Here is a 122346-nt window from a genome sequence, read left to right on the forward strand (position 1 = left end):
GACCTGTGTTGTGTGCGGCCTCTCCTACCCTCCGTGAGTTTGAAACGGCTGCCTGTCAGCACCTTTATGGCCAGTCACGACTGAGTAGGGTCTGTTTTTCACTCTCTCTGCCATTTCTTCCTCACACGCCCACGTGGGATCTGCCATCTTGGGGGCTTCTCTGAGAAGAGCTACCTCCAAACCTAGCAGTCTACACTGTTTTCAGAACCAATTTCTAATCTTCTAACAGCACAGATAATACAGATCTAGGATTATTGAAAATTTCACTGAAGATGGTTATCTCTGGCATCTCACCTGACCTAGTCAAAGATCAGATGTGCTTTCTTTAAGTCTTTTAAAAAAAAAAAATGTTTATTTATTTTGAGAGAGAGCACGCACGCGTTGGGGAGAAGCAGAGAGAGAGGGAGAGGGAATCCCAAGCAGACTTGTGCAGAGCTTTACACGCGGCTCGATCTTAGGACCATGAGATCATGACCTGAGCCTAAATCAAGAGTCAGACTCTTAACCGACTGAGCCACCCAGGCGCTCCGAAAGATCAGGGGTTCTTGTTGCTGCAGAAACTTTGTATTCATGAGTAAATCCTCAGGTCTGTATAAAATTTATGCATTATCTTACTTTCTCTGGAGCCAGGTATCTTGATTTTATTGTGGAGGAAAGAGACTTGGGGTAACTAAATAGTCTGTCCAAGATCAGTCCAAACTAAATAGTATGTCCAAGATAGTTTGTCCAAACTAAATAGTTTGGGTAGTGAAAACAGATCTTTTGTGTCTCACACCTACTTTGACTTTAGATAAAGTCCTACCCTGAGGCCGGCAGGGAGAGGTCTGAAACAGCAATAGACCAGCCATAAAAATCTACATGGCGCATAAGCCCTAAAGTGAAGGCGTATTTCCTGGAACTTGGAAGGACACAAATAGTGAGGCTGCTCCGTGTGTCTGGTGACTGGGTTGCTAGGATTTCTCGAGCTAGACTGCACTCTCCTGGTGTGTGATTGGTTCTGTTTGAGTTTTCAGATCGTGAGGGAGCTTAACATGGAAAGAGCCATTGACACCTGAGTTCAAGTGTGAACTGTGTCCTTGGTGTGCTGTGTGACCCCTCTGGGCCCATAGCCTTGTCTGGAAATGAAGCTGTCTTCCCGGGTCGTGCGATGGAACGGCTGTGGGAGTGCCAGGTCACCCTGAGGTGGGCACCAGTATGGCCTTCAGGGCGGAAGCCCCTCCTTGAGAGTCAAAGATAGGAGTTGGCGTTTTGAATAGGATTCGATAGAAAAGATCCCGCTGCCGGGTGTCATTTGGGCAGAGACCTGAAGGGGGCGAGGAGGCAAACGTTGAGCCACCTGTGGGAGGAGCGTACCAGGAAGAGGAAGCTGCGAGCGCACAGGCCACGAGGCCAGAGCGTGTTTTGTGTGTTGAGAGAATGTGGTGAAAAGGCCGGTTGGAGCAGGGTGAGCCAGGGGGCCGGAGGAAGGGAGGCCGGAGGCGGCTGAGGCTCCCGGTCAGGTATAGGCTACGAGGACAGTGACTGAGAGTGAGTGAGAGGGGGATGTTTTCACCAGGCCGGAGCTAGAGTGGAGCCAAGGATTGAACCCGGGTCAGCCCAGTTCTACAGCCTGCACTGCCTCTAGGACAGCCAACCGACAACTTGGCCCCACTCCCAAAGAGGGGGAAAAAACCCAAAGCCGCCTCTCTGTTAATATGTAATAAGTCCAGACATTCACGGAGCTCCTGCTTGCTTTGCAAGCACTTCTTCATCTGTTAACCTTGCTGGATCCTAACAAGTGGCAGAGTCAGGATCCTGCCGCGCGTCGTGAATGCCAGGCCGGTGCCAGCCAGGCCTTCCCCCCCACTGCAGTGCCTGCCTCTGGTGCCCTGGCCCAGCACCGCCTCTGAGACCGTTCCCCCACCGCCAGTCCTGACGTTCGGCTGTGGTGGCTCAGGAGTTTAGACCCACCTGAGCCGCCTCCCTGCCCCCGGGGCTGACTTGTTTTGGATTCAACTCCAGAGTCCCTTGTAGCTCATGTCAGAGTCTCCGGTCTCCGTCATTAAAGTGGTGCCAGGTCAAGGTGTGCTGTGCCTGACACAGCCTGTCGGCACTCTTCTTCCTGTGCCAGGAGACGGGCCATGTCAGGAGCTCAAGGTCACACAGACCCAGTGTGAGCGCCTGGCGCGGGGCCACTTCCCAGTAGCTTGGTCCAGGCCCAGCAGCCGTGCTGGACGGCCAGCGGCCCTCGGGAGGGGGCAGGCACAGCTGAACTCCGCCTGGTACCGCGCGAGGAATGCAGGGCATTCGGCAGCTGCAGCCAGCTTGCAGGAGTTTTATTCCAGCTTGCCCAGAATGGAAGAAGCAGGGTTATAATCCTCCCACACATAAGGGGAGCACAGGTTTTGGTAGGCAACGGAGAGCGCTGGGTGGTGCCAGTTACCAAAGTTGTGCGCCGGTGAGAGAAGGCAGCATGGCAAAGTGTGTGGGCTTGGGTTCGGTCAGATCTGGGTTTGAATCCCGACTCCCCAAACTGTAATCGTGGGCCAAGTTACTTAGCGCCTCACTATCTCACGCACCTACCTCAGGATTGTTTGTTGGTTAAGTTACACAAAGCTCTTAGCGCCTGGCCATTGTGTGATTAGGCAGTGAAGGCCATTATTAGCTGGCTGCGACCTTGGAAGTCACGTGTGGATCAACATGGCTAGTTCATGGTGGAGCTGGGACCCCCGGCCTCCAGACTCACCCAGGGGCTTCCTCCGTTCCTTGTTCTCCGCGCCCCGAAAGCAGGTGTGTGTAGAGACGCTGAAGAGACCAGTTCACAGAAAGGCTGAGACACTTGTCTAGAGTAGCCCAGCCACAGAGGAGCTGGGCCTCGTGTAGTGGCAGCAGCAGGCATGGGGGGAAGTGGAAGAATTCAGGAGCGATCTGGGGAGGTTACAGAGGACAGGACTCGGTAGATGGGTGGATGTGGAGGGGAGACAGATGCCCAGTCCTCCGGCTTTTGCAGCTGGGACGATCGTGGACTCAGATGGGGGGTGGGAGGAGCAGGTTAGGAGCAGGAGGCATGGGTGGAGACCTGGGTTTGGACACGAGTTCGAGGGTCCTGTGGGGGCATCCAGGTGGAGATGACCAGGGTGTAAGGATCTGGGCAGTGAAGAGCTGGGGCTGGAACCCCGTTCTTCAGGCCCCGACGCTAGAGCTCGTTTCTCTGTACATAGAGCAGCCTCTGGAGGCCCTGGCTTCCTTTCTACGGTGTCTCTGGCTTCCTCATACACTGGGCCGCGAGCCCAAGATGGGGCTTCGCTTCCCAATACGGCCTTGACCTTGGGTGGCTACCGGTCGCCTCCTCGTCTGCAAAATGAGGCAGTGAGACCAGCTATTGTCCCGAGGGCTGCAGCATCCTGGGTAACATACTAGGATTCGGATGGGCCAGGAGTCCCAAGAACACATGAGGAAAGACAGGGCTTAGCAGTGGCCTTTGCATAATGAGAATTCGTTGAATGAACGGCGAGTGCCTGAGGGAGTGAGGGGATTGAATGAAATAACGCAAGTATGAATAAGTGATGGAGTGTGCCTTAAATCCTTTCTAGAACGCAGAGGCATAGAATGAATAAAGGATGAATGTCTGTACTATCCAGCAGTCTTTGGCCAATGGAAGTTGTGGCTGCGCCTGCACTGGCTCCTGACAGTGGCCTTTCATCCCCACCCCCAGCCTGCCCTGCAGCCTGGGGATGGGCTGGAGGGAGCTGTTGCTCTGGTCGGGAGCCAGCCTTCACTGTGGGGGAAGGGCATCAGGGAAAGGCTGGGGCGGGGGAGGGGGGTGGCAACCTGAAGGTCCATAGCCTGACCAGCAATTTCCTGATGTTTTCCGGAGGGAAGGGGCTATGGGAAGCTGCAAATGATCCTGGTTCCTGTGGCTCCACATTCCTGTCGAGCCTGTAGCTGAAATTCCCAGCTTTTCCTTACTTCTGGCCCCACCCATCCCTCATGCAGCAGCTTGATCAAGATCAAGGTACTTCCCTTCTGCGCTCACCCCCACCCCTTATGTCCCCCGGGGGCCAGTGGACTCCTCTCTAGTCTTGGTTAGGATGGGGCAGGGAGCCTCGGTTCCAGTCCTGACACCGCCCCCCTGGTAAGCAGGGACATTTCCGGTGCGTTGCTCAACTTCTCCGAGCCTCTGCTTCTGTCCTCAGAAGTGGGGAGTAATTCTGTCCTCAGAGTAATTCTCCCCCACCTGCCTCCCCGGGCCCTCCCGGCCTTAGCATATAAAGCTGGAGGGTTTCTAGTGTCACATCTGTCCCCAGCTGCATTGTACTGTGTCGCCTGGAGGTGAGGCGTACCCTCTCTAACCTCTGTTTAGAGGAAGAAGCAACTTTCAGAGCTTCCACAGAAAAGTGTCACTTTCTGTTTCAGACAGGAAGAGCTGCCTTGCTTGCAGTTCTGTGTAGATAGGTAAGTGGGAGACAAACAGTCCTTTTCCAAGCTCTGACAGTCCCCTTCCCTGTCAACTGGTCCTTGGGGGAGAGGTGGCCTTCCTGTGTCAGAAAGTCTCCGAAACCATTTTCTACTCTGCTTGCGTTGCTTTTCACCCGCAGAGCTGGCCAGGTGGGTAACGAGGTGCAGCTAGGAGGGCTGCAGCCTTCCCAATCTCCACCATAACCCCTCGGTTGCTGCCGAAGAGCCCAAGCATTAGCAGGGCCACTTCGCTGACCGACTCCGCTCTAAGTCAGGCCTTCCAGTCTCCCTGCTGCTCCTTCCTGTCAAATTTCTGCCCCAGAGTCCCTCCTGGGGAGCAGCAGGAGCCCAGCTGTTAGGGTCTTGAATGCTAGATCAGCATCCGAGCAGGAACCCTGCTAGAAGAATCATGTTTATTGCAGTCGGAGGCGAGATGGAAAGTCGCAAAAACGCCTGGGCTGGAGGCCTTGGGGGCTCCCTGTCCAGGGTTGGCCTCTGGCATTGTGGACAGGGCCTCTGGAGGCTTGGAGCTGGGGATCTGGGAAGGGTTCTTGCTCACCAAGCTCATGGGTAGGTAACAAGGAGTGAATTGAGGCGCAAACTTAGTTGTGCCGTGGTGAACTGGACACATTGCCTGCCCCAGTACACCAGTGACACATCTTCGTGGTGAAAGTTCTTTGTGGAGTTAGAGCCAGGCAGTGTGGCTTCAAACAGGCTCTAAACTCTCAAAACCTTATCCTTTTTATCAGTAAATGGGGATCATGTGATAGTCCCAAGCCTACAGAGTTGTCTTGGGGAATCAAAGAGGTAATGCACTTTAACAACAAAAACAACACACACACACACACACACACACACACACGCAATGTCTGCCATATGTGATGTGTGCTGAGTAAAGGTGAGCTGTCAGTATTACTGAGGATCTCACATTTTACTGGGAAGAGACATATATGCACAAATAAATGCCACACAGTGTGAACAACCATCCAAATACCGCCTTCTCCATGCAGCCGTCGGGGATATACCCTCAGTCCCCAGGCAGGAGATGAGAGGCTCCTTCTGGAAGCCCTGTTGCCCTTTGCTTGTTTCTTATTTCTTATTCCTCCATCGTATCCCTTGTCTTTCTGTGAATGTTTATTGCAATTGTTTACATACCTGTCTTCCACACTGGTCTGTCAGCGCCTCCAGGGGAGGCGTGTGGAAATTCCTTACTGAAATCAGCAAGCGTGTCCCCTCTAGGTTCCATCTAATTGTAAGGGTGAGATTCTGTGAGAGGGCCTGGAGTTGTGGCTTCAGGGAGGAGGTGATGTCAGAGCTGGCTGGGCCTTGAAGCCTGTGCAGGTTTAGAACAGCAGCCACAGGCGTTTCAGGGGCAGCCAGAAGGGGTGAGGGGCACGGTAGCAGCCTGTAGCACAGAGAGTGAGGGTCAGGGGGATGGGGTACAGTCCCAGCGTCCCCTCTAAGTGCCTCCACCACTCTGGGCAAGCACGTCCCCTCCCTGGGCTCTAGTTTCCCGTCAGTATTAGGAGGGGGCTTTGCTAGGTGGATATTTAGTCCTGATGGTCCTTGCCAGCTTGGATGTTTCATGACCCGCCTCGCCTCCTACTTTGATGGCAAAGTAGGACCCGCCTCGCCTCCTACTTTGATGGCAAAGTAGGAGTATTTTCTGGCTCAGAGAGCACCCTCCCAATGACAGGCAGCACGTGGTCTTCTCTGTTCTGGAGAGTTTAGTTGGAAGGTTGTTTGGTTTCAGGGTAAAGATACAAGCCCTCATGCCTAGTCCCAGAGGGCTTTCCCTGAATGTGTATATGTGGGGAGCAGCATGGCCTTTGAAGAAAGGCTTGGGATAGCTGGGATTCCAGGCCCCCCCCCCCCAGCTCACCCTGGCCCCAGCTCTGAGGTCCCACAATGCTCCTATTGTCCACACCTCTGCCAGGCTCCCCCAGGGAGCAGCTCCGAGCCAAGGGCCCGGGCAGGGCCCTGATTCCTGGGGGCACAGCCTGGGCAGAAAAGCACAGCCGTCAGACCTCCATGGAACTTGGAGAACCGTAGAATCCGGCACGCAGAGAAGCTTAGAAGGAGGAAAGCATACGATGAGAAAACCACGGGTACTGAGGCTCCAGGCGGTGCAGACGGGAGGGATGGCCCAGCTCCAACATCCCGCTCCCTTGGCTTATTTCAATTTTTTCATATAGAGTTGTACTTGCTTCCCCGGATCTACCCAGATTTCTCATCTTTCCAGCGATCCGCCTTGTTCCCCTGGTGCCTTGTGGACGAATTTCCTCCCTTGGGGCCAATTGTGTTTTATTTTTTAAAAAATTGTAAGTTTCTTTCAGTGTTTTTTAAATTTATTTTTGAGAGAGCACGCGCGGGAGAGGGGCAGAGAGAGAGAGAGAGAGGGAGACACAGAATCTGAAGCAGGCTCCAGGCTCTAAGCTGTCTAAGCACAGAGGCCGTCTGAGGGCTGGAACTCGTGAACCATGAGATCAGAACCTGAGCCAACCAACTGAGCCACGCGGGTGCCCCGAGGCCAGTTTTGTTTTCGAACGAGAGCCCGATTTTCTTGTAGCAATGCCGATTACGTTGTAAACAAGGTTGTGTTGGTAGGAGAAAGTTAAAGTGATTGTTTTTCCATGACTGGTTAATACTATGAGCAGAAGAAGAGTTTAGCACTTAAATGCTATGTGATTCCACTCATATGAGGGTCAGAAAGTAAAATGTGACTGCCTGGGGCTGGGAGGAGCAGGAGAGGAAGTTGGCAGTGAGTGCCAATGGGTACAGAGTTTTGGGGATGGATGAAAACGTTCCAAACTAAATAGCGGTGAGGGTTGCACAACTCTGTGAATATATTAAAAACCACTGTACCGGGGCGCCTGGGTGGCGCAGTCGGTTAAGCGTCCGACTTCAGCCAGGTCACGATCTCGCGGTCCGGGAGTTCGAGCCCCGCGTCAGGCTCTGGGCTGATGGCTCAGAGCCTGGAGGCTGTTTCCGATTCTGTGTCTCCCTCTCTCTCTGCCCCTCCCCCGTTCATGCTCTGTCTCTCTCTGTCCCAAAAATAAATAAAAAACGTTGAAAAAAAATTAAAAAAAAAAAAAAACCACTGTACCCTTTAACAGAGTGGACTTCACAATATGTGAATTCTCTCTCAAAGCTGTTATTTTAAAAAACTATACCTGCTGTTACAAATTCAAACCATAATGACTTCCAAAAAGTGAGTGAGTCTTGCCACGTCCCCAGGCTTACTCCCCAAATTAACCACCCACAGCATTTGGGCAGGCATCCTTTCTTCCTGACATTTAAAAATTCCCTATGAAAAAAGACATTCCATATGTATGCTCATGTAAATGTTTATTTTCAACATTTATTTATTTTTGGGACAGAGAGAGACAGAACATGAACGGGGGAGGGGCAGAGAGAGAGGGAGACACAGAATCGGAAACAGCCTCCAGGCTCTGAGCCATCAGCCCAGAGCCCGACGCGGGGCTCGAACTCCCGGACCGCGAGATCGTGACCTGGCTGAAGTCGGACGCTTAACCGACTGCGCCACCCAGACGTCCCGCTCATGTAAATGTTTAGATGCAGAAATGTATGGGCTAGGTCTATCAGATACATATACATTTTGTTTTGCAAAAATGGGATCCTATTATATACCTCGAGCAGTTTGCTTTGTTCACTTCATTTGAAGATGTATTTCCATGACATTCTTGTCAACAGTTGTGTGGTTTTCTGTTGTTTAAGCTGTGCTGAAACATAATTACCCAGTCCCTTCCTAATGAGCGTTTAGGTTGTTGCCAGTGCTTTGCTGTCAGCAAAGAACGTATTTGTATGTGTATCCCAGGGCCCCGGGGATAGTATTTTGGAGGACAGAATCCTCTCCACGTGTTATAGGTGTTGACATTGAACCTTAGATGACATCTTTGTCCAGGGTCTTCTGGCAAGGCTGCAGGGGAGAGAGGTGGTGGGTGAAACGGGGCCAGCAGGCATCCCCTCCCACACCCAGGAACGCACATACATACACACACCTTGGACCACTGGCTTTTAGATACAATCCACCAGCCTCCAAACCGACGCAGAATCAGGTGAACTCAATAGGCAGAGGTGCCCGGGGGCAATGATGAAATTCTTTCTCCCCATAGCTTCTCCACGTCCCCTCCAGGGCAATCCTTCCCCCCCCCCCAACCTGTTTGGGTTTTTTTTTAATGTTTATTTTGGAGAGAGAGAGGGAGACAGGATCAGAAGCAGGCTCTGAGCTGTCAGCACGGAGCCCCATGCGGGGCTCCAACTCACAAACTATGAGATTATGACCAGAGCCTGATGCTTAACCTACTGAGCCACCCAGGCGCCCCTCCCCCTTCCCTTTTTCTTAATCTCTGCACCCAACATGGGGCTCAACTCTTGACCTGGAGATCAAGAGTCTAAACCAGCCGGGTGCCTCCAAGCCCTCTCCCTTTTTTATCTTTCCAAAAGGTACCTTGTGATCTGTGTGGGAAAGCAAATCTAAACGAGGTCCTGGTCGTTCACTCTTTCATTCCCACCGGTATTCATTCTATCTTAGCTTCTTTTAATGTTTGTTTATTTTTGAGAGAGAGAGAGAGAGAGAGAGAAAGAGAGAGAGGGAGCAGGGGAGAGGGAGACACAGAATCCAAAACAGGCTCCAGGCTCAGCTGTCAGCACAGAGTCCGATGCGGGACTCAAATCCATGACCTGAGCCCAATTTGGACACTCAACCGACTGAGCCATCCAGGCGCCCCTATGTTAGCTTCTTCTACCTAACCTGGTTCTGTTTTTGGCATCCTGTCTTTGCCTCTGCCTCCTCTGCGGCCCTTCTGCAAAACGTGTTGGCAGGAGGAATGGCCAGTGGGAAGGGCGTGGCCATTCCCAAAGTGGTCTGGGAGCTCCTCTGGACCCCGGGCTTCCCTTCCCCTGCCCTTTATCATGCTAGACAAAGATTATCCAGGAGTCTGTCTCACGCACCAGACTAGCCAGCCCCTGCCCTGCTCCTGGGACCCCTGCAGCTGTTGCTCTGGAATAAACTAAAAAAGTTTCCAACTCTACCTGCAATGACCTCTCTCACTGGCTTGTATGCACCTTGCTCTCTGGTGGGATGGGTGTCATTCAGTTGGCATCCCCAGCTCAAAGATGCCTTCCCTGGCTGCCCCATCTGTCTCCATGGCTCTATCACGGTGTCTGGCCGTATTTTTTTTTTTCCCAGCACCACTCCCCATCTGAAATTATCTTTGTTGATTTGTTTTCTTGTCCCCTGCCTGCCTTCCCTGCTAGAAAGTTAGCTCCATCAAGGCAGGAATCCTGTCTTGTTACTCCTATCTCCCCTTGAGCGCTCAAGCTGGGAAGCAGGTGCTCAGTAAATATTTGTTGAAACCGTGGGTGGGTTTTTGTTTTTTTTTTTTTTAATGGGGTTTTAGAAGTAGAACGCTTTCAGTTTGTTTGTTTTTTTTTTTTTTAGTTTTTAAAAAATGTTTATTATTTTGAGAGAGAGACAGAGCGTGAGCAGGGGAGGAGCAGAGAGAGAGACACACACAAAATCTGAAGCAGGCTCCAGGCTCTGAGCTGGAGCACAGAGTCTGTTGCGAGGCTCGAACCCACGGACTGCGAGGTCATGACCTGAGCCGACGTCAGATGCTTAACTGACTGAACCACCCAGGTGTTCCTTGAGTCCATGTTTGCATACAAATGCATGTATAAGGTCTGAAAGGGTCCGTTCCAAACTGACAACTGGGGCCGGGATTGAGGGAGACAAATAGGAACGTTAGCTTTTATTTTTAAATAAAAAAGTTTTTTGTAATGTTTGTATTTTTTGAGAGAGCGTGAGCAGGGGAGGGTCAGAGAGAAGGGGACACAGAATCCAGAGCAGTCTCCAGGCTCTGAGCTGTCAGCACGGAGCCCGACGCGGGGCTTGAACCCACAAACTGTGAGATCGTGACCTGAGCTGAAGTCAGAGGCTCAGCCCACCGAGCCACCCAGGCGCCCCGCCCCTCTTTCTTCGTTTTTTTTAAGCAAGCTCTACCCCCAACAGGGGGCTTGAACTCACAACCCTGAAGATCAAGTGTCGTATACTCCACTGACTGAGCCAGCCAGGCACCCCATGCACAGCAGGTTTTTATCCATTATCTCACCTGATTACCCACCACCCTGGGATTCAGGGAAGGCAAAGTTTATTATCCCTATGTTACAGGGTAGGAAACTGGGGCTCGTGGGGGTGAGTCGTCTGGGCTGCGTCATACAGCTGTGGTCATGCAGGTCCTTATTCCTATCGTGGTGAGCTGACTCAGATAACGAGCTTATAAATGGGTTACCCACAGATGGACTAATGGGGGACCGGAGGGCTGTGCCGTGTAAGTTATTATTATGGCAACCGGATCAAGGTCTGATCTGGGGCTGTCTTCAGGGACTTGAAGGGAGCCCCTTAGGCTGGTGAATACAGGGATATAAGCCCTCTTGGGGGGGCGCCTAGGTGGCTCAGTCGGCTAAGCGTCCGACTTCAGCTCAGGTCACGATCTCACAGTTCGTGGGTTCGAGCCCCGCGTCGGGCTCTGGGCTGACAGCTCAGAGCCTGGAGCCTGTTTCGGATTCTGTGTCTCCCTCTCTCTCTGACCCTCCCCCGTTCATGCTCTATCTCTCTCTGTCTCAAAAATAAATAAACGTTAAAAAAAAAAAAGCACCCTCTTGGGTATTAAAGACAGAGTCCTGGCGGCCTTTGAGGGCCAGGGTGGGTCCTGAGGCCAAGTCTCTGATTTAGGGAAGGAACCTTCCTTTCCTGGAGTTGCTTTCCCACAGGGGAAAGGGCAGGATGTACGGAGCTCAGGGCTGGTGAGGGGCCAAGAGGTCTGGCTAGGCAGGCTGGCCCATGGCAGCCACTTCCTACGTGGCCTGAGAGTCCCCATTCTGGGCCAAGAATGTGCCTTCCGGCTTTGAACAGATCTAAGATGTGAGGCTGGCCCCGGTTGGGGTCATGATGGCATTCTGGGCTGGGGCTCCGGTGGGAATCCCCAAGTGGGCTTCTCTCCTCCACGATTTACCAAAAGGCCCAGGTAAGAAACTGGATACAAACTGTTTCTAATCCATTTTACCTCATGTTTACCGCGTACCAGATAACAATAATTAGAATTTATGAGTGATGACCGAAAGGTCTGGCACATTATGTCTTAATCCTCTCAGCCACTTTGTAAAGCAAGAATTATCTTTTTTTTTTTTCCACTGGAGAATAATTAACACGCGGTGTTACGTTAGTTTCAGGCGCACGATATAATGATTCGACAATTATGTACATTACTCAGGAATTATCCTAATTTAAAAAAAAAATTTTTTTAACATTTATTTGTGAGACAGAGAGAGACAGAGCATGAATGGGGGAGGGGCAGAGAGAGAGGGAGACACAGAATCGGAAGCAGGCTCCAGGCTCTGAGCCATCAGCCCAGAGCCCGACGCGGGGCTTGAACCCACGAACTGCGAGATCGTGACCTGAGCCGCAGTCGGCCGCCTAACCGACTGAGCCACCCAGGAGCCCCTAAAAAAATTTTTAATGTTTTTTTATTTGAGGGAGAGGGAGAATCCCAAGCAGGCTCCATGCTATCAGCGAATGGCCTGACTCAGGGCTCAAACTCACCAACTGTGAGCTCAGGACCTGAGGCGAAATCAAGAGTCGCTGCTTAATGGACTGAGCCACCCAGGTGCCCCTGTCCCTGTTTTTAAGATGTGGAAACTGAAGTTCAGGGAGGCCCATCACTGGGCCGAGTGAGTAGGGGAAAGCCAGGATTCCAAGCCGGGGTGGATAGGACCCCCAAAGGCCCCTTCTTTCCAACCTCCAAGGGCTGAGGGGTGGCAGAGGTGACTAAGACCCTGCCCCTTCCCTTGAGAGGTGGAGCGACAGACCCATCCCAGCTAACTATTACATTGGTCAGGATGACGTCACCACCATGGCAGCTGAGTGGGAGGCTGATTCATCTGAGGTCTGGATGGGCCTCTAGGGAGGAGTCCCTGACCCGGTCTTGGAGAGGGGAGCAGAATATGGCTTGGGGCTGAGGCCCAGAGCCCCGCTTGACAAGGGCCTGCTTCCCACAGGCCCGGCCCACGGGGGCCCCACCCGCCACCACTGTAATCCGGCGGCGAGGAGGAGATCCCCGAGCCTACACAGGGGGAGAGAACCCTGGAGGACCCGTAGCTAGGCTCAAAACATCGCTGAGTGGACACCTAGGCTGATGGGGGGGTGGGGGGGGTGGGAGGAGGGGTGGGGGGGCATGGAGGCTCCCAGGCAGGCAATGGGGGGAGGGGACGGTGGCAGACAGGGCTGTGGAGGTCAGGGGTGTTTGGGAGTGGTGAGACAGGGTCGGGGAAGCTGGTGGCCATCTGGGGGGCGCTTTGCGGCCAGCAGGGGAACGACCCGACGGACCTGACGTGGGGGTAATGCCGGCGCAAAGTTTCGGGCCAGGAGAGCTGAGCGGGTTGAGGGAAATCAGTGTAGGGGATCTGCACGCAGGTCCTTAGGCCAAAGCGTGGGAAGAGGGCAGAAAGGAGAATTCCAGGGGGGCATCGTGGTGGAGGTAGTGGGATGGAAGAAGTCATTGTGGGCCGGGCGAGTCTCCAGGAGGTGACGGGGCTGTCCCGGAGTTGTCTTGAGGGCTTCCCGAGGGGAAGCGGTGGCCGGGACCGCGAAGCCGAGGGGGGCTGTGGGCAGTCGGGCCCTCGGGCGGGCGGGGGCGCGTCTGGGGGCGGAGCCGCCGCTGGGTGGGGCGCCAGGCCCCCCGCTCCCGGCGGCCGCGGGCGGGGACCGAGGCCAGCGGGACGCCCGCGCCCGCGCCCGGCCCACAGCGAGGGGGGCGGGCGGCGGTGAGTAGGCGGCGGCCGGCCGGGCCGGGCCACGCGGGCGGCGGCTGCTCGGGCAGGTCCGGGCAGGGCCGGGCAGGGAGCAGCGAGCCGAGCCGGGACCCCGCGCCGGAGCCGGAGCCGGAGCGCGGTCACCCAGGCCGCGGCCCCGCCTCCTCCCCGCCCTGCGCCCGCCGCCCGCCGGTCGGCGCCCGCAGCTCGGAGCGGCGCCGGAGCCGGAGCTGGAGCCGCCGCCGGAAACCGGCCCGAGCGGGGCCCGGGGGTGAAGCCTGATCCCGGCGGCGCCCGGAGCTCATGGCGGGGCCGCGGGGCGCGCTGCTGGCCTGGTGCCGCCGCCAGTGCGAGGGCTACCGCGGCGTGGACATCCGCGACCTGAGCAGCTCCTTCCGGGACGGCCTGGCCTTCTGCGCCATCCTGCACCGGCACCGGCCCGACCTGCTGTGAGTGCCGGGGTGGGGGGAGGCGGGCGGGCCGGGGAGTAGGGCGGCGCGGGCCCGAGCTGGGGACCCCCGCCCCCCTCAGTGACGCGGAGCCCAGGCGGTGGCAGGCGCCGCCCCCCGGAGACCGAGACGCCGACCCTGCCGACGGCCCCGAAAGACTTTGGAGGCACTGAGCCCCCGCCACCCAGGGGGGGGGCCCCCCTTCCCCACGAGGCCCCGCCCCGCCCCCTGGGACACCGAACCTGTCCCCCCTACTGGTCCGTGGCCTAGGGGCACCGACCCCGCCCATAGGGCACTGATTTCCGCCAAAGGGACGCTGAGCCCCCGTAGGCCTTGACTCTCTGAAGGGGAACCGAGCTCTCCCTGGGGACCCTGGGCCTTTCCCCGCACCACAGTGCTCTCAAACAGGCGCACTGAGCACCTCCCTCCCGGAGAGGGAGGCATTGAGGCCAGTCCCCTCTGTGAGGGGTTCCCCTTGCTCACTTCTGTGGTTCCCCCAGGCCGTCTTGTCTCCAGCCCGGCACAGAGGAGACCCCCGTTAAGAGTGGTTGGACGGGTGGATATACACCCCCTACCTCCCACCGCAGTTAGGACACACATCTGCCTCCCAAGTGTGTGCCCCACAGCCCTGCTGTCCTCAGTGGGGCTGGGTGGCTGAGTGAAGGCTCATAAGGTCTGTCTGACAGCCACCACGGGGCTGCTCCAGGGTGGGAAATGGCCCCTTCTTCCCCCCAGCTGCCCAGTGGGGTTCTCATGGAAAAATTTATTCCGACCCCCCCCCCCCAGCAGTTGGCAACTTGGGGCTTTGACCTCAGCTGGTCCTGCCTTGGGCCCTGGAACCTCTTCCATTCATTCATTCACTCATTCCTAAGACACCAAGTGAAAATTAAGCTGGGGCCCGCCACTTCTTGGGCTTCCTGTCTCATCTGCAACTTGAGACCAAGAGGTCCTTGCCTCTCTCGTGGACGGCGCCCCCGACGGGGCTCCCCGAGCCAGGCGGGCTCTGCGGTCTTTCCGTGTCTGTTCCACTGCAGACCTGTGCTCCCCCTGGGAGCGTCTGGGGAGGGGGGGGCTCTGATGAGGGAGAGAAGGGAGGAGAGGATTGCCACAAGGTTTCCATGGTGCAGATGCGCTTGGTTCACTCTGTACCGGGGGGTACAACGTCTGCGTGCCGTGGGGCCCTGTGTTGGACCCTGGAGCAGAGGGTTTGGGGGGACGTGGACGCGGAAGCGAAGCAGTTGAGGTGGAGACGCACACGGGCTTCTGCCTGCCGTGGGACAGGTGACAGCTGCAGTAACACAGACACAGGGTGGGTGAGCTCAGGAGTGGGGCTTGGAAGGAGGGAGGAGAGGGGCACCCACATTGGGCCCGTGTGTTGGAAAAGAGGGCTCACGGGATCTTCTGTTTGGGCTGGGGGCGGGCCGCGAGGCGGGAGGCAGGGGACAGGGCCAGTGTGTGAAGGGACCTGAGAGTCAAGCTAAGCTTGTTGGGCCTGAGCTTACCAGTATCAAAGGGCAGGCTGCTGGGTTTTGTTCAGCTCCCACGTGTTCTAAGTGTGTGACCTTGGGTAAATCACTAGACCCGCCTCCGGGCATCAGTTCCCTCGTCTGTAAAGTGGGGTTGATAATAGGACCGACGTCACAGGATTGGTGTGAGGCAACAAACGCGTGCAATTAACAGTAGTTATTGTAAGTTGCGTGATTAGAGAGTTGAGTATGATGAGTGTGTGTTATTCCTTCCTTTACTCAACAGTGTTACAGAGTCACCACTCTGTGCTGGGCCCTGCCTGGTGGCGGAGACGGCAGGAGCCAGGTGATGGCAGGTGCCAGCCAGAGGGGGCCACCTGAGCAGAGACCGGGGGAGGGAGCGCTGCTGGGGCCTGTAACGCGTGGCAGGGGGGACCCGAGATACAGCTGGCCCGGAGCGCCAGGCTTGCTGACTCAGGAGGGGGGATGGAGCCACGGGGAGCTTTGTGGGTTTTATTTTATTTTATTTATTTATTTATTTATTTATTTTTTTAACGTTTATTTATTTTTGAGACAGAGAGACAGAGCATGAACGGGGGAGGGGCAGAGAGAGAGGAAGACACAGAATCAGAAGCAGGCTCCAGGCTCTGAGCCATCAGCCCAGAGCCCGATGCGGGGCTCGAACTCACGGACCGCGAGACTGTGACCTGAGCTGAAGTCGGATGCTTAACCGACTGAGCCACCCAGGCGCCCCAGCTTTGTGGGTTTTAAGCAGGGGAGGGCAGCTCCCCTTCTGAGAAGAGATCCGGAATCCTGTCTAAACATTCATTTGTAGAGCAGGCCAGTGCCCGGGCCACCAGCCCATTGCACAGCAGAGAAACTGAGGCCCAGCTGCCACATGAGGCGTAAGGAGGATCTCCGTGAGAGTAGGGACAGGGTAAGGGCCGAGGGCAAGAATCATCTGAAAGGTTCAAGCTCTTGGAGCTGTGGGCCCTGCCTCCGCTAGGGGGTGGGGTTTGCCCTCCTGAAGGGGCTGGTTCATTGTTCCCCACCCCTGCCCCCCTCCCTCGAGGACAGAGACCATGTGGGTTTCATTTTTCGGTCCTTCGTCTCCCCCAGAGCCAAATAGAACTTCCCAGGGTTTTTGAAAACTCTTAGAGAATATCTGTTACTAAAGTCCAGATGTTGATGGGGGACAGAGATGGGGGTGGGGGAAGAAGCTGGAGGAAAAACCAGTATCTCAGGGGCCCTTATAGTTTTCACACTGTTTCCGGAATTTATTCATTCAGTGAACATTTATCGAGCACTTACGAAGTACCGGGAATGGCACAGGGCATTGAGGGCACAGGGTGAACAAAATGTGACCCCAGCCTTCTAGGAACACTGCCAGGGAGGCTGAAATAAACTGCCAAGACTAGTTGCCTTTGTCTCATTGGGTCTCTGAACAAGCCTTTGCTGGGGCTGGGCTGGCGACTGCTCACCTATTCACAGAGCAGGAGGCTGAGGTTTAGGGATGTGAAATAGCTTGCTTATGGCCAGACTCTTAGGCAGTGGCAAAGCAAGAGGACTTAGGGACCCGGCTCTGGGGTCGGGGGAGAGGGAAGCGACCCGGCCAGGTGTGGCAAAAGGGCTGAGGCTCATACGTAGTCAGCTCCCCTGTCCTAGTCCACCCAGCCTTGGGGCACCTCCCTCTGGGGTTCTCAGGCTCCCTTTCCTGCCTCTGCCCACGGTTCATTGTCTGGGGCAGGAGGAGAAAGGCATGCTTGCCCGCTCCCTTGTATCACCGAGGCCTGCCTTTCACCCCGCCCAGACTCAACCCTAACCCTCCCCACCAACCTGGGAGGTGGTCTTAGAGCTCCCCCAACATACAGATGGGAAAAGGGAGGCCGAGACGACTGGTGACCTGCCCAAGGCCACACGGCCAGGCCCGGAAGAGCAGAGCCTGGGACTCTGACCTTGGAGGTGGTGCTGCCTGCTCTGGCCTCTGGGCCCACCGTCTGGGAGAGTCAAGGCGGCACTTTTCATCCATAGGAGGGCAAGGCTTTTGGCGGGGGCACCCGGGAGGCTGACGCGCAGGAAGGCCGTGCGAGTTGGTGTGGCCTCTCTGGGTTTGTGATATGCAGAGGAAAAGTCCAGAAATGTGGCTGCTTCTCGAGGCCGAGTGGCTTCCCCTCTCTGGGTCTCAGGGTCCTCATCCGTAAAATGGGATAAATACCTGCCAAATAGAGTTGCTACAAAAATAAATTCCAGACAGGAACTCGGCACAGGTCAGCTATCTGTGGCTGTTCCTGTTGTTACAAACATTAGTCCTGGTCTTAGTGTTGTCTTTTTTTTTTTTTTTTTAAAAGCTTATTTGTTCTGGGGCGCCTGGGTGGCGCAGTCGGTTAAGCGTCCGACTTCAGCCAGGTCACGATCTCGCGGTCCGGGAGTTCGAGCCCCGTGTCGGGCTCTGGGCTGATGGCTCGGAACCTGGAGGCTGTTTCCGATTCTGTGTCTCCCTCTCTCTCTGCCCCTCCCCCGTTCATGCTCTGTCTCTCTCTGTCCCAAAAATAAATAAACGTTGAAAAGCTTATTTGTTTTGAGAAAGGGAGAGGGAAGGGGAGAGAGAGAGAGAGAGAGAGAGAGAGAGAGAGAGAGAGAGAGAGAATCTCAAGCAGGCACAGCCCTGTCAGTCCACAGCCCAACTCGGGGCTCGATCTCACAAGCCATGAGATCATGACCTGAGTGGAGATCAAGAGTCAGATGCTTAACAGACTGAGCCACCCAGGCGCCCTTTAGTTTTTTCTCTTTGCCACTGACTCAGGACTCAGCTTTCTGGTACAGTGAGAGGAGGGATATTAAACTTGAAAGCTTGGACTTGAGCCCCGCCCCTTCAGAGTGATTTCCAGCCTCTGCTTGGATGCCGGAGGGGGCCATGAGCTCATCCTCTGCCCCCTCCTGGCAGACCTGGCTTTGTGAGCATGAGCTCGTTGCCTTGGTTTCCTCCTGGACTGTCCACAGACCCCGCTCCCCCAACCCTGCTGAGGCCCACACTGGGTGGGATGAGGTCGGGGCCACCGTTCCTTCCAGACTCCATACCCCTGCCCCAGTCACCTCCTCAACGCTCCTCCTCCCTTTACCTTTTACAGAGATTTTGATGCGCTTTCCAAGGACAATGTCTTCGAGAACAACCGTTTGGTGAGTCCCCAAGTGGGTGGAAGCTCTGTGGGCTTGTAGAGGCTGTGGGCGTGTGGAGCGGGGTGGGAGTGGGCAGGGGTGTTGCAGGGCAGGAGCTGAGGCAAGGGGGATCCTGGACCAGCTCCCTGAGAAGCTGCTTTGCACTGGGGCCCTGCCTGCTCCTCTCCCCACCCCCTTCTTCCTTCTGGCCCCCCTGTGTCTGGATTACCAGCCGGCCCTCCTCCAGGCCATCATGTGGGGCCAGAGGGGAGCCTATAGTCTCGGACCCTTCATCCCACTGAGGAGGGGAGCTGGGTCTAGGCTGAGGGGCGCCCACTAACCCTGCCTCCTCCTCCTCTTCCTGTTGTGGCTGCTTTCCATACCCACTCGTGCACCTGCCCCCGCTCCCCCCACTGCCTCTACCACTCCGCCTTCCCCCACCCCCGCCCCCACTCCTACCCTTGCACCCTCCCCTCTACCCCCCACTCCACACCTGCCCTCACCCCAGGCCTTTGAAGTGGCCGAGAAGGAGCTGGGGATCCCTGCTCTCCTGGACCCCAATGACATGGTCTCCATGAGTGTCCCTGACTGCCTCAGCATCATGACCTACGTGTCCCAGTATTACAACCACTTCTCCAGCCCGGGCCCAGGTGAGAGGGGACCAGCCCTACAGGGAGGCTGGTCCTGGGGGTGGGGCCGGGGATGTGCAGGACTGTTTTTCTGAGCGTTCAAAGGGGCAGCCGGGGAGGCAGCACATCATTTATTCGCCAGATGATTCACTGAGGCACTGACATATGGACCGAGTACAACAGCACCGCGCTGGGCCCCGGGGGTGCAGCCGTTCACGATCACTGCCCTCGTGCAGCTCACAAGTCTCCTGGGCAGAAAACACCCAAACCAATCGCCGAACAAAATGAAGGTAGAGAGACAAAGCAGGGCGAGTTCGTTCGCTGCCTGTGAGCTCACCTCTCTGGCACTCGCCCTCACTTCCTGTTTGCTGATACTTCCCTGGGGTTTTTCCTCCCAAGCCAGCGAGACCTTCAAGGTCTGAACGAACGCCGAGAGGCTGGGGAACTGGGGGTGGGGCTGGGGAACTTGGGGGAGCTACAGGGTACTTCTCTGCCCTGAGGTTACTGGCTGCTGAGCCCCCTGCCCCGGGGCATCCTCCTGCAGAAACCTCCCTTGAGGACAGCTGGGCCTCTCCTTCTGCTGAGAAGACATGGGCCCAGGGGCCCAGAGGGGAAGCGAGGAGCTCAAAGTCACATAACAGGAGAGCTGAAAGGCTGGGCAGGAATCCAGCTGGTCTGACACCTGTGCTGGGTCCCCGGGGGCCTTGCCTCCGCTCTCCATGTGGACCGTCCCAGACAACCTCTTTAAAAAAAAAAAGTGTTCTATAAAGACAGATTTTTTTTTTTTCTTGCTAAGAGTAAAACATACTTCCTATAGAAAAGGGAGAACATAGAGAAGAGCATAAAGATGAAAATAATCTGTTACCCACCCAGCCATAGAGATCGATAGTGCAATTGAACACATACCGTTATGTGTGTTTTGGTAGAAATCAAAATGAAAGTATTTCCTGAGCACTGAGTCCTTGGTGAGAGGCAGTAGGGTGGTAATTAAGAGCACAGACTTAGAACTTTAGCTTTGCCCTTGACTCTCTGGATGACAGTGGGCCACCATGGCCCTCTGCCTGCCTCAGTTTCTCCTTTGCGATGGGGATAAGGGTAGCACCCGTCTCTTAGGATTGATGTGAGGAGCGAGGACCTGCGAACCTGTCTGGTCCTTATTTAGGGCTCCAGGTTGATACTATGACTTCTTTATTTCGTTGGTTAGAGTTTTAGCCTGTGTACCTAGAATTACAATTCAGTCTTTACCTTCTGGAAGGTCCCTTGTTTCCAAACCCTCATCTCTTTCAACTGAGCTCTTTTCTGGGCGGCCACCCTTCCGAGGACCTGTGAGGCAGGAGGGGTGGGGAAGGGCCCTCCACCATACTGTTGCTCGTGCCCGCTGTATTCTTGGGTCCTCACCGGGCGACCCTGGTGGGCCCAGCTCCCCTCGCGGCGTCTGGGTGGGATCACCCCCGTTCTTATCGCTAAAGGCACAGTTGGTGCTTTTCAAACAACTTGGCCCCTAAATGCAAACCATTTTTCTCCCACCTGATGTTCAACCCACGGAAACAACAGCAATGTGTCCCCACCCTGGGGGCAAAGCTGGCTGTCAGGCTTCCCCAGATGGTCCTGTACTGTACTTTCTGGGCAAGTAGAAGGATTTCAAGGGCGATTTTGACTAGACGTGACTTTCGCTGGACTGGGTAGCTTTGGAACCTGGCCCTGGCTAAGACACCACAGCACCGTGCCGAATGTCCCCCCTGCACCAGGCTCCGTGGTGCCAGTGACCCTGGGCACGGCAGCTGACCCCTGCCCTCCAGCAACCGCGGCATGGTCTGGAACCAGAGTGTGAGTGAAAGAAGCCCGGTGGCTGTGCAGAATGGGCAGTCACAGGGTGGCACGGGTGAGGGTCATCCTTCTTTTTTTTTTTTTCCCAACATTTTTTTAAATTTATTTTTTTTGGGACAGAGAGAGACAGAGCGTGAACGGGGGGAGGGGCAGAGAGAGAGGGAGACGCAGAATCGGAAACAGGCTTCAGGCTCCGAGCCATCAGCCCAGAACCCGACGCGGGGCTCGAACTCACGGACCGCGAGATGGTGACCTGGCTGAAGTCGGACGCTCAACCGACTGCGCCACCCAGGCGCCCCGAGGGTCATCCTTCTTAGTGGGGCCCCTGAGAGTCTTTCCCGTAGCTCAGTTTGAGCCGCTCGCTGCCCCAGCCATAGTCATAGTGAATTGTTTTGTGTTTTGAGTCCGTCACATCCCTTCTCTGCTAAGCCTTTCTTCGTGGTGATCCCCCAGCCCCAAACGTCATCTTCTGTTCCACTTTCCCCACCCACAACGTTCTTTCCTACCCACCTTCCCATCTTCACATTTTGCCTCCTCTAAGCAGCCTGCCATGATTTACCCCCCTCCCCCCCCCCCCCCGGTGCTCTTGTGGCTCCCTGCCCTGTGGTGAACACATCAGACTCTGTTCATAATATTTTGATCACTCCTCCCTCTTCCCCTGCAGACCATCTCTGTCCGGTGCACGGCTACGTAGCCCCAACACCTGGCCCTTGATCATTCATTTAACAAATATTTACCGAGCCCCCTAGGGGGTGTGCCAGGCGCTGGGGAGAGAGCCGAGAACAGGAGGGAGGGAGAGAGAGAGAGCACAGGTTAACAGTAGGTAGTATAACTGCAAAGAAGTCTGATGAAGGAGACAAATCATGGAACTGGGGTAAAAACCAGTGGGAGGATGAAGAGGCTACTGGACGAGTGGTCACGGAGGGTCTCCCTGAGGAGCTGACATCTGAGCTGAGCGTTGGACAGAGAGAAGAGGGAGGGCATTTGAAGATCTGGGGAGGAATGTCCCAGGCAAGGGGCAGCCCAGGGGCCTGTGTGCTTCAGCGGGGAGTGGGCAGGACAGAGGGGATGAGGACAGAGGGGGATGATGGAGGGTGCTCCTCGATCAGGCTGCCCCGCTTCCAGAATCTCTGACGGTGACTCATCACACACGTTCCCATCACAGTCCAAGTTCACGCATGTATGTGTCACTGAACCAAGTTTCAGGAAACGATTCTTCCCCTTAGTGACATGTGATACACGCAGGGGCGCCTGGCTGGCTCATTAGGTACAGCACGTGCCTCTGGGTCTCAGAGTTGTCAGTTCAAGCCCCATGATGGACGGGGCGGCTCAGTCAGTTGAGCGTCCAGCTCTTGATTTCAGCTCAGGTCATGAGCTCAGAGTTTGTGAGTTTGAGCCCCGTGTCGGGCTGTGTTGATGGTGTGGAGGCCGCTTGGGATTCCCTCTCTCTGTCTCTCTCCAAATAAATAAATGAACCTAAAATAATTCTTAAAAAAAAAAAAAAATAAAGTTTGTCAAGTGGTATTAAAAAAAATTTTTTTTTCTACGTTTATTTATTTTTGGGACAGAGAGAGAGGCAGAGCATGAACGGGGGAGGGGCAGAGAGAGAGGGAGACACAGAATCGGAAACAGGCTCCAGGCTCCGAGCCATCAGCCCAGAGCCCGACGCGGGGCTCGAACTCCCGGACCGCGAGATCGTGACCTGGCCGAAGTCGGACGCTTAACCGACTGCGCCACCCAGGCGCCCCAGTCAAGTGATATTTTAGACTACAGTAAGGAACTTGGGTTTTATTCTTAAAATTATCAAACCGTAAAATTGACTTGTTGGGGTATATGGTTTTCTGAATTTTAGATTTTTATTTTATTTTATTTTTACATGTTTATTTATTTATTTTGAGAGAGAGAGAGAGAGCGAGCTTGCGCACAGCGTGAGCAGGGAGAGGGGCAGAGAGAGAGAGAGGGAAAGAGAGAGAGAATCTCAAGTAAGGTCTGTGCTGTCAGCACAGAGCCCGACATGGGGCTCGATCTCCCAAACCTGAGATCGTGACCTGCGCTGAAATCAAGTGTCAGACGCTTGACCCACTGAGCCACCCAGGTGCCCCAGGTTTTTATTTGAATCATGGGGTACAGAGTAGGCGCTCGGTGGATATTTGCTGAAATCGTAAAGGAGTGGAGTCTCAGAGGGGGCTGGTGGGGTACGGTGGGTCTTTTTTTTTTTTTTGCTTGAGGGAGTGCAAGCAGGGTTCTGGGCCACACCAGCCCATTTTCCTGAATCTTCAGACCAGCGCCACGTGTCTCCTCTCTTTTCCTTCCCTCCAACCCCCTTCCCCCGGTGGGAAGGAAGCCACTGGTCCTGCCGCATACTGGGCGCTGCTAATTCTGTGATCCTACTGCTGCCTTAGCGTTTACGCTGCCCCTGAGCGGTAGGAGTCACTGTCCCACTTAGTGGAGGCTCAGGGAGGTTAACTAGCTTGCCCTTGCCCTTGGCTCGGAAGAGGAGGTGTCCGCTGGCCAGTGTGAAGTCGGGGCCTGCTCTGGTCCAGCTGTGTTGGGTGGTCTGCCCAAAGGCGATAGCTGTGGAGCTCAAGTTGTAGGCCAGGTGGGGGCCTCCTAGGACTTCAGGGTCTCTACCTGCCTCAGGGTCTCCCTCCTGTCTCTTGGCAGCTAGTGTCTCATCACCTAGAAAGGCCCAGGCACCCTCCTCCCCGCCATCCGGAGCACCTACTCCAGCACAACCAGGAGACAGGGCTCAGGTAGGCAGATGCCTGGGGTGGGCGGGCTGGGGCCACTGCGGGGTTCATTCTTGGTGCTTGTCCCGTTGGCTTTGGCCGTAGAGCCTCATTGGCCAGGGTGGGTGAGGGGGCATGGGTCAGATTCCAGTCCTGTTCTGTGGGCAGGGAGCTCCTTCTCTTTCTCCAGGGCTTGGGGTAGAATCAGGAGGTGCCAGGCCTGGGAAGGGGGCATGGGACAGTCTGCAACACTGACTCTGCCCTCGTGGCGCTGGCAGGATTTACACGTTATCATAGAGCAGATACTCCCCAGGTTCCTGTTGAGACAGGGTTTTAGCTTCCCAGCATGATTGCATCGTATCCGCTCCACACCTCTGGGACGTCGGTATTATGTGTCGAGAAAACTGAGGCCCCGAGAGGTTTCGTCACCTGTCCAAGGCCGGTCCCCTGCTCCCAGATGTTTAGAGGAGCCACACTTCAAATGTGGATGGCTCTTCCCGGTGTGCAAAGGGCTTTTCCCCCTTCCCAGCTTCCCCTTGCTGGAGGGGCTCCTGAGGGACGGGGAGCTGGTGCAGTGTGGGTGCCCGGTGAGCTGGGGCTGAGACAGTCAGGGGCTCTAGGATTCCGTCTGCAGGAGGGAACCCAAGGCACAGAGGGTGTGAGAAGCAACCTCAAGGTCACAGTGCTTGGACGTGGGGAAACCGGGATTTAAATCTGCAGCCCCAGGAGGGGAGGCAGAGAAGGCAGACGAGGTGGGCTCACGAGGACAGTCACCCGTCAGGGGCCAACCTGCAGGGATGAGAGAGGGGAAGGGGTAATACAGCCAGGAGCCGGCTTTCTGGCCGGGAGGGCCCCAGAAACCGGAAGTCAGGATTTTTGTTTCCATTCTGACCCGGTGACCTTGAGCCAGTCTCTCCCCCTGTCGGGGCTTCAGTTTCCTCATCTGCAAAGTGGTGACTGTCTCCCTCTGCTCCTCCGGGGCTCTGATGAAGTCCATTACTACTGCAAAGCTGATGCGGACGTGGGGGGGCAGTGGCTTTTGGAGGGGAGGGGGACTATTCTTTAAAAAAATTTTTTTTTAGAGAGAGAGAGAAAGAGACAGAGTGCGAGCAGGGGAGGTGCAGAGAGAGAGAGAGAGAGAGAGAGAGAGAGAGAGAGAGAGAAAGGGAGACACAGAATCCGAAGCAGGCTCCAGGCTCTGAGCTGTCAGCCCAGAGCCCGACGCGGGGTTTGAACCCACGCACCTTGAGATCATGACCTGGGCCGAAGGCGGACGCTCAACCGACTGAGCCCTCCCCGGCGCCCCGGAAGGGGGCTTTTCTTAAACGGGCTGGCTGGTGACCACACCTCTACCCCCCCCCCCCATCTGCCCACCCTGTCCCTGCAGGGTGAGGAGCTCTCCTCCGGCAGTCTGTCAGAGCAGGGTGCCCACCGGACCCCCAGCAGCACGTGCGCGGCCTGCCAACAGCACGTGCATCTGGTGCAGCGTTACTTGGCCGAGGGCAAACTCTACCACAGGCACTGCTTCCGGTGAGTGGCGGGGGGAGCCTGGGGGGGCAGCGGGCTTCACTCCCCCCCCCAACACCCCATTTCCAGGGAGGGAGATTTCATGGATTCAGCACCTCAGGGGGCCAGGCACATTGTGGGGCTCTTCGTGCCGGAACATCTTCCTTATCCCCATTTTACCGATGAGCACACTAAGGCTTAGGGAGGGGAAAAGGCTTGCGCCCTCACGGAGTTAGGGAAGGAGCTGAGCTCAGGGGTTCTGCCTCCGGCGCCAAAGGTCTCTGAGGCTAACGACCTACTGACAATTCAGGAGCTGCCTTAAACGCCCTTGAGAAAAACAAAAAGGGTTTTTAAAAAATCCCGACTTGTTTTCAATGTGTGGCTCCCAGGGGAAGTCAAGTTTAAAGAAGATGGAATAAGAGACAAGGAAAAGACAGATAACTTAGAAAACGTAGAAGAACAGTTTATTTATTTTTAATTTTTTTAATGCTTATTTATTTTTTGAGAGAAAGAAAGAGAGAGAGAGAGACAGAGAGACAGGGGAGGGGCAGAGAGAGAGGAGAGAGAGGAGAGAGAGAGAGACGCAGAATCCGAAGCAGGCTCCAGGCTCTGAGCTGTCAGCACAGAGCCCAGTGCGGGGCTCGAACCCATGAACCACGAGATCATGACCTGAGCCAAAGTCGGATACTTAACTGACTGAGCCACCAGTCGCCCCGGGAAAACATTTTATATGCTGCGAAAAAGCAATTAGAAAATAGTCGAGAAGCCAGTGACTGAGTTACACAACATGCATTCGACTCTGGGTTAGTTTGTGTCTATGTGAGTCTCTGTGTGTGTGTGTGTGCGCGCGCGTGTGTGTGTGTGTGCGCGTGTGTGTGGTCGCATGATGGCCCGGCCTGGAACCCCAGGGGCCTGATGGCAGAACTGAGGTGTCACGAGGGAAAAGTCTCAAGCAGGCCCATCGTTACACCAGCACAATCACCTTTGGCCACGAGCGCGGTGTTTTAAAGACTTTTCACAGTGTCTGCCAGTGGAAAACACGTTCGACACTGTGAGAGTTTTGACACGTGCGTGAAAACCTATGTAATCAGGTGCACAGCTGGCATTAGAGTTCCCTAAAACGATATAGTCTCGCTTGTGCGATACACTCTGATGTGTCGTATTTCATTCTATTTCATAAAACAACACCGGCAACAAAACCCACGTTGCCTGGAAGTCCAGTGTATTGAGACCGGATCCAGGCTGGCAGGTGGGAGGAGGGGAGGGAGGGAACGGCCTTGGCTACCGGGGGAGGAGTAGCCGGGGTCCCGGCCCGGGTGCCCGGCTAAGTCGACGCGCCCACCCCACCTTCTCCCCGGCAGGTGTCGGCGGTGCTCCAGCACGCTGCTCCCTGGAGCTTACCGAAGTGGGCCTGAGGAAGGCACCTTCGTGTGTGCGGAGCACTGTGCCAGGCTGGGCCCGGGTGGGCGGTCGGGGACCAAGGCCGGGCCGCCTCTGCAGCCGAAGCAGCGGCAACTTGCAGAAGAAGCCGAGGATGTGGACGGAGGCGGCCCCGGCCCTGGTGCACCTGTCGGGGCTGAGGTGGATGTGCCCAAGGCCGGCCCCGAGGCCCGGCCCCAGATCCCCACCAAGCCCCGGGTTCCAAGCAAACCGCAGGAGCTGGGCAGCTCTCCGGCCGGCCGCCCCACGCCTGCCCCGAGGAAGGCGTCTGAGAACACGGCCCCGACGCCCCCCACGCCCCGGCCCCGGTCCAGTCTGCAGCATGAGACCCCGGGGGAGCCGGGTGGTGGCAGCGGCTTAGTAAATGGTGAGCGAGGGTTCGGTGGGGCCCGGGCGCTTGCAGGGGTGTGTCCGGGGTTTGACTGTGCGTGTGCACTGGGAGCACTCGTGGAGGCCTGAGCTGGGCCCTGGGGCCGGACGTCCTGCTGAGGCCGATCTGTGCCTTCGAGGCACCGCCAGTGTCAAGGGGGAGATGGGCACAGACGGAGGGGTTTCTGGAGAATGTGGGAGCCTGTCACGACGGGGTGGGGGGCTGTTGTGGGTTGCATGGAGGCCCCTTGGGGGTCAGGGGGAGCTTTGAGGAGAAGGTGATGCTGGGCCTGAGTTGAGGCAGTGTTTCCTGTCCGCACTGGGGACGTGTCCGCGGGCCACTCGCGTTCCCCCTTCTCAGCTGAAATGCAGATGGGGTTTCCGGGTACCCTGGCCTGGCCCCTATGACCGTTCTTTACCCGTCACCTTTGGGGCTTATCTAATGTCCCTGAGTGCCAGGCCTTGGAGGTGCAAGGTTGCAGGTGAGGTCACCACGGCTACCTGGAGTCCCGGATCTGCCAGCTAGAAAGGGAGGGCGCCCCAGGTTCCCCAGTGCCCGACTCTGCCGCCTTGCCCACAGCCGCCCGTGGAGGCCTGTCTCACTCTCCTTTCCCATCTAGGAAGGCTGCACGAACCCCCCGTCCCCAAGCCGAGAGGGACCCCCAAGCTGTCTGAGAGGTACGCTGGCTCTGAGAGGCTTTCCTGCATCGGAGGCCCTGGTGGTGGGAATGGGGGTGTTCCTGGGGCCTGGGGGGGGCGAGGCCTCCCGTGGGCACATGACTCACCAGCACACCCTCCCGAGGACGCGCAAGGCTCACTCTGGGTGGGGTAGGAGCGCTGTGCCCGCCTCTCCTTCCCTGAGGCTCCCCCCGGGGTCCCCACTTTGGGGCAGTAGTCTGGTGGAGACAGTGCCCCCGGGGCCCCTTTACGTCTCTAAGCCTCTGCTGCCCTGTGAACGTGGGAGAGCGAGGCCTCACTCAGAGAGCTGTTGTGAGAATTGGCAGCTGAGTACAGAAAGACCCAGAAAAGCTCAACTCTGTCCCCGGCTCAGGCCCTCCACCCTGGGACCCTGCGTCCTGCGTGCGGGCATCTATTTCCAACTGTTCTTTGGAGCTGTGCTTCCCCTGTGTGGTCTGTGAGGGAGAGGGTGGGCCCCAGCTGAAATGGGAGTGCACTCAGTGAGCGCTTGCTGTATACAAGGCACTCTGCCCATTGGATCCTTATAATAACCTTGTGAAGTGAAGACTATTGTGCCCCTTTCATAGGTGGGCGACTGTGGAGAGAGGCTGGGTGACTTTCTCAGCCTCATACAGAGAGCCGCTGTGGGTCCTTTCCTGGGCTGGGCTCATGGAGGCTGTGTGATGTGAAGGTTCACGCTCTCTGGGCCTTAAGGGGCCCAGCCGACGTGTGACTGTAACAGTGCATTTCGGCCTTGGACCCAGACTGGCCCCCCCTGGGCTGGGAGAGAAGGGTGCGGTTTCTCATCTACCTCCTTGGAAGGAACTGTCAAGAGAGAGGAAGCTGCTGTCCCCCCGCCCCCTAATGGTTTCTGCCTCTTCCCCACCTCCGTCCAGGACACCAGCCCCCAGGAAGGATCCCCCATGGATCACACTGGTGCAGGCAGAGCCAAAGAAGAAGCCAGCCCCCCTCCCCCCGAGCAGCAGCCCCGGACCTCCAAGCCGGGACAGCAGGCGGGTGGAGAACGGAGGCGTGGCGGAGGTGGCCCAGCAGAGCCAGGTGACAGCTGGCCTGGAGCCCAAGCCCTACAACCCCTTCGAGGAGGAGGAGGAGGAAGAGGAGCAGGAGGCATCCCCAAATGCACCCGGCCTGACCACAGGCCCCGCCCTGGCCCACTCGGAGTCCACACCCAAGTCCCTGCACCCCTGGTATGGCATCACCCCCACCAGCAGCCCCAAGACAAAGAAGCGCCCTGCCCCCCGAGCGCCCAGCGCCTCCCCACTCGGTGAGTGCCACCATCTCTGGGAGCCCCCCGGAGCAAACTCGGGGCTCGGCTGCCTGGGTCAGCCCAGGGCTGGGGAAGGGTGTGTGGTGCGGTGGGATCCCCGCCGGGCCAGGGGCCACGTGTGTCCTCTCATTTAATTCGAGAGCAAACCGGTGAGGTGGGTGGTCACACTCCCATTTTGCAGGTGAGGGAGCTGGGGCACAGAGAGGGTAAGTGATTTACTCAAGGCCTCATAGCACGTAAGCAGTAGAGACAGGATGTGTCAGGCAGGAGGCTCCAGACTCTATACTCCTAACCCTTCGTAGTGCGCCCGCAGGTGAGGTGTTGCGAGGGTTATATGTGCGCCCCAGCCAGGGGTTCAGCGCAGCCCGGCTCGCGGAGAGCGTGCGGCAGGGGTTGGCTTGAGTCCGCCTGTCTAGTCACCACCCTCCAGTTGCCGGGCACCTGGGACTCTGACCTGGCTGTGTGTGACACACGCGTAATGACCTTGAGCGGCTCCTTCCCTGTGTCCGTCTTCAGTCTCCCCGTCTGGAAGATGGAGGTGGCGGGCCGGCCCCAGGGCGCTGTGCCCCCTCCTCCCATTGCGCCCTCTTGCGTCCAGGCACGTCGTAGTTTTTGTCGCTCGCTGTCTTGCGGTTTTCTCAGGCCTTGGGCCTGGTCGCCTCCCACCGCGGCTGGGGGGTGGCCCTCAGGACCTCAGCGGGAGCCCCTTAGACGGTGGGACTGAGAGCACGTGCTCAGTTCCCTGCTCTGGCCCCTGCTGGAGCCCTGGGACCCTGGAATTAAGGGTGGCTGGCAGCTTCCGGATGCTTCGGGCGGGATGAGTGCTGAGTCCCACATAGCTGTGTCAACCCCAGCCCTTCCCGGGCAAGTGCCTTCTCTCTGGGTCTGTGGCCTCATCTGGAAAACACAGAGGGTGGTACTTCGAAGCACGGTGTCCATCATCCACGTGAGGACTAGCGCGACACGGGGCGGTGCCTGGCCAGGGCCGGCCGCTGCGAGGGCTGCTGGCTCCTTCCCTCTCCTGCTGGTCGGGGCAGAGGAGAGGCCAGCCTTGATTCCGTCTGCCCTCCCCTCCTCTGGCAGATCTGCCCCTTCCATTGGGCTTTGCCCTGGGTCAGATCGGACGTGGGGGCGGGGAAGTAGAGGCAGCCGCCATGTGCACGAGGAAGTGGGGAACAATGAGGAAACCCGGGACGACAGGTGTGCCATGAGGTGGCACAGCGCATCCCAGGGTGTGGGGGATGAATGCGGATGATTTGGCCCCTCCTGACCTGGGTCCTAGCACGTAGCTGTTCTCTGGGCCCCGGCCTCGACTGGACGCGGGAGGACTTGGGTTTCCAGGGCCACCCCCAGCCCTGTGGAGAGTGGGGGGCGTGAGGTGAGGCTGTACCTCCTCGTGTGGCGCTCACGCGTTCATTTGTTTGCCCAGCTCTCCACACCTCCCGCCTCTCACACTCGGAGCCTCCCTCGGCTACCCCGTCGCCAGCCCTCAGCGTGGAGAGCCTGTCGTCCGAGGGCCCCGGCCAGACCCCGCCTGGGGAACTTCTGGAGCCACCGGTCGTGCCCAAGAGCTCCTCAGAGCCTGCAGTCCATGCCCCTGACACCCCCGCGACCTCTGCCAGCCTCTTCGCCAACTCCTCCCTCTCCTCCTCTGGGGAACTGGTGCAGCCCAGCACAGACCGGACACCCCAAGCCAGCCCTGGCCTCGCTCCCGACACTAGGGGCGGCCCGGGGCCCCAGCCAGCCAAGCCCTGCGGTGGCGCTGCCCCCACGCCTCTCTTACTGGTTGGAGACAAGAGCCCCGTGCCTTCTCCTGGAACCTCATCCCCGCAGCTCCAGGTAAAGGTGAGTTCTCCCCGCCTGCTAAGAGCTACTGTCCTGTCCGATGGATCTGTCTGGTGGTCTGACTTATTTACTGACCCGGATGTGTCCCTCGGCCCATTCACGACTGTATTTGCGGAGGCACGGATTCATCCACCCGTCCACCCGTGCGTCCGTTCCCCTGTCCCCATGCCTGGCCCTTCACGTAGTGATGCGTCCGGGCCCCTGTTTACTTGCCTGTCCCACGTACTTGTCCCATCGGGACCCCTTCACCCAGCCACCGTCTGTCTTCACATCCTTCTGTCCACCTTTCCATTCTCTGAGGCCCTGCTTCTGCCAGAGGCCCCCTCCCAGGCTCACCCCAGGCTCTGTCTCCTCTTGGGGGTAGAGTGGGCAGGGGGCTCGTTTTCCAGGTGACCTTCGTGCCTGTTTGTGTAACTGTTTCTCAGTCCCGTGCCAAGGACTGGGGGTCGTTAGGGATCAGGACATTTCCTCTAGGCGGCTAGTTCCTGAGGGCACCTCTCTTGTAGCCACAGTCCTTTTGGGCCACCAGCTTCTGATGGTCCACATCTGCACACTCTCTGTAGCCCGCTGGGGCCCAAGGCTCTGCAGCCCCCGGGGGCAGGGTGGCAGGACAGCTCATGGGGGTGGGGGGTGGTGGCCGTCGTCATGGTCTGACGGACCTGACAGAGGATAAATCGGGGGAGAGGGCTGAGCTTTCGGTCCAGACAATTTAACCTGCCCCGGCCTGGGCAACGGTGTCCTAGCCAGCTCTGCCACCCGCCTGCTGTGTGACCTTGAGAAGGCCCTGCCCCTTCTGTGGGCCTCGGACTGCTCTGGGGAGGCCCAGGGTTCCTTAGGAGGGGCAGGTAGGGGAAGAGGTCAACTTTGGACACCTCCCCCTTCAGGCAGCTCCTCTGAAACGTCTTCTTCCCATCCTGGGGTGTGTGTAAGGTTGGCTTGACAGTTGGTGCTGAAAGGCTGAGAACCCTGAGGAGCTTGGGGGCCTCGGGCAGTTTGGTCCTGCTGGGCCCCTGCGGGCGCTGCCCTGTGGGAACCCAACCCTGTCTCCTTGCCATGCCTGGACTCAGGCCCTGGTACTTTCCCCGCTCGAATTGGCAGGCGAGGCCCTGTCCCAGTGCTGGGGCGGCCTGGCTGTGCTGGCCTCGGAGGGGGCAGGGGTCTCCGCAGAGGGTCAGACAGATGCAGGGCTGTGGATACGTGGAGGGGGGTGCAGCAGAGACAGGGTAGGGGTCTTTCCTGGACAGGGAGGAAGCCACTCTTTTCCTCCATCTATTGGCCAGATGGAAGGTGGGATCTCTGCTTTCACACTTCCTGGCCGGGCGGGGCCGGGCAAGGAGCTTCGTTTACCTCTCTGAGCCCGAGAGCCTGCGAGAAAAGGGTGGTCGTGAGGCCTGAGTGAGCTGTCTGGCCCTACGTTCCATGTCCTGACCACTGCCCCGGTGCTCGACAGCTGCCCTGGCCCTCGCTTGGGCCCTTGGGAAGTGCATGACCTTGAGCCAATCAATTAACCTCTCTGAACTTGAGCGTCCTCCGCTATAAAATCGGCCTTCCAATACCCGTTTCGCAGAGAGGTTGTGAGAACAAGAGTGTGGAAAGGCATCCAGGGCAGCAACTACGTGTGGCAGGTGCTTGGAAGTGGAGATGTTTGTTGAATGCCTCCGTGCATCCGAGACTGAATGCTGGGAATCTCTCTCTGCCCGGGCTGCCTCCTCCCAGGCTCCAGGCCGTGGTCCCATAGCCCGTAGTCCCGTAGTGATCAGGCTACAGCAGGGGGCGGCAGAGGGGGGCAGGGCTTGTCTTACTGCCTCTTCCCCAGACTTATCCTCTGCCATTCTCCCTGCCTTTAGTCTTCCTGCAAGGAGAATCCCTTTAACCGGAAGGCATCACCCACAGCATCCCCAACCACAAAGAAGGCCACCAAGGGATCCAAGCCAGCCAGGCCACCTGCCCCAGGACACGGCTTCCCACTCATCAAGCGCAAGGTACCAGCCACTCGGCTGCCTGAGCCCTGGGGACCCCTCCCTTGGCCGCCTCAGGCATCCCCTGGGGCTCTCCCAGAGGATGGGCTGTCTGGGCCGCTGCCCTCGGATGCCGGAGGAGGTTTAGCCTGCAGCCAGGGGGATTTTGAGCAGACCAGCTGTTCTCAACCGGGCGCAATGAGTGGTGCATTTAACTTGTTACTAATAATAGTTCAAGGATCAAAGCACTCACATGATATACTTCTAGTTAAACAGATTAGAGCGTTCTCGAGTTTATCTGTCCACTAGGGTCACTCTCTCACATTGTGGTATCATTTCTGGAAGGGCAGAGAAGCGGGGGGAGGGTTGCCACGAGAGGCAGGAAGTTGTGCCTCCCTCTGGGTGTGCCTGTTGGCCCTGGCTGGGGCCAGGGGCATCAAGGGGCTGTGGCTGTCCCCACCGCCACCCTTCCCTGCACTGGGGTCCTGTACCCGGCCACGCTGGGGGGTGGGACACAGCCTGGGGCCCGGGTCTGTGGTGGCCAATGCTGGCCAGAAATGGCCAAAGCTCCTGGAAGCGGGCAGGTGGGAGGAATGGGCTGTCCTTCAGGTCACCGGGGCATTGTCGGGCAGGTCCAGGCTGACCAGTACATCCCCGAGGAGGACATCCACGGAGAGATGGACACTATTGAGCGCCAGCTGGATGCCCTGGAACACCGTGGGGTCCTGCTGGAGGAGAAGCTTCGTGGCGGAGTAAATGGTGCGGGGGCTGCTGGGAGGGCCTGGCGGGTGGGACTTAGGGGTGACGGGAGCCTCTCTCCCTGGGGGCAAGCCCCGATGGCTTCTTTGGGGGCTGGAAGCGCCGCCAGCCCTGGCCTCAGTGGGCATCTGGCTTCCAGAGGGCCGTGAGGACGACATGCTGGTCGACTGGTTCAAGCTCATCCATGAGAAGCATCTGCTGGTGCGGCGGGAGTCTGAGCTCATCTATGTGTGAGTCCCCCCCGCCCCCCCCAACTTGGCCCCCTGCTCCGGTCCCCAGAATCCGCAGAGTTTACAACGGAGAATCTTCCCTATGTTTCCTCGTCGCTGACAGCACAGGGCAGGGCAGCCATGCAAGGGGCAGGGTTAACAATGTTCCTGCCTTCTAGTTTCAAGCAGCAGAACCTGGAGCAGCGCCAGGCGGATGTGGAGTTCGAGCTGCGGTGCCTTCTCAACAAGCCCGGTGGGTATAGGCACACGTGCTCCTCTGGTACCCGCCCGGGGGCCTGGCGACATTTAGGAGTGGGCTGGGTGCTGACCCTCCAGACTGGGGATAGGCAGACACCGGGAGCAGGGCCAGAGGAGGAGAGCGCCGGGGGGTGTCGTCTGGGTCACCTAACAGGTGGTACACGGGCTCGAGCGATGGCAGGAGAGGGAACAGCATGGCCGGTGTGGGGTTGTGGACTCATGTGGCATCAGGGGTGACAAGGCTCTCAGGCAGCACCAGGCCTGGGAGCAGACTGGCCTGTTTGGGCCGCTCCCTCTCCTGGAACTTGTGGGTAGAGCGGCACCCACTGGGGAGGGCCTTCAGGCTCCAGGGCCCGGGGCTGCCCCAGGTGAGTGGGTGACAGCAGATGCCTGGCCATCAGGCTAGAGCATGGCAAGATTGCACCAGTGGTGGGAGGGAAGGTGGGTCCCCTGCACAGTGTGGCTCAGCGGGATCCTGGGAGTGGCTCTGGGAGAGGCAGGAAGGGCCTAGAATGGTGGAAGGGCAGCGGGAGGGATCGGGTGTGTGTGGAGTCACATGGTCCTGTGTTCTGCCACTAACAGGCTGGGAGCAGTCCCACTTGGGCTCAGGTCATGATCTCACGGCTTGTGGGTTCGAGCCCCGTATCGGGCTCTGTGCTGATAGCTCAGAGCTTGGAGCCTGCTTCGGATTCCATCTCCAACTCTCTGCCCCTCCTCCTGCTTGTGCGTGCGCGCGCTCTCTCTCTCTCTCTCTCTCTCTCTCAAATATAAACATTAAAAAAAATTAAAAAAAAAAAATGCTGGAAGCAGAGGATGGGGTGTTGGGGGGGGCGCTGGTTAGGCAGGTTTCTTAGTCTCTCTGAGTCTTAGTAGCTTCAAGTGTAAGACAGGATGAAAGTACCCACCTTGTAGGATATTCTGGCACCAGGAGACAGTGGGTAGGGAAACACTCCGTGCCCTCTGAGGGCCTGATGGTTGATGGTTATTATATGTGGCCGAGTTGGGGTCTTTGGCCATGACGTGTAGTTGAGCCACAGCTAGGCAGAGAGATCAGAGGCATCAGGGCTCTTGACCACTTCTTGGTCCAGGCAGTGGACCTCACTGTTCCCATTTCACAGATGAGGCAATGGAAAGCTGGAGGTTGAGAGTCTTGCCCACTGGTGGGGGGGCTGGGCTTCTAATCCAGGTCTCTGACCCTGGCCTGTTCCTGGACACACAGCCCTTTCTGTCTGCTGGGACAGTGGCCCTGCCTCTCCACTGACTGAGGAACTTAGGGGGCTGGGTGAGACCCAAGGCAGGAGTGTCTCTGGAAGCCACTCCCCTGCCATCTGTGACTCATTCCCAAATCTCCTGGAGGCTGGGGCACAGCCCCCGCGCCCCCCACCATGCAGAGGGAGCCACAGTGACATTCTGTGACTGGGGTGGGCGCAGCACCTGCACCCCCAGGCCAACCTGGGCCTGGGCATATTGTGTTGCTTCTCCAGCCTTCTGTGTGATGGCAGCACGTCCTGGGCTTGTCATCCTGTCCCAGATGTTGCCTTTGCAGAGATGTTCCCTTTGGTTTATAAGGCCCCAGATGAGGTAGGGACCCACAAAACACCAAAAGGGCTGTGGCTTGGGGGGTGTCAGGTTCCCCGGGCTCCAATCCTGGCTCTCCCCTTGCTGTGTGATACTGGTCAAGGACTTAACTTCCCTGAGCCTCAGTTTCCCCACATGTAGGTTAGGGACATAACCTCCCTGGGCCCAAGGTTTGGGAAGCGTCAGAGTAAGATTTGATTTGGGCCGTGACTCAGAAGCCCGTGCTGTCCCCAGAACTGTGCTGGGCCACCTGCTCCTGAGCTTTGGCAAGATGAGGTGTTAGGACATTGGGACAGGACTAGGGGGCCTCAGGATGTTTCTTTCGAGACAGGGAGGCCTGTGGTGCCAGATGTCGTGGAGGGAAGGCTAAGTGTGGGCACCCTTCCCCTGGGAAGCTATGGGCTGGATGAGAGGTAAAAAGGCATAGGTGGGCCCCTGGGTGGTCCTGTGGGATGGCTCGGGTTCTTGGGAGGAGGCTGGTGGGGCAGTAGGTACGTGAGACCTCAGGGACACCTCCTGGCTGGGCTCCCCGCCCCTAAGTTCCTGTCCCCTCTAATCTGCCCTCCTTCATGGCATTGTGTTAAGGTCCCGATGTGCCACTTGGGTCCACACACTGCCACACACTGCTTCTACTGTGCAAGGACCTAGGAGTCCCCTGTTGTCTCCCCCCCCCCCCGCCGCCCCACTCTGGCCAGCCCACCTTTGGAGACTCTTAGCAGGCCCAGCCTGAATCCCGCCTCTTCTAAGAAACCACCTAGTGAACATTTGTTGAACAGAAGCAGGAATGCTTCGGCAAGAGCTGGTCTCTGTTCTCAGAATGTGTGTTTTACTTGCCCTCCTGGAGCCCCCTTGAAAGGTTTTTTGGTAGGCATCCTAGTATGCTTTGTCTCTGCCAGGACCACCTTCGTTTCCCCCAGAACTTGTCATCCCCACCCAGCTGGGCCCCTCCTTTCTGTCCTCATAGGATCCAGCATGGGGGCAGCCCGCAGCCGCCTCAGCACTTAGGCATTGGTTCCTGGCTTCCTGGGAAGGCAGGCGGGTTTCCCCCCACTCATGCCCCCGACCTTTCTCCCTGGGCAGAAAAGGACTGGACAGAGGAGGACCGGGGCCGAGAGAAGGTGCTGATGCAGGAGCTCGTGACCCTCATCGAGCAGCGCAACGCCATCGTCAACTGCCTGGACGAGGACCGGCAGAGGTGACATGGCTGGGGAAGGGCTACCCCCGGAGGTTCCTTGCCGGAGGGGTCCGGAGGAGCAGGCCTGGCCAGCCCTGTCCTCACTGCCAGCGATCCCACTGCACCCTTGTTCAACCCTGTCGGAGGGACTCAGAGGCTGGAAGGGACTGAGAATATCCAGGCCTTCCTCCTGTGGGACCCTCGGCTTCCCTTTCTCGTTTCAGGGAGGAAGAGGAAGACAAGATGTTGGAAGCCATGATCAGGAGGAAAGGTGAGGCCCTCCTGGGGCTCTGGTTCACCAGAACGGTTGGCAGGCAGGTTGAACAACGGGTCGGAGCGGATGCTACAGGGACGTTGTGTGCAGACTCCCAGCCTCTCTCTTGCCGGGAGGGCCGTGCGTGGCGAGAAGGGCTATGGCCTGGGCTGGGAGTGGGGGGCTACGGGGAGGGCTGTGGTGGGCAAGGGGCACTTTCCTAGGGTGGCTGCCTGAAGCCAGGCATTCCTCCTTGACATCTGGAGCTGATCTCGGAGGAGTTGGCGGCCTCACACAGCAGTGCCTACCAGAGATGAGACGGTGCCTGGAATGGTAGAAAGGGCACTGGCCGGGGAGTCAGGAGACCCGGGTTTAATCTTGGTTCCATCGGTGACTCATTCTGTGGCTTTGTGGTTGGGTCTGGACTCTAGTCAGGCTGCTTGGGTTCCAGTCCCAGATCTGGAACTTACTGGCTGGGTGACTTGGAGCCAGCCGTTTCAGCCCTATAGGCCTCCCCCTCCTTGTCTGCAGATTGGGGGTGATAGGGGCACCCCTTCACGGGAGGACTTTTCAGATAATGCATGTAAATAAAGCACTTAGCCCCGGGCCTGGCAACTACAAAGAGCTCTGTTGGTGTTAGTTCATTTCAAAGGCCCACATTCTCGTGGTCTATAGGCAGATGATTTCTGAGGTTCCTTCCAGCTCTGTCCGTGTTTGCGTTGTAACCCACAGAGCTGAGCACCAGCCTAGGGGTCGGGCCTTTTCATGATAAATCTTGGCCATGCTTCAGAGTTCCAGACTGTTTTCACATTCGTTTATTTCCGGATCCTTGCCAGAAACCCCATCCTGTAGGCCCAGAAAGGTGAAGTGACCTGCCCAAGGTTCCACACGAGGTGGAGGGGCGGAGCTGGGCCTCCGTCACGGCCCCCGGCCTCTCCCGACGTACGCCCCCTTTCTCTTCTGCAGAGTTCCAGAGGGAGGCTGAACCCGAGGGCAAGAAAAAGGGGAAGTTCAAGACCATGAAGGTGCTGAAGCTGCTAGGGAACAAGCGTGATACCAAGAGCAAGTCCCCGGGGGACAAGAGCTAACAGCGAGGGCAGCCAGCTGGGACTTTCACCCCTCCTGGCTCAGCCCCTGGGCTGTGCTCCACTCGAGGGCGGCGGGGGGGTGGGGGGCTCCCTGCTTCCCATCAGGATCAGTCCTGAGGAAAGATGATGCAAGGGGAGGGGGCCTCTCGGTGACAGCCTCTCCCTCCTCAGGGTCCTGTTGCTGGTCTGGGCCCAAGAGTTTTCTTCCCCCTCCTCTGAGCCATAGGCAGCTGTGGCTCAGCTCTGCCCAGTCTGGTTCTGGTGATTCCAGATGCTGGGACTGACCCACGGAGCGAGGAGGGTCCTGGGTCCAGGATCCAGGGAGGGGCCGAGGCCCAGCACACCCGCCTTGCCCACCACCTAGCCCCTGCTGTGACGGGCAGCCCCTTGGTCCCTCCTCTTCCCTTCTGTACTGTGTCCAGATGGGATTCTTAGCTGTCACAGTTCTGACCTGGAGGTCCTTCCGCCCGCGTGGTCCGCCCATGGCGGACCTCCGGCCGGGGTCTCCTGCCTTCAGGCCTCTGCTGCTGTTGGCAGGCCAGCACTCAGGGCTTGGTGGCGCTGGCTTCTTCCTGCCCCAGCCCTGGCTCTGTGTCCCCGTTTTCCTTTCCAGTGCAGGTGGCCCTGAATCTGTTTCTCCTCACTCAGGAGCTCTATTTATGAAGTCTCATTGGGTTTGAGCTCATTACTGTGTCCTCAGACACAAACGGGCCTGATGGACAAATCCCTCCCTCTGTCCCTCAGAGTTCTAGGAGGGGCCTCTCTCATTTCCCCTGGTTCCATAGGAAACCTCACCCCCCGGAGCCACGGGGCTGGGCGGCCACGCCGGGTGGATGAGGGTCTCTGGGAGGCAGGCCCCATGGCAGTTCCAGTCCCCGATCATCAGCCGAGGGAGGATGTTTCACAGAGGTGCTAATCCTGGTTCCTTAACACATTGTAGTCTGACCCCTCACTTAGACCTCCCCCCACCTCCCCCAGGGCTGGGGATGGTGGGCCTGTTCCTGCGTGTGGCCGTCACCAGTCTGTCTACTCACACTCGACTGTTGTCCGTTCTCTCCTAACTTGTTCCCCCGAAGGACTGATGGCCACTGACCCCACTGAGATGGCCAGGGGAGAGGAGGAGCCGATGGGGACAATGGCCTTTTCCCCAGGGAATGTGTCCAACAGCTCTCGGTCAAAGCACTGTTGCTATAAGCTATCTCTGGGGTGCTCCAGGGCACCCCCCTCAGCACACCTCTGGGGAAAGCACGCACTGTATTAACTCACGAGGATTTTCCTCGCCAACAATAAACGGAGACAACCTCAGCTGCCGGTGCCCTGGAGCCTTGGGTGCTTTGCCCTTAGCCAGGTCTGCCTACTTCCCTGTGTCCGCCGCATGCCGTGGCCGGACATCTCTGGTCACCTGGGCGGGACCTGTGGGGCCGCCCCTGCCAGGGAGCCTTGGTCCTCAGTGCCTGCCACTGGCCAGGACTCTTCTGCAGCTGGGAGAGGTGGCTCCCGCACCTGCACAGCCCCTGGCGGTCTCCTTCCAGACGTGCCTGTTGACCTGGAGCTGGTCACCAACTCCACAAAGGCTTTCAGGGGCCAGGCAGGTCACATGCATGACCAGGCGGGGTATAACCTGAGGAGTGGCTCTGGCAGGCTGTCTGGGTGTCCGGAGACTCAGGTGGTGGGGACTGGGGTGAACTGGGGTGTCTATGCCCCCAACTAAAGGGGGAGGTTCTTCGTTACTTAAGTCAACTGTAGTTTGTGGGAACGTGGGCCCAGTGTTGCCAGACTCTTCCATTTCTCAAAAGAAGCTAGAAATCCAGATTGCGTGTGCGTGTGATTTGTAAACGTTGGCAACGGATCTGAATTGAAATCAAGGGTAGGCTGTATTGTCACGGGTGGCCAAATTTGTCCTGGCATTCTCCAGTTTGCTGCCTCTGGGCGATGTGAGGGGGCCTTTGAGGTGGAGGACAGCTGTCCTTGTCATATTATACCCTCTGCCCTCAGGTTCTGGAGGGTGTGTGGACACAGGCCTCCCATGGAAATGTTCCTGAGCCAGCCCTTCATCTGGCCCCTTCTACTTACCTGTTTGGGGCTACGGGGCCATGTTTGTTCTGCAACCCAAAGCTTGGGTCATGTATGTGGCCTGTAGGATGATATGCATCCCTCCAGGTGGGAGTGTTGGTTGAAATTACCAAAAAAAATTTTGGGGGGGTGAAAAGGGGGATTTTGTTAAGGCACGGGGACGGGACCCGTGGGTAGGAAGAGTGGCCTAAATTTCCAAAATATTTTGACGTGTGCGGACAGGAAAGTGTCAGAATACCGGAGAATGTAGGGCTCGTGGCTGTGAGAAGAAATGGGGACGTCCGTGTGCCGTGTGCCAGGCCTGGGGGGCTGTTCTTGTGGTCGGAGGTCTCCGTAGCCCTCTGAGGCAGGGCTTCGCCGATGAGCAGTCGGAGCGGAGTCTGGGGTGCTGCCCAGGCTCGCAGAGCACAGGCTGGGATCGGAGCTCCAAAGCCGGGCTCTTTTGGTCTGTCTCCCACCCTTGTGTCTCTGTGGGCCGCGGGTTTAGCGGAAAGACCGAGAACTAACTTCTAACCCTTAGTGGGCTACTTGAGTTGAATGACCTTGGTTACGGTGTCCTGGGGAGCCTCAGATTTCACACAGTGGGTAGCCAGCCATCCCAGGGCTTTATTGAGCAAACGGACCAAGTGAAATTCAGCACCTGCCATGGTACCCGGCCATGGGGTGTTCAAGAGGGGTTGGTTCTCATTTCCACCTGAGACGTGCAAATGGCTAAAAACCATCGGGCTTGAAAAGTCCCAACTCCTGGAACACATAAGCCTTCCCTCTGAAAACAAAACAGTGCGTGTGATGACCTAGGGTAGAGGTGTCTTACTGGCCAGTTAATGGTAGTCGTTAAACATTTGCCCGAGGCTGTAAGAAGTCAAATAAATAGGTCCTAAGACAGGTAGGTCAAAAGGACTCCCATTCACTCCTGGGTTCTGAAAAGCAAATGCGTAGGGCACACAGGGGGTGCTGGGTGGGGAGGAAGGGGCCCGTGGATGCCCTCTGACACGTGGCCAAGAGGGTGCGATTGGACCTCGCCTTCACTCGTGCATGTCTGTGACTGTGACTGTCGGTCTCAGTGGCTCAGCCGACCCAGGCTCCCTGGGCAGAGCCTTGAGGAGAATCAGCTCATTCTCGGAGATTGGGCCATTTTCTAGGGTGCTGCGTGTGCCCAGGGTTCCCCGGGCCAGGGCAGTGCCGTGTGGCCATTTGACGTGGCTGAAGGCCAGGGTAGGTGGGCTGATGGGGGTGGGGGTGGGGGAGGCTGCTTGGCGATGGGGTGGGGCTCCAGTGGTCCAGGTTGGGCTACTCTGCTCCTGTCTCCGGAGGCAGGTCAAGGGGTGGCAAGAGCCTTCCTAAGTTCCTCACTCCTCTTGTGGTCAATGTCTTCCATTTCCCGCAGTTTCTGCAAAGGGCATCGGGGAAAGCTGGGATTCAGGGCCGGGACCTGAGGAGCCCCAAACCTGGGCCACGGGTGCCCTGTCCACTCACGTCTCATGCTGCGCGCGCACGGCAGACCCTCTCCCCCCTTCCCTGTGGCTTCTACCTGGGAGATCTCTGCAAGGATGATCCCTCGGTACTGTCTGCCCTGTCCCAGCGCCTCCATGTCGGCCAGGAATTCTTTCCTGTCCTGGATTTCCTTTACCACTGGACAGAGGAGAAGGGCCGTCAGTGTACAGGGCAATGGGGGCCGCCAGGCTCCCGGGAGGGGTGGCGGGGACAACGGGTTGCTCCCTTGGGGAGAGGAAGCGTTTCTGCGGTCCGTGTTCCCCACTCGTTGGCCCTCAGGGTTACTCTCCATCCCCCCTGATTGTGGACCCCACTGCCCACCTTCCCGGCCTAGGTGGCCCATCGGTGGCTTACATTCTTCAAACCGGTCCAGCTCAGGGGCTGGGTCCTCCTGTCGCACTGGAGGGGCCTTCCTTTTCCGTTCCTCGGAGTCCTTCCCAGTGGCAAAAATGTTTTGGAGTCTTCGCTTCTCTTTCTCCAGATCTCCTACAGGGCCCAGAAATGGCCTTGTTAAGGCAGGCGAGGCACCCCACTCGTGGTCTGAGCTCCTGGTTGGGCATGCTTGTTCCGGGGTCCCGGCGCCTTGAACCCCGGGAACCCCTGAGTTTGTCCTGTCCAGACAGGCGGGAGGGGGAAGGGCCGAAAGAACTAAGGTCAGAACCCACACGCTCTGGTGCAGAGCGAGGCTAAGAAAACTGTGGTCACCGTGGAGGCGGCCTGCGTGTAGAGGCCACGTGGAGCTGTCGGCAGGTCTGGGCCAAGAGCTACACCGGATGCCAGGTAGGGAGCGAGGCAAAAGGCTCCAGGAAGTAGGTTGGCGTGCCTACTGTGTGGGACTGTGTGACCTTAAGAGAGCAGGGGCCCTGAGATCTGACAGCCAAACACTCGTCAGGGACTGGTGGACTCTAGTTAATCATTACAGAATTCTAAAAAAAAATGAAAAAGGACCAGTTCACCGGTTTCCTCTACACCCTGAACACCCCCAAGCTAACAGGTGCCCAGGCTCAAGTACATTAGTACAAACAGTGAGAGAATTTGGTTAGACAACTTGCCCTGCCCTACGGGCCGCTTGGCCCCCGGGCCCCTCGGGGAGGGAGGTGGAAGAGGGGCTCTCGAGGCCCTCTCACTTACGGGTGGCTTGAGGCTTGAATGGTTCCCGGCTATAGGCCCCGCCGGCTTGGCACACACTGGCAGGCCGGAGGTGGGGCCGGGCCACCAGGATGGGAGGCAGGTAGATGGCCGAGGCCGGCTGTTTGGGAGGCAAGACCCTCTGGCTGGATGTTGGGCTGCACTGGAGGGGCAGAGTGTCTCCTCCTGGGAAAGGAAGGTTCGAGGTGGAGGGGGACCCACCTGGCTTTTTTTTTTTTTTTTAATTTATAAAAGTCATACCTGCCTGTTACAAGCAGTTAAACAGTATAGAAGTCTTCCCTTCTCCCCTCCAGTCCCCCACCCCTACCCCATAACGAGCAACTTCTAATCTGGTGGTCTCGTTCCAAACTTTTTGATGTTAATACAAACATGTTCAAAGATATGTGTGCATATATGAGCTTCGTTTTTCAAACACTGGATCATACTGTATTATATTCAGTAATTGGCTCTTCACTTAACAATTGATCATGGACAGTTTTTTCCAGATCACTTCATTTATATAGAACTTATTTTTTATAGCTATATACTAGTTCGTAGAATGGATACATTATTTATTCAGCTAGTCTTTTAATTTCAGAAACTCAGGCTGTTTCCTTTTCTTTTTTTTCCTGCTACTCCAAACAATGCTGCAATAAACATTCTTGTGCATCAAGCTTCTAGACTGCTGCTTTTATTTCCATAGGCGGATTCCTAAAACCTGCTTGGTCTCTAGGCAGGGAGGGATGGTTCCGATGGTGATACACACCAGTCCCCCTGACTGTCCTTCCCTGCTGTCTCGGCCCAGATCTGGGGATCCCCCTCCAGGCCAGCCAAGTGTATCACCTCCTACCTGGTTGACTGGTCCCTGCTCTCAATTGCCCCAAAGCCCAGCTCGGAGCAGCCCCTCCCCTGCATTGTTTTGATCTGGCCCCCCCATCTACCTCCTCCACCTTTTCCAGCCTTTTATCACCCACCCAGCAAATACGTACCGAGTATCTGCTCTGTGCCAGGCCTAGGACACTGGGGGTAAAGTGGTAAGTAAGACAAAGTCCCCTCACGGCACTTACATTTGGGGTCGGAGGAGTGTGGATGATGAGTAAGTAAAATACATAGTTGGTTAGTGACGGTACAGGGATGGAACAGAGGAGGTCAGAGCAGAATTTACAATTTTAAAGAGGGGAGGCAGGGAAGGCCTCATGATGAGGTCAGCCCCCAAAACGGTGAGTTGCTCTGTCGTGCAGATATTTTGGGGAAGAGCATTTCGGGCAGAAAGAACAGCCGGAGCAAAGGCCGTGAGGTGGTCACGCGCCTGGAATGTCTGAGCAACAGCCGGAGGCCAGGGGGCCAGGAATGGAGTGAGCGAGGCGGGAGTATAGGGGGAGCAGAGGTCAGAGGTCAGGGAGGGCAAGAGAAGTTCAGGGACCTGCAGGCCTCCGGAACGACCAGCTTTTACTTTTTCTTTTTTAATGTTTGTTTATTTTTACTGTTTACTTCTTTTTGAGAGAGAGTGAGCACGTGAGAGCGGGGGAGAGGCAGAGAGGAAGGGAGACGGGAGAGAGAATCCCAAGCAGGCTCCGTGCTGTCAGCGCAGAGCCCGCCTCTGGGCTCGAGCTCACGAACCGTGAGATCGTGACCTGAGCCGAAATCAACTGGCTTTTACTTTGAGGTGGGACACCATCGGAGGGTTTGGAGCAGAGGAGTCACATGACCCTTTGGTTGCTGCTCAAAGTACCGTGTGGGGGGGCCCGGGGCAGAGGTGGTCAGAGTCAGGACACGGTTTGAAGGTCAAGCAGACCCACGCTGATGGGTTGGATGTGGGGTCGGGGAGAAAGACGAGGAGGAGTCAGGGATGATTCTGAGGTGTCTGTCCCATAGGCCTGGAAGATGGAGTTGCCATTTTCCCCCACAAACCAGCCTCTTCTCACACCCTCTACCTAGAGCCACACCACGGCCTTCCTGCTCTTCTCTGGAGAGACGCGGTGCTTCCCAGAATGTCCCTCCTGCTCCCTCTGCTCCCTCCTTCCGCCTGTCCGGTGCAGTGTGCCGTCCCATCCCCCGGCCTACCCTCAGCAGATGATTATGGCCTGAGTAATTCTGGGAGGTCAGGTGAAGGAGAGGAATTTGTGGCTAGCAACAGAATTTGAATGAAGCCTCAACACAAGTAGGATTTGGTTAAGAGGAGAGAAAAAGAGATGGGATTCCAGAAGAAAGCAGACCCAACACAAATGAATGTCTGGAGACAAGTTTTTAAAAAGAAAACTTAGGAGAGTAAAACTGTCAGGCAAACCAGTTACTTGCCTAATGAAATCAGTCCTTCAGTAAATATCGAGCACCTAGGTGCTGGGGGTCCTGCGGTGAACAAGGCGGACACAGTCCTTCGTTTCCTGGAATTTATTGGAATTTCTAGCACGTTCTCTTTGCAGTCCTGCTAGAGGGGCCACCAGATTATTAGTGGATTGCTGAGTGCGGAGATAGAGTTACATGACGCAGATGTGTGAAGGCACCAGGCTCTGACAGCCTGGGCTGTCCTTGTCCCCAATAAGTCCCCTGGCCACTGCTGGACCGGCACTGCTAACATTCGCCTCTCTGACACTCTCTTCCCTTCGCTTCTGTGGCTGCTCGGGTGCCCTCCCACAGGCACCCTCTTCCGTACGTAAGGCAATCACTTCTGGTAGGTTCAATAGAGAAGGTTCTGACGTTCTCTCTCTCAGAGGCAACTTCACGAGTCTCTGTTCCGATCCATTAAATGCTGATTCAGTGAAACCTCAGAAAGCAGGGTAGTTTTCAAGATCTCAGGGCGCACCTTGCTACCGTGCCCATGTACTTACACTTTGTTGTTTTCCTTAAAAAGAACTAATACAATGGGTAGTCAGAGGTGAGCGGGGGGAGGCCTTTGCATACTCCTCCTATGTTGGAATCCTGCCACTTGTCTTGCTTCTACTAGCTAAGCTGTGAATGAATAAAAGTAGGAGTAAGACACACAGTCCTTTCCTCTGGAGAGCTCATATGGTATGTGTGTAACAGACTGCAGACATGACCACGTGGAGACTATTTTGGTCGGGCAGGACGTCTCAGCTGGGCTGTGATCTCATGGAAGGATGGCTGGAGACAGATGGCAAGAGGCTTGTTGTTGCGCTAGGACCCGTGTCCCAGAAAGAAACAAAGGCCCTGAACGATCAATTCCCCAGGAGCAAGGGTCAAAAATACTATTCAATTTTTTTGGTCTTTTTTTTTTTAATAGAATTTTTAAAAGCTTATTTATTTATTTTGAGAGAGAGAGAGAGAGCGAGAGTGAGCAAGCGAGCCAGGGAGGGGCAGAGAGAGAGAGGGAGAGAGAGAATCCCAAGCAGACTCCAGGCTATCAGCGTGGTGCCTGATGGACCTGAGCTGAAACCAAGAGTCAGTCGCTTAACCAACCTAGTCACCCAGGTAACCCTTTTTGTGGTCTTTAAGAGACTTTTTTTCTTTCTGAGAGCCCAAGCAGGGAAGGGGCAGAGAGAGAGGGACAGAGGCTCTGAAGGGGGCTCTGCGCTGACAGCAGTAAGTCTGATGTGGGGCTTGAACTCGTGAACCGTGAGATCATGACCTGAGCCGAAGTCAGGCGCTCAACCCACTGAGCCACCCAGGTGCCCCTGGTCCTTTTAAACGAGATCCCCAACCCCTGAATATGGAGGAGCATTAAAAGTGTGGTCCAGAGTCCCTCCGCCCAGGAAGCCTCTGTGGATTGCCTCTTACTTTTCATGGTGTCCATGATGTGTCGCTGTTGGAAGTTTGTCAGTTTGGATTCCTTCATCATCACTGCAAAGGTAAAGCACCGCTATGAGGTCTCCCGGACGGCAGACACAGCCCTTCATCTCACCTTATTCTAGTGTAAAATTGTATCCCCTCCTAACCCCATTCCGCACCCCAGTACTCCTTCCCTCCCTTTCCTGCTTCATTGTTTTTTCTGTAACACTTACTATCACTGAAATTCTATATACTTACTGTCACTCCTACTAGAATATGAGCTCATGAGAGAGCAAGATTTTTTGCTGTTTGTTTTTCTTTTCATTTCTTTTACTATTAAGTTAAATTTTTTTAACGTTTATTTATTTTTGAGACAGAGAGAGACAGAGCATGAATGGGGGAGGGGCAGAGAGAGAGAGGGAGACACAGATTCTGAAACAGGCTCCAGGCTCCGAGCTGTCAGCCCAGAGCCCGACGCGGGGCTCGAACTCACGGACCGCGAGATCATGACCTGAGCCAAAGTCGGACGCTTAACCTACTGAGCCACCCAAGCGCTCCATTTTTCTTTTCTTTTTAACTGCTGTATCTCTGGCACTTAGAACAATGTCTAAAGCACATTAAGCAGGTTTAAAATTTTTTTTGTTGTTGAGTGAGTGAACCAATGGACAGTATTTTATTAAGCATGTGTCAGGTGCTGGAGCTACAATCCTGAGCCCAAACAGGCACAATCCCTGCCCTAATGGAGTTCGTGATCTAGAGGGGTAGATGAATATTAATCCAGTGGGAGACAACTAAATATCTGACTCCAGGTTGTGTTGTCCATTGAGGGAAAGGGTATTTGGTAGTGTGAAAGCAGGGAACTAACTGTTGGTTCCACTGGGGTGGTGGGTGGGGAGGAGATCAGGCTTCCCTGGGGAAATTGAAAGCGTGATCTAAGGGATGCGCAGGAGTTAATCACTTCAAAATTCTTATTTCTTTGACTTTAGGCCACTTGCAAGTTGTAGGATCCCCAAACCTCTCTGAACCCCAGGCTTCTTATCTGTAAAATAAAAGTAGCAATTGCTAAGCACAGATCATGTAAGGGATAACGGAGTTACAGAGGGTACCTGCTACCACCACTCTTCTCCGGTCCTTTAAACACACTGACCTCTGAGCAGCTTGCAGGTCCCGGGGGTGTAAGTGGCTGGCTTGGAGCAGGGCCAGAACCCTGTTCCTTTGGTCACTGCCTCCACCCTTTCCTGGGAAGCCATGGAAGGGCCCTGGGGAGGGAAAAACGCAATGACAACCCCTGTCTCCCAGGCCCAATTTCTGCTTCCGCGCCCCCAACCTCCTCGACGCCACCCAAAGTCCGGGAGCGGGGGTCGAGTCTCAGCAAAAACGTGACTCGTTGCCGTCAGTATCGCGATAGTGCCCCTCCCCCCCCCCCCCCCCCCCGAACAGATACACAGGCAGATCCTCACACAGGAACGGAGACCTCATTCTGACCCGACGCCTGTGGCAGGGAAGCCCTCTCTGGCGGAAAGGGGCGGTTAGGATAAGCCGTGGTCCGGACAGAGCCCGTTGGGGGACAAACCAAAATGGAAACCTCACCCTAAAGTAAGACCCCGCTGGTGCCTCCTCCCCACAGGGAGCAGCTGGGCTCGGGAGACCGTAACCACGGCCCCGCGGCGGTTGTGCGGCGCCTGGACCCCGCGCGAAACCCTCCGAACCTCAGCGACTAGAGCCCGCCCCCAGCGGCTCCGGCTACCATGGGAACGGGCACACGCCTCCCGGCGCGTGCGCACAGTTACGGCTTCGGCCTGCCTACCGGAAGTACTTGCCTCTGGGTCAGGGCGCAGGCGCAGAGCACGCGTGGCGCCGCTCGAGGCGGAGGCGCGCTGTTTTCGGGTCTCCGCGCGGGTCCCTGGCGCGGAGTGGGGTCGCTGCGGCGCCGGCGTCATGTCAGATAACGAGGACAAGTGAGTGCGGGAGCTTGGGAAGGGGCGGGTGAAGCGGGAGCCTGGGTCGAAGGAGGCCGAGGAGCCAGGCTCGAGGGGCAGTGTCTTGAGGGGACTGCGGGTGCTGAGTGGGCCCGCGGAGCTGCGGGGGAGAAGGGCGGGGGGCCGGGAGGAAAGATCCATCCAGAGGCCCGGCTCGAGGAGCAGTGAAAAAGGTCTTTCAGCCGACTTCCAGCGAGCCGGGCTCCGTGTCTTCTAATGAGAGTATTGAGGTGAACTAGGCAGTCTCTCGTCCCCGGGGGCGCCCTTTCTAGAAGAGGGGACAGGCCCATAAACAGATAATGCAGGGTCGTGTGAGAGTACGTGGTAGACGTACGTAGTGGAGAAGGAGTCCAGGGGAGAGTCTGGCGAGACTCGGGGGGGTGGTAAAGGTCTGGAAGGGTTGCAGGAATCTCGGTGAGAAGGTCGTGGCTTGGACTGGGGTGGCACTAGGAGAGGCGGTGACGGCAGGTGGTGTTGAATTCTGGATCGATGTTGAAGGTAGCGCCCAAAGATTTCCTGATACGTGGGGTCGGAGGAGATGCGTCTTATCAAGATGAAAATAGTGGAGTCATCAGCAGTGTGTATATGAAATAGAGTATACTGTATTTTAGTCAAAACTAAGAATCAGGTGAAAACCTCAGGGGAGTGTCGGTAGAGAAGAAGAGATGGCTGGGAACTGTTAGGGCATTCCAGCATTGAGTGCCTGTGGGGAAGAGAGGGGGAAACCAGCATAGGAGACAGAGATGGGACAGCCAGTGAGGTGGGGGAACCCCAAGAGAGAGGAGTCCTTGTAGGTAAGTGAGGGCAGAGTATTGAGCTGGGGAGTGTGTGTGTGGGGGGGTGGTCTGGTGTGCCAACTGAGAGATTCAGCTAAAGGAGAACAAGACTTGTCCATTGGATTTAGCAACGTGGCAGCCATTAATGAACTTGAGAAGGCTGGTTTTGCTAGAACTGTGGAGGTAAAAGCCTTGCTGGCGTGAGATTATGACACAACTGGAGACAGAAGAGGGACAGCTTTCATGAATTTGGCTCCCAAGAGGAGCATGGACATAGGGCTCGGTGGGGGGTACAAGCGAAATAAGTTTTGTTTATTTATTTATTTTTTTAAAATTTTTTTTTCAACGTTTATTTATTTTTGGGACAGAGAGAGACAGAGCATGAACGGGCAAGGGGCAGAGAGAGAGGGAGACACAGAATCGGAAACAGGCTCCAGGCTCTGAGCCATCAGCCCAGAGCCCGACGCGGGGCTCGAACTCACGGACTGCGAGATCGTGACCTGGCTGAAGTCGGACGCTTAACCGACTGCGCCACCCAGGCGCCCCTGTTTATTTTTTAAGACGGGAAACTAACTACATGTTTATATGTTGATGGGAATGATCCAGTAGAGAAACAGTGATGATGAGTGAGTCCTAGCAAAATTTGGGGGCTGATGGGGGTAAGGATGGAAGTAAAATGGAAAAGAAGTTTGATTCACTCATTAAGTAGTTATTTATTGAGTCAGTTCTACATACTGAGTGAGATACGGGTATCTGCCGTCTTTAAAAAAATTTTTTTTAACATTTATTTTTGAGAGACAGAGTCTGAGCGGGGGAGGGGGAGAGAGAGAGACAGACAGACAGACAAACAAGATCTGAAGCAGGCTCCAGGCTCTGAGCTATCATCACAGAGCCTGATGCAGGGCTTGACCTCACAAGCCGTGAGATCATGACCTGAGTCGAAGTCGGATGCTTAACCGACTGAGCGACCCAGGCGCCCCTCTGCTGTCTTTGATTCTAGTAAGTGATGCTCCAACTAACTGCCCTCTTCTTGTACAGTTTTGATGGTGACGACTTTGATGATGTGGAGGAGGATGAAGGGCTGGGTGACTTGGAGAATGCCGAGGAGGTCAGTATTTAGCTGTGGACTCCCCTTTTCTGCAGTCCAAGCTGCCAAATAACCCGGCCGGTGATAATCGCCTGAATGCATCTGCCTCTTGCGGGTCACATCCCCTGCCACAAGCACCCCCAGTTAGAGTGAGCAGTGTTCCAGTCCTGGGTGGAGGAAAAGTCCTACAGGGTGGGCCATAGCCTGTGGCTTTGGGGGCAGTCGGTTTACTGATGTGTGAAATATCACCTTCATTCATTCAGCAAGCGTGTGTTGATTGTTTGTTATGTGTTAGGTGCCCTGTGGGCAGGGTTTACTTAAGGAGCCCTGGGGAGAGTGGTCTGGGATAAAGCTGGAGAGGTAAGGGCCCACATCAGGCAGGATTTTATAGCCTAAAGGCACTTAGAAGCCACCACGTGTTGTGGTTTTTTAAAATATTTTTAGATTTATTTTTTTAAAGTAATCCCTACACCCAGTGTGGGGCTGTGGGGCTCAAACCCACAACCTTGAGATCAAGAGTTGTACTCTCTACGGACTGAGCCAGCCAGGCGCTCCCACCGACAAGTGTTGAGCCGGGGAGTGGCACTATCCCGTGTACACTTTAGAAAGGGCATTCTGGCGTCAGAGTGACGAGTGAGTTGGGGAGGAGCGGGAGTTAAAGACAGAGACCTTGAGGGTCTCTCCATCTAGGTGAGAGACCCGTGGCTTGGACTTGGGTGCTGGTAATGTAAGTGATAAGAAAATGGACAAAAGAGGTATTTTTGGTGGATTGGAAATGGAACTAAGAAAGTGGGAGGTGACAAGGGTGACCCCCAGGTTTCTGACTTGTGTCGCCAGGTGGATGGGTTACGAATTTCATGAATGACATTGGGCTTTCTGTGCCGTGACTGATGGAGGAAGTGCTTTATGGCTCCTGGAAAGGGAGTGATCCCTCAATTATTTTAGGCTTGGAAGCTGAAGCCCCCATTTTTGGAGTTTCTCTTTCTTCTGCACGGCACTCTCGGGTACCTATTCGCCGAGCCAGAAACGTCCTCCCCTGTCCTGGTCCCCTACCATCCCTATTTGGTTGATTTTGCCTCCTACACATGGTCCAGCCCTGTTGCTGTTTCTCCATTCTCAGTGCTTCAGCCCGGCTGAGGTCTTTATTCGCTTCACTCACTTTGCTGCGGAAATGTGTTACTGCTTTTCCTGCCGTCAGTCTCCCACCACTCTGCTGGATTGGCCCTTCTGCTGCCACAGTTTCTCTTAACCTGCCTACCTGATTGCTTACTACTCGTCTTCCTCTATGGTCTGCTTCTGCCCTCACCCTCTACAGGATATGCTCAACAGAGCATCTGTAGGGATACCTTTACATTTTTTTTTTTAAGTGTATTTATCTACTTGGGGGGGGGGGGGGGGGGAGAGAATCCCAAGCAGGCTCCATGCTGTCAGTGCAGAGCTCACACAAAGCTCCATCCCCTGAACCGTGAGATCATGACCTGAGCTGAAATTGAGAGTCAGGTGCTTAACTGACTGAGTCACCCGGGTGCCCCTCTTTAGTTTTTATACCACGTATGTTACTTGTTAATTTTGTTATCTCTTGTAATACAAGCTCTGTAGGGGAAAGAATTTTTATCTGTCTTACTCTTCTATTTCAGGCACTTAGAACACTGACACGTAGTAAGCACTCAATAAATATTTGTTGATTTAATTCTTTTTTTTAATGTTTATTTTAGTAATCTCTACACCCACCACGAGGCTCGAGCTCATAACCTCGAGATCAAGACTCACATGCTGTATCCACCGAACTAGCCAGGCGCCCCTAATTCTTTATTTATTATAGAATTTATTCTCCTGCCTAAAACCCTTTGCACACCTTTTGCTCTAATCATACTTCACAACTCATACATTGTCTCCCACCGCTGTGCTTTTGTGCCTGCAACTCAGCCTACCTGGAATGCCCTTCTCTTTCTCGTTGGCTTGGCAGCTCCTACTCCTTCTGGAGTTGCTTGTTTCGTCTCTGGACAGCCTTCCTAACCCCCAGCATGAGTTTGATGTCCCCTCCACCTTCTCGTGAACTTCATTGTCCACTTGCCGACCACTTGCTGTCTTATCATCCATTATGATGTTTGGCACATGACAGATCCTTCATAAGTAATTGTTGAATACACGTGAGCGCCTGTGTATCCTTGCCTTCACTTTGACTTTTTAGCCACTTGAACTGTTGATTCAGTTACCCTGTCTGAAAGATGGGGTGCTTATTCCTTGCCCCCTGCTTAAAGAGACTTGTCTGTGCTGAAGGACTTCTTGGCATATGGCTAATGTTCTGGGGCCACCCCATCTCCAGGCCATGTGCTTCCCTCTTCCGGATGAGGCAGTTGGCTCTGGAATCCCAGTCGTGGTTCTTCTTTTTTACTAGGTCTGAGACTTTGACCAAGTTAGCTAACGCTCTGAGCCAGGCACTATAATGCCCACCACGTAAGGTTATCGTGAGAATTAAAGGAGGTGTCACTAACTGCAGGTGTGCATGCTGGCACGTGATAAGCAGTAATGGTAGGGGGGATCGTAATCATTGTCATTATCGTCCTGCCCCTCAACCCAGAAAATACACCTGAGACTTTCCCTCTTTTCTGTCTTGGCGTCCAGGAGGGCCAGGAGAACGTCGAGATCCTCCCCTCTGGAGAGCGACCACAGGCCAACCAGAAGCGAATCACCACACCGTATATGACCAAGTATGAGCGAGCCCGTGTGCTGGGCACCCGAGCCCTCCAGATCGCGTGAGTATATGCCCTTTTGTGATCTTTTCTGTCGGTCAGGCCACAGTAAGCTTCCGAGCTATTGATGTGGCCCAGCCGGCACCTGAAAACACTCTCCCTGCTCTCGCCTGCTAAGCAAGGGTGGTGCTGTCTCTGTGTGCCGGGCACTGTTCTAGACTCCTGCGCTCAGGGAGTTGGTGATCCAGTAGGAGAAATAGGACGTGAACATCTGAGGAGCCAAATAACAGTCCAATAGAAACATAAGGAAAGTACAGAACTTGGGTGCCTATTAGGTTAGTGAAGCAAAACAAGGAAAAAAAAGTGTGAGTTCAGGGAGCTATAGACCATCGTAGGCTGGTGGATCAGGGCTGCTGTGGCAGCACCTGTCTGGCTTAAGGTGGTTCTTGACCCGACGTGGACGGTGGCCAGCCCAGAGGAGTGGGGAGGCCCTCCATGTAGAGGCCAGGCTAGAGGAGCGAAAGCACAGAGCAGCCTTGCCTTTCTCCTAAGTTTGAACCCAGGAGAAGAACGAGAAGGTTCAGGAACTAGCCAGTGGACAGGTGATTCTGTCATCTGAACGTGAAAATGTCCGATGGCTGCGCATTCACCCTGTCGGCCATAGGCACTGTGGGCATCTGGAGCCTGTGTCTGCAGGGGCCAGCCAGCCTGCCTGCCAAGGCTGTGGGCGAACAGACCTGAAAGCACCCTCTCTGTAGGCAGGTGGCTTTGAGAGAGCAGGGACTGTCGACGCTGGGCCACGGACGCTTTTCCTCCCACACTCCCTCTTGGGAATGACTCTTCTTTCCTACGGAGCAGTGAGTCCGGGAACAGAGGGAGGACACACATGCTCTGCATACTCTAACAGAGTGTCCTCCCCAGGGAGAGACAAGGCTGAGGAAGCGAACCCCCGCCCCAACGTCTTACAAGCTGGTATGGGAGATGGGTGTCTGGTCGGATGGGCGCATCAGGTAGGGAATCGTGGAGAATTGGCCAGAAACGCTGGGGTCAGCTCTGTGGAGTGCTGATGCTAAAGGAGATTCTAATCTGTGCGTTCCCTCATTTGTTTTCAAATAGCACTGGGCTTTATCCCCCTTACTCCTGTGGGGTAAAGATGACCACCATGTGCGCTTCGAACAGGGTTTTATGGGTGGGTAACCCTGTTCCTCGCCTTCTCTAAAGCAGTAGACCTCTCCCTGGCCTGCTTGTACTCTTGGCTGGTCTGGGCGGAATTAGGGTGCACTGAGCATGATAGTTGGGATAGTCGCTGGGTCAGGATCCTGTGGGTCTGCACCACCAGTTATGGCAGCCGCCTGCCGCAGGTGGCCGTTTATGTTAAGTAAGATGAAGTGAAATGAAAAGTTCAGGTTTTCAGTCTCATTAGCCACATTTCAGGTGCTCAGTAGCCACGTGTGGCTAGGACTCCATGACAGAGAGCGCAGATAGAGGACGTTTCCATCATTGCAGAACATGCCAGTGGGCAGTGCTTGTCTAGGCTAAAAATGATCCAGCAGAAAGAAGAACTTCTCAATTATCTTTCAAACAAATAGAATGATCGTATGCAAGCTTAAAGTCTTTCAGTGCCGACTGAGGTAGTGTGCTTGCACCCGGTGGGGATGCAAAGATGATTCCAGATGGCCACAGTCCCCCCCCCCGCCCAGTCCTCCAGGTGTTTGCTGCCTTGGGGGCAATGGCTCACAACTAACCAGAACCCAAGGCAGACGGGAGCAGTGCTTTCCAGAAGGCACGAGAAAGAGAAGGGAGGAGTTGTAGGGGTGACTGGGAGAGCCTCATGAAAGGATTAGAATTCAAGAGGGATGGGGAAAGGCAGGTGGTTTTGAGGGTGACCCAGGTGCCAGAGACAGTGTGAGGAAAGACAGGCAAGCGTGGATTGTGGTGGGGGGATGGCAAGTAGCTAGGGGCACAGGGGCTGGAAAAGATGTCACCGGTGCCTTGAATGACAGGTTCAGGGGATCGGCATGCGTTTGGTGGACAGGGTGGGGCACTTGAAAGTTTGGAGGCGGACGTTCAGCACGCTACCAAGACCCGTGTCCTGCTTTGCTTTGGGAGAGAAGCTTGGTTCAACTTAGTTGGGTCTGTTGTGCCCCTTCCAGTTAAGGGTTAGGATGCCGTCTGGTGGTTCCCAGCGTGCCGTAAGCCCTCAGACAGCCAAGGGCTGGATCTCGTCCCCTAGTACCAGGCGTGCGATGCTGCAGCTTGTTGGTGCTGAACAAATAGTTCTTGGATTTTTTGGATGAAGTCTCACTCTGGTTTTTTAGCACCACCTGGTGGCCGATGTTTGACACAGCCACTTCCTAAGGATCGTTGCCAAGTTTGTGGGGTCACTGGTGCAGACATAATACCTGAGGGCACACTCATGATTCGCACATTGTGTGCACAAGGCTGGATGAATGAACTTGGGTTATTCCTATCTTGAAAGAAATAAGGTGTAGGCAGATTAGGAAAAACAGTTTGCTACGTTTTTTAAAGCTTTAAATGTAGGGAAGGACTTACATGCTTGAGAGGGGATATAGGGAAAGTTAAACATTTGGTCCCTGCCCCTGCGAAATTTTCAGGGCTTTTGGAAGTAACAGAAATCAAAATAGTAATAAGATGAGTCAATTACATTGTGTAAACTGGTGGCTCTCAGACCGGCTGATGATCATTGTCGCCTGGTAAGCTTTGCAAATGGAGGTTCTCGGGCTCCTTCACCAGAATTGCTAGTCAGGGGGTCTGGAGCAGGAGCTGCGAGCCTGTGTTTTTAGCATGCTCTCCTAGTAATTCTGGTGATTGTTAGGTTGGGGATCCGTTAGTATAAACTTGTGCCGAAATCATGAATGGTGGCTTCCTAGAGGAGGTAGGCCTAGAGTTGGCATTCCTCCTGTTCATTTTTAGAGCCTCTTCTGAAGAGCAGTTGTTGTTAGGGCGTGTGGCCCTCGGTCACAAGGTGCTCTGGTCTAATGCAGAAAACTTCAAATAAGCAGCTACAGTACAGTGAGATCGAGAAGCTTGTGTCAAATGAGTCAGGGCGCTGAGCGTTTTCAGGGCGGACGATTTCCAGAGTGGAGACATGTGAGCCCCTCCCAGGCTTGTAGGGAGAGGAAGAGCTTACAAGAGGATGCAGAAGGGAAACAGCAGGGTGTGTACAGGGAGCCTTGGGGGCGTGGTAAGGCGGGAACGTGGGGTAAGTACCGGCAACAGCATGAGAAGGTGCACCGAGAAGGACCAGCAGGAGCCAGACTGGGTTCTGGCTGATGGCCGTGGGGCGCCATGGAGGGTTGTAGGCAGGTGCGTGCCTGATCGCAGGCCCCGTGTGGAGGCTGGAAGAGTAGGACGGCGAGGGGTGTTGCCAAGGTAGAGAAGGAAAATGAGCTGGCTGGGCCCTGAGGCAGGCCTGAGGAGTTGGGTTAGAGCGAGCCTTTGCCTGGCCATTCCTTTGTGCTGGAATACTCTGCCGTGGTTGCCGGGCCCAGGAGTCTGTGGTCGGCTCTGCCTTTCTTAAGTGTATGGATCTTTAACTTACGGATCTTTAACTTATTAGTGGGAGGCATTACAGCACAGTGGGTAGGAACATGCGGGATTCAAATGGCTGTGTGATCTTGGCAGATTACTGATCTCTCTGTGCCTCGGTTTCCTCATCAGTAAAATGGAAATAATAGCAGTACTTCCCTCAGAATGGGGTCATCCCCCATAAAGAGCTGAGAACAGCATGTGGTTCTTGGTGCGCCTTAACTTGTTAGTAACGTTTTAGTGTCGTAGGTGAGGCAGGACTGTCTCCCGTTTTCAAATGAGGATACTGAGATTTGGAGAGAAATTCAGTGTGTCTTTGGAGGCAGAATTTAAATCCAGGCTCCTGGTTCCCACTTGCTCCTCCTCACTATGGCAGTGCCCCTGAACACGTTCCCACCCTCCCATGCCTGCCTGTCTCCCTGGAAGGTGACCTTTCTAGGTGAGGACTGGGATGCTGATCTGATCCTATCTGTGAAGTGAGCCCCCTGATTTCCTGCTGGGCCCTTCTCCCCCAACACCTGTCCCTGTACCTACAGGATGTGTGCCCCTGTGATGGTGGAGCTGGAGGGGGAGACAGATCCCTTGCTCATCGCCATGAAAGAGCTCAAGTAAGTCACCCAGATCGTGGTTCACTGCTCCTGAGCCCTGCGAGGTATCCCCCAGGTTCTCTGCTGCACACCTCTGCCCCACACCCCTGCCTGGGAGGTGAGATTCTTGTTCCTCTAGGTCCTTAGTTTGTTCTGGAGTCAGCCCGCCAGGCAGTGGGGTGGGAGGGGGCAGGCAAAGGGGGAGGGCTTTGACGAGGCAGGGTCCTCTCCTGTCTGTCAGAATCTCCCTCTTCCTGCTGCACTTGGCCTTACCAGTATCCCTCCACACTTCCCCTCCTCCCCTCTTCAGCCCTCGGATGGCAGAGCCTTTCCAGAGCCACCGTCCCTGGGACGCAGGAACTCTCTTTTTATTGTAATTTCTTTTCCACACCTAGTCCTAAGAGGATGCTGCTACGACTTCCCTCCCCTTGCATTCTGCACACAGTGTGTCCCTTCTGCTATAGAGCTCGGGTCACCAGCCCTCACATACTTGTGACTTCTCCCTGCCACAGGGCCCGAAAGATCCCCATCATCATTCGCCGCTACCTGCCAGACGGGAGCTATGAAGACTGGGGGGTAGACGAGCTCATCATCACCGACTGAGCTGGAATCATCTTCCCGACTGTGCCTCATCCTAGTTTCTATTTTCACATTCTTTATACATGTAAATAATAAACCGTTCAACCTTTCATCCCCCTCTGCCTCCAGCTCTCTGTGATGCCCCCTCGCTCCTTCCCTGATAGCACCCTGCTGCCTGGCGGGTGCACCCATTCCTGTGGCCCCGTGACTGTCAGCTCAAGAAGTACCAGGGGCCTTACTCCTTGTGGATCCCCCGCATCCCTCCCTCCATCTCCCTGTTCACCAGCGCAAAGGCTGCTGCAGGGAGACACCTCAGCTGCCTTCCCAGCAGACAGACGAGTCTTTGTGCCCGGGGAACTGGTTGCCACGGAAACCCCCAATTTCCTTTCCAGTGGGGACTGGCTTCAGGGGCTTCTCCCTTCTCAGGAGTATCACAGAGCGGGTCTCATCAAGCCACCCATTGTTTCCTGAGGACCTGCCTCGAGCCTCTTATCGTGGGCTCGGATCCCCTTTCAGGAGCTAGTGCCCCAGCAGGAAGCTTGGGGATGCAGTGATCTCCCGCCCTCCCCAGGCAGAGCCCTGCTGGGCAAGGCAGCAGCTGGAGCGAGGACTGAACACCTGCCCACCCCTGTCCCAGCCCTGTCCCCACTCCCCGGGTCACCGCCCGTACACTGCCTTCCGTGGCCTTCTGGTCCGCCTCCGCCATCCTCTCTCCTTCCCCACCTCTGGAAGATGTCCTTTCCCTTCTGTGTAGGGCCCGTGCTCCTCCCAGACCTTGACTGGGATGATGGTGGGCAGGGAAGCAGGGCTCCTGGGTTCCAGGTATGACATTAAATCGGGACTGGAGCTCCCCTTCCTCTGCCCTAGGCTCTCCTGGGTCCTGTTCTCTTCACCCTGCTTACCCAGCTTGCAGTAAGACCAATCACGTTGCTTCCCCTCTCCCTTGTGGGGACAGGAAGAGGGTGTATCTTGATACCAACAGAGATAGAGGGGACGGTTGGCTCCCTGAATATTCCAGCCTTGCCCTCCATTCTGCTGTCAGCTCCCCTTCCAGGAAGAAGAGGGGCAGGCTTGCCTGACTTCTGCAAGAGGCAGGGTCTCCCGGGTGGGTGCTCTGTGGACAGAGTGGGAGTAATGAGCGTCCCCGGGGGCGGGAGGGGTGCCTGCCACTCTGAAGAAGGGTTAATCCGGGGAGCAGTGGACTTCGCACCCCCTTCCTCCCTCCTCCAAGCCTGTGGAGTCCTTTAATCAAGTTGGGTGCTGAAATTCCAGCTCTGAAATGCCGCCTTTGTGCTGGCGTCCAGGCGGCCGCCCCAGAGCGCGGGGTCACTTTCTCGGCCCCGATCCTCTAAATGGTCTCTTTGTTCCTGCTGGGCCGCTCAGTATCAGATGTGATTAAAGGGAGATGGGGTTTGGGCGGGGGAAGAGAGAAGGGGATGGGAGAGGGAGTAGGGGGTTAACCCTTAGGGGATAGGGTGTAAGGGAGATGGAAAAAGGGGTGGTTTTCCTCCTGTCTCCCTTCCCCTCTTCCATGGAGTCCGTCCCTTGCTGCTCAGCTGGCCAGGCTGGGGCATAGCCTCTTCAGTCCTCGCCAGAAACATGTGGCCCCATCTCTATGCACATGGGGCCACTGCCTTGCTGAGGCCCAAGCTCATCCAGAACCTTAGGTCTAAGGGTGAGCACAAGCCAGGCCTTCCAACTTCTCCAGGGTCATTTGTCCTCTCTGGGGCCACTTTCCCTCCTCCCGTATCCCCAGTGACTTCCCAGTCCATCTCTGTCTCATGAGAGGCAGGGTCCTGGTGGTGGCGGTGTCATCTCGATGAGGCCCCTCCCCTCTGCCCTGCTGGCTCTGTGTCCACAACCCCACTGACAGCAGGAGCAGTGAACGGACTGGAAATGGACCAACAACCTGCTTTTCAATAGAGGGGAAAGGGTGGGTTGTAAAAACTGCGAGCACCTAAGGTTAGTACTGATTGATCCCTGACAAAATTCTAGAACAGGTTGTTGCATGTTTGAAAACACAGCTAATAAAGAGGAGATCCAGGAGCTGTCAGGGTTTCTAAGAATATCGCCAAATGAGCCACATTTCCCTTTCTCAAAGGTTACTGGTCTGGTAGGTTGGTGGGATAGAGCGAATCTTGATTTTAACAAGGCATCAGGCCAGTCTCTGCACACAGCCACAATGGAGAAATTTGTACTTCTAAATAGATTCAAAATTGATCGGACAGTCTTACCCTAAGAGTGCAGATAATAGAACCGATGATGGAGAATCTTCAGTAGCGTATACGGGCCTGTCCCTGTTCATTTCAACCTTTTTTTTTTTTTTTTTTTTTTAATTAGTGACTTAGGGGCTCCTGGGTGGCGCAGTCGGTTAAGCGTCCGACTTCAGCCAGGTCACGATCTCGCGGTCCGTGGGTTCGAGCCCCGCGTCGGGCTCTGGGCTGACGGCTCGGAGCCTGGAGCCCGTTTCCGATTCTGTGTCTCCCTCTCTCTCTGCCCCTCCCCCGTTCATGCTCTGTCTCTCCCTGTCCCAAAAATAAGTAAACGTTGAAAAAAAAAAATTAAATTAGTGACTTAGGATATTCAAGTCTGCAGATCCATAAAGCTCGGAAGGAGCGCTAATAAGTTGGACCCAGAATTCCAAGACTTAATAGAGGTGGGGAAATGGCCAGATCCCACGAGATGAAATCTATTAAAAATCAGCGTAAAGTCCTGCATTTACCCACAACATAACAAACGAAGACCCCAGAGAATAGCTTCTGTATAGTTTGGGCTGGAGCCCACAGATCGAAGAAACAGATGAGGGGGCTGGGGATGCTGGTCTGGAGCAGCAAGAGAAAGATCACCAGATTACAAGCAGAAGTGTGGCCCGCAAGCCATGGGCAGGTGACAGTGACAGTGGTTCAGAGCGCAAGCTCCGGAGTCCCCTGGCTTCAGATTCTGACACCAGCCCTTCTCAGCACCCACCTCTCGAAGTTTCGCAGCTGCCCACGGGGAAAATAGGGAGAATGAGCGGGTCCACTTCTCTCCTAGGCCTGAATGGCAGAAACCACTTGGCCGAGCACTTGGCCAGGGAGCGCTCAGTGCGTGGTGGCTGTTGCTGTTGCTACGCGCGGGGTCTAAGGAAGACTTCCAACCGCCAGAGCCACCCGTAGGTGGAGTGTGGCGGTAAAGAGGTTTCCCTGGTCCCTGAGAACTGTCTGGAATGGCACCGAGGGGAGAGCTCTTGGGAAATGAGGCCTGGAGGATTAGGTCGCGTGTCTGCCATCCCGGGTTTATACCCAGACACAGGCAGCTGCCACGAAGACTTGGCTTGATCCTGGAGTGGACCAAGGTGTGTGTGTGTGTGTGTGTGTGTGTGTGTGTTAGGGGAGAGGGGGCACAGAGAGGGGCGCAGTGAGCGAAGGCCCATCGACACATCCTAAAGGACAGGCCTGCTGGCTGCAGGCAGCCAGACGTCAGGTTTGACCCCCGCCCCTCTTTCAAATTCCCACCCCCTCTGCCAGGCAAGTAAGAGGGGCTCCTTGGAAGGTGCTCTTGCCGAGTTCCAGCTGGACGGCAAATGAGCCACCTGCAGCGTGGGCACAGCTGGGCTGGGGGAGAGCTCCCGGCTGAGGCCTCAACCCCGAACTCAACGCTGGGCCCACGGGGATGCCGGCCGTCCCCATACCCTGCCTGGCCTCCGCCTTCTCAGGGCAGAAAGGAGTCCTTTGGGTGATCTGTCCTTTGAATTCCACCCCTAGGCCACTTCCAGAGAGCATTTGAGGGAGCCCAGTTGAGGGATAAGAAACCAAGAGACAGGCCAGGCCAGGCCCACCAAGCAGGTAACCGGAACCTTTAATTTTATTATGTGGAAGGCTTAATGCAGAGTTAATAGGGGCTGGAGTACCTAGGACGGGGGCGAGGGGAGAGGGAGCTACTGAGATAAATAAAAGGGGGCAGTCATGAGTTACATGTGGACTGTGGGGGCTGCAGAACAGGAAGATGGGGGCAGACAGAGCTACATACTTTATTCAGATACCACTGGGAAGCATAGGGCAAAAGGCCAGGGCAGAATGTACATGTCGGGAGTTTAGTGTCCTCGGCCTGCTCCCAGCCACCTGGGCGCCGGGCCCCGCGTCTCCTCCCGGAGCTGAGGGTCGGGGCCTGAGCAGCTACAACACTCTGGGAAGCCTGAGGAGTTGGGGCTGACAGAGCAGGGACCGCAGAGCCTGGTGAGGGGCGAGGCGGCGGGGAACCTGGGAGGAAGGCTCTGTGAATTGTCTCTGAACCCTTGCCTGGGGCCCTGCCTCCTCACCTGGGCTGTGCCTCCAGGTCTGGGAGGCTGTGGCGGAGGAGGAGGAGGAGGAGGAGGAGGAGGAGGACCGGGGCCTCTTTCTCCGTTAGACGAAGAAGGGGGTTTGGTGGGCACAGAATTGCATCTCGAGGCCTCTGTACCAACTCCTGCCTGTGTCCGGAAGGGGAGGGGGCGCTGAGGGGATAAGGAGACCTCCCTCTGAGACCCCTCCCCTCCCAGGCTTTCAAAGCTGTCCTCCCCACTCCCCAGGGCGGACGTAGCCCACTGTAGGCATCATGCAGGTCTCTGGCTGGCTTTGATCTTAGGCACAGTGGCAAGGGCTATGTCAGACCCCTCATTCTCCACGAGAGCGCGAACATGGGCACAAGGTACGGCAAGGCCTCCGGTTCCTGCCCAGCCCCGGCTGCCTCCCCCACCCCCAGAGGAGGGTGAGAGTGGGTCTTTCTCAGGTCCTGGGATGAGGGTCATTCCGGGGGGGCGGGTGGGGGGTGGGAAGGTGCGGCCCCTCATCGTTCAGTCTAGGGGCGACAATCAACCTCCTTCTCCTCTGCCCAGCCTAGGAGCCCGGGGCTTTGCCTGGCTGGAGCCTGGATAGGACGGGGTGGGGTCATCAAAGGCAGTGAGCCAGACAGAAAGCCTTCTCTCCGCTGTCAGCCTCTGCACCCTCCTCCACGGCCCACCACCAGGTCTGAGATGGGCGAGGAACAGGGCACAAAGGCTGGGGGACGGGGCATGCTACCCAGAGGGGCCGGGCAGGGTGGTGATGACAGGGCCCCCTTTAAGGCCGGGACAGCGTCGTGTATACTGGCTGCTCCCAGTGCGTGGGGCTGTGGGACTGGGGCCCTGAGGGGCTGGGGTCAGAGATGGCCGTGTAGAGGGGCCGCTGCGAGGGCCCCATGTAAGAGAAGGCCGAATAGAGGCCGGAGGCCTGGCCTGAATGGCCGTAATAGGGTCCTGAGGGCTGATGGTCAGAGTAGTCAAACTGGGGGCGGGAGATGGAGGGGAAGGCAGAGCCGTAGTGGGGCAGGCTGAGGGAGGTGTAGGCGATCTGCGAGGTGGATGGCTGGTCGGTGTAGTGCGGGGGGCCCTGGGGCCCCGCGGTCTCCGTCTTCACCTGGGCTTTGGCATCCACACCGGGTGGCGAGACCGTGGGCAGAGCCACACCCGGTGGCTTGGAGATCCAGGCGGAATGTCCACTGGCCACAGCCAGGGCGCTGCCCAGCCCGTAGCCGGCTGCCGAGTAGCTGCCCACGTGGCCCGGGTGCCCGTTGGGTGGCAGGTACTGGTCCAACTCAGCCACATCAAAGGTCTCCATGTTGGACATTACCTCGTGACTGATCTCACCGATGTCCACGTTGCCGAAGTCGATGTGAGGCTTCCCGCCCTCCCCCATGGAGCGCCCATCCCGCTTGGGGTCTGCCTTGCCCGACTGCAGCTCTGTCTTTGGGGTGGTCGGAGGGGTAGGTGGACCATGGCTCTGGCCTGGGGGGGAAGGGAGACAGAAAGCAAGCGGGAAGCCGGGTCAGAGGCTTCTGGATCCTGACGGCTCACCTTCAGAAAAGCTGCCTCCAGGAGGCCGAGGACCGATCACTGCGTGACCTCGTGGGTTCTGCGTGTTTGGGCAGCCCGAGTTGGCATTTCACTTATTTAATGGTCTAGGGCTGGTCTCCAGTTGTCTCTGAAATTCCCCATTCTTAGGGGCGTGTCCTGCCTCCCGCCCAGAGCGGGGGCTCCCTCCGTCACCCATGTCCTGGAGAGGCTTGCTGCATTTTGAAAAGCCCTCTCTGTTGGGGAGTTCTTCCTCATATCGGCTGATGTCGGCTCCCCGCCCTGCTCCCCTGCCCCTTCGCTGTCGACCCCGACGGGGCTGGCCCTTGGTCTGCACTTGTCTGTTCTCTTCTGCGCATGCCTGGCTTCTGCCAGCTGCTCTCCTTGGTGCCGACCTCTCCTGCCCTCATCGCTCTCGACTGCTTCACTTTTGCTGGCTTGCCTGGGCCCCCTCCCCCACCCGCCACCCCCACCCCTGGCCCCCAAACAGCCGTGTGTCCCCTCCGGCCCCATGCCTCCTGCCAAAGCCAGCTCAAGTGCCCCTCCCTCCAGGAAGCCTTCCCTCCGACTCTGCCCCACCAGCCACGCTCTGTCCCCCCACTCCTTGCTCAGCTGTGCTGCCCCTAGCCCTCCAGCAGCTTTTCCCTCCTGGATCAGGAGGACACTTAGATATCTAGCTGACTTGCTCCACCCCTCTTCCAATGTCTATTTTCTCACTCACATGGTCATTCACCCGATGCTTAGGGCGGGGCGGGCGGCAGGGCATACAAACGTGAATCAAGTGGATCCTCTCTTCATAAGCTCAGAGTCTTGGGGGAGATCCAGAGATGCGCACAGTAGTGGAGGGCAGCATCAGAAGTTACAGGGTATGCAGAGGGCTCAGGAGACTAGAGGAAGGTGCCACCCCCACCCCCCACCTGCCCCGGGGACTTGGGGAAGGTCTCACTGAGGAGGGGTAGCTGAGCTGGGCCTTGGAGAAAAAAAAGCCCATGCCCACAGTTAGAGCCTGGGGTGGTGGTTCTGTACCTGGTCCGGGGTCTTCTGATGTGTGTGTGTGTGTGTGTGTGTGTGTGTGTGTGTCCCTGAGTCTCTGAAGTAAAGCATACATGTGTGGGGGAGAGATGGCAGGACCGGGGATCCCCTCAGAGAGAGAACACGTCCACAGTCTGCGAGGCCAGGGGCTCCTTGAGGGCATTTCTGTGTCTCTCCCCCCCTCTCCCACCACTTCAGACCAGAGGCAATGCCAAGTCGTGCCCCGGCCAAGCGCTCTGGATTTTGAGACACCGCCTGGGTTTGAATCCTGGCTCTGTCACTGTGTGATTCTGGGGAAATGCCTACCGTCTGTGACCTACTGCCTTATCAGTAAAACAGAGATGACGGCAAGCGGCTCAGACGCGGCCTCCTTCTGGGAGGCTCTGGCTTCACGCACACTTGTGTCTTCTTCATGCATTTGTTTTCATCCCTGCCCCTCCCTCTGGACTGTGGGGACTCCCACCGCCAGGGACCGTGGTGGCTTCTCTTGTTGATGCCCCTGGTGTCTGCTCCCAGGCCGGGCACAAAGGGGGACGCCAGGTGTGTCTTCTGAAGGTAGAGCTGTGCTCACGCAGGCTTCTGAGCCCAGGCGGCGCGGCTGCCCTAATCACAGTTTGGAGTGACCGAGTTAATAGTATGGCAATCAGCAGGGTGCCTGGCACACCCCGAGCAGGTGCTCAGTTAATGTCAGCCTTACTTGCACTAATGGAGATGAAACAAGATGGCCCTATGTCTGTTCCTCCGTGGCACGATCTCAACATCCCATGCCGTGGCTCCCCCATCAGACTGAGAGGTGGGAAAGAGGCAGGGCTCTCTCCTCCATCTGATCTCCCGTTTCTCAAAAGCATCCTGTCTCTGCTTTCCCTGCTGTAACTCACCCCTGCGCCTCCCCGGCCTCCTCAACTGGCCTCTTGGCTCAGCAGCGGCGCCCTCTTCCATCAGCCAGAGCCGTCGTGGCCAGCCACTTCCTCTGGCGCCTCAGCTCCCACTGAGGTCCCTCTGGGCCCCTGCACCCCAGCTGGGGCAACGAACGGCACGGCGCCGCGAGCCTCCCCAGCGCCCAGGGCGGTCGTGGGTCCTCAGAGTCTCACGACGGCCAGCCTTCGCCCCTCCCCAGCGCCCAGGCTGTCCCCACCCAAAGCTCGTCATCAGCCCAGCGCTCACCTGAGGGGTGTTCAGGGTTCCCGTCGGACATGGGGGAGCCCTCTCCGGGGTGCCGGTGGTCCAGGTGGGCGCTCTTGTAATGGGCCTGGATGGCGGCGGCCCCACCCTGCTCGGCCTCGCCGCCGGGACACTCTGACTCCCCCTGGGCCGCCTTCCCATTCTTCCGCCTCCGGGGCTGGTACTTGTAGTCCGGGTGGTCCTTTTTGTGCTGCATCCGGAGCCGCTCGGCTTCTTCAATGAAGGGGCGCTTGTCACTCTCGTTCAGCAGCCTGGGGCGGTACAGTTGGGGGAGACAGCAGAGGGGCCAGAGTGAGTTTCTACCCTGGAAGAAATGAGGTCCCTGGCTGGGGAGCCCAGCGGGCAGGGCCCGGTTCTTTGATTTACAATCTGGAAGATGTGAGGCCCAAGGAACCACAGGCTCAGAAGGCTGTGATCTCTGTCCCTAAACTCAGGAGCTTTGGTGCGAGAGAGGTTCGTGAGAGCGGGATTAGGCTGCTGTTTCTGGAGCCCCCGATGATGGAGTTAGCAGTAGGAATAGAGCCTCCGAGGGACGCAGAGCTTCGCTCAGTTCCAGGAAAGGAAAAAACTTTCTCGTCATCAAAGCTGTCCGCCGCCGGTAGAACACTGGCTGCCTCCCTAGGGGGTGAGCTCCCCGGAGCTGGAGGTATGCGAGCCGAGAAGCAGCAGAGTGCGGGGGAAGAGCCCCGTCTCTGCTACTTGCTAGCGTGTGACCGCGGACAAATCACTTCTCTGAGCCTTAGTTTCTTCCTGTCACTTCTCTGAGTCTCAGTTTCTTCCTATCAAATGAGGAGGATAAAGCCTACCTCCCTGGGTGTGGGATGGGCCAAGGTAGCACTCTGCACTGGGCCTGGGGGCGGGGAGGGTGGGCACCTTGAGGAGCAGGTGCCGTGCCAGTGCTGGGGGTAGGCCCTCTCAACTCTGGAGTGCTCATTTTGTGAATTCCAGTGTGGTGCGGCTGGAGGGGCAGGACGTGAGCCCCTTCCCTCTGTGGGGTCACTGCATCCTGGGGGAGATCCTATCTCCTTGTCCAGGGGGTGACAGAGGGTAGAGGAAGCTAGACTTTCTCCCCAGACCCTGGGACAGAGGCAAACAGACCCTCACCCCAGTCTGAGACCAAGCTTGGAGGAAAGCCTTGAAGGCAGTGCCCCTGCCCTCCCAGCTCCAGCCTCGGGGCCCGGGCTGGAGGACGGTGGAGGGGGTGATGTTTAAGGCTCCGGTGCCCCAGGGTGAGGAGGGCAGGACAGGGTACCTTGCAGAGGGAGCGGAGGGGAAAGGACGGACTCCTGAGTCCTACACAGGAGGGACTTTGTGGGCGCGGCTCTGTCCCTCTGCCCAAAGGGCCTCTCCAGCTGCCCACCCCCTCCCCAGTGGGTGCTCTCTTCCCCCAGTCAGCAGAAGCCGAGCCCTCCTGCCCAGGATGGGAGGGGGTGGTCATACCAGGCACCTCCTAGCCGGTGGCAGCATTCCTGTGCGGCTTAGCTTCCCCGGCTGCCCCCCTCCCCCCAGGCTGCCGGCACCCAGCCTAGCGTAGCCCAGCTTTCGCCAAGGGTCCCTCCGACTGAGCGATGGGATGGAGACCCCAGGCCAGCGCTCCAGGGGTCAGAGAGTGGACTGCAGCCCCAGGCCGGGGCCCCTGGGAGGCTGGGCCGGTGGAGTGGGTGGGGCGGGCCCGAAGGGGGTGTGCGTGCTGGGGGCGGGGAGACAGAGGTACTAGAGGGCGCAGAGCAGGCCCAAGACCCCAGCGCGGAGGCTCCGGAAAGGCTGGGGACCCTGAGCTTCCTGTCCCACCCAACTCTTCCTTGTGCCCTCTGTGTAGCTGGCAACTGGGCGTGACTCAGCAAGAAAATGGCAGGGGGCACGGAGCGGGGGCACAGGCCAGAAGAGAGGGAAGCTTCCAGCACCGCGCTCACTGTCGCCTCCCATGCTGGGTCCCAGCAGTACCCTCACCTTGACAGAATCCGCACTTTCGGTCCTCCCCACCCCCACGCGGTTGTCGGATGGCTCCAACCCCGACCTCACACTGACCTCAATTCTATTCACTCCCTCCTAACCCCAGGCCCATCATCCGGCCCCACCTTGCAAACCCTCTCAAATCTAATCTTGACCCCAACACCAGCCTCACTGGGCATTGCCCCCCTCCCGGGCCCCAGCGGTGCCCTCAGCTCTAACTGCAAACCCGATCCTCATTTGCCACCCGGCCTCTGTCTTCTACGTGTTCAAAGTTTGGAATAGAGGATATGGAGGGTAGACTGGTTCTCCCCCGCCCCGGGAAAACTGGAAACCCCGGCCAATGGGTGGGGGGCTCCCAAAGTGGGGCACTCACTGCTGCTCTCCTGTTAGGGAAGGGGCCTGTGGGCTTGGGGGTCAGGAGAGGCTCCAGCCTGTGACCCCCTTTCTAGTCTCCTGACTCTATTCTCTCCAGACAAATCAACCCATATACAACCGTCACCACGCGATCGGTATCTAACAAGCCTTTCCCAGGCGCGCACGGAAGGTTAGCTCGACTGTCGGAGCTCACGTCGCCACTTAGGAGCCAGGACCTGGACGCTGGTGTGTCTGACCCCAACCTACTTCCAGCACCCCACACATGCAGCAAGTCTGCATGTCTTGCTGTTTTCGGGTGTAGGGCCCCCGTTTCCCAGTTCTGTCTAACCATCCCCCTTCCTGATGGCCTGGGAGTCGTGATCCTGGGAGGGCTTTCAGGAGGAGCCCCTGGAGGGACTGGCCAGCCCAGCCCAGCCCATCTTTAGATGCCTCTCAGGACCCCCCAGCCGGGATCCTGGTAGCCCGCTGGGCGTGGGCATGGCCTTGGATCCTTGTCAGAGTCCAGCCACCGTCCTGCCCCCTGGGGCTGGGTCCTGGGCAAACAGTGCCTGCTTTCCTGATTGCCCAACTCTAGCGTGGCCCTGGAGGCCAATCGATGATGGCCAGAAACCAGTCTTCCTGAGGGAGCCCGAGCCCAGGGCTCTGGTCTGGGGGAACGGGGACAGGGACAATGGAAGGTCCAGTCTTAAATCCTTCGCAAGGGGTGAGGGAGACGTGGGGGTCCATCCTTGCTTTGATGCTATCACTGGGCCGGTGCTCTGGGCTGTTCACAATCCCCAGGGCCTGCTCCGTCTGCCTGCCTGTCTCCCTCCTGGCTCTCTGGCTCTCATTTGCTCTTCTCTGTACCAAACTGGCCCCGGGCTGAGCCCTGCCTGGGTGCGGATGGACCTTGGGCAGAGCTGGAGCCTCTGGGTCCACACAGCAGGCTGGCCACTAAGCCCAGGGCCTGCCTGCCCAGGATGAACAGAGCGCCGAGGGCGGAGACGGGGAGGTGAAGGACTACCAGGCCGTCAGCAAACACGTGGCCAAGGACAGGGCCATGGGACTGGATGTGAATCCCTCTCGGTCTCTTGGGGGCCCTCTTCAACCTTTGGCCTTCTAGACCCTTCCATGATGCTGGGGCCAGCATGGGGACGGCAGCAGCAGGAGGGAGGCCGGCTCCCCTGAGAAGCCCAGACTTTCTGAAACTCGGGTGCGCCTCGCTCCTGCCCTCCCCATCTCTGCCTGTCCGCCTCACTCCTGACCACACCTTAGAGTGAAGGGGTAACCCGCCACTGTCACCAAGGACAGTGTGGGGGGAAGACCTCCAGATGAAGAATCAGGAGACCTGGGTTTGGCCCTGCTCAGCCACCAGCTGTGACGCGGCCTTTGCCATCCCTTTGCCTTTGTGGGCCTGTCTCTCCTGGGGAATCAGGTGGCCTCTGCGGGCTCGTACCTCCCGGAGCCCCTGTTCTTTCTCTGAGCTGCCCAGGATGCCTGAGGTCGGGGGTTGCTGCCCTGCTCAACATATCCCAAGGGGCCGGGCTGAGCCCGAGACCTGAGCTGAGGGGGGCCCCGACTTCCTCCTTGGGGGGCATGTTCTTCCCCAGAGGTTTGGCCCCAGGGAACCTGGGACTCTGAGGGACCCTGGGTAGGAAGGGGCCAGGGTTTCCTCCTGGGTAGGGCTCTCAGCGCCAGCTCTGGGGCTGAAGGGGTAGGAGGTTACTCAATGCTGGGTGGGGCCCTGGAGAAGAAAATGGCGGCTGGACTGGGAGAGGGAGGGGGGAGGGAGGGAGGGAGAGGCAGGCCTGGCAGCTCTGGGACAAGGTGGGAGGGGAGACTTCTTTCCGTGTGTCCCCTTTCCTAGGGAATGAAGAGCCCCCCCCCCCTTCCTCCCCTCCCCAGCCTGAAGGAGGAGAGGATGAGGAAGGCACCGTGAAGGTAGCTGGGACGGGAGGGGATCCTGCAGTGACAGATCCTTGGTGGTTCTTCGTCCCTCACTCTTTCAAAGACTCCTGTCCGAATTCCTCGCTTTCTGGAGCTGCCCCCTCATGCTCCAGCCTGCTGCCTCAGTTTCCCTGCCTCTCCAGCCAGGCCTTCGGCTCTTTCCCCAAGCATTCCTCGGGCATCCCCCTGACCACTGGGACTGGTGGCCGCGGCACCGCTGAGTGTGCTGTGCCTGCGGGAAAGCCATGAGTGAAGGCCTTTGGTGTGGGCCGCTCGGGATCCTTCCCTCCCCCTGGCCTTCGCTCCCCCAGGAAGAAGCTCAGACGCTTCGCCCGCCACCCGACAGAATTCCAGCCACGAGGGGGCGCCCTCTAGCCCGCTGCCCCAGGTGGGGAGCCGTGCCTAGGCCGCAAGAGTTCTAAGCCGGCGCCACCCCAAGGGGGTGCTCGTGGGGGAAGGGCGGGCCCGAAGCCCACACCTGGTCTTCCAGGCCCATCAAAGCGGTGGCTTCCCCCCACCCCCACCCCGGGAGCGGGGCCCGGGCAGTGCCCGTCCAGCCTGAATCCACCCGCAGCCAGGGGGCCCGCGGGAGCTCCCCGGAGGCGAGTCGAGGGCGCTCACCTCCACAACTTGCCCAGCGTCTTGCTGAGCTCGGCGTTGTGCAGGTGCGGGTACTGGTCGGCCAGCTTCCTGCGCGCCGCCTGCGCCCACACCATGAAGGCGTTCATGGGCCGCTTGACGTGCGGTTTGCTCTTGCTGGCGCCGTTGACGCGCACGGGCATGGGCACCAGCGTCCAGTCGTAGCCGCTCAGCACCTGGCTGACCGCCTCGCGGATGCACACGGGGAACTTGTCATCGTCCGCCTCGCCGTCCTGCTGCTCCTTCTTGACCTTGCCCAGCTCGCCGGGCCCCGGGCTGGCTCGCAGGCCCGAGCCGCCGCCGCCACCGCCGCCGCCGCCGCCGCCGCCGCCGTCGGGCCCCAGCGAGGGCGCGCTCCCTGGGGACAGGCAGCGGGGCTCCTCGGAGCCCACGGGGCTCAGCTCCACCTCGGACAGGTCCTGCTCCTCCGCCATGTCGCCCCCGGCCGCCGCCGCCTCGGCCGCCTCCCCGGGGCCCGCCGCCGGGGTCCTGGCGAAGAGTCCAACGCCCACCTGGACGGGAAGGAGGGAGCGATGGAGCGGCGGGACGCGCAGCCCCGACGGCGGCCCCGAGACGCGACGCGGGCACAGCCCCGAGGTGGCGCCCGCCCTGCTCCCCCTGCACCCGCTGGAGCCCCTGGGGCCCGCGCACATGCCAGCCCCGGGCTCGGCCTCCTAGCGCCCGCCCTCCTCGCCTTCCCACCACCTGGTCCCAACCGTCTCTTGGTGTGGGTGGGTTTGGGTTTTTTTAAACCTCCTTTTGGGTGGAGGTTTGTTGATGGAAAGGAAGAAAAACGGACTCTTTATTCTGCTCTAATCCTGGCTCCTGGAATTTCCCACCTTTTCTCTCACCTTTCCGGCTTCCCTTCTGCCTGCCCCCCCGATGGAGTCTAGAGGAGCCGGGTGGGGGGCAGATACGGGTGTCAGTCACTCCCCACCCAGCCCGACCTCGCAGGGGCCCAGGCCCCGGCCCAGGAAGGCAGGAGCGGAGGAGCGGGCTGTGCACTCACTCACCTCCTCGGACCTCTCCTCCAGTCTGGGGCTCGTCCTTAGGAAGTGGAAAACCGTGTCCCAAGGTGTGCGGTCCAGCTCGGGGCTGGGGGGTGACGCTGGTGGGCTGGGAGGGAGGGGCTGGGGGGCCCTGAGCCTCAGGCCGCGGCCTCGTCAGGACGGAGCCTGAATCCTCACCACCAACCACCCTGGCCGGACAGCCTGAGACTGACTGAGCACTGAGCTGCTGCGGAGGGCTGGGAAGGAAGGAGGGGGAGAGGGGGAGGGGGAGGGGAGGGAGGGAAGGGCAGAAGGTGGAGCCTCCAGCGCTGTCCTTCATCCCCAACACTCAGGGCTCCTCCGCCAGGCCCCCCCCACCCCAGCTCCAGGCGCTGCTGTCCCAGGCCCGTCTTGGGGCCTGGACTTAGGGAGATAGACGAACGGGGGTGGTCAGGCCAGGAAAGCCAAGGGATGTAGGTGGGCAGGGTCAGAACCGGTTGCTTGCAGGACCCCTTACCCTCTGCCAACCGGGACCCCCAGCCTCCACCTCAGGCAGTGGGATGGGCAGGTGGCAAAGGATGGGGGCTGTGTGAGAACGCGGGTGAACTTTCTGTCGACGTGTGAACTCGGCTGGCCTGTGTCGCTTCCTTTAAGACATCTTACGGAGAGTGCCTACGGTGGCCAGACGCGCGGCTTCTCAGCCTGCCTCACCTGCCTCCCGCCCCCGCCTAGGCTGCCCTCTGCCTCAGCTCATATGGCAAGAGAGAGAGCATGCAGGCCCATACCTGGTGAGGTAGGGCAGCTGGGCCCCCCACCCCCACCCCCTGCCCAGTGCAGAGGCCCCTGCTCCACCCCTGGGCCCTTCTCACCAGACACCCAGCACATGTAAGGGCTGGGCTGGCTCAGGTACAGAGGCAGGACTCAAGTTCCCAGGAGGCTGGCCAGGGGGCTGGGCTGGGGGTCCACTCCAAGTAGGTCTGAGAGGCGTCTGGGGCCCCACTTCCTGGGCCCCAACTCCCTCCACGCTGGAGTTCATGCTCTCTTGGTGTGTGTTTGGGGGGGGTGTCTCGGCCCCCGTTAGTCTCCCACCCCTCCACACCACGCCCGAAGGGTGGGGAGGTGCCCTGCCTCCCTCTCCCGCCTCTCTGCCCACTTCTGTCCTCAGCCACCTCCCCAGTGGGGTGACCTTCCTCCTTTTCCTTTCCGGCCCATCACCCAAGGCTCCTGTTCCTCTCCTCTTTCCTAGATCCCTCCCCCGAAGGCCACAGCCCCTCTCTCTTCTCAGAGGGTGGGTGTCGAGGGAGCGGCAGATAGAGCCCGGGGCCATGCTGGCGGCCACGTGCAGTTCTGAGCTCAGTGGCTGGGCCAGGCCCGAGGCCCACCCCAAGGGAGTCTTGTCTGGAGTGGGGCTGCAAAGGGGGTCTAGGCAAGGCCTCATGCTTGGGAAAGGCCAAGGGGGTGGGGGGGGTGGGTAATGGGACACAATGAGGTAGTCACACGAGGCAAAGGCATGTTGGGGGTGGGGGGAGCGGACATTGGAACACACACACGCACACACACACACACACACACATGCTCGCACACACAACCAGCCAGACAATCGGGCCAGTGTGTCTGGGGCCTCGGAGCCCAGTGAATTAGGAGTTTGATAAGGGTTTTCTCTTTCTCTCGCTTGCCGGCCTTGGACAATCTCCCCCCAGTTTTCCTCGACGCCACCCCCAGCGCTGCCAACCCTCCTCCCCCCGCCTCCCTTCTCTTCCCTGTGCCCAGACTCTTGTTCGGGGCCTTGAAACAGTGAGCTGTCTTTGTTCGAAATACAGGTGAACGGCAATCATGTGATTAACACACACACACATAAAAAGCTTTTTAACAGCGCCCGCCCGGCCTCAGAACCGCCCAGAGAGGAGCCGCCCTGGATGGACAGAGGGACGGAGGGACGCTCATCCAGCCGGTCGCGTCCAGCTGCCCGCAGCAGTCTCCGACACTCGCTGCTGGCTGCCCGCTGCCCGCCTGCCCGGCATCTCTCGATCCCGGTGGGTCCCCACTCATCCTTCCGTCCTCGGTTCCTCCTCTAAGAGGGAAGGACTTCCCTGCTTCCCGCGTCTGCCATTTGGCCTGAGACCCCCTGGGGCGGGAGGGGCGGCTGTGGCGGGAGAGGGCCCAGGGTAGAAAGCCGGGTGTGGGGTCCCACAGCGCCCCTCTCCGGCTCCCCGCCTCCTCCCTCACTCTCCGTGGCCCATCTGTGCCAGGATGGGGGTGGGGTAGCAGTGGGCGCTCTGGGTCTACCGAGGAGCCACACTGGACAGAGGGGGCCTCTCTCTCCCCCTCCCTCTGTCTCCCTCTGTCTCTCTGTCTCTCTCCCCCTCTCCTCCTGTTTCCTCAGTGCTGTGCTCGGGCTTTCTGCCGAGAGGTGCTGGGTGAGGCAGGTGGGCCTACAGGGGTGCAGGGAAGGGTGCCCAGAGCTGTGGGCCTGGGGGGAGCCCCCTGCTGTGACGACCCCTGTGCTGGCAACTGGGACCCCCTCCATCCCATCCCAGGCCCCAGGGGCCCAGCTTTCCCAGCAGAGGGCAAAGGCCCCGTAGCCATCCCTGGAGAGCAGGGAGTTTGGAGAGGGGGTAGGGATCCTGGATGAAGACCCCTGGCCTCTGCCCCTGGCGGAACAGCCACACCCCCATTGAGCCCGCCCGTCCTCACTGAGGTGTGGTGGCCGGTGGGCTCTGTGACCTGCGCTCTGTCCCCAACAGAGAGGGGCCCGCCCTGCGAGTGTAATGGTGGAGATTCAGGCGAGATCTGCCCTTTGGTGGGGCAGGGGCTGTGCAGGGGCGAGGGGTGGTGCCAGTCAGGTCGAGGCTCTGCTCCAGCCTCAGTTTCCCCGGGTGGGCATGAGACCCTTCCTGACTGAGGACCAGAAGAGGGGACACTGGGGAAAGCACTTTACCACCTTTAGGCACCTGCTTGGTCCGGAGGCTCCCATCCTTCAGGTCTGGGATGGGACCTGAGACTCTGCCTTTCTGACCAGCTCCCAGGCAGTTGTCTAGAGAATTGGCCCTAATTCTCGCTGAACTTTAGAATCATGTGTGAAATTAAAAAAAAATAATAATAAATAATAATAATAATAATACAGAAGTCTGGATCTCACCCCAGACTGGCTAATTCCGAATCAGGGGTGGGGAATCCAGACGTGTTTGCTTTGCGAACTCCCTGACCCTTGCTGTCCTTCACTGGGTCTCTGGGACCCTAAGGCTGTCGTGACCCCCTGCAGAGCCTGAAATCTCCAGGGAGAGGGGAGGGAGCCAGGGCTCTGGACCCCAGAGCTAGAGGCCAGAAGTGCAGTCCCACTGGGCTGGGTGGGGAGTTGGGGGATGTGGCAGGGGAGGAGCTACGCGTTGGGGAGAGGGAGGGCTCAGGGGTCACAGGTCAGGGGTCAAGGGTATGGCCGCGAATCGGTTCAGAAGCTTATTCTGTCTGGGTGAGTGCATGAGGAGTATGGGAGCTCCCTCGAGCATTTCTTATGCCCCCACCACCTCTGGACAGGCGGTGTTGTTCTCGGTTTGGAGTGGCGTGGAAGGAACACCGGACTTGGAGTCAGGAAGTCCTGCCATTAGCCTCCACGTGGCCTTGGGCAATTTATGCCAGTTGACTTCTCAGGCCCCGGTCTTCGCCTGTGCAAAATGCTGATATTATACGTCACTGCGTCCCCAAGAGGATGGGAGAATTGAATACCGATACATACGTGCACGCGCGTGCCTAGCTCAGTGTTTGTGTTTGATGTGCCGTAGCGATTTAGGTGCCGGCGGGAGGGAGCCGTGCTCGCGTCAGTTCAAGTGCACGGGTGTTCGCTGAGCTGCCCCTGTGGACTTACTTGCCTTTAGGAGTTTATAATCTGCCCTTTGAACCCCAGAGTCAGACCAGGGGGGTGCGTGGTAAGCTCCACGGGGGGTGGGGGGGTGGGTCTCCCCTACCCTGTGCCCACCCTGCCCGGGCCTCCCTGGAGCCAGGCCAGCTCTGAGCGCTTCTGTTGTCTCAGCAACCCAGGGAGTAGACGCTTTTGGTATTCTCCTTGGGGGAAGGAAACTGAGGCACGGGAGGTTCATTGACAGGCCCGACCTCACCCAGCCAGTGATGGGAGGGAATATGCTGGCACCTGCGGTTTACCTCCTGAGCCCGGCCTCTGACCACTCTGCCTTCCTGCCACTAGGCCCCAGGTGCGGCCACAGGCCAGTTGTGGCCTCCCCGGCCTCCTCCCACCCACCCCCTCCACCCCCAAGGGGCCTTCGCACTTTCTCTGCACTCCCTGTCACTGCTCCTGCTCGCAGCCCGCCCCCTTCCCCAAGGCCCAGCATGACCTCAGGGAGTCTTTCTTGAGTTGAGTTGCTGTCAGGGTTCCGAGGAGGAAAGGATAGGCTGGAGGGGACCGACTGGCTTCTGCCTTCTTCTCAGTAGCCTTCCAGGAAAGGGACTGCTTGTTCCTGTCCTCCAGACCCAGCTAGCTGCTAGAAAGCCCTTCCCGGTGTCTGCCCTGAATCTCTCAGGCTAAGGTGAACTTTCGGGAATGTACTCTCTGTAGGGGGCACGGGAGCTCAGAGTTTGATGGGAGAGGCCTTCACGCAAACCTGGCTCCTTGGCACAGCCGAGAGCCTCCACGGCTGTGCGGGCGACGAGGACCCCGGAGGGCTGGGCTCAAGTCCCAGATGGGCTATGGAGGCCCTTTGTTGCTTCGGCCACCTCTGCCCTCTCCTGGCCTCAGTTTCCCCATCCATAAAATGAGGGGCAGACTAGGTTTTCGCGAAGGGCGTTTCCAGATTTGATAGCCCATGAACTGTATTTCAAAACAAGAGGCCAACCCGTGACCCAATGTTTCCACGACTTGGTGTGCCTCAGACCCGGATCGGCATTTCTTGAAAGGACTGTTTGGTGGGCAAACAAATTAAGGAAACACTGGTTTCCACGTCCTCTTTTTAGAGACGCAGGGCCCGGTAGGGGGGTCAAGAGCTCTAAGTTCTGCAGTTAAGAAGTGGGTCTTTGCTTAAAATACTTATCCCCGACCCCTCTGCCGTGTGCACTCTCCCCACCCCCCGCTCCATGGCCCAGGCCCCAGCAGGTCAAGCCTTTGCTCCGGATACCTTGCCTGTTGGCCTGGCCCCGGCCTCTCTCACCTTTCCAGCAGGACACTTGTCCCTGCTGGGGTGTGGACCACGATGCCTGGCACGTGGAAGGCCCACAGTGATACAAATGAATGAACGACTCCCGGGAGCTGAACTTACCCCGGCAGCCACACGTGGTGCTCTTGAGTCAGACGGGCTCCGGGTTTGAATCCCCGCACCCCCGCTGATTAGCTATGTGTCTGTGGCAAATGACGACGTTAACATCTCTGGGTCTCGGTGGTGTGGAGAGGGCTAAACCGGATGATGTATGTAAGCGTCTAGGGTAGTGCCTGGCACGTTACAGGGCTCGGTAAATGGCAGGTATTGTCATCAGCATCCAGGGACCCGCCCTGGGAGGGTGGCTGTCCGTTGACCTTGGGTTTGATAGGAGTCATTGCTTCTTTTCCCATCCAAGTGCTGTTGCTGTTCCTGGACATTCTCCCATCAGCCCCTGGCCACGGGAGGCGACACGGGGAGGATCATCATCCCACTGGGCAAGAGCAGAAAAGGAAGGGGTTGGCTGGGACTGGCTGAGGCCACATGGCCGTTTGGCCTTGGAACATGACCTCTCTGCCGTGACTTTGTGCCCCGGGTTTCCCGACCCCCCACCCCCTAGGCCAGGCTCTGCTGTCTGTGAATGCTCAGCTTGTCATCGGGGAGCTTGTCAATGAGCAGGGAGTTGGGTCACCCACCCATACTTTCCCACGCACGTATTAGGGCAACAAGGCGCAGACACGAGTGAGGATGACAGGAGCGGAGTGGGGAAGGTGGAGGAAAGAAAGGAAGGGTGGGGGAGGGCCGAGCGTGGCTTCTTTTTCAGCGGGGACCCTGGGATTGACCCGGAGGGGGCTGCTACTGTCAGAGCGGGGTGGGCCACGTGGGCTAACGAGGGTCTTTGAGCTTCCGTCACTTGGGCAGCGGCTTGTCCAGAGTGCCCAGTTTCGGAGGTGACTGTCTGCCCATGCCCGCTCCCCTGTCATTTCGCTCCGTCATCCAGGGCATTACCAGGGACCGGGGCTGTGGATACCGAGGGACAGGGGACCGGGCTGGGCGTGAAGGAAGGCACGGTCACCCATCTGAGCTTGGTATTGTGAACGCGTCTCTGCTCTTGCAAAGTTCCCCTCTGTCCTCTGAAAGTGAAAACAGGGTGATCCAGGGGGATTTCAGTGTTTGCATGAGCCCAAAGGGGCCTCTCCACAAGGTTACTTTACCCCTTGAGGTTGTCATTTTATTTACTTATTTCAGTGTTTATTTTTGAGAGAGAGAGTGTGCGAGCAGGGGAGGGCCAGAGAGAAAAGGAGACACAGAATCCGAAGCAGGTTCCAGGCTCTGAGCTGTCAGCACAGAGCCCGACGCGGGGCTCGAACTCACGAACCGCGAGATCATGACCTGAGCCGAAGTCGGACGCTCAGCCAACTGAGCCCCCACCAGGCGCCCCGCGGATGTCACTTTACAATGACAAGGGAACTGAGTGATGAACTTGAGATCTGGAGCCAGAGAGGCCAGGGTTCAAATCTAGTCGTGCCCCACTAATCTGCTGTGGGATTGGGCCGCGTACACATCTCTGTAACCAATGTCTTCCTCCGTAAGGGAGGATACCAATTCTCGCTTCCTGGGAATGTCGCAAAGATGAAAACAAACAAACAAACAAACAAAAAAAAGCAATGAGAAATAGCAAAGACCTTGCACGGTGCCTGAGACAAAAGGCAGACACGGTCATGACCTTCTTTCATCGGCTGGTTGGTGTCCAGCGTTTTTCAGGTCGGGTGGCTACCGTATTGGGTATGATAATGCCTTGGAGATAATACGCTCAGGAAAACCTCTTCCCTTTCTAGGGGGAGGAGACGTACTTAACCGCGATGAAAGCAAGGGGCTCAGGCACAACCCTGGGGGTGTGCTCACGTGTCCGGGAGTTCCGGTTCAAGCAGAAAGTGTAATGTATCCTCGAGGCTGCCGGACGTGGGGATTTTGTCTGTCTTGCCTCCCTACCGGGTGGCAGGTTGAGAAGTCAGAGAGTTTGAACGTCTCCCGTTTGGGGCTAGAACCCGCAGTGGAACAATCTCCGCTTTGGCAGGTGCAGTGGGAGTTGCTGCTCCCAGCCCTGCCGAGGGTCCAGACTCTTGCTGTGTGACCTGGGGGCAATCGGCGGCCCTCTCTGGGCGTGTGTGTCCCTTCCTCTGCCCAGTGAGAGAGCTGGCCTCAGATCCCTGGGGGCTCTTTCAGATTTCCTAGCAGGGGGTTGGGTGTTCTAGAATAGGAAAAGGCCCTGATCTGGTTTTGTCTCCCCGGGGGGCAGCTGCTCAGGGCCTGGACGTGTGAGCGTACAGCCGGCACCCCATCAGCGCTTGTTGAACCCCCCTGACCAGGCAGAGAACCTGCCGGACGCCCTGTGCTACTTCTCCTCTCCCCAGGCCTGGTCACACCATCCCCATCAGCCCCACAAGTTCACGCCACAGTCAGCTGTTTGCTTATTTGGCCTAAAGCACACAGATGGGGCGGACACCCGTGCACGTAGGGAAATAATACTTCCGATCACAGACGGATCAGGTAAGTATTTCCTGCTCACCGTTCTTAGGATCCAAATCCCAGACCTTCAGCCTGGCCCTCGTGTCCTCGCCCCACGCTCGTCCCGAAACTCTAGCCAGAGCGGCTGCCGAGCGCCCGCAAATGTCCTCCCTCCAGTGGACACGCGTCCACCGTCGCCCCGCTTGGCTCCTCCTGGGGGCTCAGCCTAAAGGCCGGGTCTAGAGACACCTCCTGATTCTCCAGCGTCGGTTATTCCCAGACAGCAGTCCGGCCTTTTCCTTTATAGCACTCCCTGCAATTTACGATGTTGTGTTTATCGTGAGATTAGTTATTCGTGGTCTTCCCACAAGGATGTCACCTCTGGGAATCCCTGGCGATCGGCTGAGTGCCCGATGAACGAATGGGCGAATGAATGAATGAATGAATGAATGAAGGGATAGGACCGGGAGAGGAAGGGGTGGGAGGCCTGGAGAGGTGAAGAGAGCAAGGAAGGAGGCTGGGTCTGAGGGTTAGAGGGAGGAGACTGGTCCAAGGTCTCTCACGGGATGGAGGCAGGAGAGGCAGGTGGCCTGATTCCCAGTCCGGGTTCTTCCTTCTCCGGCAACTGGGGCCGCTGGAGGGACGGGCTGGGTTCAGTGAGTCGCCAAGCCCCTGAGGACCTAGGGAAGGGGGATCTCAGCCAGCTCCTCAGCCAGCTCCACCCCTTCCCCCAGCAGGCAGGAAGGACAGGGGCAGATCTGTCAGCTTCAGACACCATCGCCCCAGGGGACCCAGCCCCAGTCCGAGGAGGCCAAGGGAAAGAGGTGGGGGGGGGGTGGGCAGGAAGCAAGGGGGTCTTCCCCTCCTCCCTCCTGCCCCGCCCTCCGCCCCCATCTCTGGCTAGAGCTCGCAGCCCCAGGCCTTGGCACTAGGGGGACGGGGGCGGGGGGGGGGGGGGGGGGGGACGGGGGACAGAAATCCTATTCTGGCCCAACGCCTTCCTCCTCCCTGTTCATTTTCTGGGCCTCAGGATGGCGACTGACCTGGCAGCCCCTGAAAAGCTGGGCCCTGGCCTTGAGGCTAGAGGGACAGAGGGAAAGGAAGGGGGCACTGTCCCCTTAAGCCCTTCCCGCGTGCCTGGCACCTTGCGGGACCCACACCCTGCAGCCCCCGGGGCTAGGACCTGGGGGGCCTCACCGCGAGGCTTGGCCGTGTAGGGGATTGTTGTGTGGCCATCAGCGTCCCCCTCATCTGTCCGCATGGCCCACATCTGGGCCACGTGTCGCTGCCAGCTCATGGCAGAGCTTGTTGTAAATACAGATTCCCAGGTCCCATTCCAAGTCATAGACTTAGGTGGGACTCTGTTTTTATTTTTAAGTTCATTTGTTTATTTAGAGAGAGACAGAGACAGCACAGGTGGGGGAGGGGACGAGGGAGAGAGAGAGAGAGAGAGAGAGAGAGAGAGAGAGAGAATCCCAAGCAGGCTTCGAGCTGCCAGCGCAGAGCCCGACGTGGGGCTTGAACTCACGACACCATGAGATCATGACCTGAGCTGAAACCAAGAGTGGGACGCTTAACCGATGGAGCCCCCCGGGCACCCTGGGGAATCTCTGTTTAAAAGCCCCATGTGATTGTGGTACAGCTGGTGGGGGAACTAGGGGAATAGATGGTCTCTGGGTCCCCCCTCCCCAGTCTCACAACGCCCACCCCCTGGGCCAGGCTGTCCCTCTGGGCTTCTGTGGTGCCCTCCTCCCTGCTGTGCGCCGAGCCCCGTGGTCCTTCCGCTGAGCGCGGTGTTCGCAGGGAGCAGGGGCTGGGCGGGGGTTGCGGGGACCTGCCGGAGCTTCAGGGGAGCCTGGGAGGGCCCCCTTCCTCCTCCCTTCCCCTCGTCTTCCTCCAGACTTTGCTTGCTCTCTTTTTTCCACGCCTGTCTCTGCCTCTAGTCTTATTCTCGGCCTTGATTTCCTCCTCTGTCTCCGTTGCTTTGTCTTCCTCCTCTTTTCTGCCCCCCCCTCCCCCCACTCCCCTGGCCATCCTTCACCTGCCCTGGCCCCATCTACCTGGAAATCTGGGGAGGCTGCCAGGGGGCGGAGGGCCCCAGGAAAACGAGGGAGATGTCAGAGGTGACAACTTAGAGAAACTAAGATGTGTGCACACAAGTGCAGGGCGGCCCTTGGGTCTCAGGGCCCCGGGCCGCCCGCCCTGACCTTCTAGGTCCTGCCGGCCTGGCTCCAGGCCACGTTTCCGCTTGCCGCTCCCCGGGCCGCCTGGCCCTGGCCACCTCCATGCACTGGCCGCCCTGCTGCTCCCTGGGGCCTGTGCCCAGCACCCCGACCCCCTCTTCCTATTCCCTGCCTCCCCACCCTCCCATAGCCCTGTCTGGGGCGGGGGGGACGGAGGGAGGCAGAGGTGGCAGGACGGGTTCACGTCTTTCTGGGGTGGTCCTCACTGAGCTGCGGACAGGGATTTGTACCTTGTCCTGGGGCAAGAGGCACTGACCTGACTGTAGAGCAGGTGTTTATGCCCCCGTCACGCACGAACTTTCCACCCCCCAGAGAGCCAAGGTGATGGCGCTCGAGGTCACACAGCAGGCGTGCAGAAGAGGGTCAGTGGCAGGGAGAGGGGGGAAAGTGGGAATGGAGGGGATAGAGAAGGAGAAAGGGTCTCGATTTAGAAGCTAGGGACTCGAGTCCTGACTTGAGTGCCACTACCTTGTGGAGGGACGGCGGCCACGCGGTCTGGGCCTCAGTTTCCCCATCTGAGCAGGGAGTGACTGGCCTCGATCACCTCTGAGGCTCTTCTGGCTCTCATTGTCCACGCTGGAGGGGTGGGGACAGGCGAAGAAGACAGGGTGTACTTTGACTCAACAGACCAGCTCCTCCTCCGTCTCCAGACTCAAAAGGCTCAAAGGCCACGCACCTCTTGTCTCTGTCAGTGACCTGCCTGGTCGGGTGGCGTCCTGCCTCCAGTCCTGTTAACCCCCTCAGGGCCAAGGCAGGGCCGAGGGCTGAGCCTGCCAGCTGCCCCGTGAAGGGGCCTCCCTGGGGTCCAGAGGCATCAGGCCGGCCCTGGCGAGGCCAAAGGCGCTGAGCCTCCCACACTTGGGTCGTGAGGCCTTCTGGCCACCAGGGCCTGGCTCAGAGCCTCAGGCGAGGAGTTAGGGTCAGGATCCCTGGGGAGGTTGGGTGGTCCTGCTGGCCTGTTCTGGAGATTTCATTCCAGGACCTCTGGGCCGGAGGCGTCCCTGTTTTTCCCAGACTCCCTCTCTGCATCCCGCCTCCCGCCGGCCCCGTGGCCCTGGGTGTGGGGACACGCGGGGGAGCAGCCGGGAGAAGGGTTAAGTCAGGAACTCTTGGGATGGCTTTGGCCACGGCTATTCCTCCGGGAGAGGAGAACAAGGAGCCCATTCTGTGTGTGGGAATTAATAGCAAAGAGTCATCTGGGGTGTCATTCAAGCCCTGATCAGCTCCCAGAGGAATGCAAGAGAGAGAGAGAGAGAGAGAGAGAGAGAGAGAGAGAGAGAGTTGCTAGTGGGGGTGGTGCGGGGAGAGGCCTGAGGCAAAGATGTCAAAGGAAGGACATCAGGGTCCGCCCTGGCGGGTGGGCCCGCGGCCCTAAGATAGGAGTTCTGCTTTTCATCACAGATGGAGCCCTGTTCCCACTTGGGATGGGGACCCCTCCTGTCATTCCCTCACCAAGGGTCTCCTCCTTCTACCTTCCCGCTTTCCCGGGATGGCTACACCCTCCGCCCCCATGTGACTGTCTCCCCTGAGGCCTGGTGCCCAGCCCAGGCTGTGGGCCTGTCAGGGCGGGTGACAGGCCTGCTCTCCCGGCTGCCCCTCGTCTGTCCCCATCTTTGCCTAGGGGTCCTTACTGTTCCCTGTAGGAACAGCCCTGCGGCCGGCACTGTGGAGTGCCAGCTTGGGCTCCTGAGCTGTACCCTGTGTCCCAGGGTCCGTGGCGTGGCTCCAGGTTCAGCTCAGACGCATTCCTGTCAAGGGGCCGCAGGCACCTTCAGCTGCCTGCACGTGGGAGGCCCTAGGGCATGTCAGCAGCCACAGGGGCACAGCCCCCCACCTCGGCAGCCTCAGCAGTGCCCTGGGGGCGAGGCCGGCCGGGCCTCTGGAGACATCTTGAATGTCACGGCCTAAGGAAGGGCCTTGGTGAAGCTCTCGGTCACATTCCTGGTTTTACACACGAGCCGGCTGAGACCCCTGGCAGGCACCTGCGTCCCTCTGGGTCACCTCTCGGCCCCGTGCCCTGACTCTGGCCCCCCGAGGCCCCTCCAGGCCGCTGAGCTGAAAGGCCAAGCCGCTGAGTGTGTTGCCGTTTTTATTGTGTTGATCCTTACTACTGGAGGTGTGGGCATTGCCACTGACCTCGGGCCGAAAGGCACCCTGTGTGTGCTGTGTCGCTGTCTGAATCTGTGCCTGGCAGCCCGTGCCCCCTTGGGTGGGTTTGAGGAATCCCACTGCTGGTGCCGGTCTCGCTTCCACACCTGGTGACCCGCCCTGCCCTTCCCGGAGGGTTGTGCTGTCTTTCTCCCCGACGGAGCGGTGCCGGGACAGGGTGCAGGCACTGAAAACCACCAGCGTGCCGTCGGGGGCCTGGAAAGATCTGGGCCTTAGTTTCCTCCTCTGTAACATGGCCAGCCTCCCTCACCAGGCAGGCTTTGGGCCATGTTGAAGCCTGAAGGGGTCTTAGAGGTTGTCCGGTCCACCCCCCTTAGAGCACATACAGGGAGCTGAGTTTTCGGAGAGAGAGGGGCCTTTCTGAGATGCTGGGGGACTCCTGGGTCCCGGCCTGAACTCTGCCTCTAGGAGCCAAGGGGACCTGAATGATTCCTCACCCCCACCTGGGATGGGAACATCCCATCGGCTGAAAGAAAGGAGGTAACGCCTCCTGCCAACTGAAAAGTGCTCTATATTTGGGGACTTTTCAGGAGGGTCAATTTGGGACCCCCCTGGCCTAGAGACTCCAGGAAGAGGGTGGCGGGTGGACCAGGCCCGTCTCTGTGTCCTTCGACAAATGCCGTGTAGGGGTCGAGGGTGGCCGGTGCCCCCGGCACAGAGGCTGCCCCACCCACACTCAACAGGGGTGAGAGACGGGGCGGCCCAGGGGCTCCCTGCCTGGCTTGAGAGGTGGCCGGTGTTTGCAAGTGACATCCTCCAACATCCTCGAAGCAGAGGGTGGGCTGGTGAGGGCCCGCCGTCCCTCTGCTCTGGGCTCAGCCTCTGCCCCTCAGGAGCTCATAGCCAGGTGACCTTGGCATTCTTTATTTTAGCGCGGTTCTCTGCACAGTGCTTGGCACGTCGTAGGTGCTCAGGAGGCGTTGGTGGGAGGGGGCGGAGCGCTCAGACAGCCCCACGCCTGGCACGATGATGCATTTGGTGCAGGGGAGGGGTCTGCATCTTGCCTGGAAGCAGAGGGACGGATGGGGAGCAGGCGAGGAGTGATGGCTGGCAGTGGGATCTGCGAGCGGCAGGGGAGGGGTGTTGAGGGAGGCAGGAGCATGGGGAATCACACAGTCTATCGTTCATCATTTCCTCACTCCAGCGACCTCTTACTTGCCAGCTCTTTCCCTGCCCTGCGCCTCAGTTTTATGACCTGTGAAACATGGACAATAGGATCTACCTCGCGAAGTCGTCCTGAGGCTCAGGAGAGGTGGCGCGTGGGCGCATAGGAGGCTCTTGACCGCATACACATTGAGCACTTGAACGGTGTGATGAGGGGCGCCCGGGTGGCTCGGTCGGGGAAGCGCCCGACTTCGGCTCAGGTCACGATCTCGCGGTTCGTGGGTTCGAGCCCCGCGTCAGGCTCGGTGCAGACCGCCTGGAGCCTGCTTCGGATTCTGGGTCTCCCTCTCTCTGTGCCCCTCCCCGGCTCATGCTTGCCCTCTCTGGCTGTCCCTCTCTCTGTCTCTCGAAAAATACATCAACATTAAGAAACAAAAAACGGTGTGTGCGAACAGAGATCTTTGGAGACGATGGACATAAATTGTAGAAATATTTTGTAGGGACACAAGTAACAGATACGGAAATAAATACAAGATGCATTATGGTAGATTCATAACGAGGAAAGATTTTTAGGGGAAATTCCTGAATTTATTCATCCTATGGACGGTGCCTGAGCACCGCCCTGTGCTGGCTGGCTGTTGGCCCCCAGGGACACAGAGAGGGGTCAGGCACTGGTTCCTGTGGCCCCTTGGTCCGCCAGAGGAGCTAGGTCGATAAACACCTACCTTGCTCCAACAGTGGCCAGCTCTGGGTGCATTCTTCTTAACCTTTGGCAGGGGGAGTTCAGGGCCCAGGGCCCGGAGGCTTTTGATCACCCCACAAAAATGTTTGAGAACTAACGCCAAAAAGTACCAGCTTCAAAATAAACAAAGAAAACAGCACAGTAGAAATTAATGAAAATGTCACACGAAAAATCACAAAAAGCTCTTGAAACTTATTTGCACCCAAACAATTGTTCTTAGTATGTGATGTAGGTCCTAAACATTTTTTTTGTTTTAAATGCTTATTTATGTATTTACTTTATTTTTAATGTTTATTTTTGAAAGAGAGAGACAGAGTGCAAGCAGGGGAGGGGCAGAGAGAGAGGGAGACACAGAATCTGAAGCAGGCTCCAGGCTCCAAGGTGTCAGCACAGAGGCCGGGGCGGGGCTTGAACTCACAAACTGTGAGATCGTGACCTGAGCCGAAGTCAGATGCTTAACCAACTGAGCCACCCAGGTACCCCTTGGGGGTACTTTTTATTTTATTTTATTTTATTTTATTTTATTTTATTTTATTTTATTTATTTTTTAAGTTGTTTAATGTTTTATTCATTTTCTGAGAGAGAGAGAGAGAGAGAGAGAGCAGGGAAGGGACAGAGAGAGAGAGGGAGACACAGAATCCGAAGCAGGCTCCACAGCCCGGAGCCTGATGTGGGGCTCGAACTCACAAACCACGAGATCATGACCTGAGCTGTAGTCAGACGTTTTAACTGACTGAGCCACCCAGCTGCCCCTTGGGGGTACTTTTTAATATGTTGATGTGATGTGGGGTCAGTCTGGCACCTACAAGGCTCTTAGGAAATGATCCTGTGCACCAGGGACTGAGGTTCCTCGGCAAAGGGAGCTGTGCTGGGGCAATCAAGGAGGGCTTCCCAGTGGAGGGGATATTTGGGTCAAACCTTAAACAGAAAGGTCTGAACAGAGGAAAAAGTGGCCTAGTGGTAACTGAAGAAAAAAGAGATATATGAATAAAAGTTCAGGGAGAGGAAAGCATACGGAGAATTGGGGAGAAGCGTAAGATATTTGGAATGAATGCAAGATATTTTGGACTTAAGGTATGGAGAACAGGGGAGGGGCCAGAGTGACCCTAGAAAGGTTGGCAGGGGCTCGATCCCGAGGACAATGAATCATGGAGAAGCTTTAAGAAGGAGGAAGTGTTAGACTTTTCTTTTTTGGTTAGACTTTTCTTTTCTTTTCTTTTCTTTTCTTTTCTTTTCTTTTCTTTTCTTTTTTTTTTTTTGAAGTTCATGCTCAAAGCATGATGGAAGATGCTTGCTGCGCTAGGAAGGAGGGAGGTGCTGGAAGAGACCGGACACAGGGAGGCCAGTTAGGAGGCTGAGATGTGAATCCTGGTGAAAGATGGTGGGACCTGGCCTGGGACGGGGTCAGAGGGGAGAGAGGAGGAGAGATTTGAGAACCAGTCAGGCAGTGGCCGGAGTGAGAGACCGGAAGGCGGCTGGGAATATCCAACCCAGCGCAGTTCCCTGGGTGCTCACCGCGGGCCCCAGACGTTCTGTGACGTATCTTCTGGATGAACCTTCGTCATCTCCCTCATGCGGACGGAGACGGGAGGCAGGCTTCGCCGAACTGAAGGCTGCGTCCCTTGAACCTTCAACTAACCAGAACCCTCTACGCCCTGCACTTAAAACCAATGTGGGAAAACATATAAATGATATACTTCCGTTGTAGACAGATTAGAAAATACAGGGACACAAACTCAAGGAAGTAAGCCTCCTAATCCCTTTGTCCTAATCCCTTTTTCCAGGCTTTTATCTCTAAGCGTGTGCATCGAATGTGTGTGTCTGAGCAGGGAAGTGCTTGGCTCTAGGCGGAGAACCGGGTAGATGTTTGGGGTGCGTCTGAGTACATGCATGCCTGGGTGTTGGCTTTCATCGACTCTGCGGTCAGCCAACCGTTCTAGATTGTCGCTTTTGCTCATTCGATCTGTCAGGAGCTGCGAGAGACGGTCCAAGTCTCCTCTTCCCAAAGTACTTCGATTCTCCTCGAATCTCTTATGGTTTCTGCTTTGTGGATGTTGATGTTATTATTTGGTGCATCAATATTTATATTTAAAAATATCTTTTTTTTTATATATGAAATGTATTGACAAATTGGTTTCCATACAACACCCAGTGCTCATCCCAAAAGGTGCCCTCCTCAATACCCATCACCCACCCTCTCCTCCCTCCCACCCCTAAAAATATCTTTCTAATGGCACCTGGGTGGCCCAGTGGGCTGAATGTCTGACTTCGGCTCAGGTCAAGATCTCATGGTTCGTGAGTTCCAGCCCCACGTCAGGGTCCGGGCCATAGAGACAGCTGTAGATGCTCTGTCCCCCTCTCTCTCTGCCCCTCCTCTGCTCATTCTCTCTCTCTCTCTCTCTCTCTCTCTCTCAAAAATAAATAGACATTAAAAAATATCTTTATAATGTTTAGCCTTATAAAGTCCATATTCCCATCACTTTTAATGCCCTTGGCCTAACTTTAACCTTGTTGTATCATAGGGTTGCAAGCCCTGACTGTGTTTGCTTGGTGTCTCTTTACCATCAGCAAACAAATATACAGTGTAGATATTATTATTATTATTATTATTATTATTATTATTATTATTAGCGGTAGTAGGATCCATGCCCAATGTGGGGTTCAAACTTACAACCCCAAGATGAAGAGTCATACGTTCTACCGACTGAGTCAGCCAGGAGCCCCTACCGTGTAGATGCTTAACTCCCTACCGTGTAGATGCTTAACTCCAGAGGCCAACAGAACGGAGCTAGAATCCGGATTCTGGCACTCGCTGGGTGTGAGGCCTTGGGCAAGTCCCTTAATGTTTCAAATCTCCACTGTGGGTGAAGAGGCTGATAACCACTTGACAGAGTTGTTGGTGACTGAGAGAGAGAGAGTGTTGCGTGACAAACGAAGGATGGCTCTGAGTGGGCGCCCACGTCCGCAGGGGAAGACGAGGCCTTCTCAGCGGTCCCTTAGAGGGTTTGTTGGGGGAGAGCACGTTCATGTGCAGAAATGACAACTGTGCCCGTTGGGGCATCCGCTTCTTCATAAGTGGCCGGGACGGGGGGTTCTGGAGCTCGGAGGACAGAGGCAGGAAGCCCAGCGGTCTTCCAGGAAGGGAGCGGGGCGGGGTGCGGAGAAGCTGGGACCGAGAGCGTGGGGAGGACAGGGCTGGCTGGAGAGGAGCCGGGGCCACAGTATTTCCGGCAGGAGGCAGTCCTGATGTGAAGAGCGTGTGCAAACCTGTGGCTGCGGTGGTCCGCGTGGATGCCGGGTTTGTGGGGAGAGTGAGGAAGAGACGGGGCTGGGGAGTCTGCAGGTCCGGCTTCCGGAAGGAACGTTAGGTCCAAGAGCCCAAGCCCTAAAGGGGAACCACAAGGGATTTCAGTTCGGGGGCTGTGGGACACACTTCAGAGCATTGCCAGGCTCACCCTGGACGGGGTTGGGGGCCAAGGCCAAAGATGGGAAAGCAGGGTTCTGGCTGGGGTGCCAGGGATGAAGGGTCCCGCCAATGAGACATCAGGATGGAAACAAGTTGGTGATCCATTGGTCTGTGTAGGTGGCGGGGTGAGGGGTTGTCAGGCAAAGTGGGGATGGGAGGGGTGACTCTGTCACCGAAATGAGGGAATCCAAGAGTAGCGCCCCTGCAAGTGAGGTCTACAGACTGGTACCTTAGAAATTCCTGGAACAATCTGACATAGGTATGATTTTGGGGTGGGGGGGGAGGGATGACATTTTACGAATTCATTTTTTTAAACCTACTTTTTTAATGTTTATATCTTTCGAGGGAAAGAGAGAGAGAGCAAGCATGCGAGGGGCAGAGAGAGAAGGGGGACAGAGGATCCAGGCTCTGCGCTGACAGCAGGGAGCTGGAGGCAGGGCTCGAACTCACGAACCGTGAGATCCTGACCTGAGCTGAAGTCAGACGCCCAATCTACTGAGCCACCCAGGCGCCCCAGTAATTCATTTTTATTGTAATCGACGAAAGTATTGGTCCACAAGGCATTGGGTTTCGAAAAAAAAAAGAGTTTGTCCTTCCCTCCAGTGAGCTGGAGACGTGTGGTCCAAATGGGCAGCTGGTGTCCAGGGAGGGTAGTGAGCCGGTCAGAGAAGGTAGGGAGCGGGGGGTGGGGGTGGCTGTGCATACGACCAAGGGACCTTGGGATTATTTGCAGGGTCAGAGGGTCAGTGTCATCGGCCGTAGCTGACCACAGCTGCCGATCCCATAGTGAGGTCCGTCTTCTTCCAGCCATACTTCTTTGGTCATTCATTCAACAGCCATTTATTTATACAACACAGGACAGGTGCCAGGGCACATTTTAATATGGAGGAGAGGGAGACAGATCTGTCCTTGTCCAGTTGGAGCTGATACCTTCTTAAACTCTGGTCCTAAATGGGGGGCGTGGTGGTCAACTCAGCTCTCAACTCGGGAGGGGGCAGCAGGCTGACTTGGGATCGCTGTTGGGATTCCTTGGGGGCAGCCTCTCCTGTCTTCTAGGTGTTCTGGGAAGCTGCAGGCTCACAACACTCTGGAAGGACCTGGATCTTTTTTTTTTTTTAAGATTTTCTTTTGTTTTTTTTATTTTTAACGTTGGCTGTAAGTAATCTCTTCGCCCAACACGGGGCTCGAACGTACGACCCCAAGACCAAGAGTGGCACGTTCTTCTGACGGAGGCAGCCAAGCGCCCCATTTTACTTTTGGGGGGGCGCCTGAGTGGCTCAGTTGGTTAAGTGTCCGACTCTTAGTTTCGGCTCAGGTCATGATCTCAAGGTTTCGGGGAGGTCGAGCCCCACATCGGGCTCTGCACTGACGGTGTGGAGCCTGCTTGGGATTCTCTCCCTCTCCCTCTTCCCCTCCCCTACCTGCGCTTTCTCAAAAATAAATAAACGTTAAAAAAATGATTTTATTTTTAAGTAATCTCTACACCCAGGATGGGGTGCGGACTTACAACCCTGAGATCAAGAGGTGCCTGCCCTACTGACTGAGCCAGCCAGGTGCCCCTGGAGAGAACTGGGTTTTACTAGTTATAAGTGCTCTATTTCTCAGTGAATAAAAGCAAGAGGTCCAAAGAGGGCAAGGGGTGCGTCTGAGGTCACCAGACCAGGGTCAAGTCCAAGAGTGGAACTTGACCCTGATTCCTGACTTGAGGTCGCGCATACAGTGCGGGGCACCCGGGAGCCCTCGAGGAGCTATGGGAGCACTCAGACGGTGGGGACCATGTCTCTGGCACCCTCAGCCCCTTCCTCAGTGGGTCTCCTGACAGCAGGACTGCGGCTGTGAGGGGGGCACCTCCTGAGAGGGCAGTGGGTGGGGGAAGGGAGCAGTCTCAGTGACAAGGGAGAGAGGCTGGCAGGCCTCTGTCCTTGCGGTGCCTGGCGTGGGCCCCTCGCGACAATGCTGAGTAATGGATAGTGAATAAATGAATGTCTACGTGAAGGAGGAAGGGAACTAAAAGCAGTTTAGCCGCGGCCGATTTCCATCCCAAATGGCCAGCAGGATTTGAATTCCACACGGAGCGTGGTCTGTGTATTCCCCGCTGCCCTTTGGGACCCTGCCCACCTTTCCCCGTCGTCTTCACACCTGTAACTCCTCTGCCCCTTTTCAATGAAGCCATTTGTATTTTACGTACCTTCTCTTCCTCACTCCCCTCTTGGGCCAAGGCAGAGAGAACACCCAGGGGAACCTAGGGATGGTTATTATTCCTGTTGCCGTTATAAGATGCGGTTCCACCTCTGGAATTGGGAGAGGGGGCCTGGCAGGAGAAATCTGGTTATAGATGCCAGGGGTGATCAGGACCTCCGATCAGGTGACCCCAGCCCTGGGGAGACGGCAGAGCATGCTGGTTAAGAGCACAGGGTCTGGAATAACCTTGAGCGTGCTTAAGTCTCTCCACATCTCAGTTTCCCCATCTGGAAAGTGGGCAGAATTATAGCACCACTTCTGGGGATGATTGTGACCTATGAAAAGCACTCAGAACAGTGCCTGGTATGCGTTAAACATTCCTTTTTTTCTTTTTTTAGTTTTTTTTTTTACATTTATTTATTTTTGAGAGACAGGGAGAGACAGAGCACACGTCAGGGAGGGGCAGAGAGAGAAGGAGACACAGAATCCGAGGCAGGCTCCAGGCTCTGAGCTGTCAGCACAAGAGCCCGACACAGGGCTTGAACTCACAAACCACGAGATCGTGACCTGAGCCGAAGTCGGATGTTTAACCAGCTGAGCCACCCAGGTGCCCCGCATTAAACATTCCTTTAACATGGGAATGCAAGCTGGTGCAGCCACTTTGGAAAAGAGTATGGAGGTTCCCCAAACAACTAAAAATAGAACTACCCTACGACCCAGCAATCGCACTACTAGGCATTTATCCACGGGATACAGGGGGGCTGTTTCGAAGGGACACATGCACCCCCATGTTTCTAGCAGCACTATTGACAATAGCCAAAGTATGGAAAGAGCCCAAATGTCCATCGATGGATGAATGGATAAAGAAAATGTGGCATATCTAGACAATGGAGTATTACTCGGCAATCAAAAAGAATGAAATCTTGCCATTTGCAACTACGTGGATGGAACGGGAGGGTATTATGCGAAGTGAAATTAGTCAGAGAAGGACAAAAATCCTATGACTTCACTCCTATGAAGACTTTAAGAGACAAAACAGATGAACATAAGGGAAGGGAAACAAAAATAATATAAAAACAGGGGAGACGAAACAGAAGAGACTCCTAAATACGGAGAACAAACTGAGGGTTCCTGGAGGGGTCGTGGGAGGGGGGTGGGGCTCCATGGGGAAGGGGCACTAAGGAATCTGCTCCTGAAATCATTGTTGCCCTAGATGCTAACTAATTTGGATGTAAATCCAAAAAAATAAAAAATAAAACAAGTAAAAAAAAAAAAACCATTCCTTTAACAAACATTTATGAACACCTACCCGGGGCCCCTAGACTACAACACTGACTTATATAACAAAAATACAAATTCCGGTTGAGGGAAACAAACCAAACCCGAAGTAAGTTGATTTTATATGGTATGATATGGGGTGGGAAGGAGGTTGAGCAGGGAAGAGGGTGTCTAGAGTAGAGAGAAGCATGGCTCACGGGGTTTTTTGGTTTTGTTTTTACATTTTTTTTAATGTTTACTTATTTTTGAGAGAGACAGAGTGTGAGTGGGGTAAGGGCAGAGAGAGAGGGGGGCACAGAATCTGGAGCAGGCTCCAGGCTCCATGCTGTCAGAACAGAGCCCGAGGCGGGGCTCGAACTCACGAACCTCGAGATCACAGCCTGAGCCGAAATCAAGAATCAGATGCCTAACCGACTGAGCCACCCAGATGCCCCATGGCTCACAGTTTCAAGCGCGGTGATTAAGGCAGGCCTCACTGAGAAGGCGGCATGGGGTGAAGGTTGCTCAGGTAATTAAGCGTATGGGTACCTGGGAAAGAACATTCCAGACAGAGGGAGCAGCCACGGCATAGGCCCTAAGTTGGGACAGGAGCAGTCACCCCAAAACATCCCTCCTGCCCCTTGGTCGTCTCTCCCTGTGGCCCACCCCCCCCCCTCTCCCGCCGCCTTCCCCAGACCGCCATGGATCTGCCTTCAGTCACTATAGATTCAGTCACATTTTCTAGAATTGTCGCTAGATGGAATCATACAGTAGAGAGTCTTTTTTGGTTTGTCTTCTTTCGTTCACAATAGTTGTTTTGAGATTCATCCATGTTCACGTGTGTTATCGACAGTGTAACCCTTCTTCCTACCAAAGAATATTCCGTTGGACGGATCGACCACGATTTGCTTATCCGTTCACCTGTTGATGGACAGGTGGGCTCTTTCCGGACTTTGACGATTCTACACAAAGCGGCCGTGAGCATTTGTGCGCCTGTCGATGTGCGGACGGGTGCTTTCATTTGAGCAGGTCGATGCTTAAGGTGCAAAACGGCTGTGCTGCGCGGTAGGTGTGTGTTTCACTTTTCAAGGAACCATCCGGCTCTTCTCCGAAGGGGTTGTGCCGTTTGGCATTCCCACCAGCAGCAGCCTGAGACCGGACAGCCCTTGGTAGGGTCAGTTGACATTGCCCTGATGACCGGCCACCATGAGTATCCTTTCACGGCCTTCTTAGCCACCTGCGTATCTTCTTGGGCGAAGTGCCTCTTCAAATGTGTTGCCCATTTAAAAAACTGGATTGTTTTCTTGCTGAGTATGGAGACTTCAGGTATTCCGACTACCTGGGTCTTTTGAAGTGCAGATTTTTACAATTCTCATGAAGTCCTGCTTATCAATCTGTTCTTTTATGGGTTGTGCCTTTAATATTCTATCTAGGGAGGGGTGCCTGGGTGGCTCAGTCGGTTAAACGTCCGACTTCTGCGCAGGTCGTGATCTCAAGGTTCATGGCTTCGAACCCCACGTCAGGCTCCGTGCTGACAGCTCAGAGCCTGGAGCCTGCTTCAGATTCTGTGTCTCCTTCTCTCTCTGCCCCTCCCCCGCTCCTGATCAATCTCTCAAAAATGAATAAACATTAAAATTTTTTTTTTTAATTTTTTTTTTCAACGTTTATTTATTTTTCGGACAGAGAGAGACAGAGCATGAACGGGGGAGGGGCAGAGAGAGAGGGAGACACAGAATCGGAAACAGGCTCCAGGCTCTGAGCCATCAGCCCAGAGCCCGACGCGGGGCTCGAACTCACGGACCGCGAGATCGTGACCTGGCTGAAGTCGGACGCTTAACCGACTGCGCCACCCAGGCGCCCCAAAAAAATTTTTTTTAAATTGTATCTAGAGAATCCTTGCCTAACTAGGGTCCCCAAGATTTTCTCCTCTATTTACTTCTAGAGGTTTATGCATTTTTTTAATTGTTGATTTATTTTATTTCATTTTTTTATGTTTTATTTAAGTAATCTCTACACCCAACGTGAGGCTCGAACTCACGACCCCAGATGGAGAGTTGTATGCTCTTCTGATCGAGCCAGCCGGGGTCCCCTGGAGCTTTTATAGTTTTAGGTTTTACATTTAGGTCTGTGATCTGTTTTGAGGTTGTTTTTTTTTTTTTTTTTGGTATATTACATGAGATAAAGGTCACACTGCATTTTGTTTTGTTTTGGTTTAGTTTTCGTTTGCAAGTGGCCATTCGGTTATTTGAGACCCACTTGTTGAAAAGATTCTCCTTTCCCCGTTGACTTGTCTTTTGTACCTTTGTGGAAAATCAGTCGATCACATGTGTGGTGTATTCTTACTTTTTCTGTTTTTTATTTTTTTAATGTTTATTTTTGAGAGAGAGAGAGAGACAGAGACAGAGACAGAGCATGAGCGGGGGAGGGGCAGAGAGAGGGAGACACAGAATCTGAAGCGGGGTCCAGGCTCTGAGTCATCGGCACAGAGCCCGACGCGGGGCTCGAACCCATGAACCGCAAGATCATGGTTTGAGCTGAAGTTGGACGCTCAACTGACTGGGCCACCCAGACACCCCTGTGTGGGTCACTTCTTGAACTCTCTATTTTTCCATTGATCTATATGTCTGTCTGTATGCCAATACCACACTATCTTGATTATTATAGCTTTAGAGTAAGTCTTTTTTTAGCGTTTATTTATTTTTGAGACAGAGAGAGACAGAGCATGAGTGGGGGAGGGGCAGAGAGAGAGGGAGACACAGAATCGGAAGCAGGCTCCAGGCTCTGAGCCAACAGCCCAGAGCCCGACGCGGGGCTCGAACTCACGGACCGCGAGATCGTGACCTGAGCCGAAGTCGGAGGCTTAACCGACTGAGCCACCCAGGTGCCCCTAGAGTAAGTCTTGAGATCAGGTCGAATAGTTCTTCTGACTTTGACTAGTCTTGCTCCTTTGCATTTCCCTGTGATTTTTATTAATTTTTAATTTTTTTTAATGTTCGTTTATTATTTTTGAGAGAGAGAGAGTGCACCCCTGTGCCCGTGCAGGGGAGGGGCAGAGCGAGGGGGACAGAGGATGCGAAGCAGGCTCTGCCCTGTCGGCACAGAGCCCAGTGTGGGTCTTGAACTCATGAACCACAAGATCATGACCTGAGCTGACGGCAGATGCTTAACTGACTGAGCCACCCAGGCGCCCCTATTCATTTTTATTTTTAAATTTATTATGGAAGCATAGTTGACATACAATGTTCTATTAGTCTTAGGTGGCCAACGTGATATAATTCCATGCTTTATTCAGTGCTCACTCACCATCCATGTCAGTTTTAAAATCAGCTTGTCAGGGGCGCCTGGGTGGCTCAGTCAGTTGAGCGTCTGACTTCGGCTCAGGTCATGATCTCATGGTTCACGAGTTCGAGCCCCACGTCAGCTTGCTGCTTGTCAGCCTGTCAGTGCAGAGCCCGCTTCAGATCCTCTGTCCCCCTCTCTCCGCCCCTCCTCCACTTGTGCTTATCAAAAAAATAAGTATTGAAAATAAAAGAAATAAAATCAGCTGTCAGTTTTTCCAAAATAGCTTGCTGGAATTCGTACTGGGATACGATGCAATCTATAAAACAATTTGGTGGGGAGGGGGACTGATATCTTAACAACATTGAGTCTTTCCATCAATGAACGGGTTTCATCTCTCCATTGATTGATGCCTTCCTTCATTTCTCTCAGCAAAATGTTTTATGGGTTTCATCTTTTGTCCAATTTATCCCTAAGCATTTGTATTTTTATGCTATATTAAGTGATAGGCTTTTTTTTTTTAACTTTTTAGTTTGACATAATTTTAGACTGACAGAAGAGTTGTAAAGACAGTACAAAGAGTCCCTGTATACCCTTCACCCAGCTTCCTCCAATGTTCTGTTTTCGTCCCAGGAGCCAAGCCAGGCTCCCACATTGCATTAATTTGTCATCCTTAGTCTCCTCCCATCTGTGACAGTTCTTTAGTCATCTTTCCTTGTGTTTCATGACCTTGACATTTTTGAACAGTACTTACTGGTGAGGCATTTTTTAGAATGCCCCTCAATTTGAGCTTTTCTAGTGTTTTCTCATCATTCGACTGAAAGGATGGATCTGGGGGGAGAACACCATGTGGGCGCGGAGGATGTGCCCTTCTCGCTGCATCATATTAGGGGGTACACAGGACACGGGTACACCTTCACGGTGACATCAACCTCAACTTGGTGAAGATGGTGTTTGCCAGATTCCTCCACCATAAAGACACCATATTCCCTTCTCATACTCTGTTGGAAGTGAGTCACGGAGGCCGGCTCACAGTCAAGGAGAGGGCAATGAATTTCCATCTCTAGCTCCCCAGTGTCTATTCTAGCCTGTCCCCATGACTTATCTGTGACTAGGTTCCATGCCCAACGTGTTGCTTCTTCCTTTCCGATCTGTATGCCTTTTATTTCATTTTCTTGCCTTATCGCACTGGCTAGGATTTCCAGTACAGTGTAGAAACAAGTAAGATTGGGCATCCTGGATGCGTTTTGAAAATAAATCTAACAGGATTTTCTAAAGGATTGGAGTTTAGTGGTTAGTATGAACACTGACTTTCCCCTGTTGGAGAGAGCGCTGGTGCCCACACAGGATGCCTGGGGCCTCAGCAGGGATGGTGGGGGTGGTTTGCAGGGGGTGAGAGTCAGACTGTTTTCAGGAGGCCCCTGCTCAGCAGAGGTGAGAGGTGGGTGACGGGAGGTTTTCCTCCGTGTCCTCCTTCTTCCAGTTTGGGCTTCAATGTGAAGGATTTCATGTGATTTTTTTTTTTTTTTTTTTTTTTTTTTTTTTTTTTTAAGGAGGGAAGACAGGCTAAAGCCAATTTGGGGATCAGCTCCCAAATAGGTGGGTTAGCATTCCTCTGTCGCTCAATCCCAGATTCCTAGTATTGGGTGTGTCCATCCCAGGGCAGTCGAGTAGGCAAGAAAGATTCCTGGATTGGGAGTATGGAGGCTGGGTTGGAATCCTGCCTCTGTAAATGCCAGCTGTGTGACCAGAGAGGAGACCCTGCCCCAGGCGGGCCTCAGCGTGGTTGTGAACATCCACCATGACCACGACCACCACCACAGTAATAATAGGGGTCACGCTATTGACCCCAACCATGTGCCAGGCTCTGTGCTAAGTACCTTACGTGCAGCATTTGATCTTCCCAAGTACCTGTGACGTAGAAATTACTATTATCCTCGTTTTAGTAAGGAGGATTTGGTGGTGATGGGGCAGAAGGGGGTCAGATTCCCACTTCTGCAGGAACCATCTATCCTGCCTCTGCTGGTGCTGCCCCCTTCGCTGGAGCATCACCTCCCCCCCCCAGAACTGTCCCCATCATCCTTCTGTCCACCTGTCCAGCACCAGCAACATCAGGCCCACAGCCTGGGCTCCCACTCACCCATCCCCTGTGCTCCCCCCAATCAGGGATCGTGTCTCACTCATCCCCACAACCCAGCCTCTAGCGAGGGACTCAGACTCGGCAAGGGCATCAGCGGATCTCTGGCCCTGAACACACAGCTCGGGCAGCAGCCTGCGTTGCCAGATTGTAGACTTAATTGTGGGCTCTGGCCACACCCTTGGGGGTCACTAAGACGGCCTCCTGCCATGGGGCCTTCACTCTGGACGAAGCCCCAGGCCCCAAGGCATCTTGGAGCCGGCTCCTCCCTCTGCGCCACCACCAGCCGGCCCCAGGATGCTCCAGGAAGTGCTGTGCGTGACACCCGCCCCCACCGCCACCTCCCAGAGAAGGGACCATTGTGTCCCAAGGGTTAACAAGGGATGAGGGATGCGAGGAAGGGGCCCTTTAGCCATGATGCCCTCTGACCTTTCATAAATCAGAGGGGCTGGGGGCGAGGGGGCTGCTTGGCAGGACTTGGTGGGGTGGGGGCTTAGAAGCAGCTGCGCGCGACGTTGACATTGTTCCCACCATTCTAAGTGCAACAAATCCCTCTATTGTGTTCCTGGTTTATCTGGTTCCTCTTGTTTATTAGCAGGGCTCCTTTGGCAGAGGCTCCAGCCCTGGGCGGGTGGAAAGAGTGCTGGCACGCACCGCGGGGGGAGGGGGCCGAGAGGGGGCCGCCGTCAATGCCCGCATTGTTCCCGCACTTTTTGTTTCTACTGTAATGACATGTTGGAAGAGAGAGAGGAGAAAAAAAAAAAAAAAAAAGACGTGAGTTGGGGAGGGAAGAGGAGGGCAGAAAAGAAAGAGGGAGCAAGGGCCCTGGTGTGGATTGATGTCTGGGCCTGGGCGGATGTGCCGGCAGCTGGGCACTCGGGTGGATGGAGCCAGGCCGGGGTGCGGGCGGAGGGGGAAGGGGGCGGCGGTGCGAGGGGCCGGCAGCCCCCCGCCCCGGCCCCTGCCGCCTGGCACCAGGTGCCCCCACCACCCTCCAGCCCTCCTTGGGCATCTGTGGGGCCGTGCCAGAGTGGGGCAGGTGCCGGGGTCTGGGGTCCGCCTCCCGAGGTGCCCCTGCCTGGCTGTGCCACCCAAGGCAGGTCACTAAACCCCTCTGGGTCTCGATGTCCAGGGTCCGCGATGGGGACGTTGGGGGAGAAGGGCTATCCTGGCATTTTGGAAACGGTGGCGTCTCCTCCCCACTTCTGGGTCTGTACCTCCGAGCCTGGGGCAGAGGTCCACGGGACAGATGGCCCAGCACTGCTCCCAGAGTGATGGGGCCCAGTGCCAACTTGGCAAGGTGGGCCTCGTCTCCCATTTAGGCCTAGTCCGGGCCTTGAGCGGGGGCGGGGGCGTAGGGAGAAGAGCCTGAACAGGGGAGGATGGAACTCCGGTCCCACCTGGCTGGCTTGGGTCTCTCCCTCATCAGTTGGCAGGACCCTGAGGCCCTTCCAGGTCTGGCTGCTGGGCTGACAGGGGAGAGAGTACGGGGCACCTGAATGAGACGTGACGCCCCCTCGACATCTCGGGGCTGGCAGAGCCCTCGGAGGCTGTGGACCTGTCCCTGCCACTTCCTGGGCCTCTCTGTAGCACCGGCAGCAAATCACCCACCTCTGTTGGCACATCTCCAGTGATCCACAGTCTACACGCGGCCAGCCCAGACTTTTGGGAAATTCTTTTTTTTTTTTTTTTTTTTTTTTAGTGTTTATTTATTTTTGAGAGAAAGAGAAACAGCACAAACGGGGGAGGGGGAGAGAGAGAGGGAAGACACAGAATCTGAAGCAGGCTCCAGGCCCCGAGCCGTCAGCCCAGAGCCCGACGCGGGGCTGGAACTCACGAACCGCGTGAGCCCAAGTCAGAGGCTTAACCTACTGAGCCACCCAGGTGCCCCGGGAAAGTTCTTTTTAAGTCTGTCTCCTTCTAGCTTCTGCTTTTTGGTTCCAGTGCTATTCATCGGAACCACATGGAACAAGTTTAGCCTCCCTGAGAACCTGTAAGATGGGAATGATAGGCCCTGTCCCACCACATGGCAATGGCTGTCGTGTGGGTCCTGTAGAAAGTTCTCCAGATCTTCTCAGACTGCAGCTAGGACTTTCTGTGCTTGAGAAAGCGGTGAGGACCATTCCTCATATGAAGAAAGGCAGAGTATTTCGAGAAGATTGGCTTAAGGCTCAGGTTCAGGCTGTGATCAGGGTTAATACTCAGCTGGGGGCAGGACCAGGGCTCAACCTGGGGCCAGTGTCAGGGCTCCGGCTGTAGCTCTGGCAAAGGTTCATTTTGGAAGAGGGCAAGGGCTCAGTGTGGGGTCAAGATCAGGGTTCAAGCTCAGGCCGGGATACGCATTCAGTCTGGGGTCAGGATGAGGGTTTGCAACAGGGCTCAGTTTATAGACAGCGTCACAGACGGCTCATTCTGGAGTCAAGGCTCAGGCTGTGACCAGGATAAGGGCCTATTTTGGGGGTCAGGATCAGGGTCCAGTCTGTGGCCAAGTTCGAGGCTTATACGCATTCCTTTTGGGTTTAGGTTCAGGCTACAGGCCGGGGCCAGGGTCAGGGTCAGGCCTTAGGCTCAGGCTGGGGTCAGGGCTGAGGCTATCATCCAGGTTTGACTGACGCTTCCGAGCTAGGGTCGGGGCTCCCTCTGAGGCTCTGTCTTTGAGTGTTAGTTGACCTGCGTTGGGGCTGACCTCCTGAACAGATGCGCTTTTTTGCGTCTTGTTCCCTAGTAGCTCCATGCACCAAGGTTTTCCTGGCAGACTCCCGATCTCTGGAAGCCTTCAGCGGACCCGGCAGCACCCGGGTGTTCCAGGAGAGCACAGCAGGGCAGGGAGGAAGGTCCTGGCTCCAGGTAGCCCACGGAGGAGGCCAGGGCGTGCTGTGTGTGATGAGGTGCTGGGGGTTAGACGCGGGGGAGGGGTTGGCCTCTGGAGGACCGGGATGGCCTGGGCACGTGAAATCCTGACTCTTCAGGGGCCCGAGAGCCAGCCCCCTGGCCTGGGGATTGCCAACAGATTGTTAGGGGTGGGAAGGGGCGGGAAGGGGTGGAAGAGGGTTGAACAGGAGAGAAAGGGCAGTCTTGGGGGCATCTGGCCCTTCCTCCTGTGCACGTGGGCAGATGCGCTTTGCATGGTGACATGTGAATGTACGAGTGGACTTGTGTGCGTTCGCGTGTGCTGGGAGGGTGTCAGTGGGGGCGTAGTTGTGTCTGGGGGTGTGCTGATGACGGCACATGTGTTTAGGGGCACGTGTGTGGCTGTGGGCAGGGTCAGGATGGGCGGGGGGGGGGGGGAGGATGACGCCAGGTTTCGTCCTCTCGGTCCCTCCAGCCCCGAGCTGCCGGTGCGCCTTCTCCAGCCCCCAGCCGCTGCGTCCCCTGAGGGTCCTGGCCGTCCCACGTGACCGGCATCTGAGCCCTGGACGACACATCAGCTGAGGGCCTGTGACCCACTGCCTGCTAGCGGGAGACTCTCAGGTTGGGGTCCTGGTTATGACCCCCGTGGACCACACAGCCTTCCTCCCAGATGGCTCGGGCACGGCACCTGCCCAGGAACGGAGGGCCGCCCCAGGCAAACAGAGAGGGGTCCCTGTGGGAGGGGAGCGGTGGGCGTGGAGTTGGGGCACCAGCTGAAGTCACAGGCCCGTTGACACCGATCTGTTTCTTGGCTCTTTTCTGCTGTCACCTTCCAGGGGCTGAAGAGGGGGAAGGTGCCCCTTTGAAGTCTCTGCCCCCGTCCCCTGTGTCTCTCTGTTCTCCTTCTCCTCCCCTTCTCAGCATCTCCTACCCCTGGGTTCTTTCTGGTCTGATGGTTGGCTGCATGTTCGCGGACCTCGGAGTCAGGGTCGCTGTGGGATGTCGGCGCCAGAAGGGGCCTCAGTCCCGCGCCCACGCGTACGGCCAAGGGAGGGCTCCTCTGTGTGTGCGTCGCGCCTGCCCCCCACTCACGACCATGCGCTGAGCCCTACTGTGCACCAGACCACAGAGGAGAGGGCTCAGGGAGCCCTCTGTCGCCCGGGGGGAAATGGGCAGCACGGGAAAGCCAGGCTAGGGGAGCCCCGGCTACGGAAGGGTGACCTTGAACTAAGGTGTGTAGACAAGGAAGAACTGGCCAGGCAGGGCGTGTGTGTGCGTGTATGTGTGTGTGTTGTGGGGAGCAGCCTTGAAATTGCTGGCAAAAAGGGAACGTGGCCACGGGGGCTGCCTTTGCCAAGCTCTTCCTCATGGTCTGGTGAGGGAGGACCTCCGCCAGGAACAGCGTGGTTTGGGGGTGAGACCCAGGGGGTTTGAGTCTCGGCTCTGACACCTTCCAGCCCCGTAACCCGGAGAAGCTCACGAACCCCCTGAGCCTTGCTTTCGTCACCTACAAAAGCAGGCTGGTGGCCTCTGTCTCCTGGCCGCGCGGGAACAACGGTCTCGCTTCTCCCAGCTGCTAAGTGGGGCCACGAGGCTTCACCACCCCCCTGGTCTACGTGGCTGACTTGGCCGTTTTTCATGGTGCTTCCTCCGTGAAAACATGTGGGCGCAAAGTCCCGGCACACGTACAAATATTCCTCACATCGGAGGTGGTTTGGCTCCTGAATCTGGAGGGCAAGAATCAGACGCCGGGGTGTGAGTCCTGAGGCCATCACTGAAATGCGTGTGGTTCCTGAGTTTCGGAAAGTGAAGGCTGGAAAAAGGAATTTCTCAGGATCTAGTTAGTTCTCAAGGCCTATCTATTCGCAGGTCATTCACAAGTACTATTGTATTAAATACACACACGGTAGAAGTTTGAAAATAGCGAGGGAAGGGGCGCCTGGGTGGCTCGGTCGGTTAAGCGTCCGACTTCAGCTTAGGTCACGATCTCACAGTCCGTGGGTTCGAGCCCCGCGTCGGGCTCTGGGCTGACGCCTCAGAGCCTGGAGCCTGCTTCCGATTCTGTGTCTCCCTCTCTCTCTGCCCCTCCCCCGTTCATGCTCTGTCTCTCTCTGTCTCAAAAATAAATAAACGTTAAAAAAAAAATAAAAAAAAATAACAAGGGAAAGAATAAACACAGAAAGAGATTCTGACACTTTCTTTTGCACCCCACCGGGGGCGACTCCGTGTTTCCCCTGGGATGTCCCACCCCTTCTCGGGACGTTCCCGGTCTGAGGTCGGAGGTGGTGACGGGTGACCCCAGAGTGCACAGGAGGGCCCGAGGGAACCTCGTCCGAGAAAAGCCATTTGTTACTGTCCCTTTGTCCCACTCACACCCCGCGCTGGGCCCGGGACACAAACTCCCCGTTCTGCGCCCCCCCCCCGCCCCCCACCGCTGCAGCCCTGGCAGTCACTGCCGTCTTTTGTCGCTGTGAGTTAAGCGCTCTAGGTACCTCACGTGGGTGCAGTCAGACGGTATCCGGCTTCTGACGTCCGGCTCTTTCGCCGAGCGTGATGTCTTCAAGGTTGGTCCGTGTTGTGGCCGAGTGGCAGCCCGTCGCCTGCACGCACCACGTTTGGTCGTCCATTCGCCTGGTGACGGGCACCCGGGTTCTCTTCACCCGTCAGCCACCGCGAGTCATCTGCTGGGAACACGGGTGCGCAAATATCCCTTCGAGTCCCTGCTTCCCATTCCCGGTGCCTTCTAGAGAGAGAGAGAGAGAGAGAGAGCGTTTGGACAAGTTTTTCCCATGGTTTGGGAATCACGGGTTTGTGGATTACCGCGTGCCACGAGGACCGTCATCGACGCGTACAGGTGAGAGCACGAGACGTTACAGGGCCGCGGGAAGGCTGTCTCCGAAGTCCCTGCACAGACTCGGTGTGTGTGGGGGGTGCGTCGAGGAGACTGGGGGGCAGGAGGGGAGCAGGGAGAGTGGGGGGGGGCAGGGACAGCCCCTGGAGGGTGTGGCTGGCCCGGCTGGGGAACCTGGGTCTCTCCTGGAGGGAGGACGAAGGCTCAGAGATCCTCTGATAAGCATGGGGGTGGGGGGGGGAGGGGAGGGGACACCAGGTAAGACTTGCTCCTCCCCGGGGGGTCTGGCTCCCATGCTGGGGCCACCTTGAACTCTCGGGGAGGCCGGGTAGAGAGGAGGCCTCCACCTCACAGCACGTGTCCCCCTTCTTGGTGTTTCCTGGCCCCTTGGAGGCCCCTGGTCTCCTTCCTGGCCTCTCCAGCCACCTGAGAGCACGCTCTCCAGGGCGCCGGGCTTCTGGACATTTTGAGGTTTGGCTCAGCCCCCTTTCCCGGAAAACATTCCGGAAGCGATCCCTTCGCCGCAGACCCCACGTGCACCCGGACTCCCGTGTTCACACGCTCCCTCCCGGGCTCACCCCCACGTGCCCCCGCGCGCACGCATCTGTGCCCCCGCGCGTGTGCTCGCACACAAGCACGACGCACGCGCACGCTCGTTCACACGCGCGTGTGCTCGCGCACAACCCACACTCACACGCAGGCACAACTCACCCACTCATGCACGCACACGCTCACGACACCCGCGCTCAGACCCACACCTCTGCGTGCAATCACAGCACACAACGCTCACCGCCGCCCCCCCCACACACACACACATAGTCCCCCTTCTCCCCCCTTCGCCCATCTCTCTCATTTCCAGACTTCTCTGGGGACCAGAGCTAACGTTTACTGAGGATCCCTGGAGGGGCTGAGACAATGGCTTTGGCTCTTTTCACTCCTCATGACCGTCTTCCTGAGTGGATGTCATCACCCCGTAGTACAGATGCGCAAACGGAGCCTGGGTTGCTGAGGGTCTCACGGGAGCTGAGGGTCCGGGGGCCCCGACTCTGCACCCTCCTTTTTGGCACTTTTCACGGCAGCGCACTGGTTTTGTGTGCGTGTCATAAGCTCGCTACGTCAAGTTGGCAAGACCCCCCCCCCCCCGGGGTCAGGACCACGCTTCCTCCTTCTCCTGCGTCTCCCACTCGGGCTGGAACTTGGACGATGCTCAACGAATGCTCTTAAATCAGCGCCTCTGAGTTCTGATGTCAGAGGAGTGGTCTCAGGACCCCCCCCGTTGTGTCCTTGTGCCATTCTGCTGCCTGGAGGCACCCCTCTCACTCTCAGACGCGCCCTTTGGGGCCCAGCCTGGGGGCTCTTCTCAGGACCGCCCCGCACACCCTGTCCTGCATGCTTGCGGCTCTCTGTTGGAGCTCACCTCTCCGTGGGACGGTCATGATAGGTAGTTATTATTTACTCTTCTGTCTCCGCTGTGGGACTAGGAGCTCCGTGGGGACAGGGCTGTCTCTGATTCGCCTGTGGGAGCCCAGAGGTGCTCCCGAGACCCCACCCAGCGCCGGCTCCTGGAGAGAGTGCCTGGCGTGGGAGCACCATGCACGCACATGTGTTGGGCCCAATTCCCTGACCAAGGGGGCTCCCCTGCCTGCTCCTGGGAGAAGACTTTCGTGGAGGATCCCATCGGGCGCCTCTGCCTGCGTCCCCCACGGCCCCCAGGCATGCTGGCCTTCGGAAGTACCCGGTTGGAGATGAGGCGGGGCTTAGTTGCCCATCTTCCTGGGCACTGAGGCTGGGCGAGCAGCTTGTGAGCAGAGCCACCCAGGGCGGCTGGCTTGGATGACCCTGGGACAGCAGGGTCCCTTCCCCTTCAGCAAGGACAAGGCGGTGCGTACAGCTGAGAGAGTCCAAGAGACCTGGGAGCCACCCTTTCCCTAGGGCCAGCACTCACTCTGCCGCCGTGACGCCACCTCTCTGGGCCTCAGTTTCCCTCTCTGTAACACCAGGGGTTGTCTCCCTGACCCCAGGGCCCTCCCCAGCTGTGCCCTCCTGCACCTGTGAGATTCTGATAGCAGAGGCGGGAAGGCGAGATGGCCCCTCTTTCTCCGCCGCCTCTCCCTGTCCCCCAGGGTCACCCCAAAGCCTCCCCCTCCCCCGGCTCCCTGGAACTTCCCCGCAGCTGCAGGCCTGGTGAGACAATTGGGTGTTTTAGAGAAATACATTTTTGGGCTAATTTGCCATGCATAAGTGTTTCTCTTACCCTTTAAAGGCGGAGAACAAAGAGGCCTTTCTGCACCCGGGCAGGCTGCTGGGGAGGGGACCGCAGCTGTACCGGGCCGGCGACCCTCCTCCCTCCCTCATCCCTGTGAGCGCCCTGCCACGCCGCCCACCGCCCCCCAGGAGAGACAGCCTGGACTTTCCCAGCCTCCCCCAGCCCCCTGCCCTGCTGCCTCTGAGGCCCCTCTGGTCCTGCCCCACCCCAGCCCCCACCCTCCCACCAGCTGCCCCGGGCGAGAGGGAAAGTGTGCGTGGGTGGGTGGGGGGGTGGATGGATGGGGAGGGGGCCTGCCCGCCCGGAGACAGCGGCTTTCCACGAGGCTCGCCAGGGTGGTGATGGCCCGGCTGGATGTGAGCCAGAGCTCCCGTGGCGTGTGTGGTGCAGTCACGGGGTGCGGGATGGTGTCGGTCATCAGGTGAATCCCCAGTGTCTAGGGGGCATGTGGCAGTGATTCCATTCCTTCCTGCGTGCGTGCCTGCGTGCTGCGCGCGCGCGCGCGCTCATTCATTCATTCACTCAACTAGCGGTCAAGGACAGACAGGCGCTAATGATTACAGCAAAGCCCCCGAGGGTCACGTACCTCTTAGGGTAGGTGGCGCCTATGGGAGTGGCTGCACGGACAAGGCTGCGGGTGCGGAGGTGGGAGAAGCAGGTGCATCGCCCTGCGTGGGGCTGGGGGCCTGGTGCATAATGAGGGGGGAAAGCTTGGTAGCAGCTTCCCTTGCTGGCGGCGAGGGTCCTGAAACCGGCGGATTCAGCATATCGCTGTTCTGGGGCCACGCCTCTCCTCTTTTGGCGGGGGGGGGGGGGTCCCTCGTCGCTCAGGGCATGGCCATCAGGGCCTGGCCCCTCAACCCTCCTGTCGGTCTCCCGCAGCACCTGCAGAGAGCGCACGCGTGCGCGCCCGCATCCACGCACCTGCACGGGGCACCGCTCTCCCCCGGTCTGCACCTCCCCTCCCATCTTCGCGAGCTCGCTGAGGGCAGGGGCCTTGGGTGCTTTCCCCAGCACCCAGCCCAGGGCGAGTGCACAGCCCTCCGTGCTCCGGAAAGGAGCACGGAGGGCTGGACACCCCTCGTCTAACCTCGTAACGGCAGCGGCTAAGGTTCAGCGAACACTTGCTGGGCGCCAGGCCCTGCGGGCGACGTCCGCTCGCTCGCCCAGGCATGACAGCTGCACGAGGTAGGCGCTCTTACCTACCACTGTCCTACAGACGGGGCCACTGAGATCCAGAGAGGTTGGGCTTTGGCTAACGGTCACCTGGCCCCCCGGGGAGGAGGCGTCAGAGTCCTCGCTCTAAACCATTCTACCCGCATCACCCAAGAGGCCGCCTGCTCCCTGGAGCCTCCTGGGACGGACTGGGAGCTTGTCCTGCCGCCCTGCAGCTTGTTCCCATCCTGAGCCCTGCCTCTGCCCAGGGGCGTGTGAGAGCCGGTGAGAGGAGGTCGGATTGAAGGGGGTCGTCCCCACGAGAGCCCTGAGGGGCTCCGGTTACTTAGGGAGGCAGGGCCGGGGTGGGAGGCGTTTGGTACTCGGATTTCAGGACCAGCAAGGGGTTCAGAGCCCCTTCTAGCAACCTCACGTGGTCCCCCGGCAGTCAACAGACCCGATGGCACGAGTGACCCCTCCCGGTGCCCCAAGTGTCAGTACCGGGTGACTGGTGGGGGCTTCACGACCCTCCGTGTGCGGGTGCGTGTGCACGCTTATGCACGCACACGCATCAGTCTCTGGGTGGGCCCGTGTGTGGGTTGGCCTGTGCACATCTGTCTCACGGGGTGCTCCGGAGATGAAGGAGAAGGCGGAGATTGAGAGAGGACAGTGGCCACAAGGTCCCCCGGAATTCTCTGTGTAGGATGGGCAGCCGTCTAACCCCACACACTCCCGAACATATGCATCCTCCCGAGGTTGGAGCCTCCCGAGGTTAGAGCCTCCCGAGGTTGGCCCAGGGGGGTCGAGGGGGAGCCCCGCTGTGATGGGCAGGCGACTCTGGGCCTGTCTGAACAGGGACTCCCAGGTTCACAAAAGGCCCCGCAGGCCCCGGTTGCTCGCTCCATTGCAACCCATTGACAGGCACTTAAGGGTGCCGACTGGGCAGGGCCAGGGGTGGGCGGGCAAGGCCTCTGCCCTTTCAGGAACCCAGAGCCTGAGAGAAAAGAGTGCCCAGGAACCTGGAGTTCAGACACCTGAGGCATGAGCGGTGTGGTCTGTTGTGTGTGTGTGTGGGGGGAGGGGTGAAGGCTGCCAGGGAGGGCTGGGAGTTTCCAGAAGGAGACTTGAAGGTTAGAGACGATGGGAAGAGGGAGGCCCATATTCTCAGAATCCTAGAATGTGAAGGGCAGAAGGTCTTCGGAGGTTACCCCACCGAAGTCTAGTTTGTAAGGAGGGGGAAACTGAGGCCCGGGGCCAAGGGATGATTTGCCCAAGACCGCGATGGAGTCGATTCAAGCCTGTGGGGCACCAGGCTGAGAGCTCAGCCTTAAAGAAGGGCCTGTCTTGCCTCAGTTGGCTGTGGTGTGGTGGGGCAATGGACGCACAGACAGATAAGCACCGCCCAGTGCCATGAGTGTGACCATCCGGGCACGTGCAAGGCAGCAGGGTGAGCCTTAATGGAAGACTATTATCTAGGGAAGACCGCTTGACCGAGGTAGCATCCGAGTTGGGCTTTGAAGGATGAACCTGAGGGCCGCCTGTCCTCCACGAGCGCCCCATTCTCCGGGAGACTACAAGCCGACTGGGATGGCGAGGGGGTTCTGGTGGGCTTCTGTCCTGAGCCAGGCGACAGGAGTCAGGGTCTCCCGGGGCCCCAGGATCAGCCTGGTTGCAGGGTGAGCCACTCAAAGAACATTTATGGAGCACCACTTGTGAATAAACCTTACCCAGCGGTTAGGATTTCAGGAGGCAAAGAAGAAAGAAAGGCGTTCCAGGGGGAGCCAACAGCACAAGCAAAGGTATGGCTTCTGGAAAGCGAGGGCCTATTCAACACGTAGCATCTTACTTTGTGCGGCTGGAGCAGGGTGGGGGGGCGCAAAGGGAGCAGTTGAAGGCGCAGCTGGAAAGATTGGCTGGTGATGGAGCTGGAAGGGCTCTTAGGGAGAAGTTTGGGTCTTAATCCGGGGTGACCAGAAAATGCTAATGGATTCTGTGCTAGAGCAAGTCCCTCAAGAGCCCAAGGCTGGGCCAGGACCTTAAGAGAACCCAGAAGCCTCCGGGGGAACCAGGAGAGGGCCCCCCCTAGACAGCGGTGTGCTTAACAGCCAGCTTTGTTGGGGGACAGGGTGGCCATGCAGGGTCGTCGTGGGCTGGAGTGAGGGTGCAGGGGGACGTGTGGGTGGGAGAGCACTGCGCTAGGAAGGCCTCGGGAGCCTTGCGGTGAGGGGACCGGGGACGGGGCGTGGGACAGGGAGAGCCACATGGGTGGCCCCGGACTACAGACCACCAGCGCCTCTGGGCCTTGAGACATGTCCGTTCCTCCTCCTGGTGCCTCCCTCTCCCTCCCTGTCTCTTGGAAAACTCCTACTCGTCCATCAGGCCTCAGCTCCAGCGCCCCTTTTCCAGGAAGCAGGGATTAAGAGCACGGGAACCTGTGTGGCCCTGGGTAATCTGCTCAGTCTTCCTCAACCTCATCTGTAAAATGGGAACAACGATACCTCGGAGCTTGTTGGATGGCACCACGAGATGCACTTGGCACATACCCCCCGCTTCTGAGAATCGTGGTGTTGCCATCCCTCCTTAGTTACGCCCCCTTCCCTCCTTCCCCCATGTCCCTCCCAGGGAAGCCTGGCCTCTGAGTCCCCACCATGCCCTGTGGGGACCCAGTCGATCAGGTGGTAATCATGGCCGTGTCCCTTCCACCGGATAGGGAACCCCTGAAGGTGGGGGGTTGGGTCTGATTTGCCTGCGGGGCTCCCAAGCGCAGCCCGGACCCAGCCCGGCACCGGCCTCACACTATGTGTTAGGTGAGGGACTGACCCTGGCCGGGTCCCTGGCCTCGGCCCTGACACCGACCAGCTTGGTGTCCTGGCCAAGTGGCCACGCCCCCCCCTCCCCGCCGAGCCTGGGTTTCCTCATGTGTGAACTGGATGACCTCTGGGGTTCCTTCTTCCCCCAAAAGCTGAGCCCATGTCCCAAGCCCAAGTCACCATCCTGCCCCCCCACCAACCCCCCCTCTTCCCCCCTCCCTGCCCCGCTCCATCAATGGCCCCACTGTTCTCCAGTGACCCAGGCGTGAAACTTCGGAGTCATTTTTGACTCATCCGCCCTTTCATCCCCTCACGGCTAATCATCAGCCACGACAGTTTTTCCCTCAAAACGTTGCTCACATCCGTTGTCCCCTCTCTGGTAGTGCGGTCTCCTGGGATGCTGTTGCCCACTTTCTAACCGGCCGGCCTCCCCTCCCCTCCCCTCCCCTCCCTGTCCCAGCCGCGTCTTCCCAGCAGAGCTGTTATGTCCCCTCCAGGAAAGGCACACCTGTCACCTGGCAGGGGATTAGCAGGCCTTGAATCTGTCAGCAGGGGGGAGGCCGGGTGGGTCCAGGAGAGGCAGGGGGAGGGGCCCTGAGTGGAGTCTGGGGGTCCGCTTCCCAGGTTGCACCTGCTCACACACCTGTTGGGCCCGGCGCTGAGTGTGGGCCGGGAACTCCGGAGGGGTTAGCCAGAGCCCTGGCGCCTACCGTGGGGTGTAGCAGGGGTGGTGGGGGCTGCTCCCTCGGCCCCTGAATCGGGAAGCTTCGCGGGGGAGAGACAGTTGGTCTGACTCTTGAAGACGGAGAAACTGTCCAGAATGGTGTTTCAGGCCCGGAAGCAGCCTGTCCGTGTAGGAACTATAAGAGGGCTCCGGAAGGAGAGGTGTTTGGGGTGGCCGGTGCTGGGAGGGGTGAGGCTGCCCGAGGTGGGAGGCAGGGAGGCTGAGCAGGGCTGGGTGGGCCGCGGAGGGGCCCTTGCTGGTCAGAGGGAAGCAACCGCAGGGACCCCTGACTCCCATCTGTAATTCACGTCCCCTGAATGGACTCTTCCCCCTGGGAGGCAACTCCTCTCTGTGAAAATCAAAGGGACAGTCCGTGGCACTGCCCTCTGCAGTTTACACGGTGCTGTCCTTCCCCAGTTCCTCGTCTTTCTTCATCAGCCCTGTGAGGTGGGACTGCTCAATCCCATTTTACAGATGAGGAAGCTGAGGCTCATAGAGAGGGAGGGACTTGCCCAGGGTGACCAGCTAGTCCTCGGTAGAGCGAGGCCTGGAATTTCCCTGGCCCCGATGCCCGACCCTGGAGGCTGAAGGGAAGGAGGGAAGGGTTCGAGCCCCAGGGCCCACGTCCTCCCGGGGAGGGGCCGGCTCTGTGCGACCCAGATCGGGGACAGGCCCAGCTGCTGGCATCCTGGGATCCAGGCCCAGGATAGAGCCCCTCCCTGGGTGCACGGGGTGGGGGTCGGGCCCGAGGGAGCAGGAGGGACCGGGTGGCGGACTTGCGTTTCCACTCGATTTCCCCGGTTGTTTTGCCGAGAGCTGTGGCAGGATCCCGAGGGGCGGGGCGGAGGCGGGGAGACCTCAGGAAGGCGCCGTGGCCCCCGCTGCCCGCCCCCCATGTGACTCCTCTGACTGACGACAGCGCCACATGGAAGGGCCTCGAGGCTTCCGTCCTGCGCTGGCAGGACGAATGTGTGACGTGGGCCAGGGCACTGGGCCCACACTGGGTGACTTCCCGCGTGACCCGCACTGACTCCGGCGCACTTTCCATCGGGGGCTGACCCCTTTGGCTGTGGGGTGAGAGAGACCCGTGACCGTCGCCTGACCCCCACTCCCAGCACAAGCCCCAGGGGCAGGCACCTAGGGCCAAACCCGGGCAGGGCGCCGGGGGGGGGGGGGGCGGGGGGGGGTTGGGGGGTGAGCGCTGAACGCCGGGGCTCTGTGCGGTGACTCCCCGGCTCTCCCAGCCCCTCCGACCTCTCCAGATGCCCCTTCGCAGCTCGGTCTGTGGTCCACAGCCGGTTCCCCTTCCTCCTGCGGGCCACCCCCCCCCCCCAACACCATTTCGGGCCTGCTGCCTTGCCACAGGCCGTCCGTCTCTCGACTTCCCCGGGCCTGGCCACGCTGGGCTCGCTGTCCCCACTGGCTGCCTTTCCTGCCTTCCAGAACGGCCCGCACCCTGGTCCGCGAGCCCGAAGCCCGGCCTGGACCATACGGCTGTTTCCCTGAGGCTCACTTTCCTCCTCTGTAAAATGGGTATAATCATAGTTCCTTCCTCCTGGGACTGAATGAACTACTCCCGGGGGAGTGATTCTCTACCTGGCCTGGGGTGAGGGAGGGCTTCTCAGAGGGGCCGCAATGCGTGGCTCTAGACAGCGACTGGCCAGCAGAGACACGTGGTGGAGACCAGGAGCTTTAAGCCGAGGCTGGGAGGGGTGGAGGTGAGACTTGGGGTCCTGGCCTGGCCTGGGGGGCTATCTTGCCTCTCCAGCCTCTCACTTCCTGCTCTGCAACCTGGTTCCCTGCTCTGTGCCTTTAACTTGGGTGGTTCCTTCTGTGTACAAGCCCTGCCCATCCCTGGAAATACCAACTATAACTGGGAAGACTTCCCTGCCCCCTGCCGCAGCCATCTCCCTCTCTCTCTTTTGTCAGCCTGTCACCAACCATGGTGAGGGATTATCTTGTAAATGGTGCCCGGGGCCTGGAACCCAGCGGGAGCGCAGGAACCACCCATAGCAGCCTCCCATATGCCGGAACCTTCGGAACCTTCGCTAAGGTTCTAAGGGGCCAGAGGGGATGAGGCCAGGCAGTTGATGCAGAGGTCCCAGAGGCCAAGGGACCCACTGCAAGTTGGGGGGGGAGCAGACAGGGACACGGCACTCACTTGCACTTTCTCTCTCTGTGTCTCTCCCTCGCGCTCTCTCTCTGCCACCTGTACCCCCCCTGCCCCCAAGTGCCGAGATCCAGGCTGGGGCCTAGTAGGGGCATATTTCCTTTCTCTTCACCTGGAACTCCAAAGTCTGTCCTGCTTCTGTCCCTCTGGGCCATGCAGCCTTCCTTCCCTACCCGCCGGCCTGTCTGCTGTCGGAGGGTCCCCCGATATTGTCGCCAGTTTCAGAAGCCACTGTCCCGCTCTGGCCCACATCACCACTCCAGGCACTTGACTGGGGCTGAGCCAAAGTACCCACAGTTGTACTGGGAGCACACAGAGGGTGCAGGGAAAGCCCTGGCATTGGGGGTAGGGAGGCGCCGCCCCTCCCCAGGTGGTGACCGGGTGGCGACCGTGAGCCATCACTCACCTCTTCAAGCCCCAGTTTCTGCCCCCAGAAGAATGAACTGCTGCTTTAAAAAAAAAAAAAAGGTTTATTTTTAATCTTTATTTATTTTTGAAAGAGAGAGCGAGCAAGCGGGGGGGGGGGGGGGGTAGAGAGACAGAGGGGACACAGAATCCAAAGCAGGCTCCAGGCTCTGAGCTGTCAGCACAGAGCCTGACGTGGGGCTCAAACTCAGGGAAGCAACTTCATGACCTGAGCTGAAGTCAGATGCCCAACCGACTGAGCCACCCAGGTGCCCTGAACTGCCGCCTTTTTATGCACGTATCAAACCTGCAAGGTGTGTGTGGTCTTACAGATGAGGAAACTGAGGCTCTGGGAAGCCAGGGACCTGCCTGAGGTGGGAGGCGGGAGGTAGGCCACCAAGCCCCTGCTTTGCTGGGCCATTTGCAATATCACAGCACCGTGTGGGGCTCAGGGGGGCAATGTCCTGAGAGTTCTTGGTGAAGCTTTAAAAACTCCCCAAAGAAGAGGCTTTGTTCTTTTTTTTTTTTAATTTTTTTTTTTAACGTTTTATTTATTTTTGAGACAGTGAGAGACAGAGCATGAACAGGGGAGGGTCAGAGAGAGGGAGACACAGAATCCGAAACAGGCTCCAGGCTCTGAGCTGTCAGCACAGAGCCCGACGCGGGGCTCGAACTCATGGGCCGAGAGATCATGACCTGAGCCGAAGTCGGCCGCTTAACCGACTGAGCCACCCAGGCGCCCCGAAGAGGCTTTGTTCTTAAACCAGGGTGTCCACGGCCCAGTTCACCCTCCCAATGGTTCCACTGCGGGGGCCTGGAACCCCACCATTATGAACCACCCCTGGGGGCAACCTTGTTCTCTTTAGGAACCTGCCTGTTCCCAGCCTTAACATACAGCAGGCGCTAGGTCAACACTGATTCAAAGAATGACTGACCATACTTATGAGAGGGTGGGCAACGTGGGGGGGAGTAGCCACCAGGGATGGGAGCACATAGGGCTTGGGGGGCTGTGGCAAAAGCCCTGGCAGGTCTCTAGCCCTCACCCTTGACCTTCTACAGTTTATTTCTTGCATGGCAGCCAGAATGTCCTTGTCCAAATGGAACTCAGACCACACCCCCGCCCCTGCCCCAAGCTCCTGTGGGACCCTCACGTCTAGGCTCCTCTATATTCCTCCGTGATCTGACCCCCTTTCCCTCATCTCCCCTGGTCCCTCTGCTCCCCTCACTCTGGCCTCCTCTCGGCTCCTAGAATCCCCAGCACGTTCCCTCTCAAGGCCTTCCCACGTGCTGCTCCCAGTGCCTGGAACATTCCGCTCCCAGATACTCTTGCTCTCTACGTTCAGATCTTTGTCAAATGACACACACCCTTCCAGGGACCTCCCCTGACCACCGTGTCTAATGTATGCCCTTCCTGTCCCTCCCTCCCCTGACCCGGCTTTGTTTGTCATCGTAGAGCCCGTGGCCACCTGACAGTAGCTTGTATATTCACTTGTTTATCGTTGATCCTGACAAGAACATCCTCTCCGCGAGGGCAGGGGTGTCTGTTTTGTCCACTGCTGTAACCCCAGAGCTGGGACAGTGCTGGGTACATGGCTGGTGCCCAACTCATATTTGTAGGAGGAGGGAAGGAAGGAAGGGAGGAAGGGAGAGAGGGAGGGAGGAAGGAGGGAGGGAGGAGGGAGGGAGGGAGGGAGGAGGGAGGAGGGAGGGAGGGAAGGACCTCTTTCTTCTGCATATCCATGGAGTGCCTCCCATGTTGTGGCCCTCTGTTAGGTGTTTTTAGAATGAGAGCATCAGCAGAGGGGACAGCAGCTCCCTTGAGCCCAGCTGACCCCAAGGTAGCAATGGTCATTTAGTGAATACATATTAAGTGCCCAGAGCAATATCTCTTCTTATGTGCGTTATTAACCGATGGAGTCTCTAGGAGCCTGAGAACCAGGGCTGGTGGGTGGAAAGTGGGGGAAGGGGAGAAAGCTGGGTAGGGATGAAAGAGATTTAATTACATTTTAGGAAAAATTTTCTAATAGGCAAAACTGTGCACCAATGGACTTCCCGAGGAGGAAATATGCTCCCTGTCAGCAAAAGGAGGCAAGTGGAGGCTGGGTGGCTCTGGAACCCGAAGCAATCAGCCCTAGGACCCGAAGCCAGAAGATGTAAAGATTCAGGGGAGTCCTCCCCAGGGTTGGGGTGGGCCAGGCCCTGGAACTTGGAGTAGGCATGGGTCACCCGTCTGACCAGACCCAGGCAACAGAAGCCATGGCTCCAGTCCCTGGGTCCAAAGGCTTCTGGGACTTGGCCAAGCAGCCATATTGGGCCTCTGGACCTATGAACCACAGACGAGGCCTGGGAGACAGGAAATGGCCCTGCTCAGGGCCCAAAAGCCCCCTTAGCATACCCTCACTCCCTCCCCGCCTCCCACAGTGGCCTCAGGCCCCTGCGCCCCGCGCCCATGGGGTTAAATCTCTCCCTGTCTCTCTCTGCTCCAAGTTGTTTTCCAAGTGAAGCAGAGAATGGTTCTCTTGTTACCAACATGGCTTCTGGGCATTGGGTAATGCGCTCCCTCTTCTCCCTGCTCCGCTCCACAAAGGGACCTTTTGTTCCTCTCCCTGCCCCTCTCTCTGGCTCTTCCCCGGCCCCCCACCCACCCCAACTCCCTCCTCCCTGCCTCCCGCCCCACACTGCACCCCTGGGCTGTGAGGAGTGACCATGGTCTGGCTGTGGTGCCCTCCCTCTCTCAAGGCGCCCAGGGAGGAGAAGGGGCCTTGTGGCCGCGGCGGCCATTTTGAGAGCGGCCATTCCAGGCGGTCCCGGGCTTCCGTGAGGCTTGCGGGGTTGGGGAGGCCACAGTGGGGTGGCTGGGGCTCAGCAGGAGGTCTTGTGGTGCACCTCCTGTCCTCCAGGGAGTGGGGGGAGGGACCCTCCCACCCACCACCCTGACCCGGGCCGCCTCCTTGCACTGAGACAAGACACCTTCCCATCCACCATCTCGCTTGACCCGCACAGCAGCCCAAGGGGCGGGAGTGACACCCCGTCTTCCACAGGTGGAGACTGAGGCTCAGCGGGGTAAGTGTCCTTCCCCACCAGGGGCTCAGTGAGCAGGTGCTGCAGCTAGACGGAGCTGCGTGCTCCTCCCCTGAAACCTCTCCAGGAAAGAGCCCTCAGAATGTGCCCTGACCCATGGGACACGCCGTGATGGATCTGGGCCACCAGAGGAAGCCTAAAACCAAATTTACTGGAGTCTTTTTTGCAAACGGAACAGATTGTGCCCGAGATGGGAGTGTCAGGAAGCCAGTCAGATACTGAAGTGTCTGCTCTCAAGGGAAGACGGTCTCTGTCCACTGTCCCCTCCCTTGCCTCCTCACAACAGGCCTGCAAGGCAGGCAGGGACAGGCTGACGACAACATTTTTCAGATGAGGAAACAGGCCCAAAGAGGATCCAGGGCCAGGACTCGGCGCTCACCCGGTTAGATTCCAGCTCTGGTTGTTGTCTCTTTCCGGGGCCGCTCCCCACCCCTCGAGAGGCCCAGGGACTCGGGGAGGGGACTGAGCTGGGTCCCAGCAGTCCCAGCCACCCCATCGGCAACCACAGGAGCCAGAGCCCTGAGGATGTTGTATTCAGGTGCCTCAAACATCCATCGATTCCCCCATCACACTCCGTCCCTGTGTCTACAGAGATGTGAAACAGAGCACCCGCGTGTGCCCGTGATGTATATTCCCCTGTGACCACTGAGCTGGGTCTGGGGCCTTCGGGCCACTGCGAGAAGTAAAATGGGTAGATTGGGGATGGGTGGATGGGCAGCTGGGGGGAACAGAGAGGGCACGAAGATTTATCCAGAGCTGAATACACCCCCCTGGGCCTGCCCTCAGGGAGCCACAGTCCAGGAGGAGAGCTACATCCGTAGAGAGCCAGTGGGCTGTCAGAGAGGGGGCCTGGGAGCTCACCGCTGGCTGGGAGGTTGAGGCAGGAAGGCTTCTTGGAGCCGGGGACCGAGGACAGAGCCTGAAAAGACGAGGATAAGTTAACCAGGCAACGAAATTGAGACGGAAGGTTGGAAAGGAGCTGGCAGAGGGGGTGGGGCTGGGGCTGAGAAGGAGGTGAATGGTGTGCGATGGGGTAAAGAGGCTACCCGTGTGCCAGAGCAGAGTGGGGACGGGGAAGGTGGAAGAGGTGGGTAGGGGGAGGAACCACGTGGGCTGCCGAGGGTAAGTCAGGGGGGCTCCTGCTGTGGATGCCCCGATAAGGTACACGGACGAGGTCTCGAGGGATAGTGGGGTGGTCGCTGAAGGATTTTAAAGGGGTCAGGGCTGGGTCTGTGCCAGTCTGGTTTATTACTGTTTTCCCAGCGCCCGGCTCAGTGCCCGGCATACAGCAGGCGCTCAATAAATGTTTTGGATCAATGCATGAATGCCGCCGGTGTACCCTGAGGTAGTGGTTAACTCCGGTCGCGGGGTCTCGGGCCTCAGCTCCCTCGTTTGTAAATCAAGGGTAACAGCCCCTGTCTCTGGGGGTGCCGAAATGGTTGAGGGATGGAGCTCGTGGCAGGACTTTGCTCAGTGTCCTGCACGGGGTCACGCTCCATGACTGGGGCCTTTACGACACGTGTGCAGACGTGCTGTGGGCAAGACAGGGGCAAGGACCGGGTTAGAAGCGGCCGAGTTGTCCAGGTGCGAGAGGATGCGCCAATGGCCACGTCCACCAAGGGCTTACGCTGTCCGTACGTTCTCTCATCATCCCGAAAACAAGCTAATGGAGGAGCATTATGGTCACCCCTGTCTTGTTGTCCAGGACACCGAGGCGCAGCGAGGCGACGTGATCCGCCCGAGACCCTGAGGCTGGCGAGCCGTGGACGGAAGCCAGACGCCAGCGCCCGGCCTGTGACCACTGAGCTGGTGACGGAGACTGGTTAGGTGGGAGGTCACTGCATTTCCCGAGCGAGGGACACAGCGGGACGGGCTGGCTCGGGGAGGGAGGACGCGCTGAGGCTGGGGGCAGATGCCCGGGGAGGTCTGGGCTGGGGGTCTGGACGAGGGTGAAGGGAGCTCCTGGGGCAGGTGGGAGGCATGGGGGGGGGGGAGGCAGAGGAGCCCCAGCGCCCGGAGGTGGTGGCGCAGAAGAGCGGTGACAGCAGACGTTCTATAGCGTGTGCTCGGTGCCAGACGTTCTCCTAAGCCCTCGTATCACCTTATTTAAATCCTCCCAATGAACCCTGTGAGGGGCACCCTTACCACCCTCGCCTCACGCCCCAGCCGAGAGTGAGACGTCCTAACTGCCCTGGGGCCCGGGGCTGTGACGGGCCAGGGCCCCGGGCCCGGGGTGGGGACGCGTGGAGAGGCTCCGAGGGCAGCCCGGGTACGAGCCGACGTGGGGGCATCTGAAGAAGAGAGGAGGAGCGTGCGTGGCCTGCCTCATTGCCCCTTCCGTGTGTGGTTCGGTCGGCTCCCCTCCCCCACACCTCTGCCACCCACGGGCCCCCGGCCTTGTCGCTGTGACGGGGCTCTCTCTTGCGGGCAGTGGGAGCCAAGGAAGATGCAAGGGCTGGGAGAGAGGCCGCCGAGGCCTGGAGAGCAGTCAGGGACGATGAGGATGGCTCTGACTGACTGGAGAGGCGTAGACCGGCTGGACAGACGACACGGTGGGGGGCGGCAGCATGGCTGGGGGCACTGGTGGCTGTTGGGTGTGGCTTGACAGGTGGGGCGTCAGGTAGGGGCAGATGTTGAGGTCGGTCGGCGGTGGGCAGGTGGAGTTGGAGGTCCCGAGGGCCCCCCAGGTGGAGACAGTTGGTTTCGTGGGTCTGGACCCTGGGGTCTGGCGGCGGGGGGGGGGGGGGGGGAGCGGTCAGAGGAACCGATTCCGTCAGGAAGCCCTGGGGAGAGTGGGCACCCAGCTGGGAGCGGGCGGAGGGGGTCAGAGAAGGAGACACACTGTCACAGAGGGCGGGTGGCCAGCGAGGTAACCCAGACAGACAGGGAGGGAGTTGGGGGAGGGGGTCCGTGCCACGGAGCCTTCGCCAGAGCAGGATCGGGGACTGGGGGGAGAACGGAGGAGCATACGGCCAGGGAAGAAGTGTAGACAGCAGGTGTAGACAGGGCTTCAGGGAAGTCGAACGCAAGGGGAGATGGAGGGCAGTAGCTGAAGGGGACCCGAGGGATGGGGGGTCGTTCTTAGAAGAGATGACGAGGGTGTGGCACCGAGGTGGGCTAAGTGGGGGGAGGGGCTCCTGGAGTGGGGGTGGGGCGGTCCTGAGCTGGATGGAGCGGGGGAACCCTGGCTTGGGGGAGGGAAGGGCATGAGATGGGGTCTATAAAGTCATTTGCAGGCTGAAGGAGGGGAGGTCAAGGGGCCTCTCTGCGATGGAGGAGGGGGGCTGGGGAGGCAAGAGGGTCCTGAGGTTCGTGTCTCCACAGAAAGCCCTGGAAGAAGGAAGCCTAGGGGATCAGAGAGGGTGGGTGGAGCCGGAAGAGGACCCAGCACGGGCAGCCTCTTGCCTGAGGGGGACCGGGGTCCAAAATGACAATGTCCCTTCTCCTCTGGGTGTTCTGAGCGCTGGCCAGGTGCTCGTGTCCCGAGGAGCTGCGGGTCTGTCCTCCAGGGGCTCAGCTGCAGTTTCTCCGGACGTGTTCCTGCCCTGGTCCTGGGCAGCCTGTCACCAGGGCAGGGGGCAGAGCGGCTCCCAGATGCTTCCCACGGCCACCAGCCCCCTTCCCCCAGGCGCGGGCTGCACCTCCCTCCTCCCCCACTGGCTGCCAGGCCCCAGTTGGCCACACAGTCGGGCCTGGGTGCTTACACGCCCTCCCTGGAGGGCGCAGAGTGGACCAGACTCCCAGGGCAGGCCTCGCTGTGGCCCCCCTCCCCCCACCCATCGGCCCTTCTCCCGAGGGAGCCCCGCACCCAGAGTCCAGGTCTCCCCCGCCCCCGCAATCTGACACACTTTCAACACCTCGGCGCTCTGATTTCTGACCCCAGCCAGGACAGGATAAGAGGAAGGTCATCAGAAAGGGTGTGGACGGAGGGACCGCGCAGGCGGGCAGAAACTGTTGCTTAAACTTAAACATTCGCTAAGAGGGTCGATCTGATGTTATCACAAAAGAAACAAACAAAACACAGAGTTGCTGAGTTGGCCTCGTAGATAACAGCATCCGCCGCCTAATTTCACGGGAGGACACGTAGGAGCAAACCAGGTATGAATCAGTAGTTACGCGCAAAGAGGTCTGTTGCCTCGTGTAGAATATGACCGACTGGCCACCACCTTAATGCTCAGCAGTAGGGGAGGGTCACGGTCCGGGGACAGAGCGTGACGCAGCCATTGAAAGTGATGTTTACGACGAATTTTTAACGACAGAGGAAATGTCTTCCGTGTAATCTTAAGTGAAAACCAAGACGTAGGGGCGCCTGGGTGGCTCCGTCGGTTGAGCGTCCGATTTCGGCCCAGGTCGTGATCTTGTGGTTTGTGGGTTCGAGGCCCGCGTCGGGCTCTGTGCTGACAGCTCGGAGCCTGGAGCCTGCTTCGGATTCTGGGTCTCCCTCTCTCTCTGCCCCTCCCCTGCTCGTGCTCTGTCTCTCTCTGTCTCAAAATAATAAAATTGGTTAAAAAAAATAAAGTTATTTGAAATGAAGGCATGGTGTGTATCCTGTCTTTAAGAAGGAGTCCCGTTTCTCTGGAAGATCTATTTATGTGACTATACGAGATCTTGGAGTGTATTTATATATTTTTCAGCTTGAGGTAAGGAGCTTGGGTCCTTACCTTATTTGCGTTTTGACTGCAAATAGTAGAAAATCCAGTGACATGGGCTGGGGGGTGGGGAGGGTTGTATTTTTCCCCTGTACCAAGAAGTCCCCCTTCACATCCGGGGCTGCTGTGGCTCCGAGAGGCTGTTGTTAAGACCTGTTTTCACCCTGAAACCATCTCTTCCAAGCTTCTGTCCCCCACACCCTATGGCAGTTCTGGGACTGAGACCAGCCGCTGCACACGGCACTCCCTGGCGGTATGTCTGTGTTCATCATCCGGCTGTGTCTTCCAGGTTCCACTTGGGGGCTGGGACCAGGCGGCTCAGAGGGGGCCAGCTCGTGGGGGGCTGTTCATGAGGAAGTGACCTGCCCCAGTCACACTGCTGCTCAGGGAGCCGGATGAATAAAGACTAAACGGATGGATGGGGGCACAGTTAGAACCCGGCTCTCAGCTCTCTTCCCCGCCCGAGCGGCAAACCAAGTCTCAACATCTAGCATGGCCTATCAGTCCCTGGAAGCCCTGGCCCTGCCGACCCGCTTAGCCTCACCTCTCACCACTGAACTGCTGTGGCTCACACACCCACCACGCCGGGTTTACTCTGTGCCTTCGCATATGCTGTTCCCTCTGCCTGGGATGCCTTTCTTTGCTGCTGCTGCCGCCGCCACGCCCTTTGGTCTAACTTCTGTTCACCCTTTTAGAGTCAGCCCAGGATCATCTCTTTCTGGAAGCCTCCCTGACCTCCTGGCTGGGCTAGGGGTTCCGCTTCTGACACCCCAGAGTACTCTGTGCTTACCGAACTTACCACATTTCTACTTTGATGTTCATGTTCCGACCGCGCCCCCCCCCCCCCCGCCCCCAGCCGCTCCCTGCTGGCCTGTGAGCCCCTCAAGGGAGGACGTATCTGATTCACCTCAGCATCCAGCCCTGGCCTCAGAAGGGGCACGTTTGAGCAGGAAGTCAGGGGACCTGGCTGTGTACCCCTGGTCCTGAGGACAGCCTGGACCGAGGCGTCCCCGGGTCCCATCCAAAATGCTGGGCCACATCGGGTCACTTCTGAGGATGTGGTCATTTACGAGAGGGGCGGGGCTGGCACGGGACCGCCTGTACTGGGTGCCCCAGACGTGGGGGGAGGGTCATGGCCAGCACCTTTGGTCAGCACCCCCACTACTTAGAGTGTCTGGTGGTGGGGAATAGGGGCGGGTGCGAAGCAGAGGGGTTAGAGACCTACGTTCTGGGGCCCCAGCACACCAGACCCCGCCAAAGAGGCTGGCCTGGCGTCCGCCACGGCAGGGGGGTGGCCCTCAGCGGTTATCAAAGGCCAGCAGGGATGCCTCCCTCAGATGATGGCTGGGAGGGGGAAGGGGTCTCCCTGGTGACACGCTGGGCCATCCGTCAGCCTTGAGCACAATGGGGTCATTAACCCCTGACCCTGGGCCCTTCTTAGCCACTTCCTCTGGAGGGCTCTCCCCACCAGAAGAAGAAGGGAGGGGGGGATTGCTCTCAAGCCTCCGTCTTCAATGAGAGGCCCAGGGGCCCCTTGGCTGGTCTCGGGAGTCGGGAGTCGCAGCCTTGCAGATTCTTCCAAAGCTCAAGGTCCCGACTCTCTAGCTCCCATCCTCTG

General features: G+C 57.5%; 4 protein-coding genes and 1 long non-coding RNA gene across 14 annotated transcripts; 3 read left to right on the plus strand and 2 right to left on the minus strand.

The window, feature by feature from the left end:
- The first annotated feature begins 13569 nt into the window (after nucleotides 1-13569).
- Nucleotides 13570-39738, plus strand: MICALL1 (MICAL like 1). 5 transcript variants are annotated; one of them, XM_045062351.1, is made up of 17 exons: nucleotides 13997-15027; nucleotides 18313-18361; nucleotides 18849-18990; nucleotides 23461-23549; nucleotides 24913-25055; nucleotides 26393-26838; nucleotides 27461-27518; nucleotides 28415-28803; nucleotides 30236-30651; nucleotides 32499-32633; nucleotides 33242-33368; nucleotides 33508-33598; nucleotides 33757-33830; nucleotides 36494-36608; nucleotides 36812-36858; nucleotides 37807-37865; nucleotides 39005-39738. In XM_045062351.1, exons 1-17 carry the CDS (start codon nucleotides 14837-14839, stop codon nucleotides 39008-39010), a joined length of 2577 nt encoding a protein of 858 aa, XP_044918286.1. In that variant the 5' UTR covers nucleotides 13997-14836; the 3' UTR covers nucleotides 39011-39738. The 5 variants fall into 5 exon arrangements, with proteins under 5 accessions (XP_023113450.2, XP_044918285.1, XP_044918286.1 ...); XM_023257682.2 differs by lacking the exon at nucleotides 13997-15027 and adding an exon at nucleotides 13570-13718 and having other exon boundaries at nucleotides 37807-39738; XM_045062350.1 differs by having other exon boundaries at nucleotides 13991-15027; nucleotides 30236-30645; nucleotides 37807-39738.
- Nucleotides 39739-40587: 849 nt separating this feature from the next.
- On the minus strand, nucleotides 40588-48099 carry CB4H22orf23 (chromosome B4 C22orf23 homolog). 3 transcript variants are annotated; one of them, XM_003989252.5, is made up of 7 exons: nucleotides 47940-48099; nucleotides 47497-47608; nucleotides 46359-46421; nucleotides 42627-42809; nucleotides 41850-41981; nucleotides 41533-41633; nucleotides 40588-41391 (listed from the first exon to the last, which is right to left on the minus strand). In XM_003989252.5, exons 2-7 carry the CDS (start codon nucleotides 47597-47599, stop codon nucleotides 41320-41322), a joined length of 654 nt encoding a protein of 217 aa, XP_003989301.1. In that variant the 5' UTR covers nucleotides 47600-47608; nucleotides 47940-48099; the 3' UTR covers nucleotides 40588-41319. The 3 variants fall into 3 exon arrangements, with proteins under 3 accessions (XP_003989301.1, XP_023113486.1, XP_019691113.1); XM_023257718.2 differs by having other exon boundaries at nucleotides 47964-48042; XM_019835554.3 differs by lacking the exon at nucleotides 47940-48099 and adding an exon at nucleotides 47215-47388.
- Nucleotides 48100-48144: 45 nt separating this feature from the next.
- Nucleotides 48145-57711, plus strand: POLR2F (RNA polymerase II, I and III subunit F). The gene is made up of 5 exons (XM_023257730.2): nucleotides 48145-48307; nucleotides 50143-50212; nucleotides 52817-52947; nucleotides 56970-57041; nucleotides 57533-57711. Exons 1-5 carry the CDS (start codon nucleotides 48288-48290, stop codon nucleotides 57621-57623), a joined length of 384 nt encoding a protein of 127 aa, XP_023113498.1. The 5' UTR covers nucleotides 48145-48287; the 3' UTR covers nucleotides 57624-57711.
- A 3713-nt stretch (nucleotides 57712-61424) lies between these two features.
- SOX10 (SRY-box transcription factor 10) lies at nucleotides 61425-71758 on the minus strand. Its single transcript, XM_023257695.2, has 4 exons — nucleotides 71565-71758; nucleotides 70534-71063; nucleotides 65641-65909; nucleotides 61425-63378 (listed from the first exon to the last, which is right to left on the minus strand). The coding sequence occupies exons 2-4, from the start codon at nucleotides 70983-70985 to the stop codon at nucleotides 62675-62677; spliced, it is 1425 nt and encodes a 474-aa protein (XP_023113463.2). The 5' UTR covers nucleotides 70986-71063; nucleotides 71565-71758; the 3' UTR covers nucleotides 61425-62674.
- A 1328-nt stretch (nucleotides 71759-73086) lies between these two features.
- On the plus strand, nucleotides 73087-117400 carry LOC123386742. 4 transcript variants are annotated; one of them, XR_006601127.1, is made up of 4 exons: nucleotides 73087-73573; nucleotides 103285-103471; nucleotides 104328-104909; nucleotides 115026-117400. It is a non-coding gene; the product is annotated as an uncharacterized LOC123386742 (long non-coding RNA). The 4 variants fall into 4 exon arrangements; XR_006601126.1 differs by lacking the exon at nucleotides 73087-73573 and having other exon boundaries at nucleotides 102691-103471; XR_006601125.1 differs by lacking the exons at nucleotides 103285-103471; nucleotides 104328-104909.
- Nucleotides 117401-122346: the final 4946 nt, after the last annotated feature.

This window comes from Felis catus, chromosome B4 (assembly GCF_018350175.1).
Source record: "Felis catus isolate Fca126 chromosome B4, F.catus_Fca126_mat1.0, whole genome shotgun sequence".
Taxonomy (NCBI): Eukaryota; Metazoa; Chordata; class Mammalia; order Carnivora; family Felidae; genus Felis; species Felis catus.

Bases quoted from the DNA above. Each gene is read 5' to 3' on its own strand.
- CB4H22orf23 (XM_003989252.5), bottom strand. From the start codon at position 47,599: ATGGCTTCCCAGGAAAGGGTGGAGGCAGTGACCAAAGGAACAGGGTTC. The intron at 41,982-42,626 runs GTAAGTGAGAGG...TGGGCCCTGTAG, and splicing joins ATTCAAGCCTCAAGCCACCC to GAGATCTGGAGAAAGAGAAG. The intron at 41,634-41,849 runs GTAAGCCACCGA...TCCTCTGTCCAG, and splicing joins GCTGGACCGGTTTGAAGAAT to TGGTAAAGGAAATCCAGGAC.
- MICALL1 (XM_045062349.1), top strand. From the start codon at position 14,837: ATGGTGCAGATGCGCTTGGTTCACTCTGTACCGGGGGGTACAACGTCT. The intron at 30,652-32,498 runs GTGAGTTCTCCC...CCCTGCCTTTAG, and splicing joins CCCCGCAGCTCCAGGTAAAG to TCTTCCTGCAAGGAGAATCC. The intron at 33,599-33,756 runs GTGAGTCCCCCC...CCTGCCTTCTAG, and splicing joins GAGTCTGAGCTCATCTATGT to TTTCAAGCAGCAGAACCTGG.
- POLR2F (XM_023257730.2), top strand. From the start codon at position 48,288: ATGTCAGATAACGAGGACAA. The intron at 50,213-52,816 runs GTCAGTATTTAG...CTTGGCGTCCAG, and splicing joins ACTTGGAGAATGCCGAGGAG to GAGGGCCAGGAGAACGTCGA. The intron at 52,948-56,969 runs GTGAGTATATGC...CTGTACCTACAG, and splicing joins ACCCGAGCCCTCCAGATCGC to GATGTGTGCCCCTGTGATGG.
- SOX10 (XM_023257695.2), bottom strand. From the start codon at position 70,985: ATGGCGGAGGAGCAGGACCTGTCCGAGGTGGAGCTGAGCCCCGTGGGC. The intron at 65,910-70,533 runs GTGAGCGCCCTC...GTACCGCCCCAG, and splicing joins ACGCTGGGCAAGTTGTGGAG to GCTGCTGAACGAGAGTGACA. The intron at 63,379-65,640 runs GTGAGCGCTGGG...CTTCCCCCCCAG, and splicing joins GAACCCTGAACACCCCTCAG to GCCAGAGCCATGGTCCACCT.